This window comes from Dromiciops gliroides, chromosome 1, assembly GCF_019393635.1.
Source record: "Dromiciops gliroides isolate mDroGli1 chromosome 1, mDroGli1.pri, whole genome shotgun sequence".
Classification (NCBI taxonomy): domain Eukaryota; kingdom Metazoa; phylum Chordata; class Mammalia; order Microbiotheria; family Microbiotheriidae; genus Dromiciops; species Dromiciops gliroides.
Window position 1 is genome coordinate 387,008,611 of NC_057861.1, and position 144,179 is coordinate 387,152,789.

A 144,179-nucleotide genomic window follows, 5' to 3' on the forward strand; every position below is an offset into this window, starting at 1 on the left:
TGACAATAGACATGTGGATAACTGAGTATATGCTTTTTTCTTTCCCTCTGGCCCCCATAACGGTGTTTCAAATCTCTTCAGGCAGGTCACTATAATGAAGTTGCAAAAATTAACACACCAGGTGTTGGAGAGAGACTCAGCACATCACCAGAGGTGAGTTGCATGTCAGTGGGGGAGAGGGCAGTCACTCTGTGACCGTGTGTCATCTTAAACTGGTTTTCCAAATTGCTCAAATTAGAGTGCCAAGAAAACTGGATCCCCAAACCAAATGATTTTCTCAACCAGGATTGCATCAGATAAAGAAATCATCCTGGGTCTGGGACTCTCATGCTAACTCAGAGGAGGAGCCTGAGGGAAGACGCTGTCCCTCTTCCTTGTGTTGTTCTTCCTTAGTTCTCCAAGAGGACTAATGACATTCACTTCCAGTCCAGAGTTGGTTTTGCTATATTCGAAATGTGGAAAATGCCAAACTCTCCTGTGGCGACAGGCTTTAGGTGTGGAAAAAATAAGATACTGAGTTATCAGAGATCACAGGCAAGCATTTAATGCCAACACTACATCAAAGAATTAGGGATATGAGGGCGGGAGGAGAGAGGATCTTTTCAACTTGCAAGGAATGATATGGCTTAAAATTTATGCAGGTTAGGACTTGGACATTATCTAATTAAACTCAAATACTGGTCATTCGGGGTCTTTATAGAAGGATAAAACTTTTAGGTACTTACAACAAACATTTGAACTCCTCCCTGATTTGTCCTGGCCTGAAGTTAAAGGTTGGACTAAAGAGTTATTCCTTTCACATTGAGGTTAGGAGCATGATGCCCCAGTGATCTGGAAAATCAATGTACAATTTTTTGGCTCTCCCTTTGTACCAAAGAAGTCTGAATTATTATGGCATTAAAAGATAAAATATATTCTATACATATATTTTATTCATTTATACATATATACATATGTATTTATACACAAATATATATTTTATACATATATACATACATTCTATACATATATTTTATGCATTTCTGAGTTTCTACTGGACTCTGTGTATTGTCTATAGCTTCTGCAAAACTCCTCCAAGATTCTTATTTATTTTCTTATGCTGAGCTTTGGTATACCAAAACTACAATGGGGGAAATCTCAATGTGGAAGGATAACTGTAGTTTGAACTCCAAGAAGGAGTAAGTTTTGACTTTTGGGTAGATTAGGATAGTCTGATTGCCACTGAAAAATGCAAAACCTAGACTTAAAGAGGCATCATGGTTTAATGGAAAGAAAAAGCACGGGACTCAAAAAACCTGGGATTGAATTTTGCCTCTGACAAGTAGCAGTTGGTCGATCATGGGCAATTCTCCCTTAACCTTTTTCTGGGCAGCTAGGTGGTGCAGTGGATAAAGCACTGGCCCTGGATTCAGGAGGATCTGAATTCAAATCTGGCCTCAGACATTTGATACTTACTAGCTGTGTGAACGTGGGCAAGTCACTTAACCCTCATTGCCTCATTGCCCTGCCCCTCCCCAAGGATAGTATTTCTTTGTCTGTAAAATGAATGATTGAGCTGTTCCAAATTAATGTGAATGCAAATTATTTGAATGTTATCTCAGACTGTAGTGAGAAAAACTGACCTCTCTGATAAGCCAATGACAACAAGTTCTGTTCATTGTCAGCATTCAGTACAAAGAGAATTAGTTTTGGAATCAGAGGACCTGGGCTCATCTCCCATCTCTGATGCTTACTACTTGTGTGACATTGGTGAAATCACTTAACCCTCCTGATCCGTGGTTTTCTCATCTGTAAAATGAGCAGGTTAGACTAGATGGTTTTTGAAGTCCCTTCAAACTCTAGACTTATGATTCTATAGAATCACTGCAAGAATCACTGTGCAACTGTACATTGCCTAGCATGTGGAAAAGGGGCCCTGGAGATCAATTATTTTACCCCTCCTCCTTATATTACAGAAAGTCCTAAAAAAGTGAAATCACAATGTAGAAAGCAAATGATAGAGCCAGGATTAAATTCCAGATTTTCCTACTCCTTGTCCAGTCCCTTTCCTCTATATGTTTAATTCCTTATAGTTGAAGATAATTTGGTGTCATGTATACTCTCCTAGGGCCAGCTAGGTAGTGCAGTGGATAAAGTGCCTGGCTTGAAGTCAGGAAAACTCATCTTCCTGGGTTCAAATCCAGCTTCAGCCACTTATGAGCTGTGTGACCCTGGGCAAGTCACTTAACCCTGTTGTCCTCAGTTTCCTTATCTGTGAAATGAGCTGGAGAAGGAAATGGCAAACTACTCCAGAATCTTTGGCAAGAAAACCCCAAAATGGAGTCACGAAGAGTCAGATACAACTGAAACAACTGAACAACATATTTTCCTAGCCTTCCTTTGGGCTATCCTATGCATTCCTAGGCTAATATTAACCCAAGAGTCTTCCCTTTATTTGAAGGCTGTCTGGGACACACATAGAGAGTTCCATTCCCAGTTCCACCATCTTCTGGCAGAAATGAACAAGCCCAATGATGCCTATTCACTGGCCATTGCGAACAGACTATATGGAAGCCAGACATTTCAGTTCCTGCAGGTAAGTTGTTTTGGCTCTATCACTGATAATTTAATTTTAATTGCTGAATATATTAGTGCTCAAGAACACATAATTTTATGTGATCTGAATAAAGTTTGGTGAACAGAGGTCATAAGGGGTAGTAGTTGAAATATAACAGCTGGCTGGTATTTTCAGACTGGTGTGTGTGTGTGTGTGTGTACGCACACTATGGACCCCTTTGACTGACAAGTTCTACATATCCTTCTTATTTATTTATTTATTTATTTTTTGGTGAGGCAATTAGGGTTAAGTGACTTGCCTAGGGTCACACAGCTAGTAAGTGTTAAGTGTCTGAGGCTGGATTTGAACTCAGGTCCTCCTGAATCCAGGGCCGGTGCTCTATCCACTGTGCCACCTAGCTGCCCCTACATATCCTTTTTTTTTTTTTTTTTTTTGGTGAGGTGATTGGGGTTAACTGACTTGCCCAGGGTCACACAGCTAGTAAGTGTTAAGTGTCTGAGGCTGGATTTGAACTCAGGTCCTCCTGAATCCAGGGCCAGTACTCTATCCACTGCGCCACCTAGCTGCCCCCCTACATATCCTTTTTAAGATTAATGTTTGTAAATGCAGATGACATACATATGATTACATAGAAAATCAATTATATTGAAATAAAGTTGTCAAAATATTTTAAAAACCAAGTTCATGGACCTCAACTTAAACATCCCCATCACAGGACAGCTTCATTTTATTGGGTTCACCATAGGTTGAGGGTCTGACTCAGGTTTTAAGGTTTAAAAACTCAATTTCTGGGTCTGGATCTATGCACACTTCTTCCTGACCTGTTCAAGGTATTTGACTCAGGTTGTTCTGAAGTACTCACAGTCTCAGAGTCCTTTAAGTTGCTTGCAGCTCTCCCTGAACTCACAGAGCTCCTAAGGTGGATGTTCCAAATGCTTAAGGTCATGGATCTGTGTTAAAAATTATTTTTGGTAAAGATATATATCGGAAGTTTTAGCTGAATCATTTGAGAGATTGCGTATGCTACTAAAGCGACTTTTGAAGGACCTCCTTTTTTGGGGAGGAGAATGCGAGGAACTTCTGGTACACAGACTTAAAAGTGAGGGCAGGAACAGAAGTTTTCTCTCTGTCTGGCCACAGAGCAGGATTGAAAGGAGTGCATGTGGTTTGGAGTTTGGTCTTTTCAGAGATTCATGGTCTGGCGGGAAGTTTGGGATTTGGTGAATTTTATAAAGGAATAGACTAAGCTTAGATCTAAAATTATTCATTTGTATTTCTCCTTCCTTGTTTCCCTAATTGGTTTCAACTCTTATTGTCTAATTAATTCCCAAGCAATAAAATAAAAAAACTGATCTATCATAGATTAAAGCTCAGTGGCTCCTTTTTCTTAAGGAAAGTAAAAGGGGGAGATTAATGCTCCATATATCTAATTTGGCTTTCACAGATCAGAATATTAGATTTGGAGTCTAGAGGACCTCTGTCAGCTCCTAGCTTTGTTTGACCCAAAGCAAATCACTTAACTTCTCTGTGCCTCAGTTTCCTCATCTGTAAATGTTTGAACTATATAATCTATAAGGTACCTACCAGCTCTAAATCTATGCTCATTGGAACCATGTTTTAGGATAGTTGAGCTGCACAGTGATGCAGGTAGACATGTAGATCTAGATTTAGAATGCTGTAGTGTTTCCCCTATGCTATAAGCTATTTGAATTCTTTGCTTCTGGAAAAATCTGTAGATGTATCCATTCATTTTCCTCTATTGCTTCAAAGCCATACTTAGATTCTATAGAGAATCTTTATCAGGCAAGCCTGGAATCAATGGATTTTTTACATGCTTCAGAAGATAGTCGAAAGAAGATTAACTCTTGGGTTGAACATCAAACAAATGGTAAGAGCACAGAAGCATTAGTTTTACCAGTATTTCTGAAGGATAATATCTAGGTAGGCATTAAATCTACTAGTCAGTAATCTACTAGAAAGAGTAATAAATTGGGAATTTTTAGGAAGATAAAGTGCTAGCAGTCTGAATTCTTCCTTTATGATAAATGAATAATCTTGGGCAAATTACTTAACTTTTGGGGGGCTGTAGTTTCTGAATTTGGAAATGAGAGGGTTTAAGAAGACAGTATCTAAAGTCCCTTCCAACTTTAAATATCTTTTAGTAATCTACTCAGAAGGATTGGTCATCTGGCAAGCAAGATAAGTGTAGCTTAGTCAAAGTCAAAGATACTTACATTTATAGTCTTTTCTGGAACACAACTTATTATAGCTTTTGAATATAGGGGATGCATCAGCCTCTCTGGGATTTCATAAACTTTTGCCTCTGTCCCTGACCTGATCCCACTTCTGGGCACTGAGTAGCAGCTGCACTTTGAAGGGAAGTCAGAGTTAAACAAACATCTTGGCCTGGGGACTATACCCAAGTGGTATTCCTTGATCCATACAGGATCATCTGTAGTAGAGGGGGATTAATGACACAGGTAACAATTTGACTGAATTTGCTCAAGGTATCAAAATTCCTAGGTATAAATTAGGTCCCAATTCATATTTTGAACTTGACACAAGATAGGGAAAGATGTTCTCAAAGGAACTCTATGGATATTAACAAAGTAGATTGACTATTAAGGGAGAGGTATATAGCGTGGGCATGGCCACCACTTGACAGTGTAGTCCATGGAAATGTGACCTTAACCCTCAACTCCAGGATCTATTTCTTTGGGTTGTCTTAGTTACTTTCCCCACAGAATATAAATAGGGGCTCCCCAGATGGGTCAGAGAGCTCTTATTGATGAAGTAAATTTCTAAGTACTCCCTGGTCTTACTCTCTTATGGTAAAACTACCTACATTTCTCCATCAGGGTTTTAGTGGTACCCTGAGTAGTTAGGGTGTCTTTTATGGAAAACTATCAGTTTTTTTAAAAAAATAAAAGTATTTTATTATTTTCCAGTTACATGTAGAAATAGTTTTCAAGATTTGTTTATATAAGATTTCAAATTTCAAATTTTTCTCCCTCACTCCCTTCCCTCCCCCCCTCCCCTAGACAGCAGGCAATCTGATATAGGTTAAATATACATAATAACATTAAACATATTTCGGCATTAGTCATGTTATATGAGAAGGATCAGAGCACAAAGGAAAAACCTGAAATCGGAAAACCAACAGCATTAAAAACAAAAGAAATAGTATGGTCCAATCAGCAACCATATCCCACAGTTCCTTCCCCCCCCCCCCCCAGGATTGGGAGAGCCTTTTCCATCTTGAGTCCTTTGGAACATTCTTGCTCCATTGGATTGGTGAGAAGAATCTAATCTATCACAGTTGGTCCACACATAGTGTTGATGATACTGTGTATAATGTTCTTCTAGTTCTGCTCATCTCACTCATCATCAGTTCATGCAAGTCCTTCCAGGTTTCTCTGAACTCCACCTGCTTATCGTTTCTTACAGCACAATAGAATTACATGTGGTGGCAAGGAATTAGAAATTGAGGGGATGTCCATTAATTGGGGAATGGCTGAGCAAGTTGTGGTATATGAATGTAATGGAAAACTATCAGTTTTAACTCTTATTCTGAGTGTTTCTTCCACTGTTATTTACCAATATCTAGCAACCCATTTCCATTCAACCAATTAATATCAAGTAGGTTCTACATAGGGATATTTTCTTCTAAGGTGTAGCATCAACAAAAGTACAAACATCTCCTCCCAACACCTTAGGGCACAGTTTCCCCTATGCCACCTCTCTCTGGGGATAATGGGTACAGACTTGATACAGTTTCTTTATAGCATTAGCACCATCAAGTTCACATCTCAATGTGGCATCATGCTGGATGAGCCCTCTAAATAGCTCTGACACCATTACCCTGCTTTTCTAAATAAATACATGTTAATTATTCGGAATAAATGTTAGTTAAATGAAATTGAATAGGTGTGGCCTTTAGTACTCCTTGTAGATGCTTCTTGGTTGTGATGTCCTTCTAAGAGCTGGGTTCTGAAATTGGATTGGTCAGAGATTGTAGAGGAATCTTTTCTCCCACCTTTACTATAGAGAGTTTGTCATTATTTGGATGCTGTGGGGAGAAACATTTACCAGTAATGAATGGGTTTTGCTGAAATATGTTGTAATCTCTGCTGGAAAAGTTTTTAGTACAGGTTTTATAAATTAAGAAAAATAATGCTAAATGTAACACTTACTCTTTTGTCTCTTTATTTACTTAAAAGGAAAAATCAAAGATCTATTTTCTCCAGGAAGTGTTGATGCAACTACCATCCTAGTGCTGGTGAATGCCATTTATTTCAAAGGAAGGTGGGCAGTGCAATTTAAGAGAGAAAATACTGAAAAAACAAATTTCAGGACAAACACGGTACTGAAAAAGATTATTTTCTGACTAAGCTTTTTCTTTTCTTTTGTTAATCTTACTTTCATTGAGTTCTTCTCTTTTTATATCATTTTTATTTCTAAATATATCTCTCCCTCACCTATTCAACAAGCCATAGCCCTTAACAAAGATTTAAAAAGAAAGAGGAAAAAGCAATTTGTTTTAATTTTATATCCATAGCAGAAGGAGCACAGGATCACAGAATTTCAGAGTTGGAAGGTCCCTCAGATGCCATCTATTCATATTTATTAAACCTGATCCAAGATGGTGATGATGATGATTTGTGGCAAAGCCAAGAGAGTACTGGTCTTCAGTTAAAAGATCTCTGATGTTTATTATTCTTATTACCTTGGGCAAGTCACTTGTCTTTTCTAGGTCTCAATTTCTCCAACTATAAAATGAGAGTGTTGGACCAGATAGCTTCAGAGTTTCCTTCTAGTTCTTGAGCTATGATCCTAAGATCTTATCATAAATTTTACAACATAGAATTTACAAGATCCAAATAGTTACCCAAATCTTTGCTTGAAGATGCTCTAGTGAAAGAATAAGCCCTGCATCTTGAGGTAGTCCATTAATTCTATTTATGGATGACTCTATTCTTGGGAAAAGTATTATGAGTAACTCTTGTGGGGGTGGGAATAATTCCTACTAACACTGTAGCATTTAAGCCCCTCTCTGCCTGGGTCCCATTAACACAACATCCAGGTGACAATTAATTTTTGACAAGAATACATATTTAAAATATAAAGTAAGAACAGTAATAATACATCCTTACACAAATAAACCTATAGTTATTTTTCCACCAGTGCACATAATGTCTGTGAAGAGAGAGGTAAGAAACTTAAAGTACTGGGGTAGTAAGGCACATGTGTAAACTTAAAGTACTGGGGTAGTAAGGCACATGTGTAAACTTAAAGTACTGGGGTAGTAAGGCACATGTATAAGGAACATGCAGTTGGGGAAACTCACAAATCTAGATATGACCTGAGATAGGCCAGTTACTCTTCAAAAATTCTAGTGCCATTCTGCCTAATATATGGAATTAAATCCAATAGTAGTAAATCTCTCAGTCAACTGGGTTACTAGTTAGAACATTGCAAAAATAATTTATTAGTAATGAATAATGTGGAATTAGGAGAGAAACCATGCTCTTTGAAATAATTTAATCCATTAAATTATGTTATCACAATCATATGTTGTTTCAATCCTTGTAATTATAAGGATGTTATAACTATTTTTTCCTATTAATGTTGGCTTATGAAGAACTTTGAGGATAAGGTAGAAAGATTCCTCTTTTGTATGCGATGATAACATTTTAGTTATGAAAAAATAGCAAGATTTATTTTCAGATTAAAGCTAAAAGAAGACTGTGAATTAATTTGCTGAAATTAACCAGATAAAACTTAGCTTTCAGCCACCCCCCTCCTCCCAACTATTTGCAAGGATTCTTCAAAGCTACATATGTGGAAAGGCAGAAATAACAACCTGCCACATTTTGGTCCTAATCCCTATCACCTCTTTTTAGCAGCTACAATTCACCTATATCTTCAACACTTACATCTCCTGGTTTAATAGTTATGTCTATAAACCTGACAAGAATAGATTATTTAAAAACCCTCTATCTGGATTGCTAATCTGACAGAAAATCTTTTGTTAAGATGGTCCACACACTTAAGTTGACTCTAAAATGGTCAATGAATTAATTTCATATAGTCATGGTGAAAACTGAACAGTTCACTGGGGACATTAGTTGTTGTTATTGTTTTAAAAAGTATACTGATATTTTTATATTATTGAATTTTTAAAAGGCTAACTTCTAAGAGAAATAAAGTACTTATTGGATAATTATGGGCTATTTCCATTTATTGTAGGACACAAGCAGACCTGTGCAGATGATGAAACAGACAGGCTTCTTCAATATGGGATACTTTGGGGAATCTCAGGGGAAGATTATTGAGCTACCATATACCAACAAACATCTAAGTATGTTTGTGCTGCTACCTACTGACACTGGTGGCTTAGAGAAGGTAAAGAAATGGTAACTCTTCATTTTTCAACCTATATTCAAAGATTTTCTTGGCAATTTGCTTTGAAGTTCTTGAAAACAAAAATAGGCAAATTACTTTCCTTATGATTACAGTAATCAAAATCAATATGGAAATGTAGGTTAAACATATGAAGTAACAATTTTAAAGTATAAAAAGACATGGTTAATGAAAATATTGGGTTTTTTTAAGCAAAATAGAAATTCATCCTTAGGACATAATGTTTCTATGGATTTTGAAAATCTCTCCAAATTTTTCACTTAATCATGAGCAAACATTCCCACATGGTCATATTCTCCATATTTCAGTGATTCTGAACCTATCTGGTGATCATGCAAATGTCATTCCATACCCCACTTCCACTACCCAATTCTTTATTATAATTCCTTTCAACTCGCTCACCCCAAAGTCCCAAACAAATGCTACCCACCCCTTCTACTGTGCCCTCTGAATGCCTGTTCCATATGCAATAAGTTGGATTTCATCTTAAATCTTTTCTGTTCCCACTCCTTCTATCTTCTGTCTCTCACTAAGACCTGGCTCCTTCCTGATTACACAGACCCACTGGCAACCCTTTCCATAATTAGCTGTACTTTCACTCTTTCCCCTTGGCTTTGAGATGGGTTATGGGGTGGTATTTGGAACATTAATTGCTCCTCATTGCCTTATCCAGGTTCTCCCTCTACCACAACTCACATCTTCCAGTCAATCAGATCTCCAGAATACTCCTCTGTCCTTCTCAATGAGTTCAGTATACTTAGCTCATAATCTTTCTCTCTTTCCCAACTCCTGCCCTTCTGCAAGGGGATTTCAATATACATTTTAAATATTGAATACATTTGAATATTTTCAATATACATTTCTCAAATATTCTTCCCTCCTAGTTCCTTACCCTACTCATTTCTCATGATCTACTCCTTCACAACACCTCAGCCACACACAAAGAAGGTCATCTAGATTTTGTCATCACCTACAACTGTGCTATCTCCATGTTCATAAATTGAAATTCCCTTCTTCGGTTAAAATCTATTGACTTTGCATCTCTCCTTGAGCCTTCCAATAACAAATCCTGCTATTCACCCATGCTGTGACCTCTAATCCCTTAACCCTTCAGTTCTGTTCCAGGCCATGACCCCTTGCACTAGCCATACTGTCCCACTTTTTCCATCTTGAGCCCATGGTGAACAATTTCAACTATATCTTCTTCTATTGAGTCCTTTCTCCTTATCATATTTCCAATTGTTCCCATCTGCCACCTTCACTCCAACACATGTGCTGTGGAACAAAGATGAAGAAAATTATGTAGCTATTCTGACTGAATACACCATAAATTTACTTTACATAAACTCAACTGGACCCTCATTGTTGCTAAGCAGTCCTACAGCTCTAATTTACTTACCATCTTACTCACTACAGAGATTATTCCAAACTTTTCCATCCCTCCTCAAACTTCCCATGGTTCCCCCAACTCCTATGCTTTCAGATGAAGACCTTGTCTTATATTTTACTAAAAAAAAAATGAGGTAGTTTTTCTGAGAACTCCCTATTCTCTCTTTATCTCATTTCACTCAGATGACTCCCGCCACTATCTCTTCCTTCATCCCTGTCTCACATGAAGAGGTGATCCTGCTCCTTGCCAAGGCCAACCTGCACAAGTAATCTCATTCCTTCCTGTCTCTTCTAGCGATTTTCCCCTTTTATTATCACAACTTCTACTTATATCAAATCTCTGTCTACTGACTACTTCCCTATTGCCTACAAACTTGTCAATATCTTCCTTATTAAAAAAAACCTCACTTGATTCTTCCATCCCCAACAATTATGATCCCACATCTTTTCTGTTTTTCTTCCTTCTTCCTTCCTTCCTTCCTTCCTTCCTTCCTTCCTTCCTTCCTTCCTTCCTTCCTTCCTTCCTTCCTTCCTTCCTTCCTTCCTTCCTTCCTTCCTTCCCTCCTTCCTTCCTTTTTTTCTTTCCTTTTTCTTGTAGCTAAACTTCTTGAAAAGGCTGTCTCTAATAGGTGCTTCTACTTCATCTCCTTTGTCTCTTCTTAGTTCTTGATAGTCTAGCTTGTGACTTTACCATTCAACCAAAACTGCTGTCTTCAAAACTACCAGTGATCTCTTAATGGTTAAATGCAATGGTCTTTTCTCAATCCTCATTCTTTTTGACCTCTCTGCAGCATTTGATACTGTCAATCATCCTCTTTTCTTTGATGTTCTGTTCTCTCTAGTTTTTCAGAACACTGCTCTCTCCTGGGTCTCCTACCTATTTGACCACTTCTTAGTCCCTTTTGCTGGATCTTCATCCAGGTCACACCCCCAACTGTGGGTGTTCCTTAGTTCTCTCTTCTCTTGCTAAACTTCTTATTGATCTCAACAGCTTCCATGGATTCAAGGATCATTTCTATGTTAATGATTCTCAAATCTACTTATGCAGCCCTAAACTATCTGTTGATCTCCTGTCTTGCCTCTCCAAATGCCTATTAGAGATCTCAAATTGGATGTCCTATTGTATTAAGTGGCTAGTGGGTGTGCCTGCATCAAATCTCTTTCCACTTTAATCCATCCTCCACTCACCCAGTAAAGTGATTTTCCTAAAGTATATGTGCGCCCATGTCACCCCCTTCCCCTATTCAATAAACTCCAATAAACTCTGTGTGTGGGGGTGGGGGTGGGGAGGTGGGGGGTGCAGTGGATAGAGCACTGGCCCTGGAGTCAGGAGGACCTGAGTTCAAATGTGACCTCAGATACTTGACACTTACTAGCTGTGTGACCCTGGGCAAGTCATTTAACCCCAATTGCCTCACCAAGAAAACAAACAAAAAAACCTCTGTGTGGCATTCAAAGCTCTTCATAACCCTTCTACCTTTCCAGTCTTTCTATACTTTAAGTCTCCATACTTCCTCCCTGCTATTGCATGTACTATTTGATCCAGTGACACTGGCCTCCTTGTTCTTTCTCAAACAAAACATTCCATCCTGGATCTGGCCACTTTTGTGTGTGTCTGACCCTCATGCCTGGAATGCTTCCCCTCCTCATCTCTGCCTGCTAGCTTCTCTGTCTTCCTTCAATTTCAGCTAAAATCTCACCTTCTATAGGAAGCTGTTCCCAACCCTTCTTAATTGTAGCGCTTTCCCTCTGTTGATTATTTCTTAGCTATCCTTTATATATAGTTTATGTCCTACATTAGATTGTGAATATCTCAAGGGCGGGGACTGTCTTTTGCCTTTCTTTGTAGCCCCAGTGCTTAGCAGAGTGTCTGAAACATAGATGGCACTTAATAAATACTTAGTGACTAGAAAATGTGAAGGGAAACCAGGTTTATTCATGACTATAGTTCATAGCTCTACCAATCAATTCAAAGCCCTTCTTACAATCATACCATTTTTCCATAACTCCCCTTTACTTAGAATAAGTTTTTTTCCACAAACAGTTTAATGTTCTACTGATTAAAAACATCCACTAAAGTCATGTCATTTATCCATTCTTCCCCTATAGTTGGAAGATGGACTCACCTTTGAGAAATTAATGGAACTGATGAAACCCAATAACATGACCTCTAAAGAAGTTGTTTTGAGTCTCCCTCGGTTTAAAGTAGAAGAAACTTACTCTCTGAGGTCCACATTGGAAAATATGGGGATGACAGATATATTTAATGCACAAAGAGCTGACTTTTCAGGAATGACAACCCACAGGGGCATGGCTGTGTCCAAAATCATCCATAAATCCTATGTGGAGGTAAATGAAGAAGGCACTGAAGCAGCAGCTGCCACTGGTTCTTTAATTGCATACAGTGCTCCTCATAGGGAAGAATTTATTTGTGACCACCCATTCCTCTTTTTCATTCAACACAACAAAAGCAAGAGCATTCTTTTCTATGGTAGAGTTGCTGCACCTTAATAAAGAGCAGTTGGGGATTGAGAAAAGTAAGCTTCTTGAGGACAGGAACCATTTGACTTTTATCTTTATATCCCTGCCTCCTGGTATAGTGCATGGCATGGATTAAGCACTTCATTGATGTTCAGATCAATTGGTTTATACGATCTTCTCTTTCGACAAAAATCCATAGGATTATTATGTTGAAATTATTGATGAAAAATACCAATTTCTTACCTCTTTCACATTACCTTTACTTCACAATAAACATCTCTGGAATTATAATGCTAAACATTTTTCTCACCATTCCATCTGGGTCATACTACAGAAATATAGCAACTGTTTTTTCAAGCTGAAATTTCATGAGGGATGTGGACCAAGTTAATCCCAGTTCTCACAGAAATGGCAAAATGATACCTAGAAGGGAAAGTAATAGCTTTAGCTTCTGCTCTGCAGGTCTTGGCTTTAGTGGAATTTAGTTTAGACTTGAACACAAGGACTTGACTCCATTCCTTATTAATGGTAATCACTGTTGTCCTTTTAGCTGTGCTTTTGGATTTATTTATTTATTTATTTATTTTTTAGTGAGGCAATTGGGGTTAAGTGACTTGCCCAGGGTCACACAGCTAGTAAGTGTTAAGTGTCTGAGGCCGGATTTGAACTCAGGTACTCCTGACTCCAGGGCCAGTGCTCTATCCACTGCGCCATCTAGCTGCCCATTAGCTGTGCTTTTAAAAGGCACTACCCTACTTTATAATTTTGTCTGTGTGATCCTGACTGTGTCTTCTTGGTACTTGAATCCTTTCTTTTGGACTGTTTGCCATATATGTTCTTTGACCAGGAAGCTCTGGATTTTGGCTATGATATTTCTGGGAGTTTTCATTTGGAGATTTCTTTCAGGAGGTGGCTGGTGGATTCTTTCTTGTTTACACTTTTTGGCCTTTGGTACTAAGATGTGGGCATTTTTCTTCTAAGATTTCTTCAAAATTATTAATAAATATTTACAGACTAAAATATATATCTAAGGTTTTTTTGATCATGGCATTCAGGTAATTTAATAATTATTACATTTTTTCCTCCTCAATATTCTTCCAAGTCAGTTGTTTTTCCTAAAAGATACTTTATGTTTTATTCTGTTTGTTAGTCTCTTGACTTTTAATATTTCTTTTTTGTTTCTTGGGGTAATTGACTTCTATTTGGTCCATTCTAGTTTGGGGGAGAGTTTGTTACTTGTGCAAGCTTTTGTACCTCTTGTTTTTGTACCTCTAGTTTTCTTTTCAATTCTTTCTTGCATCACTCTTATTTCTTTTCCTTTCTTTTTAGTGGTTTCATTTTATTTATAAAAATCTTTTTAAAAAAATCTTTAAAAATGCTTGTTTCATCACTTTTAGGAATTCTAGTTGAATTTATGCTTGAGCTGTTCTTTTCTCTGAGTATTTGCTTGCAGATCTTTTGAAATTATTCTCTCCACCTGTGTTTGTCTTGAGCATTCCCTGTCACTGCAATTGCTTTTTATGGTGGGGTTTCTATCTATGTATCTATCTTTCATCTATGTATCTATGTATCTATGTATCTATCTATGTATCTATGTATCTATGTATCTATGTATCTATCTATGTATCTATCTATGTATCTATCTATGTATCTATCTATCTATCTATCTATCTATCTATCTATCTAATCTACCTATCTTTCTTTCCTTCTCTCTCTCTCTCTCTCTCTCTTCCTCCTCCTCCTCCTCCTCCTTTTCTTTCTGACTTCAGAATATGTATTATGGCCAAACTCTGAGTAGTTCTGGAGGAAAGGTCTGGCCTGCTCCTGCTCCTGCTTTCTTGGTATATTGAGTGTTGTGCTATTTAAAATATTGTGGGACTAGGGGTTTCTAAAATATTGCTGCTTATAAATTAATGGCTATTGCACCAGTTTTGACAGTAAGCATTTATTATTAATTAAGATTACATATTAATAAAGTATTGACCACGTATCTCCCTGACTTCTCCATTAGTCACAGGTTTACAGGCCTAAGCATTACATACCTATCATAGAGAGTAAGATTCCCAGGAAGGAGGCCTGAGAGAGCAAGAGTGACCCTCATGTCCCCTGGGACTTTTATCCTGTTTTTGGTAGAGGCAGGTATGGATCTAAGATAATTAGTTACCATCATTCAGCTCCATTGATTGACATGATTTGGGGGGTGGTCTAGAGATCAAATTTCAACCATCTAGGTGTGCTTCTTCCCCTTGCTAATCAGAAGGATCAATCTGCATTCCTTTTATTAAGCTGAAGGCTCATCCCTGGTTGGTTTCCTGGGAGAGGAAGAGAGCAGCTAACACTAACACATCTGGGTTTCTCCTAGAAATTAATTATTAATAATTATTTTCTTATAGTGTTGTATTATTCCAGGATCTCAGAGACCGCAAAAGCTGGGGACCTGAAAACTTTCTATGCTCCCAAAGTGGTCTGATCCAGAGCAAAGTCTGATTTGTCTCTCTGGTTTAGGTCAAAGCAATAGTAGACTGCTGCTGGACATGGTCACTTTTCACCAGCTGGGACAAATCTACCTAAATTAATTTGCTAATTCAGTTCCATACTAAACTACCAAAAATATTTTATAGAGCTAAAAATCATAACAATTCATCCTGAAGAATAAAAGCTCAAGAATATCAAAAAAGTGTGAAGGAAGACTGCCTAACAGAACTACATCTTAAACTATTACAAAGTGGTCATCATCAAAACAAACTGGTACTGCCTGAGAAATAGAGTGGTGGTTCAGTGGAATAGGGTAGGTATACAAGAAACAGTAGTAAATGACCATATAGTAATCTAGTGTTCGATAGATGCAAAGATTCAAGCTTTTGGGATAAGAACTCACTTTTAGACAAAAACTAGCAGAAAAACTGGAAAACAGTTTGAGAGAAACTAGGTATAAACCAACATCTGACACTATACAAAGATAAGGTCAAAATGGGTACAAGTTAACCATAAAAAGATGATACTGCTGGCAAATTAGGGGAGCATGGAAGAGTTTATCCATCAGATCTATGGATAAGGGAAGAATTTATGGTCAAAGAAATGATTAGTGGATATAAAATGGATAATTTGATTACACTAAGTTAAGAACTTTTTGCACAAATACAACCAATGCAGCCAAGATTAGAAGAAAAGCAGAAAACTGGTCGGGGGATTTCCAGCAAATTTCTCTTATGAAGGCTTTATTTCTCAAATATATAGATAACATTCAAATTTTGAGAATAAAAGTTATTCCACAATTAATAGTCAAAGGATAAGAGCAGGCAGTTTTTAGAAGAAACCAAAGCTATCAATAAAATGCTCTAAATTACTATTGACTAAAGAAATTAAAATTAAAACAGCTCTGAGGTACAACCTCATATCTAGAAGATTGGCTAATATGACAGAAAAGGAAAATGATAAATGTTGGAGGGGATGTGGGAAAATTGGGACATTAATGCACTGTTGGTGGAGTTTTGAACTGATCTATTGATTCAGGAGAGCAATTTGGAACTATGTCCTGTGAAGTTTAAAATCTAATGTGTGATCACCTTATCTGCCCCCCACCCCAGTGTGTGTGTGGGTAGAACTAGCTAATTTTACTGATAAATTCAGCAACAATTTAGGCTTTTATGTATTTGTACATATTTATTATGTATATTAGGGGTTAGCAGAGAGAGAGAGAGAGAGAGAGAGAGAGAGAGAGAGAGAGAGAGAAAGCCACTTTCACCTAGCTATCCATCCATGCTTCCACAGAGAACATGTGAAGTTCTGAAAGTTAGGAGATCTGTTTACCCTGCTTGCTTCTGCCACCACACACTTGTTCTCAAACAAAAAGAGCGACCCTCAGTCTGTTCCAGGGAAACTTCCTGTGGGACTGGAAGAGGAGCAGTCCCTACACACAGCTCCAAGCTAATTGGTTGGTCCATTGATTGACATGACTTACAGGCGGTCTATGAATAGACATAACTTCTCAATGCCAGGCAACTTCCAGACACTAGTCACATGCTTTCTTTTCAGGGGGGCATCACCCTGGTTCTCACAATGTCTTTCTCAGCAGGGGGTGGCACCCTGATTCTCACACTCCTCCCCATGCTTCATGAAGAAACATTGTTTCCTTACATGAAGCAATAACATTACAAATACTTATGACTAACAAAGTAAAGGGAATGAAAAGGGAGAAAAGAAATTGAGCGACACATTAACAGAAGCTAAAGGGGGCACTCCCCTTTAGCAGGTGGACATTACAAATAGAGAAAAACTAAAGGGGGCACTCCCCTTTAGTAAATGGACATTATAAACAGCATATGCAATGGGGAAAAGGAAAACAGGAAAATGTCCATTTAAGTCTTTGGAAGTCTTTTCTCAGATGATTCTTGGGATGTCCTCTGGGTGTAGTTGTGGAGTGAAAGTCTTTCAGGTGTGGATGCTGATGATCAACTAACAAGCCTCAGCTGTAGAGTTTCAGGTGTGATTCTAAAGTCTCTCAGGTGTTTCAGATACTGGTAATCAGATGGAAAGTTTCCTACAAAACTGATCTTAACACAACTTTAAATAGCTTTGTCAATAACCAAATCAAACAATGAGACTTCTCAAAAACATGTCTAAGGAAATTCAGAATCTTTTAGAGATTTTACAATTATTGTCTAGTTGTTACATATGAAACATATAATAAAAACAAAAATTGAAATATTCTCTAAAACTTAATATTACTACATTCCAAAAATTAACTGTGAATGACTTAGCTATTCTCAGTAATATAATAATTGAAGACAATCCAAAGAATTTATGATGAAAAATACTACCTGTTGCCAGAGAAAGAACTGATGGAGTCTGAATGCAGATTGAAGCATACTTTTCATGATATATTTTTTTGAGGCAATTGAGGTTAAGTGATTTGCCCAGGGTCACACAGCTAGTAAATATCAAGTGTCTGATCCGGATTTGAACTCAGGTCCTCCTGACTCCAGGGCCAGTGCTCTATCCACTGCACCACCTAGCTGCCCAGAAGCATACTTTTAAAACTTTATTTTTCTAGAGATTTTTTTTGGTTTCTGTTTCCTTTTGCAGTATGGATGATATGGAAATATGTTTTGCATGCCTAAACATGTATAATCTATATCTAATGCTTGTCATCTCAGTGAAAGGGGGAGAACGTGGAGGTAGGAGAGAATTTGAAACTCAACATTTTTTAAAATGCAGGTAAATTTATTTATACATGTAATTATATATATATATATATATATAATTTTAAAATAGTGTCTTTAGTCCAGTGTTATTTCTAGTATTCCATGCTGCTATTCTGAAGGATTAAAAGCTTTTGAAATAGGGGTCCTCTTTTTTTTTCAGATGAAAGCCTTTATGTGTATACATGTAACATCTTTTTGTTCACATTAATAATAAAAATTGTTAATCCAGAGTAACAGAGGCTCAGGCCAGCCCAGGGGATCCTAGCTCTTGCATCTTGAATAAAAGATGGAATCATAGGGCCAATTGAAACATATTTTCCTTCCTCCCTCCCTCCCTCCCTCCCTTCCTTCCTTCCTTTGTATCTACACATGACAATTAACTTCTAAGGAAAAGAAAAGGCAAAGAAAATTTCCTCACCATCCCCATGAATTAGATCTCTTCACAATTACATATAGTGGTGGTTTAGGCACTGTCCTGTAGGGGGAGAGAATCATTACTTAGGGTGAAACCTTCACAGATGCTCAATAACATTGCAGTCAGTTTTATCCAGTAGAGGGCAAAGGTGCATCAGCTTTGGAAAGTTGTTCGTTTTGACATTTCAGTTGTCAAGTAAATCGTCTTTGTGGTTACCTATTATAAAAGGGAGTAATTTAGATAATGCCTCCACCCCTCCACCTCACACCCCCCAAAACTGGGATATGTTTTGGATGATTTTTTTTCCAGGTCCCTTCCAGGCTTGTGATCCTTCCATTTTTATGATCTGGTTCTGATCTCCTTATATCCAGATGTAACAAGGGTTGGTGAATATGGTCAGTGTGCTTTGCTGAAGTTTTTGACATATGGACTTTGGATCAGACATTGTGTTACTGGTTCAAATATGCTCACTACATAGTGAAGAGGAGCTATTTTAATTGTGCAACCCACTCTGGGAGGCATTAAAAAACAACACTAATTAGCCTAAGCATATATGCTGATCTCCTTCCATCTGACTGGCATTTAAGAAGAAGGACAAACTGCTGAGTCTCTGGGTAGGGAAAGAGCCTCTGGTCCTCTTTCAACTAGAGCCAGTTTAAAGTTGAGAATGCATGACCCTGTGATTCTCTCTTTCCCTCTCTCTCATTCTCTTCTTTCTGTCTCTCTGTCTCTCTGTCTCTTGTCTATTCCTTCCTGCTTTTAGTACGTTTATTTTTTATTTTTATTTGTTTTTTTTTTGGTGAGGCAATTGGGATCAAGCGACTTGCCCAGGGTCACACAGCTAGTAAGTGTTAAGTGTCTGAGTCCGGATTTGAACTCAAGTCCTCCTGACTCCAGGGCCAGTGCTCTATCCATTGCGCCACCTAGCTGCCCCTCCTTCCTGCTTTTAGGCAAAAGATAGTGGAGCTGGCTATGATCTTTTGAGCTTCATAATGTCAGGAGAGGTCCAGGAACTGGAGTCCATGGCAGGACTTGCTAGAAGCGGTTGAGAAGTGAAGTCCTGAGCAACCTGTCCAGCACTAGAGATGGGAATATATCCATTCATAGGCTATGCTACATTTGGAGGTGAATTTGGTGGGCCCAGTGCTATGAAGAAATTGCTTTTTTAAGTTTGAGCTCATACTCCCCAGGGACTAAAGTAGTACAGGGGAGATTGTCACCTCAAATTTTGGGGGAAATGTTTGTACTTGTGTTCTTGTTATAGCCCTATAGAAAATCCCTTTATAAAAGTTAATTCAGGAGGGCAGCTAGGTGGCGCAGTGGATAAAGCACTGGCCCTGTATTCAGGAGGACCTGAGTTCAAGTCCAACCTCAGACACTTGACACTTACTAGCTGTGTGATCCTGGGCAAGTAACTTAATCCTCATTGCCCCACAAAAAAAAAAAAGAAAGAAAGAAAGAAAAGAAAAGAAGAAAAAGAAAAAGGTAATTGATGTTAAATAGAATTGAGGTACTAATCACTGGCAGTTAACTCTGTGTGTGTGTGTCTGTGTGTGTGTGTGTGTGTGAATTGGGTCTCGAGCCTTAGAGCTTAGGTCTTGAGCATTAGAGAAAAACAGACACAAACTCTCAGGTGTACCACTAGAATTCTGAGGAGAATTGTAGACATCCTCATTCTGGAAGAATTAGTCCAGAGTCTTGCTAACCTCGTAAGCAGAGAAGGCAAATGGGGCTGGCTTTACAGTGTACATCTAAATGGTTTAAGCCAGTGCAATGTGCTTCTCTGACATAATTAGAATTTCACAATTTCTTAACTGTGCTATTCTCATTTCTTATATTTCTGCAGATCGTAGGACTCTAAGAAATATCCTGCCTTTAAACCACACTGTATACCATTTATAGGGTACATCAAAATGATGCAATAATTATTCAAATGAATTGTGTATGTGGAAACAAAACTTCCCTTTTCTAAAGTGAGCAAGAAGTATCCATTTTTAAACCGATTCAACTAGAGTGCCTAAGGTAGGAGCAATCAGTCCCAGGGAAGAGAGGGCCTATAGTTATTTCAAGGAGGCAGCTTCAGTGAAGGTGAATAATTCCTTTTCAACAGACAAAACATCTTTGACTACTTTTTATTCTCCCCAGTTTCTGGGAGAGTAACTTGCACACAGTAAGTGATCAATTAATTCTTATATCTGGAATGCCTTCTACCTCTCTGACTGTTAAATTCTTATCCATCATTTATAGTGCAACTCAAATATTACCTCTTCCAGGAAGACCTCCTTGATGCCCCCAGTGGGAGCCTCTCAAATCTCAAATGGCACTTTTCTTCCATCTTCCATGTACTTATTTATCAAATAGTATTTCATATTATATATAATGTATGTCTGTATGTATATACATATGTGCATATATATCTATATATCTATATCTCCATTGGGTCAGGGAATGTGTCTTATCTAAACTTCTTTCTGTTCCCTACCCTCTGTCCCATACTTAAAACAGTGCTCTGTACCCAGGAGGTACATTAGTGGGTAGTGCTTAATGGATGTGGGTTGAATTGAATTTCTTTTTTTTTTTCTTTTTTTTTTTTTGTGGGGAAATGAGGGTTAAGTGACTTGCTCAGGGTCACATAGCTAGTAAGGACTGGATTTGAACTCAGGTCCTCCTGAATCCAGGGCCAGTATTTTATCCACTGTGCCACCTAGCTGGCCCTAGTTGAATTGAATTTTGAGGAAAAAGTTAGAATAGAATTTTTGATTTGCAAAAGACTTAATCTAGAGGATATGACAGTGATCTGGAGTGAAAGGACCCGGGTTTGGATTCAAGGTCTGCTACTTCTTGTCTCTGTGGCTTTGGACATGGCCACAGTCTTTCTCTGGTTCAGTTTTTTCATCTTTGAAATAAAGGAATTTGACTCAGTGATTGCTAAGGTCCCTATCAACTCCAAATTTTGTGATTTCATATGCTAGTAAAGTTAACATATAGGTGACTTCTACATTGGACAGGAAGAATGAATTAGAAAGTAGGAAGAGATTGGATATCTGAAGAGATTGTGTGTGTGTGTGTGTGTGTGTGGGTGTGTGTGTAATGTGTCACCAGAAATAGAAGGGAACAAAAAAAGGAGTCTAGACATGTAAAATCTAAACTTTACAAATTTTCCTCTCACATATCCTATTTTTAAAATTAATTTTTAAATTAACAATAATTTATTTTCTCTCCTTTGTACTCTCCCCACTAGAAACAAAAACCTTGTAATAAATATGCAGTTAGAAAAGAATTGGACAAGCCTAATCAACAAATAAGAACAATTATTGCTTGGGGAAAAAAATGAAAACTCTGACCTTTCCTTTCTTTACAATACTATCATTCTTCCAGTTTTCTATTGAAAAAAACCAAACTTTAGAAAAATGCAGAGAATACTGGACTGACAAAAAGGACCTTTCCATGGTCACAACTTTTATTTGTTCAGGGACAGATGAAGACAAAAAGGACACGTGTGGTTAAGTGACTCACCCAAAGTCACAGATCTAGTAAGTGTCTGAGGCCACATTTTAACTCAGGTCTTTCTGACTCCAGGCCCAGGGCTCTATCTACTGTGCCACCAGCTGCCTCTAGGGGGATGCTAGCTGCCTTCAAATATTTGACTATCATGTTGAATGAGACTAGTTCAGCCAGGACCTAGAAAACAGAACTTAAAGTAAGACAGATTTTACTTTGATGAAAGGAAAAGTTTCCTAACAATTGGAATTGCCCATAATTGTGATGGGTTAGGAAAGGTGAGCTGGTGGAGGGGGAAAGTATTGAATTCTCCCACTCCTTTACTTGAAGTCTTTCAAAAAAGATTGCACACCCACTTAATGTTATAGAGTGATGACCACTCAATATGTTACTGTTAGGTTTGAAAATTAAGGTAAACTGAGAGACAAGATTCTGAGTAAGATCAATTTATTAGTTAGGCTAGTAGTACCCAATAAATTGGGTCTATACTCTCTCAATAACTAAAGAACCCAAGGTAGAGCTTACAAAGAACAGATCTGGGTAGATGGAGGAGACAATGTGATTAGTTATATTAAGGAAAGCAGGCTTGTACTCACATGGAACTAGTAACTACTTCCCTTTGTCATTAAGGAGTGCTGATTGTTTTATGGCATCCATCTGCATGTTGCTGACCTTGTTAGCAGACGGCCTGGCACCTAGAAAGGTTTGTTAGGGAGATAATGGCTTTCTTTAATGATGCAGGGACAGCTCACAGACAATGTATCTTTTAGAGCTAGCTTTAGGACTCAAGGATAATACCAGATGTCTTGGTATTTTCCCAGGAGCTGAAGGTAGATAACAGTTTTTCTCATTAATGATAACTTTAAACTAACTCAGAGGGAAAGCTGAATCCCTGAGCTCAACTCAAGGATAATAGGTGACTTTGGACAGATGCAGTCAATTACAAAAAAAAAAAAAAAAAAGAATACAACATAAGATCAGTTATATTGTAAAATCAGTACAGTAAAAATCAATACAGTAGAAACTCAAGGTAATATTAATTTTGATCTTCTTACTATGAAATCACCCCTTCACCATTTTTATTGATATTCCATTACAAAATTATTTAGCATACTTTATTCAGCCACTCCCCTATTTATTGGTACACTTTAAATGCCTACAATTTAAACCTTAAAGTCAGGGATATATAGGGCTTTGCAAACTTTAAAGTGCTATCTCAATGCTAGCTATTATTTACTAAAACACTTTTAGTATCTCTCCATTTTCTACTTCATAAAGAATAACATCTGATTCTGGCATGTAAGGTCTTTTTGAACTTACCTCCTGCATTCTTCATGTTCCGGCCAATCTGTGTTTTTCTCCCTCTCTGTTCTTGTCTTGCCCTTTCCTGTCTCTGTGTCTTGGCTTACACTGTCTCCCATTTCCATAATGACTCACTATAATCTTTACTGTTGACATCCTTTACTTTCTTCAAGTTAAATACTGACCTTACCCCTTCCACGAAGCCATATAATTTCTTCTAGGAAGTTACTGGTGGATTCTTTCTATTTTCACTTAGCTGTCTGGTTCTAATAGATCTTGGTAGTTTTCATTCGTGATTTCTCGAAATCATATTTTCTGAAATATTTTTTTCTTACAAAAAATATGCTTCGATGTGTATTCAGATGCCATCAGTTCTTTCTCTGTAGATGGATTACATTTTTCATAAGTCCTTCAGAGTTGTCTTGGATCATTGCATTGCTGAAAATAACCAAGTCATTCACAGCAGATCGTCTTACAATATTGCTGTTATTTTGTATACAGTACATTTCACTTTGTATCAGCTCATGTAGGTATTTCCAGGTTTTTCTGATAGCATCCTGCTCATCGTTTTTTTTTTTTTAAATAGTAAACCACATTTATATAGTACTTTAAAGAGAGATTTCCCTACAATAAATCCATGAGGTTGATTATTTCAACAACAGTAATAGATGTTATATAGTACCTTATACCTGAAAAAGAATTTTCTTTACAATAGCCAAGCAAAGTAAGTATCATATGTTTTATCATCATCATCAATCAATCCTCATCTTCATCCAATTATCACCAATCTAACAGTCATCATCATCATTTTACATTGCTCTTACTCTGCTTCAAAATTTTTTTCAGTTACTATTGTTAACTGTTTCCCTCCATCCTGTTCCCTCCCCATGATATTTACTCTATTTTCTATCTTCTTTCACCCTATCCCTCCTCCAAAATGTTTTGCTTCTGACTGCCCCTTCCCCCAATCTGCCCTCCTTTCTTTCACCCCTCTCCTCTTATCTCCTTCCCCTCCTATTTTCCTGCAGGGTTAAATAGATTACTCTACCAAATCGAGTGTGTATATATTCCCTCTTTCAGTCAATTCTGATGAGAGTAAGGCTTACTCACTCCCCTGCAACATCCCCCATCTTCCCCTCCACTCCATAAGTTTTTTCTTGCTTCTTTTATGTGATTTACTTTACCCTATTCCACCTCTCCCTTTCCCTTTTTCCCCAGTGCATTTCTCTCTCCTTAATGTTAATTTTTTAAAGATATCATTTCTTCATATTCAACTCACACCTGTACCCTCTGTCTAAATATACTTCGTCACTTGCCCCAATAATGAGAAAGTTCTTATGGGTTATAGTTATCATCTTCTCATGTAGGAATATAAAGAGTTTAACCACTTAATATCCCTTATGATTTCTTTTTCCTGTTTATCTTTTTATGCTTCTCTAGGGTTTTGTATTTGAAAGTCAAGGTTTTTATTCAGCTCAGGTCTTTTCATCACAAATGCCTGAAAGTCCTCTCTTTCATTGAATTCCCATTTCCCCCCCTGAAAGATTATACTTGGTATTGCTGGGTACATGATTCTTGGTTGTAATCCCAATTCCTTTGCCCTCCAGAATATCATATTCCAAGCCCTTCAGTCCTTTAATGTAGAAACTGGTAGATCTTGTGTTATCCTAACTGTGGCTTCACTGTACTTGAATTATTTCTTTCTGGCTGCTTGCAATATTTTCTACTGGAATTTGGCTATAATATTCCTGGAGGTTTTCATTTTGGGATCTCTTTCAGGAGGTGATTGATGGATTCTTTCCATTTCTATTTTACCTTCTGCTTCTAGAATATCAGGGAAATTTTCCCCAACAATTTCTTGGAAGATGATGTCTAAGCTCTTTTTTTAATCATGGCTTTCAGGTAGTCCAATAATTTTCAGATTATCTCTCCTGAATCTATTTTCCAGGTCAGCTGTTTTTCCAAGGAAATATTTCACATTGTCCTCTATTTTTTCATTCTTTTGGTTTTGCTTCATTGTTTCTTGATTTCTCATAAAGTCATTAGCTTCCATTTGCTCAATCCTAATTCTTACACAATTATTTTCTTCAGAGAGCTTCTGTATCTCCTTTTCCATATGGCTTTTCAAGCTGTTGACTTTTTTTCATGACCCTCCTGTATCACTCTCATTTCTCTTTCCCTTTCCTCTACCTCACTTACCTTATCTTCAGAGTTCTTTTTGATCACTTCCATGACCTGATGCCAATTCATCTTTTTCTTGGAAGCTTTGGATGTAGGAGCTTTGACTTTGTTATCTTCTTCTGAGGGTGTATTTTGATCTTCCTTGTCACCAAAGAAAGTGTCCACATTTTTTTCTTTCTGCTCATTTTGCCAGCCTATTTCTTGACTTTTAACTCCTTCTTAAAGTGGGGCACTGCTTCCAGGGCACATTGTCCCAAGCTTCAGGGGGTCCCAGGTGGTATGATTTAAGGAGAGGCACATTCTACACTCCCCTGGCCTGTGTTCTGGTCTGTAAGTAACCACAGGCCAGCTTTTATTTTTTAATTTTTGGTGAGGCGATCAGGGTTAAGTGACTTGTCCAGGGTCACACAGCTAGTAAGTGTCAAGTGTTTGAGGCCAGATTTGAAGTCAGGTACTCCTGACTCCAGGGCTGGTGCTCTATCCACTGCACCACCTAGCTGCCCTACCACAGGCCAGCTTTAACCCAGGAACAGAATTCTGTTTCACTGTAGTTGCAAGTTCCAGTGTGCCTGCACCCCACCCCAACCTGGGCCACCACTTGAGACTGCTTCCTGGTTCCAAGCCCGGGAAACGCAACAGAGTTCCACCTCAGTACCAACAGAGACCCCTGCAATCTCACTCAGGCCAACCTCTCGAGCCCCTCACCATTCCGTGAGCTGAATTCCAGAAGTAGCCATTGCCTCAGCTGATTCTCTAGGGCTGGGGCTGGGGCTAGGTCTGTGTGGTGCAGCCCAGATCTGCACTCCACTCTCACCCCGCTACAACAGACCTTTCCTGCTGACCTTCTAAGCCATCTTTGGCTGGAAAATGATTTCACCCCATCCTTTTGTGAGTTCTGCTGCTCTAGGCATTGTCTTATGGCATTATTTGAAAGGATTTGGAGGGATTTCAGGGAGAGCTCTGAGGAGACAACGCCTATCCTCCACCATCTAGGCTCCTGAAATATTTCAATGTCTACTTTCTCTGAATATCAAGTATAGTACTGTTCAAGTTTTTCAGGGATGGCTCTGGTTGGGGATGTGTAATCTTTCAGTGAACCTAAAATGGTCTGACACAGAACAAAGTCTGATTATTGCCCTTCTGCATCGAGCTTTGTAAGCACCTGACCCCATTCGGTATCTGGAAAACACAATTGTAGGCTTGCTTCCATCAGATTGCTATAGACCTCACATCCTTAGCTAACTGGAAGGCTCTTCAGATTTAGAGTTTTAGGCTTGTAGGCATCCCCTTGGTCTGAGCTTCTTTCTCTGATTAGTCAGCTATAAGACTAAGACCAGCTTGGGAGCTGAATATGTGGTCCTGCTCTGGATTCAAAGCCTTATTATTAATAGCTATTATTCATCCCTCTGCATGTTCTGTGCCCAGTACACTATCAGGCTATGAATGTTCCTTCTCTTGGTCCACCAACGCTACATATAGATCTCCATCTCAGTGTAAACTTAATTTGCAACCTAGCTCTGTGATGCTAGTGACAGAGTTGCCAGGTAGCTCCTTCTCCTTCTCCCTGTCAGGCTGCTGCCCACTGGCCTCTACCTGTTTATGGGCTCTAGGACCACCATCTTTTGCTGCAGCCCAAGGTCCTCAGTTCATTCTGTCTACTGGAAGATTCTATGTGGTACTCTCTTGACTAGACCAGTGTCTGTCTTCCTATGCTGACCTGGGATAGAAAAATGACTCATTGGGGCAGCTAGGTGGCGCAGTGGATAGAGCACCGGCCCTGGAGTCAGGAGTACCTGAGTTCAAATCTGGCCTCGGACACTTAACACTTACTAGCTGTGTGACCCTGGGCAAGTCATTTAAGCCCAATTGCCTCACTAAAAAAAATGACTCATTGTGATTAATCCTTAGATTCCCAATCATGATTTAGTCTGGCACCCTTTCTAGGTCATTGTTAGAATACTTTCATGGAGGGTTTTATGGGGCATTCAGGAGTACTAGCACCTCTGGTGTAAGGGCTGCTCATTCACCTTTGGTGTGTACCTGATTCACCTAATTCTTACCTGTGGTTCCAAGAAGTTATAGCATGTGAAGCAAGCACAGATTGGTATACCATCTCAGCAGAAGGGCTAAACCAACTAGATGGTAACTGACATACTTCAAAACTGTTGGTGAGTTAGGGGAATGTTCACCCCCAGCATATGAAGACTCTTTCTAGTGGAATGGGTGGATGTGAACAATTTGTTTCAATGGCCATGAAGGTGGCTGAAGTAGGTGCTATGGAGTGCTTAGAGATTGGTCAGACATTGAAGATACCAAGTTCATCCACTGCATCTTGAGCCATCATTAGTCATCCCAATTTTGTGTTGCCACTGGATTTTGATGACTTTGGAAAAGAGAGTGAGGCTGATGACTTTGTGCAACCCTACCGCACTTAAATCCAATTCACACACAAGTCAAGAAATCACCCTGTGATGTCATCAGTCCTCTTTAAAAGTGAATAACTTAACACAGAACAGCAGTTTGACAAGTTAAACTGACTGGAATCTCCTTCCTCCCCACCAAAAAACAAACAAAAACCCAACAACCCCAAACAAACCCCATAACAACAAACCACCCTCCTCCCTAGCTCCTGCCCCCGTCCAAAAAAACTATACCCCAAACCAAAACCCAAATTAGTGTAATGCTTGGTTACAAGCTTGTTTATTCAGCCAGGCAAGTCTTTTTGAAAAGTTGTAGGTTTTCTACCCCTCCCAATAAAACAAACACTGAGAAACTGAGGAAACCAACCGCACGGTGTGATTTCACACAAGTAGGTTACAGAACAGTATCCTTGTTTGTGGAGGTGGAGATGGGAATAGAGAGAAAGTCATTGGAAGCAATGATTTTGCTGAGGGAATATGAGAGTTTCAGAAAGACCCAGGCAGGTCAAGGGTCATTATATAGGGCAGTAGAGTGGTAAAAAAATCCAGCTTTTTTTTCTGGGGCAATGAGGGCTAAGTGACTTGCCCACAGTCACACAGCTAGTTAAGTGTCAAGTGTCTGAGGCCACATTTGAACTCAGGTCCTCCTGAATCCAGGACTTTATCTACTGAACCACCTAGCTGCCCCTTCTAGTTTCTTTTTGTGAGGGGTCAGTATCTAGTTGAAAAAGTCTTTTACTTATGAATTGCCTTTGAAAACTACAGGAGCCTTTTGAATTCATGTTTTTCTTTAGTTAAATAATTGATTTTAAACCTTCTTTTGTTTATTTTCAGTTCCAAATTCTATCCCTACAGCCCCTCCCCCACCTATTTAGAAGGCAATCAATGTGATACATTTTATACATGTAAGAATGTGTAAAACATATTTCCATATTAGCCATGTTGTGAAAATGAAAAGCAAGAAAAACAAAGTGAAAAAAAATCTCGCTTCAATCTGAATGAAGATGCAACTAAGTTCATCAGTTCTCTCTCCAGAGATGGAGAACATTTTTCATCATGACTCCTTTGGAAATGGCTTGGATCAGAGTAGCTAAGGCTTTCACAGTTGATCATTGTTACAATATTGTTGTTATTGTGTATAATGTTCTTCTGGTTCTGCTCACTTCATTTAAGTTTTCCCAGGTTTTTCTGAAACCATCTCCTTTGTTATGTCTTATAGCACAATAGTATTCCATCACATTCATATACCACAACTTGTTCAGCCATTCCCCAATTAATGAGTGACTCCCCCAATTTCTAATTCTTTGACATCATAGTAAAAGCTGCTACAAATATTTTTGTATTTTTAGGTCCTTTTTCCTTTTCTTTGATCTCTTTGGGAAGCAGACCTAATAGTGGTATTGCTGGATCAAAGGGTATGCACAATTCTATGACCTTTGGGCATAGTTACAAATTGTTCTCCAAAATGGTTGGATCAATTCACAACTCCACCGATAGTGCATTAGTGTCTCCATTTTTCCACATTCCGCCTAGAATTTCTCATTTCCCCTTTTTGTCATGTTAGCCAAACTGTTAGGTGTGAGCCAGTACCTCAGAGTTATTTAAATTTGCATTTCTCTAATTATTAATGATTTAGAACGTTTTTTCATATGACCACTGAGCCATTGATAGCTTTGATTTTATCTTCTAAAAACTACTTATTCATGCATGTCCTGTGACCACTTAGCAATTGGCTACCTTTCATCTATGCTGATCAAATAGGTAGTTCTGGACTTTGCTTGTCATTATCTAACTTTAGCAAATCCTGGCATAGACTTCAATTCCTTGGACACATGATACTCACTATTTGACCTTTTGAAGCTGCAAGGTTGTAGACATCTCCAATATTCCTTCTATTGAAGCAAGTAAGAACAGAAGCCCATATGTGTAGACCACATGCCCACCCCAATTGGGAAGGGTTTGAGACCCAAGGCCCATATGGAGGATTACAATATGTTTCTCTCATCCAAACAGCAGCCAGACAGGAAAGAGGAAAAGAGTTACTTGCTTTTGCCAGTTAGTGCCTTCTGAATGAACCCCAGTTCTGGCTCAGCAGTCAATCAACAATCTGGCTCTTTACCACATGGTTAGAAAACTAGAACAAGTTACAGAATATCTGTCCATATTCCAAATTTGAGAGCATGACACTTTCATCGCATGTTGCTGTGCTTTTCTAGAAGGAGGCTCTCTAGATCCTTCCTCATAGGCTGGAAGATGGTGCCTGCTCTGGGAATAGAACTCCCTGCTCCATTGGTCTGGCCCCCATTACATTAACAAATGACTATCTTCCTTCTTCAGATACACTTTAAATAGTAGATTTCTTTGGACTCCCTGAAGAAAACATTCAAATATAAATAGTTCCTGTTTCTATAGATATTTTTTCATATAAGCCTTGTGAAGCAGGGTGTGCCAGGATTATAATTTTGATTTTAGAGGGAGGTAAGTGGTCTTCAAGGCTCAGGTCATTTTCAGGATGAGGAAGGTTGATGATGACTCCTTGTAGCTGAGCAGGTTCTTTTGCCTAGTAGAAAGCCTTTGACATGCGTGATTAGGCTTTCTGTCTTTCTGTTGATAGTTCCCTAAGAAGCCTGATCTTTATCTCAAACCAACATGCTCACAAAGCTTCAAGTTACTTTATCAAAGACCTGGTACTGGTAAATACCCTGATGAGAATTCCTCATTGGATTAATGGGTACCTTTATAGCTTACTTTGTACATAGGAACTCTAAAATGACTATATATATATATAAAAGTTTATAAATGACTTGGTGAATTGGAATGTGCTGAGTTTTCAGAGGTGTTTAATAATGCCCTGGTGACAGCTAGTGACAGGTACTTTCTTAATTGCCAGCAATTTCTCTCAATGGTAAGACAGAACATTTAAAAAACTAAATCCAATTCAACCCAACATTTATCAAATGCTTATGATGTGCTAGCCATTGGGTGACAAAGACAAAATAATAAACAGTCATATAATCATGGATTTTAAGAGCTGTCAGGAAATTGATTCCAGCCATTTCCTTTTACATATGAGGAAACTTGGGCAACAGAGAGGTTCAGAGACCTGTCCAGGATCACAATCTAGTCAGTACATTAGAAGGAATTTGAACACAGGTTTCCTTGACTTCAGGTTCAGTTCAAGGAGCTTATTTTCTATCAGGCAGATAGAATAGAGAGACATATAAGTATATGCGGTTCATGACAATTTGAGGAAGAGGGTAAGACCAGGCATAGGGTCAGGGATCAGAAATGGCTTGCTTAACATATTCATATTTCTGTGCCATCAGAAGTGACCCACGAGCAGGATGAAACCTAGTGTTAAAAGATGAAGGTATAAACTCTAAATCTTATGAAAATGAATGCTGAAAATTACCCTTACGTGTAGATGGGAAAAAAAAAGATGAGGGTATAGAAGGAGTATATTTCAGGGGTGCACAATATCTTGGGCAAAGGCACCAAGGTGGGAGATATGATGGCAAATTTGGGAAACAGGAATTAGGCTAGTTTGACTGGCAAGGGAGTGTATGAAGAGGGTATAATGTTCAGTGAACTTAGAAAGGCAGGTTATTAGTTCATTCATATCTCATTAAGTCTCAGCTTTGAGGACAAACAGAATCAAAGAATGAAAAATAGAAGAAAATGTAAACTACCTCATTGGAAAAACAACTGACCTGGAAAACAGATTGAGGAGAGATAATTTAAGAGTTATTGGATTACCTGGAAGCCACAATCAAAAAAAGAGCCTGGACAGCATATTTTAGTAAATTATCAAGGAGAACTGCCTTGATATCCTAGAACCAGAGGATAAAAAAGTCATTGAAAGAATATACCAATCACCTTCTGAAGGAGATCTCAAAATAAAAATTCCCAGGTATATTATAGCTGAATTCCAGAATTCCCACATCAAGGAGATAATACTGTAAGCAGCCAGAAAGAAACAATTCACATACTGTGGAGAAACAGTCAGGATTACATAGGATTCAGCAGCTTCTACATTAAAGGATCAGAAGGCTTGAAATATGATATTCTGGAAGACAAAGGAGCTAGGATTATAACCCAAAACACCTATCCAGTGAAACTGAATATAATCCTTCAGGGGGAAATGGATTTTCAGTGAAATAGAGAATTTTAAGTATTTCTGATTAAAAGACAGAGCTGAATGGAAAATTTGATTTTCAAATACAAGACCCAAGAGGAACATAAAAAGATAAACAGGAAAGAGAAAACACAAAGGATTCAATAAGGTTAAATTGTTTACATTCTTACACAGGAAGATGATACTTGTTATTCTTAAGAACTTTATCACTATTAAGGCAGTTAGAAGGTATACACATAGAGGGTGTGGGTATAAGTTGACTTTGATGGAATGATATCCAAAAGAAAACAAAACAAAATTAAGGGGTGAGAAAGAGGATTTCACTGGGAGAAGTGGGAGGGGAGAGGTAGAATGGAGTAAATCATCTTACATGAAGAGGCATAAAAGGTATTACAGCAGATAGAAAGATGGGGGTGGGTGGGTATTGTTTGAATCTTACTCTCATTAGAATTGGCTCAAAGAGAGAATTTAGGTATAGAAATACTACCCTATAGGGGATTAGGAGGGGAGGGGGATAAGAGGATGGGGGGTGGGAGACTGATAGAAGGGAAAGTGGATTGAGGGAAGCAGTGGTGAGAAGCAAAATATTGGTGAGGAGAAACAGGGTGAAAGAGAAGGGAGGAGGGAGAGAGACAGAGACAGAGACACAGAGAGACACATCAAGGCAGAGAGAGAGACAAAGACAGAGAGATAGGGAGAAAGAAAGAGACAGAAACAGATAGAGGGATGAGGGAAGGAGAGGGACAGACAGAGACAGAGACACAGAGAAGGATAAACAGTTGAAAAATAGGATGGAGGGAAATAGGCAGTTTTTGAAAGATGCAGAGAGAGCTGGAACCAAAGATTGGTACAGACTCCTAGGGACCAAGTGACATTTTGTTCCCGCACTAGAGATGGTAATCATGGAGAGGAAGTGGCTGAACCTCTTTCTCATCTCAAGAAATGGCAGGAGTAGAAATCAGTGGTGAAGTAGGAAGAATCCCTGGACCCTAAGTTGCTGAGTTTTGTTATGGAGTGGCAGTGGTGGAATCATTAACATTCAGTGATGACAGTTGTGCAAAGAGGAGCCAAATAGCTGGGGGTGGGAATTACTGAATACTAGCCTCTTGGGAAAGGATCAAGAGTTACTAAAATGGCCGCCCTTCTGGAAGGGTGTTAAGAGTTAACAGCCAAGGGGGCAGCTAGGTGGTGCAGTGGATAGGGCGCCGGCCCTGGATTCAGGAGGACCTGAGTTCAAATGTGGCCTCAGACACTTGACACTAGCTGTGTGACCCTGGGCAAGTCGCTTAACCCTCATTGCCCTGAAAAAAAAAGGTTAACAGTCAAAATAAAATAAAATAAAAGAGTTAACAGCCAAGGGTTCAGCAGATGATCCCGGATTTGGAAGAGCAGTAAGCAGTTTAGCAAAGGAAGGAAAGATCTTGACATTGCCCTACATTAATGCTTAAAGTCCTTCAGGTGGTACAAGGTTTGCCTCTCTAAAAACCTCGAGTTCATTTTCCTTCCTAAGGGAGACCAAACTCTTAGGGTCATTCTATAAGGCTGTCAGCCTATGCAAGTTGCTCAGGTAGAAGGTGAGAATGTGGAGGTGCCTGGCTAAACAATCCCAAGTTTTTACCTTTTTAAGCCGGGGTCTAAAAACTTAGGATGGCACTAAAAACTTGAGCCCTTTATAGATTCCTGGAATAGAAATGGGAACTCACCAGAGAGAAGGACATTTTCTTGATGATTATAGACTTACATGAGTCCTTTATAGCATTTTACATTCTTTCTATGGGATGAAATAAAAGTTGTCCTATATCTGATACATATTTCTACAGTGTGTGCTTGAATGGGAGCTGGTATACCTTCTTTCTATATCTGTGAAGACTTAGACATGGACAACAGTATATGCTAAATTTCCTAGTGGAAATTCTGGGTAAGGGCAAAATGAACCAAAGAGATTATTTATGGATCTCTTCCATGACTGAATATGGACTATGTAAATTCAGTGCTTGAGAAACTGAACCATGGGTTACATATACATATAAAAGGTAAGTCACTAGAGGAGTTCAGAGGAAACTAATGTATATTGTGGAAATTTATTTTGATTTGGGGACCCTGCCTTTAGGCTGAGATTAGAAAGCCTCAGGCCCTCAGGGTCTCTTCTGTGTGGGAGGTGCTGGTGCCCCTCCCCCTCTGCTTTAGCTGAGCCAAAAAGCCCCATGGGCTGTACAAGACGCCAGGTCAGACAGTTGGGGGAAAAAAGCCAGCTCCCTCCGACCTGAGCAGAGGTATCTGAGAGATCCTGGGCTCGTCCAGGCCGGGCTCTGGCATAGCCTGTGCTGAGGCATGTGAGGCTCAAGTGCACCCCTCCCCCCCACCAGCCGCAGCCCTGGCTGGCAGATTAGCTTGGTGTGTGGGTGCAAAAAGCCCTGAGATTTGAGTGGAGAAAAGAAAGATATATATAGACCTGGGGGTTAGACTCAGGGGATGGAACAAGGAGACGGGGCGGACAAGAGGAGTAGAGGCCGGCAGATGAGAAGGAACAGGAACAGAGAAAAGAGAGGCCAACAGGTTGTACGTTTTATTTCCCTGTATTCATAATTTTAAATAGTATCTCATAAATAAATTCTGCTTTGATTATTTAGTTAAGAGGCTTCTTAATCCTTTGCTTGTCAATTTGGGAGTGGAGCAGTGTGGTGGAACTTTATAAATGGCCCACATTAAATTAATAGCAGTCAGATAGCCAAATAGTCAAAAGTCCCCAGATTAGTCCTCTAGTCAGATTAGACCCCCAAATTAGGCCCAGTTAGTCATTTCAAAATATTTTCACATTTGAATGGCAACTGCGGCAGGATTTATGGCCCAATTATAATTTTTCTAAACTTATCATTTTTCATATAATCATAATTTTTCATGTAAGTCCAATTATAAAATTTTTCAAGATTAGATTAGTTAGCTAATAATAATTTTTTTTACAATATTTAATGGCGAGCCAGGCAGGAGTTACTAACCTACTACCCTGGTAAATCTTTTTTAAAAATAATAATTAAAAAAAATTAAAGGGCCACTAGGAATTTTTTTTTAAAAGAAAATTTTTTCCACTGCTTCCCTTAATTTAATTTTTTGAAAGCTTCTATGTGGGAAAGAGATGCAGTGGAAAGAGACACACCACAACTCAGTCAGGTTGTACATTTTATTTCCCTGTATTCTTAATTTTAAATAGTATCTCATAAATAAACTCTGCTTTGATTATTTAGTTAAGAGGCTTCTTAATATTTTGCTTATCAATTTTGGGAGTGGAGCAGTGTGGTGGAACTTTATAAACGGCCCACATTAAATTAATAGCAGTCAGATAGACGGTCAGAAAGCCAAACAGTCAAAAGTCTCCAGATTAGTCATCCACAGATTAGTCCCCCCAAATTATAGGCCTAGTCATCAAAAATATTTCCACAATATGAATTAGAATAATCAGGAAAAGAAATACAAACACAAATAATCATATTCGCTGACAGAATTTCACAGCCACTTACTCTAGGCAAACAAGGTATTGGTGCTGAAGTGAAATTATAGAGAACTCCTGGTGTGGAAACTCCCTCCACAGAGGCAGGTTAGTCCTTTGTCTGTAACTTAGAGTCTTAAAAACTTACTTGGAAGTACTGAGGCTTGCCTATAGTCAGAGACAGGACTTGAACTGAGGTTTTCTTTTTCTTTCTTTTTTTTTTTATGGGGCAATGAGGGTTAAATGACTTGCTCAGGGTCATACAGTGAGTAAGTGTCAAGTGTCTGAGACCAGATTTGAATTCAGGTCCTCCTGAATCCAGGGTTGGTGCTTTATGCCACCTAGCTGCCCCAAACTGAAGTTTTCTTGGCTCTAAATTTGACCCTCTAACTACTAGACTAAGCTCCTCAGGGAAACATACCATGTAAGAAAAAGGAATACTGAACTCCTCAGGAGCCCCTGAACCCTCTAGAGCTTTGTCAGTGTGTATCTCAGAAGAGCCACATCAGATGTTTTCAGGGGCTCACACTGTAGTGTTGAGGCTCTATCCCAGTGGAGACTCTTTATTCTTGGGAAGTATTCTTGACTTTTGCATTGAATCCAAGTGTCTCCACACCTAAACATGTTACAGGAGAATGAAAAGAAAGTGTCACATGAATCACAATGATAACTATTCATTTGAAAATGTCTTAAATAAGTGGAGATCTAGAACTTGGATGTGTCATCAGTAGTGGTTTTGGAACATCTCCATCAGAGAACTAGGTATGAAAGATGAAATGGAACAGGCATATAGTAAGGACCCACTATATGCCAGGCACTTTACTAATATTACTTCATTTAATCCCAACATCCCTTTGAGGTAGGTGCTATTGTTATCCCCATTTTGTAACTGAGGAAACCAATACAGAGTTTAAATAACTTGTCCAGGGTCATACAGCTAGAAAGTATATGAGGCTAGAATTGAACTAAGGTGGTCCTGACTTCAGGCCCAGTGCTCTATCCACTGTGATTTTACCACCCATACCTAGGTGAATTGAATAGGTGCTTGGGTATTATTCTGCCAAAGTGTTGCATAATAGAAAGAGAATTGGACTGAAAATCAGAAGACCTGGATTTGATTTTCTGCCACTACTTAGCTGTGTTCCTTTGGACAAGTCACTCAACTCTAAGCGTCATTTTCCTTATTTGTAAAATGAGACTGGATAGCCTCTAAGGTTCACTACTTAAGAGTTTGATAATCTGGAAGCAAATAGGTTATCAAGAAAGTTAGGGGGCAGCTAGGTGGCGCAGTGGATAAAGCACCAGCCCTGGATTCAGGAGGACCTGAGTTCAAATCTGGCCTCAGACACTTGACACTTACTAGCTGTGTGACCCTGGGCAAGTCACTTAACCCTCATTGCCCCACCCCCCAAAAAAACAATTTAAAAAAAAGAAAGGTAGGACTATGGGACAGAGAGATAAAAGAAAAACCATAAAACATATCTACTAGTGAAATATATGTTCCCTTACTCATTTAGTTTTCTTTACTATGGGTTTATCCAGGGTCCATATATCTTTTTTTTTTTTTTTTTAGTGAGGCAATTGGGGTTAAGTGACTTGCCCAAGGTCACACAACTAGTGAGTGTTTAGTGTCCAAGGCCGGATTTGAACTCAGGTACTCCTGACTCCAGGGCCGGTGCTCTATCCACTGCGCCATCTAGCTGCCCTCATATATCTTATATTATTTTAGGGACTTCAAAACCAGTTTAGTATAATCAGTGGCAATAGTTTATAAGTATGTGAGCAATCAGGACAATTCTTATCTTTCATTTATTTTTTCCTTTGGCAGAATTTTCCCTCAGAAAAGTTGGAGCTGCTAATGGATTAATCATGTGTACAGATGGGATTAGTTAAATAGATTGTAAACTTGAAGGTGAAAGAGGATGTGGTTGCTTTCATCCAAAAGGGTAACTTTTTAAAAAAATATTTTTATTTTTTTTAATAATAAACTTTTTAATTTATATTTTTGGGTTCCAATTTCTATCCCTCTTTCTCTCCCTTCCCTTTCCCCCTCCATGAGGCATCAAACAATCAGATATGGGTTATATATGTATGATTATGTAAAACTTTACCATATTTGTCATTTTGTACAAGCAAACTTGATTAAAAGGAAAAAAAATGAAAGAGTGAAAAATAGCATGCTTCAGTCTGTTCCATCAATATCAGTTCTTTCTTTGGAGATAGATAGTATGTTTCATTAATAGTTCTTTGGGATTGTCTTGAATAATAGTATTGTTGAGAATAGTCAAGTTCTTCATCAAACAACATTACTGTCTCTATGTACAATGTTCTCTTGGTTCTGCTCACTTCACTATACATCATTTCATGCATGTCTTTCCAGGTCTTTCTGAAGTCATCCTGCTTGTCATTTCTTATAGCACAATAATATTCCACCACCATCATATACCACAGTTTGTTTAGTCATTCCCCAATTGATGGGCATTCCTTTGATTTCCAGTTCCAAAAGGATAACATTTTGAGATATTGGGGGTGGTAATTATCATCTTTGAAGGTTTGTAGAAGGCATTTGGACCAATCAATCTTCTTTTAAATAGAGTATTAGGCTGGAAGAGACCTTATGAATCTATCCCAACTTACTCATCTTTTTGTAAGAAGAAATCAAGTTCCATGAAGTAAAATGATTTGTCCAGGGTTGCATAGAGCACTACTGTCAGAGCCAATGTTAGGGTTTAGGTGCCCTGACTCTTAATCCTGTACTTCTTCCACCAGATGCTTTATGGACTTATAAATTGATAGAGTTGAGAAAGTATAATTCAATGAATAAGATCAATGGGAAGATGTAATAACAAATTAATCAATCAACCAACAAGCATTTATTCAATGCTTATTATATAAGTAATATAAGTAAAAGCTTCCTAAACGTTAGTGCTGTTGAAATCCTCCTCACTGGAGGTATTTATGCCAAGGTTGGATGATCACTTACTGTAGAGGGTATTCTTGTTCAGGTACCAATTGAACTGGTGGGGGATGATGGGCTCTGAGCTCCCTTTTAACTCTGAGATTCTGTGCTTAAGATATGATGATGATAAGGATCATGCTAACCAGATGGTCATATTTATTAATGTAATAGGGTGTCCTGGAAAGGAGGGTAAGAAGATAGAGACAGTGATTCAAAAGAAGCATTCTTTATCTTAAGAAGCCTCTGAGGCTTAAATAGTTCAGTTTTCACATGAAGAGATCAGAAAAAAAGATGCCTGTGCCTCTAAAGCACAGGCTGTATTCTGACCTTTGACCTTAGCCACTCATCTGCATAAGATTCCAAAAGAACTCTGGAAAATGTAACTGACTGGATTGAGACCAATTATCATAAGCCAAGGTGGAGTATCTTACTATGGGAACTGGCTTTGAACCAGGAAGGGTTATTCAACAGGAGAGACTATATCTCTTCCATCTGCTGCCTGGAGGTGCCAAATCTCAAAGCTGAGGCTCTGAGGGAGTAAAAAAAAAGACTTCTGTTGATACTATCCTAAGAGTCATTGGCATAGCTGAAAGAGGACGGAAAGTTCCAGCTGAAAATATTGTAACACCACAAGTCGAGGTGAACAATAAATACCTTACAGTTGAACTAGTGATGGACTACACCTGCAGATGGAAGAATGATTCCAAAGAATATAGCAGATCAACGTGTGTACACTAGAGATTAATGCCCTGAGAAGAATTCAATGGCAAGGCCCCAAATGGCATATATCCAGGGGGCATAGTGGTTTGTCCCTCTTAATCTGGCACCAGCTGCTTGGTAACCTAGAAAGACTAAGTTTGTAGCAATCCAGTCACCTAGTTACTGGTCTCATCGATCCCATTAAGTGTTTGACCCATCCGAGTAAGACACTGCTCCCTATGAAGAATACACTTACTCATCTGAGCTATCCATCTTGTGGAGATATAGTCCTATTTTGCTTTTCTTTTTCTTTTTTTTTAGCAACAAACATCTATTTTATTTTCCGTTTACATGTAAGGGTAGTTTTCAACATTCATTTTCATAAGATTTAGAGTTCCAAATTTTTCTCCCTCCCTCCCTTTCCCCCCCCCCACAAGATCGCATGTAGTCCTATTTTTCAAGGAGCCAACTCCTTAATGAATTTTGAGAGGATCCTCTGGAGAAAGAAATCTCATTGAGGCCCTGGATTTCTGGAGTTGTGAGTTGCTTTGGTCAGGAGAATATATTCTGTGAGCACTTTACTGTAACTGTATTTTAAAGTCCACACTTATGCTTTGCCCTCTCACTGACTGTGTGGGGATGTGAGGGCAAGTGCCTGGACACTGCTAAAGAACTAAGTGAGTTTACTGGCTGACTGTTAAGGGGAAACATATCAATGGGGGCTTCTGAGATTGATTAGGAAGCTAGGCACCTAATGCGTTACCCTTAGTACCATGAAAATAGTAGCAATCAACTCTCTGGAGACTGCTAGTCCCCCAGTGTGCTAGTTTTAATGTGGGTTAGGGGAGTGAGCCAAGAGAAGGTGTTACATTTATTTTCATTCCTATTTAAGCTGTTTAGTAATTTAAAAATATGTTAAAAATTCAAGCAAAACAATCACCTATTTTGACATAAATTTGTCTGGGGACCAGACTATGTACATTTCATTCGTCTGCATATAGTGACAGAAGTCTTATTTTTCCAGAGTCCGGAGGTGGTGAGTATCTCTTCTGCCAGCAACTCAAGACCCTCCTACTCTTAACTGTGTCAAGTCTGAAAATAAATGACCAAAGAGTCACAGAGGTTATGCAACTTCTGCCAACTCAAAAAAACCAAAACAAAACCTGAGAGCGCACACAGGTTATCATGACCACTATTAACTCTAAGAAATAAAATAAAACAAAAATAGGGCCAACAGTGGTCATAAGCCAAAAGCTTTCTTTATTCCTTTGGAAATGGGAAACCAGACACACATTCCAGGCCTCCTCTAGAAGGAGACCCCCTCCCTCCCTTTAGTGAGGCTGAATCGTAATACATATAGCAGTGGCTAGTGAGTTGTAGCCCTCACAATGAGGGATAATAGAAAGAACAAGGCAAGTTTGATTCATAGCTGGGTTTCGTGGCCAGAAAAGTGGTTCCTGCAGGTGCTTGTCTGAGCTCAGGGACCACCTGAGGCTGGTATGAAACAATTCTGTGATTTTCCTGTGGCAGATTTCATCCAGAGGGTTAATGTTTGTTGTTATGCCAAGCTCAGGGCACAGCTTGCTTGCTGGGCCTTAGCTCTGGAAAACAGGGTGTCTTCGAATAGTAAAAAGAAAGGTATAAAAAGAGAGGGTTGGTCTTGGCAAGGAGATCCTGACAGCTGGCAGTGATTAATTAGTGTCCCAGGTCTATTTAACCATGTAACATGAATTAGCTTTTAAAAAGGGCTATTTACTTAAAGAATATAACAAGAACAAACATACATATTCCCCTAACACCTCAATGTCACGTTCTCCCCTAAACAACCTTGGTCTCTGAGTAGAGGGGTCACACTGTTAGCATAATTTCTGTATAACATCTGTTCCAGCAAATTCACATCTAGATGCAGTATGATTGTTATATGAGTCCATATCTCAGCCGGGGATGGGTCCTAAAGGTTACTCATAAAGGTCATCTCTTGTTCTTGAGGCATCAATGGTGAACTGACCTCCAAAGTCTCTCAGGGACCCTGGGACCCTGGGATGCTGAGAGTCCCCTGGAGGGTCATTCTCTTTCTCCTTTTTAAAAGTCACAAGGTTGGAGTCTCTAATCGCTTTACCTAAAACAGAAAAGAATAAACAAGAAAACAGGACTAAGGTCACAGTGACACTGGGGAGAAGGCCCAAGTCCTCTCCCCTTAACATCATTGTGTTTCAATGTGCATCAATAGTGAAGAAGTCAAACCAAGATCAAGGAGCCAAATAAAAAACTGGTAAAGTTCATCTAAGGCCTTTTGAAGATCCCCCCAGTTTTGGTCATGTATCCAGTCAAAAGAGCATTCTAATCAGGTGGTTAGTTCACCAGACCCAGTGATAGAATGTCTATGCATGTTTCAAAGATCACTCTCTCCCAGGCACTTCCATCCACTTCATCATGATTCTCCAGGAAACAGTCTCCCATATGAATATGACGTTGATGATGGTGGTAGTTCCAGTTTCCACAGCATTTGACAATTTACAAAAAGGCATTCTCTTGTTTTTCTAGGATTTGTGTGTGACAGGTATAGGCTGCAAGAATGTGCTCGTAGAAGACCACAAGTTCAATATGAGTCAGCAGTATGATCTGGCCTCGGTGAAAGTGTTTAGGACTAGGGCGGTCATTCCCACTGCGCTCTGCTTTGGTTTTCAACCCCTGGAGTTTTCTGTTCAGTTGTGGGCACCACATTTCACAAAAGGTCTTGAGAGGGAGCATCAGAAGATGGCAACCATGAGAGTCTTGAAAGGAACATTTCTATAGTGTTTATAATGTGCTAGGTGCAGTGCTAAGTACTTTTTACAATTCCTATCTCATTTGAACCTCCCAGGTAGGTGCTGTTATTATCCCCATTTTATAGGTGAAGAAACTGAAGCAAAGTGACATGACCAGGGTCACACAGCTAGTAAGTGTCTGAGGCTGGATTTGAACCCATCTTCCCCACTCTAGATCCGGCACTCTATCCTCTGTGCCACGTAGGTAGCAATGGTCTTCAGATGATTACATTGTATCTTTATACCCTTAGAATGTGTGTGTGTGTGTGTGTGTGTGTGTGTTGCTGACCTTTGTGTAGAAACCAGCCTGTTTGTTGTCAGGAGCACTGCTATAGAATTGACTACATCTTAAAGAATTTCTTATGGCATATGTATAGTGTTCAGAACACTGTGATAAATGATAGGCATAGATACAGAAACACTCCTTTCCTTGGTGTCTTTCCTCTTCTTTACCACAACAACTGCTAAAATTCTTTCCCTTTCACTCCCTCAATCAAAATTTCTGGCAGAAGGTTTTAATACCAGATATTTACAACTTGATTATAATTTGTTTTTTTGTCTCCCTTTCCCCAGGATCATTCAAATTGTCAGCCCTCCCTTGCACTTTGGAATGACTGTCATTGTCTTCCTTTGGGAGTTTTAATGACTTTGGGGGTGGGTTTGGGTGGGGGTGGACAAAGGCCTTTCAAGCAGTATCTGAAGACTGTCAGCAAGGAGCAGTGTGTCCCTATGGGAAAGGAAGAGACATGTGGGAAGGGAAAACAGTCATTTTGGACTTAGGAAACCTGGGTTTGGGAAAGTTCTGCTATTTGCTGCCTGAATGATCTTTGACAAATAACTTCTTAGTTTCTTCATCTATAAAATGAGAAGGTTAGACTAGATTGCCTCTGAGAACTGTTCTACCTTTAGATCTTAGGACCTACATTCCCTTTACCTGGGCTGTGTTTGGAGATATAAAAGGGTGTTGCCCCGATTCTGTACAAGGCTTTCTTCTGTCAGCTTTATCCCCCAAACAGCCAGCCACTGAACCAAATGCTGAACCAGAGTCTCTAGGTCCCATCCTTTCTTCCTTTGGACTTATGGGAGATGAAACTAGGAGTCACCCAAGAGGCAGCTGAGCTGTTTTAATGAATGGGTATCAGGTTTCTAAGTGAGTGAAGCTGCAGGTGTGGTTGAATCAGCTTTAGAAAATTCACTTGGTCTGACCAGAGAAAGACTTGACAGATGACTGGCTCTTTTTCATTCTGCGGGTGGGTGTGAATGCCTGTCACTCATTTTTCAGGGCAACAACTGTTTGGTGGCAGTTGTCATTTTAAGCTTGTTTTTGCCAGTTCCTGGCACATAGGAGGCTCTTAAAATGTTTCTTCCTGATTCTTTAGTCTAGGAGATGGGGAGAGCATTTTTTTTTTTTTTGGTAAGTCAATGAGGGTTAAGTGACTTGCCCAGGGTCACACAGTTAGTGTCAAGTGTCTAAGGCCAGATTTGAACTCAGGTCCTCCTGAAACCAGGGCTGGTGCTTTATCCACTGCACCACCTAGCTGCCCCTGAGAGCCTTCTTAAGGAGATTATCTATTTAGAGGCTTACCACTAAAGGTCAAAAGACCTTTCTTTGAAATATAAGAATCAAAAATATAGTCTACAAGTAATCCTCTGGTTCCTTTGGAAGACCTGGGCTATTGGTCCCAGTAAGCTGAGTTTTCCATTCTCTGCTTCAGGAGGTTAGGGCTTTTCCTTGCTTTCTGTTGTCTTTACCCCAGTGTAGTCACATCCCTCCCTCCACCCACCTGAATCAGCTCTCGGCTCAAGGTTTGCCAGGGGTGAGGGCGATCTGCAGCTTTTCCCCACCAAGCTTTTAAATTGTAACCACAAATTAAACTCCTTCCTTGAACTCACTCTCCTGTTCTTTTAAGGAGACGTGCTCAGGGATTATTTACCCAAGCATCGCATAAAATGGATTGCTCAGCGTTGGATGAACAAGAAAACCTGAGGGTGGGATGTGCCCTGCTCAATACCCTTTTCCCCCCTCTGATCAAGAGCCACTTAGAAGAGCCCAGTCAAACACACTGACATTTGGAAGGGGGAGCTGCCTTTTTTGAAAACAGGAGATCTTTCTTTAAATCTTCAGGGGGGCAGACTTGAGGCTGAGGAATCTTCCCACATTTGCCACTGAAAAGAGAGATGAGAATTAGCTGCATCTCTGGGAATCAATCTCTGTCCTACAAGAGTTTTTACAGGATGGGAAGCAACCCAGAGCCAGCTTTCAAAGGGATTTCCTTATAAGTCTTGTACCTCTCCTCCAGGTGACTGAAGAGGCTGAATCACTAGGACAGAAATGGAAAGCCTCCAAGGAGGAGGGGCAAAAAGGCAAAGGATTTATATTTCCTCATGATGGATGCAACACCAGCCTCACTGACCAAGCTGTAAACTTCACCTGGAAAAAGCAAAAAGGTAAAAAACAGAGAAAGAGAGGAGGGAAAGAATGAGAGGAGAGAAGAAAAGAGAGAGAGGGAGGGAGGGAGAGAGGGAGAGGGAGAGAACAGGAAAGAAAACCCAGTAAAGCCCAATTATTTTGATATTATAATAGCTGTTGTTATGCTGGTAAAAGCTGTTACAAATGAGCAACCAATGAAGGCAGTGGAAGGTTGCATTCTGATAGCGTAGGGCTGTATGCTTTTTAATTAGTGGGGAAACTGCTCTTAGGGTGGTCTTTGGTGATTATGTTCATATGTCTGAATGTTGTAGATTTTATGTGATTTTTTTTGAAGCCATGTAAAAATGAGCCCTTACTTCTTAAGTAACTAGTGGAAAGGGTCCTGGATTTGGAATCAGAAGACCAAAGTTTGGATCCTGCCTCTCTAACATACTTCCCACCTGTGCTATTTTGGGTAAGTCATTTGTTCTCTCTGTGCCTCAGTTCCCTCATCTGTAAGATGAGAGGGTTAGACTAGATGGCTTTGGTATTCCTCTACATTGAAGAAAATGTTATTTTGAGGGGAAGGACAAGTTGATATGGATCAAAACCATTTGGTTGGGGAAGTGAAAACCTTTCAATTTTACTCCACGGCTCTCTTTGTCATAGTCCTCTTCCCAATGAGTATGGTGTCATGAGATTTTAAAGAGATGTAGCATAGCTGATGGGGTGAAAGATGGAGGCATTAGGTCCATCCGACCGGTTCTGTAAGTGACTTGATTTATGTCCTAGGGCAATTCTTTTAATTTCCCTGTGTGTCAGCTCCCCACTCTTTAGAAACAGGGAGAATTGTATTTGTTACTTCAGGAGGAAATTATGAGGATTTGCTTCTGATATGAACAACTTATGGGGCCACAATCTGAAGCATCAAGCATATGCACATTTCAAAAGCTCTTATTATTGTGAGGAAATGAATCATTTGCAAATTTCCTACTTTTTAAGGCAGGTGGGGTGAGGTTGAGACAGAGAGAAGGGCTCTGAGTTCAGAGAGAGAAGGGCATATTGTATAGTGAGAAGAAAGGGATGTGGGAAATGGGCCAGTAATTGATGGGCTGAGTATCCCATTGTAGGAATCTGCCTTAGAGGAACAGGGTAAAAAAATATGAGAGCTGTAAGGGACCTTAGCAGTTAGCCAGAAGGGCAGCCAGGCTAGTGGAGAAGAGAACTGAATTTGGAGCCCAAAGAACCTTGATTTCAAATCCCACATGGAATGCTGACCTCTGTGGGTCTTCGCTTCCTCAGCTATAAAATAAGGAAAATAATACCTGTGGTACCCATGTCACAGTGTTGTTGGGAGGATCAAATGAGGTGATGCATTTACTACTGAAGAAAAAGTCAGTAATTATTAACTAGTCCTTCTTTTTATGAATGAGGAAACCAAGACCCTTCAAGGAGAAGTGGCTTGTCCAAGGTCAAACCAGAATTGGCATATTTCATAATAATAATAATAATAATAATAACAAGCACCTATGTAGTGCTTTAAGGTTTGCAAAGCATCTTACATCTATTATTTGTTTGGGTCCTTACAAAAGCTACATGAGATAAGGAATATAATTAGCCCCATTTTATAGAAGAGGAAACTGAGACTATGAAGAGTTGTCCAGGGTCATACAGAAAGTGTCTGAGGAAGGATTCTCCTCAAGAACAGGAATGTTGTCTGATCCTGGGGATTTATTTCCTTCTTTAAGGCAAACTTCTTTCTTTATATGCCATTTTATCCTTTAAGTCATATGAAGAACATTTTTCTTATCTCAGAACCATCCCCTTTTCCCTTGGTGCCCCCCTCCTCCCCTCCCCCCACCACTGCCCAATTCTGAAGTGGACAGTTCTCATTTCCTAAGCTAGAACAGCTTATACCTTGGTATGTCTCTTATTACCCACCTTATTTCCTTCCAGATCCTCCTTCCCTCTTCCTGTTCATTGCCCCCTCTCCACACCCCCAAAGCTACCCTGCCTTTAGAACAAGAACATACCATCTCCATACAAAGGAAACTTCCTTTTTTCTCTTTAGATACATCACATAGTTAAGAGGAAAAAAAAGATTTTTCCAATTGTACAGTTTTCTTGGAACCTTTCCTGTGACTGAATATCATTGCCTGAGATTCCAACTGTTTCATCTTTTTCATATTTGTTTTTTTTCTTTCTTGAATTGAGATTATAATTAGAAGAAAATAAAAGATTTATAATTCATCCCAAATAATGACTATAAAAATATGAGGTCCTGTTATTTCTGGTAGACAGAGGAAATTTTCAGTGAAGGTCACTGAATCTATTGATTAAGGATCAACCAGTTGCTCAGGGAATTGTGGAAGGATCATGGTCAACTGCTAGAAAGACTGACAGAACTCTGGATCATGAATGAAGAAACAAAGCTATGGATTCTAGTGCTGATAAGATTGAAAACAGTCATGCCAACAAGTATGCAAGTATAAATACAGGCTTTCTCCCACAGCTCTCTGTGTATAAGTTTGTGTGTATATGTGTGTGTGTGTGTGTGTATGCACGCACAGTATGAATTTATTGTGATTTACTATAGATTAGATCTTCCGAGTCGCTGAAATTTAAGTGGCTAGATGATCAACACATTAGAAACTCCAAATTAATGCAAATTATATCATATTCAAAAGCATAAAGAGATTTTAAATGAAATAAAATATAAATATTGTAAACCAAAGCTTTAGATTTTTTTTAAATAGAGACTATTCTCTCCTGTCTCCCTCTCTCTGCTAGGTACAAGACTAAAATTAGTTTTGTAATCCAATGGTTAACTTTGTTAATACTAATAAAATGTATTCTAAGGTAAAAATAAATAGAAACATGGGACTTATGCTTAGAGTTATGTGAGAGTAGAATTTAGTATGTCATGTCCCATTTGGAACACCTTGAAATGGATTCATGTTTCTTATGCACCTGAATGACCTTATAAACTCTCCCTGACAAATGGACCCCAGAATATTGATAGATTCCAATAAGTAATTTTGTTGTTGTTGAGTCATTTCAGTCACATCCAACTCTTTGTGACCCCATTTTAGGATTTTCTTGGAAAAAATACTGGATTGGTTTGTCATTTCCTTCTCCAGCTCATTTTACAGATGAAGAACTGAGGCAAACAGGGTTAAATAACTTTCCAAGGCTCACACAACTAGTAAAGTATCTGAGGCTGTATTTGAACTCATGAAGATGAGTCTTCCTGGTTCTAAGCCCAGTGCTCTATCAACTGTGCCACCTAGAAGCCCTCCAGTGGGTAAAGATGAAGTTAAACTATAGAGTAGCTCTGTTAATGACCTTTAAAAATATTTTAATGAAGCACATTTAGTTGTAATTTCTCCTCTACCCCATCACTGTTCTGTATTTAACAGTCCTTTTAAGAGTAAAGTAAAAACATTGGTTCCTTTTGCAGTTTGCTTCAGGTCTATGTTTTTGTTGTTGTTCTGTTGCTTTTAGTCATTCAATTCTATGACTCCATTTGTGGTTTTCTTGGCAAAAATACTGATGTGTTTTGCCATTTCCTTCTCTAATTCATTTTTATAAATGAAGAAACTGAAGCAAACAGGGTTAAGTGACTTGCCAAGGGTCACACAGCTAGTAAGTGTCTGAGGCCAGATTTGAACTCAGGAGGAAACATCTTTCTGACTCCAGGCCTAGCACTTCATCCACTGTGCCATTCAGCTCCCCCAGGTTTGTGTTAGAATATGTCAGTGGCTTAATTGGTCTTCTAGCTGGAATGAATAGTTGTTCTACTCCCTAAATGATTTAGTACAAACAGTTCTTATTAGGAGGAGATTATAGACATCATCTCCAAAATCACAGATTCTCCATTTCATTCTATGTGCTTCTCATTTTGGGCTACCTCTGAGGCTCTGTATCCTTAGTCTTTCATGGTTGGGCTTTGAGCTCCCTGGAACACCGAGTTTTAGTGAGGAATGATGTAAATGCCCACATTGGTAAACAAACAGGTTACACCCCAGAGAACACTGCTTCCGAGAACTGCTCAGTTCTCACAATGAAGAAGGGAGGTTTAAGGATTTCCAGGAGGATGGGCTAATGGGAGAATTCAAGCAAGAGCCCAGGCTGTACACTTAGCAAATGTAAGACACTGGAAGACACAGAGGCAGCCTGCCCCTCTCCGGGCCATACATATTGATGGTCTGATAGATTCTGTTCTATCTGGACCAAATGGTGACTCAGTATCTGCCCTCAACCACCTTGACACAAGGTGATAAGACTAAATAAACTTGAATTATAATGTTTGATTAATTTAAAGTATAAATTATGCCTTAAGCTTGCTATATTTCTATGATATTATTTAATAGAGCATGGGGTCATAGGATTGAGAGATAGAGGAGATCTTAGAGGTTGTCTAACAGAGCTCTCTCATTTTACGCTGGAAATGGCTGAAGTCCAGAGGGTGACTTGTCCAAGGGCACGCAGGAATCATCAGAGTCAGGACTCGAAGCTGAGTTCTACTTATTGATTGCATGAAACTAGGGTTTGCTAGTAATTGTGTGAGTTCAAATTTAAGGCAGTCAAGTGGAGCTTTGCAAAATGGGTCCTTCCTTCTCACCATAGCCTTCAGGAAAGCCATTGCATCTATCCTAACCAGCAGGAGATTCCTTTGTGACCCTTCAAGCGTTTTGGCTCTCAGCAGTTCTTTCTGTGAAAGCTTCTCCCTAACCTCCCTTGCATCTGCTCTAGAATGTTCAGAGAACTGGTTCCACTATTCAAAACAACAACAATATATTTCACCTGCAAGGCTTTCCTACTTGTGAGAACTTGGTTAAAGTTATTTAACGTTTTGGTCTCTGTTTTCTCACCTGTAAGAAGAGGAAGTTGGACTAGATGGTTTCCTAGGTTGCTTCCATCTCCAAATCTCTGATCCTGGAACATACAATGAAAGTGTTAAACTATGAAAACAGAATACACAGCATGTTTAAAGTCCTTACCAGCTTCTACGCTGTGCGAATGGGCTCTAATTAGTGGCTTTGAGGAGGGGTTAATTACAATGAAAGACTATTTCCTCTGTCTTTCCCCACCCGAATCCTTAGTGATAACCCCTCAGTCAGGTGGGGCATCCTTGGTAAAGGACTGACGTCAGAGTTGTCTTTGCCAAGGTTAGGCCCTAAGGGAGAGAACAGCCTGTCTAGTAGACTGGGGAGGCAGAGATGGGAATTAAGGCCACCCAAGGAGATTGTAGCCCATTCCCTAGAAGAACAAAGAAATGATATGATCCAGCCCTGGAGAGGAAATATGAGTTCAGAACAGCAAAGTTATTCTCTCTCAATTGGCTGGGGAGGAGAATTAAATTTAATCCAAAAATTAAGAGACCCCTTTGAAGACTCCCAAGGGCAAACCAAGGAAAGGTAGCCAGGCTCTTACCTTCTCTGTAGTGCTCAGGGAAAGGTTCTTGTCTCAAAGCCCCATTTGCCTCACTGCCTGAACTTCGACTTACTAGATGTTAATTTTGGGATAGAAAAGGGTCCAGCTTTCACAGAACTGCAGAATCTCAGAGTTGGATGATCCTTCAGAGTTGTCAACAATCAGACCAAGGCACAGTCATAGATGTCAAACAGTGAGACAGAATCAGATTGCTGTGAGCACTGTTGTGATGCTTCGTGCCAAAGCTTTACATTTTTCTAGATTTAAGGGAAGAGTGGATGAAAAAATAATGAAAAAATGTCAAGGATTTGATAACATTTTGTGGTTTATATTTAGCATTCTTGAACGCTTTAGCTATGCTTTGAATTCTGAGACATTTGGTCTCTTAATCATCTTTGTAATTTCATAATAACGTGCTTGCCATATCACTTCTAAATGTCAAGGTTGCTCCAAGATGGAGTTGGTCTTGCACTTCCTCTGCAGAGTTCATATGATTCAACACTCATTTGACTAAGAATCACTTCTTTCTTTCTTTCTTTCTTTCTTTCTTTCTTTCTTTCTTTCTTTCTTTCTTTCTTTCTTTCTTTCTTTCTTTCTTTCTTTCTTTCTTTCTTTCTTGGCAATGAGGGTTGAGTGACTTACCCAGGGTCACACAGCTAGTAAGTGTCAAGTTGTCTGAGTCCAGATTTGAACTCAGGTCCTCCTGAATCCAGGGCCGGTGCTTTATCCACTGTGCCAACTAGCTGCCCCAGAATCATTTCTAATATATCCAAAGTAACTGGCCATCCAGCTTCCACTTAAAGTCTTCTAGGGAAGAGGGACCCCATCACCTTTCAAAGTAGCGCATTCCATTTTTAGGGTAGCTTTAAGCTTTTTCTTACTTGGAGGTGAAATTCACTTCTCTGCAAGGTACCAATCCCAGTCCCACCCTCTTTTGGCCACATAGAACAAATCAAAATGCTCTTTCACGTAGCTTCTCAAGCGACAGAAGATGCCTTATCAAGTTATTCCTAAATCTTCTCTGCCTCATTTTTCTTCAAATGAATCCATATGCTATGACCATCCCTTGATATATGATCACTCATCTCTGGGGACACCCCAGCTTGTCACCATCATTCCTAAAATGTGGTCCTTGGGCCTAAACAGATAGGTGGTGTGGGGTTCCTAACTGTGGCTCTGGCCAAGTGACTTTAGCCTTCTGTACCTCAGTCTCTTTTACCTGATAACATGATTAGTGTCTACCTTACAAAGATCAAGTAGGGATCCAGTGAGATATGGTTTGTACGGTGCTTTGCAAACATTAAAGTGTTATATAAATATCAGTGAAAAGTGAAATGAAGACAGCAGGATTATCACTGCACCCACTTGGGTTATCATCATGCCTCTCTCGCAGTGTTTTGTTTTTTGTTTTTTGGTTTTTTTTAGTGAGGCAATTGGGGTTAAGTGATTTGCCCAGGGTCACACAGCTAGTTAAGTGTCTGAGGCCGGATTTGAACTCAGGTACTCCTGACTCCAGGGCTGGTGCTCTATCCACTGCGCCATCTAGCTGCCCCTCTCATAGTGTTCTAAGACCATACTAATATTGAATGTTTCCATATCATATTGTTGACTCATGCTGATCTTGCAGTTCACTAAAACCTCCAAATATTTTCCATAGAAACTGTTATCTTGTCATGCCTCATCTGTTTTGTATTTATGGGAAAAAAATTTAACCTAAGTATAAGACTTTAAAGTTAAAGCTTTTCAGTTTTGTCTTATTAGGTTAAGCCCATCATTTTAGCTTATCAAGATCTCCTTGGATCTTGGCTCTACCTCTAAATACTTTAACTCTCCCTTTTGGCTTTATGTATCTGTCACCTTCCTTCATCTATGTCAGTAACACTGACACCTTAGATGGAAATCATCTAGAGACCTTGTTCTGCCTGTATATCAAGATATTAATGGCTATTCTTTGGAGGAATCCTTCAAAATCTAGCCATACTATTATTACTTAATCCATATCTCTTCAATTTGAGCATGAGGTCCCCAAATCTAAGGGAGTCAAGAAAGGTCAGCAGTAAGACCAACCCCCCCCCCAAATCCCCCAACTCCCAAACCCTAACAATTGCTAAAAGAACTGAAGAGAATCAATTCTAATTACAAATTATGTTTCATTTCTGAGGCTGACTGCTTGTATACACATGGGTTAGTCATTTAGTTTTCCTTGCCTAAATTTCCCCATCTGTAAGATGGAGTTGGAATGGATGGTCTTTTAGGTTCTGTCCATCTCTAAATACAATGATCCTTGGGACCAATGGCCCTACTCTGATACACTCATGCTTGGGTGAAATAAAAATACCTCTCTGTAAAGCTGATGTGTGCTTCAAACAACTAATCTGGGCTCTATTCTTACTCTTGTAAAGCTGACTTTCTAAGTAGGAAGTCGGTTTATATACCAAGAATAGAGAATCCAGCTCACAGGGAGGCCTGTGTACCTTCCCAGGTTTCCAATGACAAGAAGATGGGGGTAAGCAAGCACTATGCTAAGGAACAGAATAGATAAGAAGGGCTATAGGAATATTGTAAATTAATAAGATATATGCATTTGAGGATATCAAGGAATGGTAGGAGAGAAGTGTGAAAGGGGACATTATTTGAAGGTGCTTATTATAACTCTCCATTCCCTTTGGTTTCAGAAGAAAGGAATAGAAGGGATTTTCTAGGCTTGAGGGACAAAAAAAAAGGCAAAGCAAAGACGTAGAGAGAAAGGTTAGTTGATGGCATTAAAAGCTGATGAGAGGTCAAGAGGGTAAGGACAGAAAGAAGGCCATAGGTCTCAGCAGTCAAGAGATCATCAGTATCCTTGGGAAGAGCAGTTTCAATGGAGTGATGGGGTCAGAAGCCAAATTAGTAGAAGGTGAGAAGTGAATGGTAAGGAAGTGGATGTAGGGCAATAGCTTGAGATGATACCAGTGTAAGATGAAGGTTAAAAAAAACCACAACAATTTAAGGCATATTTGTAGGTGACAGGGAAAGAGCCAATAAATAAGGAGATATTTGAAGAGGAAAGAGAAAGGAATCCAGGAAGGGTGTAAAGATCCCCAGAGGGGATGAAAAGGTAATACGATTAAGGGAATAAGTAGATGGGATGGCATTTGAAAGGTGAAGGGCCATCTCTTTTTCAGATTTTTCAGCCAAGGGGGAGAAAATGGGTGCCCAGTGTAGAAGGGTTTGAAGGTACACAATATGGGAAAAGAGAAAGCTCATGACAGTTGGCTTTTATTGTTTCATTAAAATAGGAGGAGGCAAGGGGGCAGCTAGATGGCGCAGTGGTTAAGCACCGGCCCTGGATTCAGGAGTACCTGAGTTCAAATCCGGCCTCAGACACTTAACACTTACTAGCTGTGTGACCCTGGGCAAGTCACTTTACTTCCATTGCCTGCAAAAAAAAAAAAAAAAAAAAAAGGAGGAGGCAAAGTCTTCTGCTGAGAGGGAATGGGGAAGGAGCAAAATTGAAGGCTTGAAGTGAAGAGATGGTTTGGAATGGCCCCTGAATGAAAGTCACTCAGATTTTGTTGATAAGACTTTTCCAAGTTCAGTTAATTCTATCTCCACTACTTTTTTTTTTTTTGGTATTCATCCAGGCTTTCCATTTATGTGGCCACTGCCTTTCCTCCAGGCCCTCATCACCTCTCCTCTATCCTAACTGGTCTTCCTGATTCTAGTCTTCCCATATCTCCATTCCTTTATTTCCATAGCTGTCAAATGAATCATTTCAAATAAAGCCTAGGACTGACCATGTCACTACCCTCACACCTTTCTAAAATCTTCATTGGTTCCCTATTGCCTTGAATCTAGCCTGGCATTTAAGGGTTCCACAATCTGGATTCAATCCACCTTTCCTGCTTTATGTTGTTAATTCCCTTCCTGTATGCTAGGTTAAGTCAAATTGTATTATTTGGTGTTTCCCAAACTCAGTTTACAATTTCCCTTTTCTCTGTACTCTGAAGTCTGCTTCCCAAGTCCCCCACTTCCTGGGACTAAATGTCCTCCTTTTTGAGTTAGAGAGGTAGAATTTTTCCTGACCCCAAGGCTAGTCGTATATCAGCTATATCAACTATATCATGCTGTCTTTCAGAATGAATAGTGTAAACTATAGAACTTTCCAATCTGACATACATCAAAGACTTAAAAATAAACACAAACCAGGGCAGCTAGGTGGCATAGTGGATAGAGCACTGGCCCTGAATTCAGGAGGACTTGAGTTCAAATCTGGCCTCAGGCACTTGATACTTACTAGCTGTGTGACCCTGGGCAAGTCACTTAACCCCAATTGCCTCACCAAAAAACCCAAAAACCAATAGTTATAAGGGGGCAACTAGGTGGCACAGTGGATAAAACACCAGCCCAGGATTCAGGAGGACCTCAGTTCAAATCTGGTCTCACACTTGACACTTTAGCTGTGTGACCCTGGGCAAGTCACTTAACCCTCATTGCCCTGCAAAACAAAACAAAACAAAAAAATAAACACAAACCAACCATGATTTTTAAAGGGAATAGATTTATGACTTTCTAATATTATTGACTAGAAATATGTATATAGGTTTGTATATAAGTAGATATTCATATATATTACATATATTTATGTATATATCACACATATGTTTATATACACACATATGAGACAAAGAGAGGGAGAGAAGGAGAAGGGGAGAAGAGGAGGGGAAAGAGGAAAGAAAATCCATGCACATAAACTGGAAAGATCCTTTAATTCAACTGAAGGTGGTGTCTCTGTGGGCAGTGGACCTGGGTTCAAAAGCAAACTCTGCCACTTGCTACCTGTCTAACTTTGGGCAAGTCACTTCATTTCTCTGAGCTTCAGTTTCCTTATCTGTAAATAAGGGGATTGGACCAGATGGTCTCCAAGTTCCCTTCCAGCTTTCAATCTCTGGTTCTAATCCTATGTGGCAGAGCCAGAGAATAGTAATCAAACTGGTCCAGCTAGCTAGTGAGACATACTTTAAAGGAAACCAAAAAAGGAAGACAGGCAGGATGATTTGACATGCCTATGAGCTTGAGAAAGAAAGCACACTGCCGATCCCTGCTTAAGTTAACAAAGTTTTATCTGTGTTCATCAGATTAGTTGATGACAGATTAGTTAAATTTTTACTTCTGTGAAAGATTTATCTTGCAAAAGTCAGCTGACTGCAACTGTGAAGATATCATGTAGAAAAAGGGAGGAATGTTTCCCAAAAGGGTTTTTTTTCTTAGCAAGAGGAGAGTTTGGCATTCTCAATCTTTTTTAAACACACAGAGGGAATTTTGACAAAAATTTAGAGAACCTCATATAAAGTTTAATAAGAATAATTAATATTTATATAGAACTTTTTGCAATTAATTTTTTTCAGTTAACAAGTTTTCATTCCCTCTCCCTCTCATCTCTCTCCACTACACACAGAAAAGAAAAAGAAAAACAAAACCTTTGTAACAGATATGCATAATCAAGCAACATGTGCAAAAATACATGTCTTGTTCTGTATATTTAATCAACCCTGTCAGAAGTGGGATCATCATTTTTCATTTGGGGTCTACTGAAATTATGGTTGAGCCTTGCATTGATCAAAGTTCTTAAGTCTTTCAAAATTGTTTGCTTTTATTATGATGCTTTTGTATAAATTGTTCTCTTGGTTCTAGCACTTTGAGATTTGGAAAGCATTTTGCATATATTATTTTACTTGATCTTTACAACATCCCTATGAGGTAGGAACTATTATTACCCTCAATTTATAGATAAGGAAACTGAGTCTAATAGAAGTGAAGTGGTTTACCCAGAACTCAGTTCTTCTAGCATTCTATTATGCCATCTAGCTTTCATTAGAATATAATGCTAGAGGGGCAGCTAGGTGGTGCAGTGAATAGAGCACAGGCCCTGGAGTCAGGAGGACCTGAGTTCAAAACCGACCTCAGACACTTAATACTTACTAGCTGTGTGATCCTGGGCAAGTCATTAACCCCAATTGCCTCACCAAAAAAAGAAGAAGAAGAATATAATGCTAGGGAAAAAAGAAGAAAGCAGCCAACAATAGGCAAAATAGTGCTATGTAAAGACTTTTTGTGTCACTTTGCCATGGTGATCTTTTTGGTATGAGGTACCTGATTGACAGAAAGTGTAATGTTGCATGCCCAGGACTGTTATTTTGAATGGCTTCTATACTGTACAAAAATTACTTTTTGTTCATTGTTTTATTGTTAAGAAAATGATTCTGTTAACAATTTCCCCTTCTGTGTAACAAACCCAGTTCCAATGTTTGTCTAGAAAAGTCTGGATATTATTTTTGGAAACATCAATCCTCTGGATTAAAATCTTTTTTTTGCAAAAACAAACAAAAAAGAAAGAATATAATGCTAGGGATGGCATTGCCATCTAGTGAAAAAGAACCAATAGACATGATGATTGGGTTCTATTCCTAAAACTACTATTGATTAGCCATAGGACTTTAGGTAGGTCAAATAAACCCTTTTGGTTCTGTTATCTTATGGAATCATAGCAGAATCTCAGAATTCCTTCTATATATATATATTATATAATAATATAATAGTCTTCCAATGGCCCATTTTGGCAAGGAGGTGACTAATTTCTCAAAGACTTTGACAATGTAAAGTTCTGGCAAATCCTACAGAACTTTTAAAAAAGTCTCAAGTATAGGCTGAGCAATGGGAAATGTGATTCTGTCAGTGGAAGACCATCCTAGTTAGGTTCAGAGGCTCATCGGCTGACCAATTTCAAGGTGGAAGGGATCTCAGGGGTCATTGAGTCCATTTTACAGAGGAGGAAACTGAGACTTAGGGAAGTAAAGTGAGTTATTCAAGATCACATGGACAGTAATGTGTAGCAACCCACCAATCAACAAGCATTTCTTAAAAACCACATTGTGCTAATGGCAGATACTATATTGGATGTTGGAAATACAAATACAAAGAATGAGGTAATTCCTGTCCTTGAGAAACTTACATCTTTTGGGGGAAACAACATGTGCCTATATAAGTATAGATGGAATCAATGCAAAACAAGTGCATGCAATAGTTGGTGAGGGCTCTAGCAGTTGGGAAAGACTTCAGGTGGAAGGTAGTTCTGATTTACATTCTTTTTTTTTTTTTTAAGTGAGGCAATTGGGGTTAAGTGACTTGCCCAGGGTCACACAGCTAGTAAGTGTTAAGTGTCTGAGGCTGGATTTGAACTCAGGTACTCCTGACTCCAGGGCCGGTGCTCTATCCACTGCTCCACCTAGCTGCCCCTATATTCTTTAAAAAAAAAAAAAAAATATATATATATATATATATTTTTTTTTTTTTTTGCAGGGTAATGAGGGTTGTGACTTGCCCAGGGTCACACAGCTAGTAAGTGTCAAGTGTCTGAGGCTGGATTTGAACTCAGGTCCTCCTGAATCCAGGGCTAGTGCTTTATCTACTCTGCCACCTAGCTGCCCCTCTTGATTTATATTCTGAAGCAAGAGAAGGAATCTGTGGTGCAGAGGTGAGGAGAAGAGAGAGGAAGTTCTGATCAAGAAATGTTGTGAAGCTGGAAATAGCTTGATTTGACAACTAATTGGATATATAGGGTTAAAGAGAATGAGTAGTCAAGGAAAACACCAGTATTAAAAATCAGGTAGACTTGGTCGGCAGCTAGGTGGCACAGTGGATAAAGCACCAGTGCTGGATTCAGGAGGACCTGAGTTCAAATCTGAACCGCAGACATTTGACACTTACTAGCTGTGTGACCCTGGGCAAGTAACTTAACCCTCATTGCCGCCCCCCCCCCCGCCCCAAATCAGGTAGACTAGAAGATAACGGTGCTTTTGAAAGTAAGAGGGAAGTCTAGTAGAGAGATGGATTGGGGGGAGGGGGGACATAGGTTCATGATTGGGGGAGTTAATGCGTTCTGTTTTCAACATGAAATTGGGGTGTTTTCAGAATACTAATTTTGCAATCTCCACTAGAAGTTATGCAGAACAGAAGCTCAGGAAACAGACTGGGGCTAGATATATTGATCTAGGCGTCATCTGTATAAAGATGATGATTCAACTCGTGAGAGTAAATAAGTTTGCCAAGAAAGAGAGGAGAGAAGGAGGCCCAGAAAAGAACCTTGGAGCATACCCTCTGTTATAGGACATGATGTTAGATGATGAGTCAGCAAAGGACATTGAAAAGGAGTGTTTGGACAGGTAAGAGGAAAACTAGGAGAGAGTAATGTCACAAAAACCCAGAGGAGAGAGCATCCAAGAGGAGAGGGTGGTCAACAGTTAGTGTCAAGTAGCCCAGAGAGGTCACAAAGGATGTCTGTTACAAATATTATTACGTTGTGTCCTCACAACAACCTTATGAAGTAGGCACTATTAGTAACTCCATTTTACAGATGAGGAACCGAGACAGACAGAGGTTAAATGACTTGCCCAAAGTCACACAGCTAGTAAGAGTCTGAGGCTGGATTTAGTTGAAAAACAGTTCCTTCACTCATAGAATTTACAATCTAGAAGAGGGAAACATGTACATATAAAAATGTATACACAATGTAGAGATCAATAAATAAACATTGATTGTCTTCTATGTCAAAAATGGGGATACAAATACAAAGATTAGTTATATGACTATCAGGGTTGGGAATTCCTGGAAGCAGACACTTCTTCTGGCAGCATAGATTGGCAACTTCTCTGCAATTTAGAGTTTGTTTTTTAATTTATTTTTTATGTGTGATATATAATTTTTATTTTATTTTAATTTGTGATATATAATTATATTTTATACATATATCAAATAGATATAATATGTTCATATGTATGATATATAATGTAAATTTTCTACATTATTACATTTAGATATGTCTAGATATGTTCTAATACATATAACTTAGTATTTTAAATATCTAAATAACTATTTTATAAATAATGTATACATATCAATTTATACAAATAATATATATGACAGATTTGTTTAAACATAATTATTATATAAACAAGACCTAAATAACTCATATATACACAACATATATATTATATGTGTATATACATACATATATACCTCCTGAACCCTTCCTAGCACACCCCTCCCCCACATTAATTTTTTTTTCAGATTAAACATTTTTATTTAGATTTTTCTGTTTCAATCTCTATTCCTCCTTCCTTCCCTTTCCTCCCCCCTCCCCAAGGTGGCAAACAATCCAATATGGATTTTATATATATATATATATATATATATGATCATGCAAAATAGCATGCTTCAGTCTGTTCCATCAATATCAGTTCTTTCTTTGGAGGTAGATAATATGTTTCATCAATATTCTTTTGGGATTGTCTTGGATTAATGTACTGTTGAGAATAGTCAAGTCATTCACAGTTCTTCATTGAACAATATTGTTGTCCGTGTGCATTGTACTCTTGGTTCTGCTCACTTCCCAATACATCATTTCATACATGTCTTTCCAGACCTTTTTGAAGTCATCCTGTTTGTCATTTCTTACTGCACAGTAATATTCCATCACCATCATATACCACAGTTTGTTTAGCCATTTCCCAATTTATGGGAATACCTTTGATTTCTAATTTTTAGCTACCACAAAAAGAGCTGCTATAAATATTTTTGTACAAATAGGTCTTTTTCTCTTTTGGGGATGTCTTTGGGATATATACCAAGTAATGGTATTGCTGGATCAAAGGATATGCACAATTCTACAGCCCTTTGGGCATAATTTCAAATTGCTCTCCAGAATGGTTGGATCTTTTCACAACTCCACCAACAGTGGATTAGTGTCCCAGTTTTCCCACAATCCCTTATATATTTAGGTCTTATTTATATATTCATATAGTGATTTAATAGACAAACAACATTTTAGTATTAATATGAAAATGATTTTGACCTCTTGGACTTCTTGAAAAGGTCTCAGGAACCCTAGCCCTATTGATTGTTCAGACCACACTTTGAGAACCACTGATCTAGACCAACAATCTCATTTTACAGATGAGAAAACTGAGGCCCAGGACAGTGAAGTGACTGGCACAAGATCATACAGGTAATGAGTGTTATAGGGAGGATTCGAATCCAAATACTTTGACTCCAGAGCCAATGTCCATGTTACATAGTCCAAAGCTTCTTAAACTGTGGGTTTCAACCCTATATGGTGTGATGTAATTGAATGTAGGGGTCATGAAACATTTGGTAACAGTAAAAGCTTATGTATACCTATATACTTGGGGTAGGGTAAAAATTTTGCAGGTGAAAAGGGGTTGCAAGCAGAAAAAGTTTAAGAAGCCTTGACCTAGTCCAACCTCAAAGCAATCCATAAATCCCATCTAAAACAATCCATTCTAGTTGTTATCTAGTTTTATTTAGATACCTGCAGTAACAGGAGATTTACTAACCCCTCACTTAGTCCATTCCATTTTGGGGTACCCCCTAGACAATTAAACGGTATCTCTAATTGTAAGGTTTTCTTTCTCATATTGAGGCAAATTCTTTCCGCTGGGAATAGCTACCAACTCCTGGTTTTGTCTTCTTGAGAAGAATAATTCTGTCTTATTTCTTTTTCCCCTTGATAATTTTTCAATTATTTGACAACAGCTATCATACATGTTTCCTATAACAATCTAGATCCTTATTCTCATCTCCAGGTTCAACATCACCCCTGCTGATGACTTTTCAATTTTTCTGAAGGAACTCCTCATTTCCCAATGAAACAAATCTTTTTTTTTTTTTTTTTTTTTTTAGTGAGGCAATTGGGGTTAAGTGACTTGCCCAGAGTCACACAGCTAGTAAGTGTTAAGTGTCTGAGGCCGGGTTTGAACTCAGGTACTCCTGACTCCAGGGCCGGTGCTCTATCCACTGCGCCACCTAGCTGCCCCAAAACAAACCTTAAGAAACAAAACAAAGCAAAATATATTTTTGTTCCTTGTCTCAGCAGCAGGTGTATACACACACACACACACACACACACACACACACACACACACACACACCACTGCCTCTTTCTCACCAGATGCTCAACACACTTCAAGCTTATCCTCTGGGATTCTGGTTTTTGTTCCCCTTTCCTCCCTACTATGCTATCACCCAATGATGACCTGATCAACAGTACTTAGAACTAAAAAGTCACTTTCTTACTGGTATGAGGCCACATGGTATAGTGGAAGGAGCCCTGGATTTTGTGACTATTTCCCTATTACCTAAAATATAATCCCAAGTGTTCCTCCTTCCCTCCAAACCCTCACTAAGTCATCTATCCTTAGTATACATCTCATATCTCTCCTGCCTTTTGGGGTCAAACTCCTTGAGAAGACCATTTACAATAGGCATCTCCATTTCCTTTCCAATCTCATCATCCAACCAAAACTGCTGTCTCCAAAATTATCCATAATCTCTTAATTGCCAAATTCAATGACCCTTTCTTATTCCTCATGCTTCTTGACCTCTTTGTTGTCTTTGAGACGGTTGATCTCCCTCTTTTCCTTGATACTTTCTTCTCCCTAGATTTTTGGACATTACTCTCTTCTTATTCTCCCCATACCTATCTAACTGTTTTTTCTCAATCTCCTTTGCTGGATCCTCGTCCAGAACATTCCCTCTTATCATAGTCCACTGGGCTCTTTCATGAACTCTTTTCTTTTCTCCTTTTGTATTATTTCATTTGCTCATCTCATCGGCTCCCCTGGATTTAATTATCATCTCTAGGCTAAAGTTTCTCAAATCTACTTATCCAGCCCTAACTTCTCTATTGACCTACAATTTCACATCTTCAACTGCCACTTAGGCATCCAACAATGGGTGGTATTACTATGTTATACTTTATAGAGTACTGAACATTTGAATCAGAAGACTTGAGTTGGAAATATCCCTCAGACACTAAGCTCTGTGATCACTTAACCTCTCTCAGACTCAAGTTCCCCATCTCTTAAATGGGGTTATTAATAGTATTTATTCCAATTTAAGGGGCTGTTGTGAGATTATTTGAGATAATAGATATGAAGTTCTTTGCAAACCTTCAAGGCTATTTACATAACTTATTGTTATCATGATTGTATATTCCAAAGCCCTTTGTAAAATGTGTGCTGTGATCATTTACTACTCAGCCTGGTTTCTTTCCACTTGTAGGAGTAGGGAGAAAAATGTAGCTGGGAGCAATAAAGACAAATTTCATCTATGTCTCAATTTTGCTGGGGTGCTTTGTTTGTATCCTCCTATTGTGACAAATACAAACAGTGTCCAGAATGGTTGTGCCCTGTGGCAGTTTAGTAGTAGCACAGTAATTAATAGCCAGCTTCTTGATGGACAATACCTGTTAACTTAAACAGTTAGAGTAGAAAATAACATTCCCCCCCCCCAACTTTCCTTCCAAGATGATTATGTAGGAATTTAAAATGAGCCTTCCTTAATGGCTTACTCCAGTGCTGGATCCTCCCATTTGGGGTTGCGCTGTCCCTGGATTCCTGGTCCTGAATGCATGTCCTGGTAAATTCTGTCAAGGGGAATGGATTCAAGTGTGGGCTTCATGGCATATTGCCTGACTTCTGAAAAACAGATCAGGTCATTTTGAAGAGACTCATCAAAAAAATAACTAGCAAATACTTTTTTTGGGTGGCCACATGAATTCATGAAAGCTATATATTAAGTAATGATGAGAGCCATATTGGTGGAGAGTGTACCAACACAGTACAGGGCCTTGAAGTTAAACCAAGGGAAAAAGGGAACACAAAGAACAGGAAAGTGCTTCTCAGAGATTGCACCCATCCGTGTACCTAGCTCATAGCTAGCCAGATTGGCTTTCTTTCTGTTACTCCTGTATGACATTCTATTTCTTGTGTCTGTCACTTTGGAAGCTTCAATTCCCCCTTGGAATTTGGTTTCCTTAAAGCTTTGGTTCAAACACTATTTTCTGGATAAGGTCTTTGTTGGTTCTTTCAGCTGTCAGTGCCTTCTTCTTAAGGTTATCATATCTGTTTTGTTTGTGTTTTGCGTACACACATACACACCCCTTTCAGATCTGGAAGTTTTGATGATTACAAAGACAAATGTAAGATGTATATGAAAAACACCCAAAAAATCAGCCCAAAGAGACAATGCACTTAACCTAGGACCAAGACTGCCTCTGTGTCTTATTTCCCAGTTGCTCATTTATACAAAACTAATAGAAGAATTTGAGGCTTCAAAACAAGAGAAGAAGAGAACTGTTCAAAGGATATGAACAAGGAAGAAAAAGGGTAAATTAATAACAACTACATGAAAGAATGCTTCAAATATGTAATAAGAGAAATGCAATTCAAAACAATGCAATTTTGAGGCTTTACCCAAGTCCCAGAAAATTGGCAAAGATGACAAAAGGTGGTATCAGAGGGGTCGTGGAATAGGCACACCAGTGCATTGTTGGTGGGGAATTAATGCAACCATTCTGGAAAGCAATTTGGAATTGTAAAAAAAAAGTGGCTAAAATGTCCATTGCATTTGACTTAGGGATTCTGCTAATAGGTATATGCCCCCCAAAGAAAGTCTCTATATATGTCAAAGTATTTGTAGCAACTCTTTTGTGGCAAAAATAACTGGAAACAAAGTAGATGCTCACTGATTAGGGAATGGCTATACAAATTGTGAGCATGAATGCAATGGATATTATTGTGTCTTAAGAAAAAATGAATATGACAAATAAAAAGAGCATGAAAACTTCCGTGAACTGATGTAAAATGAATTAGAGCCAATAAAACAACATAGATAATGATTATAATAATGAAAATGATGAGAATAGCAATCATAAGACAATTAAAAATGAATGTTGCACCATTACAAAGAACAAACATGGTCCCAAGGAAGAGATATGAGAACATACCTCCCCTGACAACTTTTCAGGGAAGGGGGAAGGTGGGGAAGGAGCATTGCAAGTTTTTATTTTGATTATGATGATTTTTCCTGTTGATTGTCTTTTTATTTTTAAAAATTGTTATACAGGATGGCTGAAAGGAAAAGAGAGGTTAGAAGAGGGGGAGAGGAGGAAATTTAGGTGATGTAAAGATAAAATATGACAAATTTATTTAAAAACTGGGGAACATTGAATCCCAAAACTGTTTTGGGGGCAAATATCCATTGGCTGGGTATGGTCTAAATGACAGAGATGGATATCTGGTTAATGGAATGGTTGATGACAATAAGTTAGAGTGAGATTTCTCAATGAGGGGGACTAACACTCAACTATGATGGTTGGTCAACAGAAAGACCTCAGAGCTTATAGAAAAAAAGAGAATTTAAAACTTTTTGCTGTTTGGGAGGCAAAAAGCCTTTAGAGCCAGGACAAAAAAGTAGAATTAGAGAAGCTTCTCCGAGTTCCAAACTAAGAGTCATTGCCTTCATACTCTGAAAGAATGAGACTCCACACTGTCCAGGAATAACTTCAGTTTAGGAGAGGAGTGACCCAGCCCAACAGTGCAGGGGCACAGCTTGGGAGCAGAGTCACTTGTCCAACACGGATTCTATGTCCATCAGGGAACTGTGTGAAGACAAATCCCAAGAAAGAGAGAGGACAATGAGATTTGTTTGAGTTGTGAGTTTTCTTGGTCACATGTATTCCTATGCCTACTCTTCTTACAGATGTCGTGTATACTGGGGAGAGAGTAAGTCCCATGTTTATAGGTGGATATCTTGTAAATATTTTTCTTGTTTTACCTTTTGAGTGTTTTTTCCCCAGGAATTAACTGAGTCATCTGGCTGATTAGTTAATGCGAAGTTTATTGGTAGGGTCTCAGTAGCTAGAGTAGTATAAGTAGCAACCAAAAGAGTTACTTCTAGGATTGTAATAATAGTAATAGCTCCCCTTTTGGATCCAATATGCTAGTGTGAGTGAAAATTGAGAATGTGAGCCATTGCTGTGCTGGTAAATGTTTAACCAGCTATGTGAGGGTGTATGTGTGTATGGGGAATGTATACATGGTACACTTTTAAGTTTAATGTGCATTATTAACATTTTCTGCATCCTTTTATTAAGTTTAAACAAGCCACAAAAACACATTTGTAGAGTTTACCAATTTCTGAGTTGTAAATGCTTACACTGAAAATTTGACATTTGACTTTCTTGAGGAAATAATCCAAACAACTTAACAAGTTGGTCCCGGTTTAACTTTAGAGTAAGATCGAACAGGGGACAGGAGGAGGGAGAGGAGAGGGAGAGAGAAGGAGGAAAGAGGAAGGTGTGCCATTTACATCTCCATATATTTTTTCTCTCCATTTGAATAAAAACAGCTTGAGGGTAGGAAATGTTTTACTTTTCACTGTGCTTACTAGTAGTAAAAGCTTAATAAATCCTTTTTTGGTTGGATGATTGATTGATTGATATAAGAGAATTTAGAATCATCTAGTCTTAGGACCTAAAACAGCTATGTAAATGGTGGGCTCTTTGTCATTTGTAATGAAATGTTCAGTACAGGGTCATTAAACCTGGAATACTAACCTTCTGATGAATGTCTAAGTAACCAAATATATCCTAAAGTTGTTTTCTTTTCTTCTTAGACAACTCTGGGTTTAAAATGGATTCTCTCAGTACAGCTAATGTTGAATTCTGCTTGGATGTTTTTAAAGAACTGAGCAGCAACCATGTTGGGGACAATGTTTTCTTTTCCCCTGTGAGTTTGCTCTATGCCTTGAGTATGCTTTTCCTGGGTGCCCGAGGCAATAGTGCAGCACAAATGGGAAAGGTATGTATGGTTTGGGGTGTTTATCTATGGGCCTTCAGGGGCTCTTTCCTTGAGTTTAGCCCTCCAAACCCAACATGCTTCGTGGATTGCTCCACTGTGGAGCACTAAATACTAAGAACTAACTCATGCCTCTTAAATAAGGTGAGGTAGCTTTAAGGGGAATTTAGCTTAATAGAACTGCACTATGGAAGGACTTTGGAATGTTCTGCTCTTGTAGCTACTATCAGAAAGGGTTGGCTTAGCTTTTAAGCTGGAGGTGTCTGCCTAACTTCAGTCTAGCTCTGTTGTTTACCCTAGGAGCAATATCACATAATTGCAGAGAATTCTTGGGATGCTCTGTTGGAATTTTCTAGGTATTTCTTATTACTAGAATTAATTGTTCTTTATGTGACACTCAATGTTGTGTGTCTGGGTGAGGGTTATAAATGAGACAGGGATATAGGGAGTAAACTCCTGCTCATTAGTCAACATACAAATGTCTTCATAATAAGGGTTGTCAATAACATGGGCATTATTCCTGACTGGGGTACCTGCATTATGATTATTTCATATCTATATCTATATCTAATAAATCTATATATACCTATGTATAAATATATATTTTAACAGAAATATCTCACTTCCTTCACCAAATCACTGCATTGATGAGAAGCACCAGTAAAAAGAGAATCAATCAGCAAACACTGATTTACTAATGTTATATGCCAGACACTGCTGGGCTTTGGGAATACAGAGACAAAAATGAAATAGTCCCTGCTCTCAATGAATATAGTTTCATAAAAGTGGTCTACCATCTCCGTCTCAATAACAGATGGGTAGCAGTTGGTCTCAATTTTTCTGAATACCCTTTGTTATGACCTTGCCCAATGGACTAGATGCTGGGAAGAGAATACATCTAATAAGAACCTAGACCTTTAATACATTACAAGGTTCTGATGCACACACTTCTTTATTCTTTATCCTTCTCCTCTCTATAACTGTGTACTTTTGGATTATTCCTTATATGAATTTGGGGTTCTGTGATAAAAGATACCACATAATATCCTATGTGATTGTGGCTAGGGCTGGCATAATAACTACTCCTATCTAAAACATTAACATAAAAAACAGTGGCAGAGTTGCATTATAATGGATAACCTCTATGTGGCCTTCCTTTAAAGTTGATCTCTCTCTCTTTCTCATCTTAGGTGTTTCACTTTAATTATGTGGAAAGATCATCAAATCCAGGGCTTGGGAACTCTTCTAAGGTATGAAATTGTTGTTGTTGTTCAGTCCTGCCTGACTCTTCTTGACCCTGTTTGGGGTTTTCTTGGTAAGGAAACTGGAGTGGTTTGTCATTTCCTTCTCCAGCTCATTTGACAGATGAGGAAACTGAGGCAAATAGAGTTAAGTGATTTGCCCAGGGTCACACAGTAAATGCCTGAGGTTGGATTTGAATTTAGGAAAATGCATCTGATTCCAAACTCAGAGCTCTATCCATTGTTCCACCTACCTGCCCTAAGGTATGAAAACCACTGTCCAAAAGACAAGTCTATCCTAAAATAACAGGATAAGACAATATTAATCAAGTAGAGTTAGGACCAACAGCCTTATTCATTCTGCTCTTCAATCAGCTTAATGAAGTGTATTGCTGTAGTCTAGGTAGAGGTGATGCATATCTGAACTGGAGTGGTGGCCTTGTGAATAGAGAGAAGAGAATAGATGAGGAAGATGTGGAGGTAAAATCAATAGGACTTGGGCAACTTATACATGGAGAAGAACAAGGAGAGAAGAATCCAAGGTGATATTAAGATTATAAATACATGTGACTAGGAACATGGCAGTGTCCTCCATAGAAACAGGGAAGTTTGGAGGTTAGGCAGTATTTAGTTCTGTCTTGGATGTGTTGAGGTTGAAATATCAGTGGGACATCCAGGTGAAAACACTGAGCAGGAACTTGTATTCAATAGTAACACTAGGGTTGGATATCCAGATTTGGGAGTCATTGGCATAGAATGAGAGCTGATAAGGGAGATTATTGAGGGGGAGACATTGAAGAGAGAGAGAGAGAGAGAGAGAGAGAGAGAGAGAGAGAGAGAGAGAGAGAGAGAGAGGAGAAGAGGTTCTGGGATAGAACCTTGGTTCTGTAGAACCCATACTAAAGGGAAGAAAAAAGATGGTGATTCAGTAAAGGAATCTGAGGAGGGAAATGGGAGGAAGCAGGCTCATAAATGAGATGAGCATATTCAGGAAAAGGAGCTGAACATATAAAAAACTAGAGGTCAAAAAAGATGTAAACAGAAAAAGGGCAATTGGATTTAGCAGTTAGGAGATACTAATACTAACATACTAATGTAGATACTTACATAGTGTTTTAAGTTATACAGAGAACTTTACATACATTATCTCATTTGGTACCCACTTAAGCCTTTCGTGTAGATGCTATAATTTCTTCCCATTTTACATATGAAAAAACTGAGGATCACAGACTAACTCATAGTCACTCAGTTAATAAATGTCTGAGGCGTGGTTCCAAGTCAAGTCTGACTGAGTCCAGTGCCTGATGCTGCCCCCTAGCTGTCACCCCTAATATCCTTTGGGAGAGCAGTTTCAGTGATTGTTGGAATCAGAAACCAAATAGCAAAGGACGAAGAAGTAAAAGGGCAATGAGGAAGTAGAATAGCACTTAGTGTAAATGGAGTTTAGCTGCAAAAGGAAGGATAGAGAATTGGAGAATAGCTTAAAGGAATGACAAGTTTGACTGGAGGTATTTTTTAAGATGGGGGAAGCTTGAATGAATGAATGAATGAATGAAAAAACACTTATTAAGAGCTTATGTGATAAGTGTGGGTGACACAAATAAAAAAAATAAAAATACAATCCTTGCTTTCAAGGAGCTTATACTCAAGTAAGCTGGGAAGACAACACATATAGGAGACAACTATAGGTAGATGGCAAGATCTATGGTCCTAAGGGTTCAGGCTCAGGGCAGATTGCAAGGACCAGGAGTCCTTAGGACACTTGTATGGGGGGATCTGCCTGGGGCCCTCCACCAGTGGGGAAGAAAAAGTGGGTCTAAGAGTCAGTGTTCATCCAGGAGCAGAAAGGGGGAAGGGGGAATTTTCAGGAAGATAGGATGTGGTCTGCAAAAGGGAGGGCAATCATACTTGGCAACAACTCTACTAGGATTCCATCAGGTGCTCCCAATGGTGTCTGGGGCAAGCTTCAGTCAGGGACAATCCAGACAATCTAGGCAGTGAAGAGGGAGTCAGTAGATAAGATGATAAGATATTGAAGATGAAGGGAAAAATGTCAATGCTCAGTGAAGTAACTTCCTAGAGACAATGAGAGGACATGGGACCAAGGGTCTAGAAAGGGTATAAGTATAATGGTTAGCCTTAAATTGTTTCACAAAGCAATTTTTCAAAAAAGTTCAGTTCAACTTGGAATTTATAATTGATTAAATTGACACAAACCTAGTATTGGTTATTAAGAAAACTGAGAAAAACGAGGAAATTATGACAGGAAAGTCAAGTGTGAAATGATTCACCATTAGTAAAGACATAAAAACCTGAGCTATAATTCTGAGTTCTCCAAGTTCCTCAGTCTGGGCAAGACTTGTTTTTTGTCTTTAAATATAGACTCTCTTTTCCCATATCCTTTAATACCCTGAGTATCTGATATAAACCAGTGTGGTTATACCTTTGTTTCCATTTTGCTAAGTACTCTCCAGTGGCTAAGGGTCAAACAAACTTAACACATTATTCTTTGTTTAATGGTATTTTAGTGTGGTCTAACTGGAGGAATACATTTAGAGCTTCCAGCACTATTCTCTCAGATCAGCCGGTCGGATAGTAATTACACACTCAGCATTGCCAACAAACTCTACGGTACAAAGAATATTGAATTCCATCCAGTAAGTACATTAAGAATGCCTGAATTCATTGGAAGAGAGCACTCTTGGAATCCCCTACCAAGAGATCTGGAAGCACTGGTCATTTTTATCATCATCGATTTGTGTTGGCTAAATTAACAAAACAATGTTTAATAATTTCTCCCAGTTTAAAGTTGGTTCTGCATTGAAAATCACCTGAAAAATTAACTTCTAGAAAGACTATGTATGTTATTCTCTTTAGCTTGATTAGTTGAAAGGCAGATTGCATTGGGCCTAGAAAGGAGACCATGGGATCAGGAGGATGAATTTCCTGTGACATATACTGACTGTGTGACCCTGGGCAAGTCACTTATACCCTCAATGCCACAAGCAACAAATACTATAAATTGAAGAACAGTTGCCTATCTTCATTTACAAAGGGGATCTCTTCACTGAGAGCTCCTATGCTGATGAAATCCTTACCCCACAAAAGTTAATTAGTAAGGGAAGGAAGAACTAGCATGAACTCTGTCTGGCTCCCCCAAAGTAGAGAAGGATAACCTTATCTGTCTCCCCTATCTGTGCCTTCAAATTTAATTTCCACTGGAGCAGAGATCATTGTAGGGTAGTGAGCAAAACAATGTGGCTGGATATTAGACAAACCCCAACAGCAAGTTGCTACCTCCACAAACCCTCTCATTACTATTTTTTTGTTTTTATTTAAAATTTTTTTTGGTGAGGCAATTGGAGTTAAGTGACTTGCCCAAGGTCACACAGCTAGTAAGTGTCAAGTGCCTGAGGCCAGATTTGAACTCGGGTCCTCCTGACTCCAGGGCCAGTGTTCTATTCACTGTGCCACCTAGCTGCCTTCATTACTGTTTTTGAAGTCCCTGTATCATCCAGGTTAATCCATTTGTGTGTACACAGGGTACACTATAAGAGACAAGAGACTGGTGAGTCAGTGCCTTCCCTTAATTGTTGTTGTTTAGTCATTTTTCAAATGTGTCTAACTCTTTGTTGGGGTTTTCTTGGCAAAGATACTGGAATAGTTTGCTGTTTCCTTCTTCAGCTCATTTTATACATAGACAAACTGACACAAACAGGGTTAAGTGACTTTCCCAGGGTCACACAGCTACTAAATGAGGCCAGATTTTAACTCAGATCTTCCTGACTCCAGGCCTGCCACTCTATTTGAACCTGCCCCAAAGCCTATCCCCAAAGCTTGCCTACCTAGTGATTTCTGTTGGGTATGACTTTAGAAACCATCTGCTTTAACCCTCTGCAAATTGTGACTAACTTGAATAACAGGGAGACAGCATAGTTTTGTGGGGAGTGAACAGGCCCAGGACTTGGGGAGATCTGGGCACTGGGGCCACCAACTAAAGATGTATGTTCAGGCAAATCACTCAGTCATCTCCATCCCTTCTTCCCTCCCCCCTTTCCCCCCACCCCGCCCCAGGCTAGAGCCCCCCATTTGCAAAATGGGGTTAATTATAATACTTATGATATCCACCCCTGTGGGGTAGGAAAGCATCTCATGACTCCTATGTAGAGGAGTTTGTGGGTATACTGTTTTTTTTTTTTGTTTTGTTTTTGGTTTTTTGTTTTTGTTTTTGTTTTTTTAGTGAGGCAATTGGGGTTAAGTGACTTGCCCAGGGTCACACAGCTAGTTAAGTATTAAGTGTCTGAGGCCGGACCTGAACTCAGGAACTCCTGACTCCAGGGCCGGTGCTCTATCCACTGCACCATCTAGCTGCCCCGGGTATACTGTTTTGTGTTTTGTCCATGTGGATTACATGTGTCTACACGGGTCTGTCTAGATATGGTTCACCAGGAGGCAAGAAAAGGTATCTCTAGATTCTCCCCTCATCTTTCCTCAAGGAATACTCACATATTACGCTTCAAAGGTTGGTTTAATATGAGTTATGCTGATTATTACTACGCTAGCAGCTTTATTCTCCTTCTGTCTTTATGATTTTTGTGTGTTCGTCTTTTAAATTGCAGCAATATTTAAGTTGTTCAGAAGAGCTGTACCAATCCAAGCTGCAGACTGTAGATTTTGAGCATGCCCCAGAGGAAACCAGGAAAACTATGAATGCTTGGGTTGAAAGTAAGACAAACGGTAAGTCATGTTCCAACTGCTTCTTTGCTTGCCAAGTTTCTGTGTACGTTATCAAGAACGTGGGAACATTTTCTTCTCTGAGCAGGTGCTGAAGAGGACAGCAGAGAGAGGTCAGGGTGCTTGTGGAAGTGCAGGCCAAAGACAACTATGTTAGACACTGAAGGGATATTTCCAAAGGGCTGCTTCACAGAACCAAGAGTTGTAGGATACAGATCTCTCTGCCTGTGACTTCTGCTTTTTATCTGAAATGGCTGCTTTTCTGAATTTGCCAGAATGACACGGCAGAAAGGCTGCTGGATCGGGAGTTAACAGAGAATTTGGATTTGCAGGGGATCTCATAGGTCACCTAGTCCTACTCCTGGCAGAACAGGAATCCACTTCACAGAGTCCTAGGGTACTGGTCATGCAGCTTAGAATTTGGCATGGGTTTCTGTTTGCAGCTCTGCTAATTGTGTGATCTTGATGAGCAAGTCACTTAACTTGTGTGGGCCTCTGTTTCCCCACCTGTAAAAAGAAGGGGTTAGATGATGTCACCCAGTTCTAATATTCTAGGTTCTTAAATATATTGACCCCTTTTCTTTTATACTGAACACATGAAACTCTAAGACCTGAGTGATACATAAGGAAACATTGTTACCTCATTCCAGGAGCAGATCCATGACTATAAAAGGAGCTTTATGGAATCTGGAAGGCCCTCTGGCATCCTCTGAAGGACCTTGGTCTCATCATCTGTAAATTGAGAAAGTTGTATTAGATATTCTCATAGTTCCCTCTTAACTCTAAATCAATAAGCCAATAATTTTGTGGACCATCAATCTAGAGGTACATTTAAAATTGTATAACATCTAAGTCATTGTTATATGATGAGATTATAACATTTAACTATGGATATGGTATTTGTTAGGGGCAGCTAGGTGGTTCAGTGGATAAAGCACCAGCCCTGGATTCAGGAGGACCTGAGTTCCAATCTAGCTTCAGACATTTGACATTTACTAGCTGTGTGGCCCTGGGCAAGTCACTTAACCCCGATTGCCTCAAACATCCAGGGCCATATCTGGTCATCCAGCTGTATATCTTGCCACTGGACTCAGTTGGGTCTGGAAGAGAGAATGAGGTTGGTGACCTTACATAGACCTGTCTCACTTAAATTCTATTCAGGGCAAGTCATGACATCACCTCCCAATGTCATGGTCCTCTTCAAAAATGAAGGACAGACAACAACAAAAACAACAACAACAACAGTATAGACAGAGAACTTTTTGTTAACATCTGTTACAATAGATATAAGCAGGTCCTAAATGAAAATAAGGTCTGACCCCAAAGATCTTGGGAATGGGAATAGTTCCACCACTATCACCAAAATACAGCTCAGTGTCTTGCATTATTATTATATTTTTCTAGCTCTATTACTCTATTTAATCTCAGGACAGATCTGTGATTTTTTAAGTGCATGGAACTCTAGGTATGGGAACTCACTTCATTAATACAGAATAAGATTTCTCTATAATTTAGTAGATAAATCCTAGGAAGTAGTTTGAAGGACCTAGGTGGTTAAATGACTTGCCCAGGGTCACAAATTGAGCCAGGATTTGAATCCAGGTCTTTGATTCCAAATCCAGTACTCTGATCATTAAGCCACACTACCTGTTCACATTATTACTACAATATTTGTATGTACATATATACCCCCCAATAAGTATGTAAAGTATCCAAACTTCTAATTAACTCCTGCTTAGATTGTACAGCTAGAGACCCACACATACACATGCCTCTAAGGTCTCTTGAAGGTCTCAAATTTTGCAATTTTTGATATGATACAAATGACAAAAATTATGATACAAATTTGTTTTCAATATTAACAACATGCTTGGTAATTAATTAAGCAAGGAATAATATGATTAAGAAGCTTGACTGCACCTTGCTCTTCCTTCCTCAATCTCAAGAAGGCATCATCTATATACCCATACTAGATGCAAAAGGGAGGTATCTCTTTACATTCTCTTCCTTCTGTTGTTTCCCAATACTATATATTTTTTTTTTCCTGACCTTAAACTTTCTCTACCACTTCCGCTTCTCCTTTTGGAGGATTGGACTGAATATTTGGTTTTGAATTATGGCATGACATTATACATGAATTTACATAATTTTATAAAACTTAAAGATAAATGGCTAAAAAGATATTCTGCTCTAAACCCTGAAGAACAAAATATTGCCCTTTTTTTTTTATTTTGTAGCGGTCAGGGTGGGAGGCTATGAGATCTAACTATCAAGTGGCTAGACCCATTCTCTTCAAGGTGATGTAATAGTGATGGGATAGCTAGGAACAATGTATTCGGAATCAGACAATCTGGTTTTGAGTTGAGACCCTGAAAATTTCTATCCATCATTTCCTCCCTCTAGGTCTTAGTTTGCTCATCTTTAGAATTAAGGAGTTATATTAAATCTTTATAGTTCCTTAGAGCATACCTGCTGATTATTTTCTTAAATTTTTAAAAATGTAATAAATATTTTTATTTATAGTTTTGGGTTCCAATTTTTCTAAAGTCACCCATTGTCTGTAGACCCTCATGAATGTTTCCTCTGCCTGCTGGGAGGCCTCTCCTCCTGAGCATTGCACTTAATCCACAGGGGCCTGCCAATAACAGCTAAATTTCCTTTTCATTCATTTGGAGTTAGTTAATAAGAATGAAAAATTTTGGGGGGGATAGACCAAATGGCCTCTAAGACCCCTTCCAGCTGTAATGTTTATGGCTTTGTGATTTAAAGGAGAAAGAGAAGCCACATGGAATAGCCTCTGAAAATTAATTCTTGATCCTGGATGAATTGCCTCAGTTTACCTTTTTGTTAAATTTTGCATGTGACAAGCCCCTTTTCATACCCTATAAGGAGGTGACACAGTGGATTGAGTACTGGACCTGGAATAAGGAAGATTCAAGTTCAAATCTAGCCTTAGACACTTACTAGCAGTATAACCCTGGACAAATCACTTAACCTCTGCCTTGGTTTCCTCAACTGTAAATAAGGATCACAATAGCATCTCCATTTCAAGGTTATTGTGAAGATCAAGTGAAATGATATTTGTGAAGTGTTTAGCACAGTGCCTGGCACATAGTAGACATTTAATAAATGCTGGTTTCCTTTTCCCCTAACTCCCTAGAGTGGAGAGAATCAAGCTAGTTAAACATAAAAGCTAAAATTAGTATGACTGAACATCAGAATGTAAGTGAATGAATGAATGAAAGAAAAAGGATTTAAATGTTTAAGATGTACGTAGCACTATGCTAAGTGCTAAGGTTACAAATAGGAAAGTAAAACAGTCCCTGTTCCCTGGGGTAAGAGTACACATTCTAATGGGGTAAGAGAACACATATGGGATAGTTCAGCTACAGGGTAGATGGAAAGGTCTCATGGTTCTTAAGGTGTGATGACAAAGCAAATGGTAATGCATCTTCATTAATGTCATTTCCATCAATAAAAACATCTAGATTTTTGATGTTGAATCATTTTGTGTGATGAGAACTTTTGAGTCTTTGAGAACTGTGGCTACAGTGGAGGGCACCTATGGAGTCAGGTTGCCAGGTCACATCTCCACAAGGGGCGTTACTCTGGATGATTTTTGCAGGAGCTGGGCCGGTGGTTGAGGGAGCATTGCTATTCCTGGCCCTTTGCCTATTGGGGTCAGTTAGTGGTTGGTATTGGTGGTAGGGATGTTTTGTGCCTTTTCCTTAGAAGTTGCTCCCTGCTTAAAGACAGTGGGGGCTGGACTCAAAGCAAGGCTGTTTGTATAGAAGTAGATATTGCTGTTCTTGGGGAACTTTTTCCATTGATGGCAGTTGATCAGTGGTTGATGTTGGAGGTGAAGGGATTGCTCCCCTATTTAAATCAAGACAAATGGATGTTTAGATACTAATGATATAACATATATAGCATAAATAATTTTCATAGAAGCAGGTACTATGTCTTCTCCTTGTTTGTGTCTTTGAATAACACCTAGAACACTGCTGGGTACATATCAGAAACATAATAAGTTCTTATTGATTTTTTTATTGATTTAAAAAATACTCACAGGGCAGCTAGGTGGCACAGTGGATAAAGCACTGGCCCTGGATTCAGGAGGACCTGAGTTCAAATCCAGCCTCAGACACTTGACACTTACTAGCTGTGTGACCCTGGGCAAGTCACTTAACCCTCATTGCCCCACCAAAAAAAAAAGTTCCAAAAAAAAATTAAAAATACTCACTTAGAGGTGATAGATATTATTATTAAACAGATAGCATTTATATAAAACTTTGACATCTTCAAAGGAATATATGTATATATGTGTATATATATAAATAAATCTCATTTGATCTTCAAAACAACCCTGTGATATAGATGCTTCTATTACTATCATTTTAAAGGTGAAGAAAGTAAGTCTGACAGGTAAGATGATTTGCCTATCATCTCACAATTAGTAAGTCTCAGGTAGGATTTGAACTCGGGTCTTCCTGACTCTAGATCCAGTACTCTCTCCCCTGTACCACCTAGTTATAGGATCAGGTGATTTTACCAAATTGATTTTTTCCTGTTTGTCCCTTGTTGTCACTTTAAGTGTTTAAGAAGATGCTTCTCACTGGGACTTAGGTTACCATTTAGTACAAAATCACTATACTAAATATAGCTGTGTCTTACTTTATGGAGCCCCTGTTTGTCAAGTTGTATGTAAACAGAATTTTTGTAAATTGAGCCATTTTTAAATGTATAAAAAATCCCTTTCTATTCTGGTGAATCTTCTTATGATATTTGTTTGCCACATATAGAACTACTTTTTGGTTTTTCTTTTAATTTGGATTTTCCTGTATTGGTTTCTTAAAATGTGCACACAATCCATATTTGTGATGCTGTTATTAGCCAAGCTGTGAAAAATAGAACTCCAAACTAATAAACATGAAAAGGATACCACAAAACACTAATGAAAACATTTCCAAACAAGTGGCATTATTGTATGAGAAGTCATTGCCCATAAATAACCATAGCAATTATTTCACTGGAGCAGAAAGATACCAGCACCTCCCAGAAGCTCTCATATTCTGACTAGGAACAATGAGGCTCTTTTTATTTTTGGAATGGATTCTGATTTGATGGGAAAACCTAAGGTGAAGTGAAAGACAAAAAAAAAAAAGAAAAAAAAACTTTGGCTGTTCAGACTGATTATCATGGTGGGAAAAACCACATCACAGATCCAATTCTCTTGTGAATTGCCCACTACCTCACACCTCCTTGTGTAATCACCAAAAGCAAACCACTGTTTTCCTTGTTTTCTTTCCCCTTATTTTACAAGGAAAAATTAAGAACTTGTTTAGTAAAGGAACAATTGACACTTCTTCCGTCATGGTCCTGGTGAACGCTATCTACTTTAAAGGACAGTGGCAGAATAAATTTCAGGAAGAACAGACGACTAAAATGCCCTTTAAGTTAAGAAAGGTATGTAACTCATTTTCTTTCTTTTCCTTTGTTTTTTTAAGTGAGGCAATTGTGGTTAAGTGACTTGCCCAGGGTCACACAGCTAGTAAGTGTTAAGTGTCTGAGGCCGGATTTGAACTCAGGTACTCCTGACTCCAGGGCCGGTGCTCTATCTACTGCACCATCTAGCTGCCCGTGTAACTCATTTTCATATTCATCAACATTTGTTTGGAGAATACAGTTATCCTATGAGTACAATCTAGAAAAGGTCCATGAAAAATTTGGTTTATGTTCATACAGGTTCCTTAACATGTCTTAAATTATTTCAGAGGGTTGTGAAACTTTCATTCCCTGCCCCCCCCCCGAAAACACTGAGGATGATTTGAGAGCATGCTCTTCTCTTCCTTATCTCACATCACCCAGATGATTTTAGCCACTATCTCCTCCTAAACATTTATCTCATATGAAGAGGTAGTCCTCCTCCTTGAGAAGCCAAACCCCTCTATGTGCACAAATGATCCCATTCCATTCTTCTCAAGGAGATTATACCCTCTATTACCCCCAATTTCTCACTTATTTCAATCTCTCCCTGTCTACTGCCTATAAATGTACCCATGTCTCTGCCATCAAAAAAATCCTCATTGTGATCCATCCATTCCCACTAGTTATCATACTATATCTCTCCTTTCTTTTGAGGCTAAATTTGAAAAAGGCCATTTACAACTGGTGCCTCTACTTCCTCTCCTCTATCCCTCTCTCTCCTTAGCTTTGTAGTCTGGCTTCCAAACTCATTCATTCAATAGAAAATGACTAAAAATCTCTTATTTGTCAAATCTAGTGACCTTTCTTCATCCCTCTTGACCTCTCTACAACTTTTGACATGGCTTATCACCCTCTTCTCCTTGATACTCTCTTCTCTCTAGATTTTCATTATTATCAATTGGTTGATCCAACTGCTACTTCTCAGTCACCCTTGCTGGCTCTTTGTCCAGGTCATGATCACAAACCATAAGTGTTCCCTAGGATGCTCTCATGGGTTCTCTTCTTTTTCCCCACTATATTATTTTAGTTGGTGTTCTCATTAGCTCCCATGTTTTCAATAATCACACACACAGGGGCAGCTAGGTGGCGTAGTGGATGGAGCACTGGCCCTGGAGCCAGGAGGATCTGAGTTCAAATCCGGTCTCAGACACTTAACACTTACTAGCTGTGTGACCCTGGGCAAGTCACTTAACCCCAATTGCCTCACACACACAAAAAATCACACACACAGACACACATTCAGGATGCCAAAGTCTTAGTGAAGTTTTAAGCTTTAATAGCTTTTAACCTATTGACATATGCAAAGATATGTTATCCCTTGTTATATGTTATATTATATATTATATGTTATATATATGTTATGTTATAAGTTACAAGTTATCCCTTATATGTAGCCAGTCCACCTTTTTTGTGATCAAACACTTTCTGGATGATGTCTTTTAGAGTATACCATTTCTTTTTTACAAGTCATCAATCAAAATACACTGACAATTAAACCAACCCTATAAACATTTACTATCTACTATGTGCCAGGTCCTATGCTAAGCACTGGATTATAATCTCTTTGTTCCCGCTGTGCAATCTTTCCATTTTTCCTTGGGTCAACTACCGTTTTGATTTGTAGTTATGTAACATCATTGGAAGAATAGAGATGTTTTTGTGTCATAGAGCTGCTTAAAATTGTTGAAAGCACTGGGCAATTTCCTAAGTGCATATAGATTAACTCTAGTCCTCATAATCAATTTTGAACCCAGCTCTCTGTTCATCTGAAATATTGTCCATCCAAGATATTGGATGTGGATTGATGGAGTAACTGAATATCTGGACAATATATATGGTAGCCACATACTATACAAACATGACGATATATACACATATTCTATATTTTGTACACCACAGAATATTTGATATTTTTCTTTTCCCTGACCCCAACAGGGTCAGAGTGTACCTGTGAAGATGATGCATCAAACTGGAACATTTAAAGTGGCTCTCATAAAGGAACCTCAGATGCAAGTGCTTGAGCTTCCATATGCTGGTGGAGACCTAAGTATGATTTTACTACTTCCAAAAGACACAGAGCAGGTAGAACAGGTAAAGCTATTGCAAAATGTATTCACAAACATATATATTGTATGCATGAAACACACATATGGTTCATTCATGTATTATTCATTCAGCAACAATTTGTTGGGCACTTTTACATGCATACCCCTGGACTCTGTGGAGGAGTCAAAGGAATTAGAAGATATAGTCTCAGACCTTGAAGAGAGTCTATTTTGGGAGAAAAAAGTATACTTAAATGAAACACCTGAAGAACAATCGGAAGGTACTATGTAGGCAAGTAAAGGTACACGGTCCAGTGTAAAGCATACTGGATAAAAAACTGGGAGATCAGGTTCAAGCTCTGCTACTAAGTGATATTGGGCAAGTCATTGGACCTCTGGGCCTCAGTTTCCTTATTCAATTCAGTGGCAAGCATTTCCATTCCTAATACTTATAAGGGACTCTGCTAGGTTTAGGGGATATATAACTAGACAACATGCAACCTTTTCTTTTAAGAAGTTTACAATCAATGGAGGTAGGAAGACAAGTGACATAAACAACCATGACACAAGATGAGTGAGTTAAGTACCATGGAGAGGTCCTGGGAAAATGCTTGAAAAAATCCTGTCCTCTGGCTGAGGGTGGATTGTGTCAGGGGAAGCTTTGTGAAAGTCAAGGGGCAGCCAGGTGGCACAGTGGATAAAGCAGAAGCTCCCAATTCAGGAGGATGTGAGTTCAAATCCCACCTCAGACACTTGACACTTACTAGCTGTGTGACCCTGGGCAAGTCACTTAACCCTTCCCCCCCCCCAAAAAAAAGTCAAAACTGAGTTGATCTCTGAGGATATAAAAGCAATACAACTGTGGGGAGGAGGGAAGAGAAGGGAACATAGAACAAAATTAAGTTGGACTAAATGATCTTTAGTGTGGCATTATATTCCCATTCATGGACCTGATCCCACCACTAATTAGCACAGAAGCTTTGACCTGCTTTGTTTTCTTGATCACTGGCTGATTGCCCCTCCTTTGTCAGCCTGATGGCCTCCTTCCTCCAAAGGTTCATTATCTTGGTGCCAGACTTATTATGGGCACTTGATTGATTTTTTTTTGTGGGGCAATGAGGATTAAGTGACTTTTCCAGGGTCACGCATATAGTAAGTGTCAAGTGTCTGAGGCTGGATGTGAGCTCAGGTACTCCTGAATCCAGGGCCAGTGCTTTATCCACGGTGCCACCTAGCTAACCCCCACTTGGTTGATTTCAACCCTACCTCAGCTCAGAACTTTTGATCTTGAGATGTGCCAGCCTCAGACTGTCCAATAGCAGGGACTATTGGCATGTGCCACCACACCTGACATATGCCCCTATAGAAAGAGAATAAAATTCAGGTTTAAGGAACATAATGTGGAGGTCTTTGTAGGAAAATATGAACTTTAACATAGTGTAGAGTAGAGTCACACAGGAACCTGTTATAGGCAAAGCAAACATTAAATAGAGGAGACTGAGGAGGATATGAGTTAAGAAGAGACCATGAAAATAGTCATTAGTGTTCTTAGAGGAAATTACTTTTATATAATGATGAATATGCAAAAAGAGTACAAAGGAATGGGGCAGAGTAAGGAAGTGGAGGTGACAAGTTATAAACTATGCAGTTGAGAAGTTGCATTAGAAAATTCAAGCAAGAATTATGATTTTAACAGCAATGGAGGGGGCATGCTCAGTTGAAGGCTTTTTTTTTAAAGATCAGTGAAACGACCATAATGTGAAAGCAAATAAAAAGGGGCCAGTGTACACATCCGGCCTCACACAATAAATCTAATTGTTAATGCCAAATCCCATGTCAGTTTTTAATCTGTGTTTTATCTTTTAGATTGAGAAACAGCTCAACTTGAAGACGTTTAAACAGTGGACCAGTTCTTTTATGACAGAGAGAGAAGTTGACGTTCAGATTCCCCGATTCAAACTTGGAATTAAATATGAGCTAAATTCTCTGTTAAAAAAACTAGGGATAAGAGATATTTTTGACCATTCAAAAGCCGACCTTTCTGGACTATCTCCAAGTAGAGACTTATATTTATCAAAAGTTATACATGAGTCCTTTGTAGATGTTAATGAAAAGGGCACAGAGGCATCTGCTGCAACCGGGGATGTGATTGTTGTAAAGAGGCTTCCCGTTCGGGTCAGGTTCATTGCTGATCACCCTTTTCTTTTCTTTATAAAGCACATTAGTACCAACACAATTCTCTTCTGTGGCAGGTTCTCCTCTCCATAAACAAGGTGGTGGTGGTAGTGTCAGTGAGGGTTAGACATATATGAAAAGGCATATGGGTTATTAACATCCTTCTACCATATGGGGAGAGAATCACAAGATTACAAAGCAGCATTTGTATAGCTACTTCCCTCTCCCCATTCTTCCCTTCTCCTGGTCCTTACTTGATAACCTCCAGTACTGATGTTGTCAAAGTAATAAGGACAATTTAAAGTGTTAGTTTTTCTCAGCTAGGTATCTTTAGATTTTGTATAAGTCAAAATAACCATAAACCACACTCCTACCAAGAACCACAAAAACTTAACCCTGTTCCAGAAAAAAACTTCATTAAGTACCTACTATGTTCCAGGTATTAGGCTGGGTGTTGTGGCTACAAAGGTGAAATAGCTCACATTCTTCTTTCAATGCTAGCTAGCAGGGAGTTTGAGTTCTAGAAATCTCCTTTATTCATGTGTAAAGAGGACATTATTGTTTTGGTTCCAAAATGCCATGCTGATTATTAAGAAAAGAATGATCTAAGTCTTAACTCCTTCGATAACTTTTAATTCTTGGAAGAATTAAATATGAAAGTCAACTTTGAAAATTATAATTTGTGTGTTTTCTTGTGATAACTAAAAAAATAGCAACGATTGAAGGAAAATCATTGCTTAGGAGAGAAGTTGAGTGGTTTCTTTGTATTTCTCCCACCTGGAAAGAATAAAGAAAAGAGCAAGTTATGAATTTTCAGTACCTGAAGGAAGGATGGCTGTTACCTTGGTAATAGTAGAGCTGAAACAGTCAGCTCTACAAAAGCTTCTAAAAGATGCCAAAGCTGCTTTTCTTTTCTTTTTTCTTTGCTTTTGCCAATTTGGAGACATGTGGAAAAAGGGAAAGAGGGGTACGGATAAGATTGCCAAAAAGATAAAGAAAAGAAGGTCATTGAATCAGATATTTAAAAAAAACATGGAACAGAAAAAAGTAAAAAAGAATCACAGATAAGACAGATTTGAAAGTTATATGTTGAATTTATTATACATTTAAAAATTAAAGCAAGCTTTATATGATAGAGATCTACAGTTTCATGTATAATCTTCTTTTTCTGTTCTACTGCATGCATGGAAATATACATTCTATTTGTTTGTTTTTTAAGCTTAGATTTTCTAAAAAGGAAAGGGCAGGAAGAAAAAAAAGATATTAGAACCCAACCAAATTAAGAAGAGAAGCTTCTCTTTCCCTTAGCCTTAGTCTAAGTAGATAGAATGGATGGGCAGCCCACTTCTTTTACCTCAACCTTTGGATATCACTTGGACAAAAAGTATTAGAATTACTATTGGTGGCACAGTGGATAAAGCACTGGCCCTAGATTCAGGAGGACCTGAGTTCAAAGCTGACCTCAGACACTTGACACTAGCTATGTGACCTTGGGCAAGTCACTTAACCCCCATTGCCCCACCCCTACCCCAAAAAGAAAAGAGAATTACTATTGATTTAAGATTATGCCAAAATGTACTAGAAAACTGAGATAATTCAGACCACAATGTGCTTTCACTTCTAATAATCAGGTAGACCCCTCTGGGTTTACTCACTGAACAGGATATATCCACAGAGCATGGCTGCTATTATTTTCAGGGATCTAAGGGTAACCTAAGGCTACCCTCCTAACACTAGCTCACAAGCTCCCACCAGTGTTTTTCCCCTTGACAGTCAGCCAGCACTGTTTTTTTTAGTAAAGGCATTTATTCAAGAACAGTAGTTACAAAGCATAATAATAATAATAATATAATTATTAATAAAAACTGCTAGCACTTATATAGCACCTACCATGCACCAGGCATTGTGATAAACGCAATAACCCTGGTAGTTGAGTCCTATTTTGATCCCCATTTTACAGTTGAAGAAACTGAGGCAGACAGTCAAGTTACTTACTCAGGTTCACACAGCTAGTAAGTGTCTGAGCTTGGATTTGAATTTGGGTCTTCCTAACTCCAGGCCTAATGTTCTATCTACTGTGCCATTTAGCTGCATTTCCCCTGATATAGTGGTGTTGAGACACATCTGTAGGAAACACATATGATTAAGTCAATTCATAAGTCTGGAATTGCAAGAGAGTTTCTCCAGAGGCTACTCATGATATTCACTGTGTGGTACTGTTAAGTGATGACTCATTCCACTGTTCATCTGGATTGATCTTCATAGGACTCAGTATGTTGACTGGATGGTCCAATCTGCTGTGGCTTGGGTTAAGTGAGTTGTTGAGAAATTCTGCTGGCTCTTCCGCTAGGTTTAGTTGCTCCTGGATGCTGTTGGGCAGGTCACTCTGTCACTCAGAGATCAGTAATGGACAGGGTACTTTGCTATTGGGCAACTGTTACCAAATAGTGTCCAGTCAACCATGTTGCCTCTGGACAGGCATTGCCTCACAGCACCAACTATTCTAATCAGCTACTGGATGGTGACAGGAAGGTATAATTGCAGCCATGTTCTCATCACCTTTTCATATACAAATTAGTTATTCAAGCCTTCCTAGAGTGGAAAATGTTCATTTTGCATCTGAAGGCCTTCTCCTTTACACTCTTTTTCACTCTCTCTGTCCTTTAGTTCCTCTAGCCATTCAGTTTTTGCCAAGGTCTCAAGACGGCACCCTCTCTTACATAGATACCTTCTTCTCCTTTTTCTTTTTTTGGCCAGGCATTTAGGACCAAGGGTAGGGAAGGCAGACTGATAGATGCCTGGGGAGAAAATGTGCAAGTTGGAAAAAAGGCACATTTTATTTGTTTGTTTGTTTGTTTTGTTTTTGTTGGGGCAATGAGGGTTAAGTGACTTGCCCAGGGTCACACAGCTTGTGTTAAGTGTCTGAGGCCGGATTTGAACTCGGGTCCTCCTGAATCCAGGGCTGGTGCTTTATCCACTGCACCACCTAGCTGCACCCCAAAAAGAACATTTTAATGGTTTTATTTTTCATTGCTGAAAATATTTTTAATGGCAGAAGATTCTTTTTTAGGATGTAGTCATTAATTTTGTGGTAAGTAAAGCTTCCTGTGTTACAGTGAAGCCTTAAAGTCTTCAACAGACATGATCATACCTGCCTTTTTTTCAAAGATAAAATTATATTTATGTTTTCTTCATACCAATTGCAAACCTTGCTTAAAGTTCAGGCTTTATCCAGGCTCCTCCTTTTTAGCCTTAATTATTTTAAATAATTGTGTCCAAATTTTTACTTTTTGAGCATGTACTTCCAGTAAATGAATTTTTGCTTTTTAATAAATCATATACATATAGTACTCTGATAGTACTACATTAATTAATATGTACATATACATTATAAAACTTACACAAAAATCAAAAGGGTGATATAAAGATGAAATATTATTTGGAAAATGTTTTATTATGATACAAAATGTGATACAAACAACAATGTGATTAATATGATTCCTGATTTTGGAAAATCTTGGTTTACAATTTGGTGATACAGTGATTCAAGGGTTTGATTATAAATTTGATTTATTTTGATATTTGATTCAATGGCTATCATAACTCAAAAAGATACTATATAAAGACCCAAAGATTCAAAAAGAAGTGCATCTTTAACTGAACTTTATGATTCATAATACATCCTTTTCAATCCCATCCACCAATAATGCAAATTTTAAAAAATCAACTAGTAAATTTCTATCTTCCCTTATAGCAATCGGTTGCTCTTATAAACAATCATAAAATGATGCATTATTTAACATTTTTAGCAAATAGGTTCAAAGCCCACCCAAACTCTTCATTGGGAAGACTTTTAAACGGGTTAGAAATTTCACTATCCCTGTTTTAAAAATATACAGAAATGAATGTTGTTGTTGTTGTTTTTAAAGTTGATGCACATTGTTCACAGCAATCCAGAGAGGAGTCAATATTCAGGGAAAAGAGTTGTCAATAGTATTAAGTGCTACAGAGAAGTCAGGAAGAATTAGGATTGAGAAAAGGCCAACAAATTTGGCAAGAAGAGATCACCAGTAGTTTCTGAGAGGAGAGGTCAGTTTCACACAAGTAAAGAATCAAGGATAATTAGGAATCTGAGAACTTGGTGGTGGGGGGCGGGGGCTAGAATGTTATTGGTGCTGGGATGAAGTTAGGTTACAACTACCCTGATGGGCTGATTTTCTCAGCCATAATGGGACAGGGTGGGTTGTGGGGGACTGGTGAGCTATAATGGGTGAAGAGGATAGTGTAGTTGGGCTGAAAATAATCCCATGATGGTATAGCCTATCATGTGGACAGTGGGATGTGACCGACCTACCTTTTCACCCTCAATTAAATAATCATAAACCACTTAGGGTCAGGCCTTAGCTTCCTAAGGGGTTGTGGCCACAACTTTGAAAATCACTGATATAGAAAAGTATCTGGATTCAACACTTTATTTCTTGAGTCTAGATTTGTCCCAAGAATTTTAGGTTAAATGCTTTGATAGAAAAGGTGGAAGAAACATACTTAGCTATAAAATTGGACTTTTCTAAATGCCCTCAGTTTCCTAAAAGTCATATATCATGCTTTTTTTCCTAACAGTACTAATATTGAGATCCCAAACAATCTTTAGCATATCCAGAGAGTATTCCCCTGTTACTCAGGCCATAATTTTCCTCACAGCATTCACACCAAAGCCTTTCATGAACAGGAAGGCTTGGAATCTATGAGTCAAGAGTGAGTGACAACATCCCTTGGAATCACAACTTCCAGAGGCCATGGCAACTATCCAGTGAAACTTCATTGCTCTTCAGGGAGGAGGTTTCACATGAGGGGTGACTGTTGAAGGTGAGACTCCTTGGATCCAATTTCCTGGAAATTTCAATGGCATTTTACCTTTGATAATAAGGTTGACGCATTTTTCAGGGTAGTGGCCCACTGAGGAATCTAAGTCCCAGTGAGTGAGGTTTTATTCCCTCCCTTAATTCCCCAAATGAATCCTCTATGTATCAGGCTCTTTCTTGAGTTTTTTCAGGTCCATATCCCCTATATCATGGGAGGAGTAGGATGGCAGTGTTGTAGTTAAGACCAAGGGGCATTAAAGCTCAGGATAGCTGAGGTTGGACTTATGTACCACAAAATGATGCTTTTAAAAAAATTATATTGGGGGCAGCTAGGTGGCACAATGGATAAAGCACCGGGCCTGGATTCAGGAGTACCTGAGTTCAAATCCAGACTCAGACACTTGACACTTGCTAGCTGTGTGACCCTGGGCAAGTCACTTAATCCCCATTGCCCCGTAAAAAAAAAATTATATTGGAGAAAATAGGAAGATCAAAGAAGGGATGGTTCCAGTGTTTAGAGGAAGGATGAGATGATTAGAAAACAGAGAGAAAGAAGTATTCAATTATTAGTTTGCTTTCGGTGTTCTCTGCCAAGGGGAATAATTTTACAAAATAGCCTGCAAAGGACAGAACAAAACTAGTGAGTGGGAATTTAAACCCAAGATAGTAAGTCTTTGGTAAGAAAGTCCTTATTTGTACTTGATGAATTCAAAGCAGCAGGCCCATGCTAATTATATCATTAACTAGAGACATAAGTAGCAGGGTGTGAATGGGTACCTAGGGTACCAAATTGAGGGGGGGGCTACTTCTTCCCTGTGGATTGTACTTCTTCCTTTGGATAGAATGTTTATTCCTCATGGTGAACCTGACTTTTGATTAGCCCTAGTTTTTATGCAGTGTAACCATACCTGACAAGGACCATTCCCAACTCTAGAGACCTATCTCTGTGACATTCCTATGTTAGAACCTACCTTCTTCCTCAATCTCTGAAGCATTACTGCTCCTGAGGCTGAGCTGTCCTTTATGTAGTCCATACCCTCCAAAAATGTTTTTGGCCTAGGTGAAAATATTCCTGGTTAATATTACCCTAGGGGCATGGAAGAAATGGAGGCTATGACTGCTGAGCCACTGATTGGGGGAAAATAAGAAATGTTTATCCAAACCAGAGAACAAATGCCATTCCTATTTTCGAAAAAGGAAGAAAGTAGATTGTACGAATTATAAGTCAGTGAACTTGGTTTCAATTCCTGGCAAAATTCTAAAATATATTACAAAGAGATGATTAATGAATATCTAGAAAGGGAGCGGTGATCACCCAGGGCCAGTATGGTTTCATCAAGAACAGTTATACCAGAAAAAAACTCATTTCTTCTTTTGATAGGGCTACTAAAATAGTTGAATGGGGAATTCTATACATGTAATTTATTTAGATTTCTGGAAAGCATTTGGTATAGTTTCTCATGCTGTTCTTAGGGATGAGATGGAGAAAGATGGGTTAGTCAATAAATAGATTCATGATAGGCTTAATGCTTGAATACAAAAAAAACAATCATTTATGGGTCAGTTCCAACTTGGAAAGAGATTTCTAGTGTAATATAGCTGGGAGGAATATTTAGATGACAGAATCAATATCCCAAAACACCATGGCAGGAAAGAACATTGAGTAAGCCTAGTAAGATGGAATTTAATAAGAATATCTTACCTTTAGGTAAAATATCAACTTGTTGAGTATCAATTGGGATGGGATTATATTTATGTGAAAAGTATCTGTGAGTCTTAGTGAACTGTAGACAGTCTGAGTCAATGGTGTGCTATAAAAGCTAAAACTCCTTAGACTATATAGAAAAGAGGTACAGTTTCCAAATGAAAGAATAGTCCTACTGTGATCTCTACTATAAGACCATAGCTGAAAGACTGACTTTAGTTCTAGGTGTCATATTTTAGGAAAAAACAAATCAAGGGAGGGACCAGAAAGGTGAAGAGTCTTGATTCGATACTAATAAAGATAAGACAACAAACATTTATTAAGTATTTATTGTGCTAAGGCACTGGGTATTGGGTATATAAATACAAACAAAAGGAAAAGTCTCTGACCTTAATGAGTTTACATTCCACTATAGACAATGTACAAAAGGGAGCTAGAAAGGGGGATGGAGGAAAGTACCAGTGAAGGAGAGTCAGAAACAGAGTCTGAAGGGGAATGAAGCATGACTGGCTAGGCCCATCTCCAAAGTAGAGAGATTATAATTAAAGAGTCAATTAACTACTTTGCTTCAAATTTCTTTTGATTTGGTGTGTTTCCTCATATCACTTTTTTGCTAAGTCTGCCTGCCTTAAGAAATATGGAGCCCGGGCAGCTAGGTGGCGCAGTGGATAAAGCACCGGCCCTGGATTCAGGAGGACCTGAGTTCAAATCTGACCTCAGACATTTGACACTTACTAGCTGTGTGACCTTGGGCAAGTCACTTAACCCTCATTGCCTTGCCCCCCAAAAAAAGGAAAAGAAAAAGAAAATATGGAGCCACTAATTCAGTGTACAACAGTAATAGGCCTTGGGCATTGGTGACTAAGTATTAACCCTCTTTTCTCCAGGGCTCTATATTGTCATTTCTTTTATCTAGAAGTAAGCCACAGCTACTACATCATGATTTGAAATCCACGTATGTTCCTGTCCTCATATTTCAGACTCTCAGTTCCCAAAATTCAGCTTGGAAGAGGTCTAGGGAGTGATTAATAGAAGGAACAATTGGGTGTATTTTTTAAAATGGAATGTCTTTACTGGATAGAAGACTAACATATAAATCTATATGTAATACCTTTCCTATATGTTAGAGCTGTCAAGAATGTGATCTCAGCACTACAAAGCCCAGTCAAACCAGATTAAAATGTAATTGGGAAATATTTAACAAAATTAATAAAAATACAATACAACACAGATATTGTTAATATGTGGTTTTCTAAGTCAATGTGTGGCCAACAGATTCTCAGCAATACAATGATCCAAGACAATCTCCAAGGACTCATGATGAAAAATGTTATCTGACTCCAGAGAAAGAACTGCTGACATCTTAAATACAGGCCAAAGCAATGATATTTTTCGTTCCTTCCCTCCTTTCTTCCCTCCCTCCTTCCCTCCCTCCCTTCCTTCCTTTTTTCCTTTTTCTTAGTTTGAGTTTTCTCTCATAAAAATGACTAATATGGAAACGTTTTACATGATTGCTCACATCAGATTGCTTATTATCTCAGGGAAGGGGGAAGAGAGGGAGGTAACCATAGAATTTGGAACTTAAAACTTTTTTTTAAAAAAAGAATGTTAAAATTGTTTGTACATATAATTGGGGAAAAACATAAAATATTATTTTAAAAGATGTGGCCAGCAGGAATCTTTATATGTGCTTCTGTGACCCCTTTGGACACCACGGCTGTATGTATCATTTCATAGTGGTCCCAAGGACTTCCACATCCATTACTTCATTTGACCTTCATGACAACCCTGTGAGTTGGGAATTGTCAGAATTCTTATTCCCATTTTGCAGATGAGGAAATTTGAGGTTTGAAGAGGTTTCTTTTTTAGTTGCCCAAAGACACAGAATATCAAGTCATAGAGTTAAAACAAGGTCACCCGTCTCTTTCCACTGTACCGCAGTGCCTCTTTAGGGAAATAGCTTAGACCAATGTCAAAGATAAATGAGCCCAAAGTCATAAAAAAGAGTAAAATCTATGAAGTCTCTAAAGTCCTTTTATATAATTAATTTGGGAGGCAGCTAGGTGGCACAGTGGATAAAGCTCCAGCCCTGGATTCAGGAGGACCTGAGTTCAAATCCGGCCTCAGACACTTGACACTAGCTGTGTGACCCTGGGCAAGTCACTTAATCCTCATTGTGCTGCCCCCCCCAAAAAAAATTTATATAAATAATTTGATGCCTACAGCAAGTTGATTTAAAAGCAAATACTTTTAAAATGAGGTGATCAGAAATTACTGGGCCTTCCCATGGAGATTAAAGAGTCTAAGCTAACTCACATAAATTTTTCCATTGTAGCAGGGAAAGACGTATAAACACATCCAAGACTGGCTCTGGGTGTAGGCAGAGTCGGTAACTCCCAAAAGGGCTCTAAGGGGCCCAAACAGGTGTGTGTGTGGGAGGCAGTTCAAACCAGTTTGAGAATCCACTGTCAAATTTTGAGTGTGAGCATTTATACCCTGAAAAAGCAAGCTCTACCAAGCAGGGTTGATTTATTGTTTTGTTGATTGTCTAAGACTTAAGAAAGTGATGGAGGAAAATGCTAATGGTATAGATTAGATTTAAAGTATACCCTGAAGACATTTTTTTTAATGTTAATCATTTACCAGCTTGCTCTTGGTCCCCAATCCCCGCCCCCCCCCCTCCATTAACCAGCTCTATAGCCTGAAATTACCACCATTAGAGTCTCTCCTTGGAACTGTGTTCTATGTGTCAAGGATGCCTTAAAATAGAATTAAAGTATTTCTGAGGTTGAAAAAAATGAAGCCAGTTAGCTCTATTGAACACATATAGTCCACAGAACTAGGTGATGCCTACTGATTCTGGGTGCTGAGAAAATGGGTCATAGCACATATAAATTTTGATGTGAATGAAGGGGAAGATCTGAGGCATAAACTTTTTCAGGCAAGAGGAGAGGAACAGAGAGGACGGAGAATATGGGAGGGTACCAGAATGGTGAGCCTTGCATTAGAAAAAGCAACACAAGGATGCTGGAAACTTAGTAGGATGTAGGAAGGAAGGGGGAGAAGGAGCTGAGGACAAACTTCACCTTCTCAGTAGTTTGCTAGAGGCTGACCTTGATGAGTTCATCTTAATTTAGAACATCCTAAATGACTAATTGGTGAATAAAGACTAGGAGTTTTGAAGACTGGGAATCCTTAAGTTTTTTTTTTCCTTTTCCTTTTCCTTTTCTTTTTCTTTTCTTTCTTTCTTTCTTTCTTCCTTTCTTTCTTTTTTTTTTTTTTGGTAGGGCAATGAGGGTTAAGTGACTTGCCCAGGATCACACAGCTAGTAAGTGTCAAGTGTCTGAGGCTGGATTTGAACTCAGGTCTTCCTGAATCCAAGGCCAGTGCTTTATCCACTGCGCCACCCAGCTGCCCCCTATCCTTAAGTTTTTAAAGGCAGCTTCTGCCAAAGGAAAAATTATTTCTGAGTTAGTTTAAAACAACCTTAAGGAAAATTCATGTCAGCAGGCTCTAATACTTTAGAGGCAGAGATAGAGACAGAGTTTCTGTCTCATTTATTTTGGCCACATATAGATTTTATCTCCACCCAAAAGACAACTATAGTTGAGAGCTATAGTAAGAGGCAGCACTGAGGCATTTAAATTGATGGCAGAGTGATGTAGTTGTGAGTCACAGACATACCTGGCAACTCATTATGTGGCTGCTGAGATAGTTCATTTAACCTGATCTCCATCATCTTAGTCTTGTTGGTTTGGACATTTATGTTGGAAACTCCCTTTGCCAATCAGGCAGCTAGACTTTAGGTCTGGCCAAAGTAACATCTGCTCAGTTTGTTCTTCTAGAGACAGGAAGATCCCTTAGAAAAATAAGCTGGGGGCAGCTAGGTGGCACAGTGGATAAAGCACCAGCCCTGGATTCAGGAGGACCTGGTTCAAATTTGGCCTCAGACACTTGACACATTACTAGCTGTGTTGCCTCACCAAAAAAAAAAAAAAAAAAAAAAGAAAGAAAGAAAGAAATAATTGTCCTAAGGAATTTATAAGTTAGTTGGGGAGATAAGTCCTCCCCCTTTCCTCTTCCTGGCTCAATCCTCTTCTTGCCTGGTAAAATTCCTTCCTTTAAATGTCATTTCCTCCATGAAGCTTTTTTTTGTTTTGTTTTGTTTTGCGGGGCAATGGGGGTTAAGTGACTTGCCCAGGGTCACACAGCTAGTAAGTGTCAAGTGTCTGAGGCCGGATTTGAACTCAGGTACTCCTGAATCCAGGGCCCGTGCTTAATCCACTGTGCCACCTAGCCGCCCCCTCCATGAAGCTTTTTAAAAAATTTTGACATCAATTTTTTTTTTAAACTTTGTGTTCCAACTTTTCTTCCTCTCTCCCTTCCCACCCTCCACCCACAAGAACTCAAGCACCATGAAGCTTCCTCAGATCTCCCCTAGATCATTCCATCTCTTGACCGTAGGGATTTTTACTGGCTGTCCCCCATACCTGGAATACTCTTCCCTCCTTATCTCCACCTCCTGCTCCCCTGGATTCCATTAAGACCCAGCTAAAATCCCATCTTCTAGAGGAAACCTTTCCTGATCTGATTATTTCCAATCTATCCTGCATATAACTTGTCTGTACATAGTTGTTTGCATGTTGTCTCCCTTATTAGACTGTGAACTCCTTGAGAGCTGAGACTGTTTTTTATATCCCTTGGAAAACACAATACTTAGTACAGTGCCTGCAACATAACAGGTGCTTAATAAATGTTGATTGATTAACTGACCACATGAAAGTGATCCCTTCTTTGAAATCTCTTTTATCACCTTTGCCTTGTCTTTTCCTTTATGTTTATTATTGCTGGTTTTCTATGATTAGGTCCCCTTCTCCCCATTCTTACACTCGAAAGTAAGTGCCAGAGTAGGGACTCACACGGCACCTTGCTCACACTAGGTATTTAATAAATATCTGAGGGGCAGCTAGGTGGTACAGTGGATAGAGCACTGGCCCTGGATTCAGGAGGACCTGAGTTCAAATCCGGCCTCAGACACTTAACATTTACTAGCTGTGTGACCCTGGGCAAGTCACTTAACCCCAATTGCCTCACAAAACAACAACAACAAAATATCTATAAGATGGCATTAGAGATAGCAATGAGTAGTGGACAGTGTTGGGCTTAAATTCTTATTCTTCCATGTAAAATCATAGGACCATTGGATGATTAGCTGAAAGGAAACTTAGAAGATATCTAGTCTTTTCTCTTCATTTTATAGATGAGAAAGATTAGACTCATAAAGGTTAAGTGATTTGGTCAGAATCAGTGTTGGGATTTGAGTCCAAGTTTTCCTGACTCTGAGTCTAGCACATGCAGCTAAACAAAAGCTGGAGAAAATCATTGAACTGTGCTGACTGGATCCACTAAAAACTTATGCTAAATAACCTGAACTAGGCCTTCAGTTCTATAAGGCAATCTGTTTATGTTGTTCAGTCATTTTTTAGTTGTGTCCAACTCTTTATGACCCCATTTGGGGTTTTCTTGGCAAAGATACTGGAGCAGTTTGCTTTTTTTTTCTCCAGATCATTTTAGAGATGAGGAAACTGAGGCAAACAGGATTAAGTGACTTACCCATGGTCACGCATCTACTATGTGTCTGATGTTGACTTTGAACTCAGAGTCTTCCTGACTCCAGACCCAGCACTCTAACTCCTGTGCCACGTAGCCACCCTTAATTCATTTATACTTCCCTAATTAATTCATTATCTTACTCACTATAATGGCTTTTCCAAATGTTTTTATATCTTTTTTTAACCTCTCAGCCTCCTTCTCATCTCAGCCTCTCAGCTGACAATCTTGCCTCATATTTTACAGGCCATTCATCAAGAATCTCTTTTTCCCTCCTTCTCCACATTTCCCATCACCCAGATTCCTTCTTTTATTATTCAAGGATATAGGCAGTACTAAAGTAAGAACAGAAAAACTAAAATAGAAGCAAGCAAGCAAACAAAAGAAATAGTGTGACAATTCCTTGAAGGACCATATGAATCTATAAGAATCCCAGGAAGGAATGGTGACTCATTCCAATATCTTTGTCCTTGTGTTAAATGATTTGGTAAATTCTTGCAATTCACTTTTTTTTTTTAACAGGGCAATGGGGGTTAAGTGACTTGCCCAGGGTTACACAGCTAGTAAGTGTCAAGTGTCTGAGGCTGGATTTGAACTCAGGAACTCCTGAATCCAGAGCCAGTGCTTTATCCACTGCACTACCTAGCCGCCCCCTTTTTAATATGGTTCTTTTTTTTTTTTAATTTTGTTGTTGTTGTTGTTGAGGCAATTGGAGTTAAGTGACTTGCCCAGGATCACACAGCTAGTAAGTATTAAGTGTCTGAGGCTGTGCAATTCACTCTTGCTGAGGCAGACGGCTAGGTGGCACAGTGCTGCCTGGAGTGAGGGAAATTTATCTTCCTGAATTCAAATCTGGCCTCAGACACTTGCTAAACACACTAGTGTGACACTGGGCAAGTCATTTAATCCTGTTTGACTCAGCTTTCTCATCTGTAAAATGAACCGGAGAGGGAAATGGCAAACCATTCCAATATCTTTGCCCAAGAAAACCCCAAATGGGGTATGAACAGTCAGGCATGACTGAAAAATGATTAAACAACAAAAACACTACCTGTAATGCTCTCTGCTGCTATCTCCTATCACTGGGGCCCATGTCTCTATTATCCTCTTTTGCTACTGGGGTCTATATCTTTGCCCATTGTCCCCCTACCAGCTGCTACCTGGGATCCATATGTGACCTCCTAGTCAGTCACCCATTTCCCCCCCAAGTCTAATGACTAAGTATGTTGGGACTTTGCCTTTATAAAAATATCTATAGCTTATTTCCTGGGCTTTCAGCTTTAAAAAATTCAGGCATAGCCCATTCTTTTCTTTATACAGAAGAATTTGGTTCCATTAATGAGGCCTCCAACTGAAGTCAAAAGCTGGGAGCACAGAGAAGCTCTAGAATCTCATGCCCACTAGAGCCATTGCTGACAGTGACCAGCAGGAAGCACTGGACCTGTGGAGCAATAATAAGCAATAACCCTATGATGCCAGCGGAATGCAACATCCAGCAGAGACCATCTGCCATGCCTATATACCCAACATAGACATGTCAATCACATGTCTGACAGAGACTACATCTTTCTAAAGACAGTGTAACAAATAAGACTGGTATAGCTTCGTTAAGGTTCTAGGTTGGTGGCTCAGTAAGGAGTAAGGCCAAAGAGAACAAAATGATGACATTACTGGAAAACATGGGTGACTGCAGCACTGTAGGTGTGTTACCCCTCTATACTCGAGTCTTGGTCACATATGCTCCTTGAGTGTGTGACATTTTACATATGTATTCTATTCAGGTGCATTCTTTATGTGTATTATGCTCCCCATATTCCTTGTGTATGTTGACTGTGCCCACTGATGGCATAGGTATTGTGGGAGAGTGTGTCCTAAATTTATGGGAGAAATATTTTATTGTTACTCTTTTTTTTAACCACACTATTTTACTGCCAGTTTTTGCTTTGAATTGTGTCTTGTAGCTGAGACTTGAAAAAGTAAACACAGTGCTACAAAGGAATGAATGCATGGTTGATAGCCTTAGTGATGCATGGGAGAGGCTATGTTCCCCTCTTTAGTGGTAGTAGCTAAGAAACCAAATAAGGTAATGGGTAATAAGGTATTTAAATCTTTAAATTTAATTTTAAATTTAAATTTTAAATTCAGTTTCGAATATTTTCAGCAGATAAGGAAAAAATGCAAACTGGTAGACATAGTAACAAGTTCCACCAGTGTTTCTTGAAAGATTTCATACAAGCTTTGTAAAGTCACGTACCTATGCCCATAAGATCTTTTTCAATCACAATAGTAATGGTCACTTATTTCTACATATGTGGCTAAATCTACTTATGGTTGGGGAGATAGCAAGCCTTTCAAATCTCAATTCTATTTCTACTCTAGGAATACTGACATCAGCATGCAGGTGGGAGTTCTTTCCTGGAAAAAAAAAGTGTCTTCACATTTGATATTCTCTGTCTTCCATTTCTGTCTCTCTATATCTTTCCTCCATTCTTTCTTTCCTCCTTCCTCTTTCCCTCTCCTCCTCTTTCTCTCTCTCCATCTCTTTCTTCTCAGGCAGGTCTTAATGGCAAAGAATTTGAACCATTGCCTTCCTAGGGAATTGGGGGTAAAGGGAGATATTAAAAGTGAAAGGAGGATAGACCTGAATGATATTAATGATAATAAGGAAAAATCTCAAGTGGACATGGATATTGGAAAACACACATACCTTCAGTATTTTTTATGTAAATTTAGTATGTTAAAGTCAATAAATGTGTTGGCTTTGTGTGTGTGTGTGTGTGTGTGTGTGTGTGTAAATACTCTGCTAGTGTCTAAAACAAGACCTATCTCAGTACTAAAGGAACTTAGAGTTCAATAAGAGAAGACAAGGTTCTCATCCAGATAAAGGACACAAAGAATAAAAATGAATAAATAACATAGTCTTATCAGAGTTCACAAGAGGGAGATATAACTTTGTGTGGGGGGGTATCAGAAAAGGCTTTTTAGAGAAAATTGAACTTGAGCCCCAAATCTTAGAAAATAGAAAGCATTTCAACCGATTGAATTGGGGGGGGGAGTTGGGAGAGCATTTCAGGCACAAGAAACTCCATGAGCAAAAACAGGTAAATGACAAAGAACATAATGTACTTGGGAAAGGGTGAGTAGGCTGGTTTAGCTGGAGGGAAGGGCAAGTAAAGGAGTGCTAGCACAGTACCTAGTCCAAAGCAGATGCATAATAAATATCTCTTGAAATGTCAGTCTAGATACAGCACTGGCCCTGGATTCAGGAGGACCTGAGTTCAAATCCGACCTCAGACACTTGACACTTACTAGCTGTGTGACCCTGGGCAAGTCACTTAACCCCAATTGCCTCACCAAAAAAAAAAAAAAAAAAAAAAGAAATGTCAGTCTAATGAATTTGGATTTTAAAGGTAATCAATGAAGAGTCTGAATAGGATAATGATGTGCCTAGACTTATGCATTAGAAAAGTTAATGTGGCAGTGCTAGATTAAATGGATGGCAAAGGGTGTTAGGCGGGGGAGACTGGAAACAGATCTACTAGGAAGTTATTGCTATGGTTCAGGCAAAAGATGATGATAGCATGTCTGAGATTTTGATAGTGAGAATGACAAGAAGGTGATATATGGAAATTTCCCTGCTTTTATATGATAATTAAGAATTGAAAGCAAGCAGAAGATTGATAAGGGATCATAGATGGCCTGGCATTAGATTAGATCAATGATCTTCAGGTTTCCTTTTAAATGTTTTCCAATTATATATAAAGAATTATACACACATACAGACAATTTAGATGAAATGAAATTGGATTTCTTTTGTATGAGCAAAATCATGCAGCTAGAAAAGAAAACTCAATGAATAAAAAAAATTGGAACAAATATCTAAAATTAAATTCCAAAATCTAAGACATATAGGCAGTTAACACAAATATATAAAACCAAAAATCAATCCTCAATAGATAAATGGTAAGAATAAACAGTTCTCAAAGGAACTGCAAATCACTAAACAACTTTATTTAAGATTGCTCCAAATGACTGAGAAAAGCAAATCAAAACAATTCAGTTTTATTTCATACCTAGCAAATTGACAGTGATGACAATGATGAGAAAGATGAGAATAGTTAATGTTGAAGGGATTTTGTAAAGAAAGGAACATTAAAATACTGCTGGTGGAGCTATAAATTAGTTCAACCATTTTGGAAAGAAATTTGAAATTATGTTAAGTGATTAAGATGTCTATAACCTTTGGCTCACAGGTTCCTCTAATTGGCATATACCTCAAGAAGGTCCATGATAAAATGAAAGGCCTTCATATACACCAAAATATTTATAGTAGCACAGACCTGTAAAAGGAGAGTCTCATCAACTGGGGAATAGCTGCAGAATATCACTGAACTGTAAGAAATGACAAAAACGACAAAAGAAAAATATGAGGAGACATAGGAACTGATGCAAAATGAAGTAAGCAGAACCAGGGGGAAAATATAGACAATGACCAAAACAATGTACATAGACAAAAAGAAAATAACACCATTGAACCTGAATTCTGTGAAATTATGACCTAGCTTGAAGCCAAAAAAAAAAAAAGAGATATGAGAATATGCCACCTCTACTTCTTTGCATAAGTAGAAAACCATGCCTATGAAACACTGTCAGAATTTTTCCATTGTATTGATTTATTGCACTGAACTCTTTCCAGCCCTCTTCCTTCTTTTTAAAAGTTCCTTGCTACAAGGAATGGATCTCTGGAAGGGACAACAGGGAGGAGTACATTGGGAAATGTGTGTGATATAGCAAAATATTTCAATAAAATTTATTTTGAAAACAATAAACACAATGACCACGACAATGTAAATAGAAACACAAGAATAACAAAATAGAAATTGAATGCTGTAAAATTATAATGACAAAGTTTGGCCACCAAAAGAGATATGGGAATTTACCTCCCCTATTTCTTTACTTAAAGATGAAGGACTAAGAAAGGGGTGGAGCTGTTAACACTTCAAATAGCATCAGACTTTTAAAAAAATTCTTTGTTGTAAGGAATGGTTCTATGGGGCTGGGAGCAGAGCCCAGTCATTCAATGAAAAATATAAGAGACGAAAGAGCAAAAGATATGAGTAAAAATTTGTTTAAAGTGGAAAAACAAAAGATACCAATCAAATTTATATTCAAAAGAATTCTGAGGTTTCACTTCACACTCAACAATGATGTCAAAAGATGGGAATAGTTAATATTGGAGAAGCTGTGAAAGAAAGGCACACTGAGGCACTGTTGGTAGAGCTGTGAAGTGGTTCAGCTATTTTGGAAAACAAATTTGAATTTAAATGGATAAAGTTACTAATCTTTTCATATTTTTTTGACCCAGGTATTTTCCTGCTTGAAATATACCCCAGAAAGATCAAAGAAAGAAAGAAAGAAAGGTCTCATATGTACTATAATACTAAGAACAGTACTTGGGGTGGCAAAGAGCTGTAATCAAAGTGGGTGACCATTGGTTAGGAAATGGCTAAGGAAATTAAATAGATAATGTGATGGAATATTACTTTACCATAGGAGACAATGTGAAGAATTCAGAGAAACACAGGAAGACACGTGCACTGATACAGAATGAAGTATGCAGAACCAGAATAACAATCTACATATGACTACAACAATATAAATGAAAAGAAAACCAAAATGAAGTCAAGTATCATGTTATCATAAATATCAATCTGACCCTAGAATATAAACAAAGAAATGCACTTTGTGCCTTCTGTGTAATGGATAAGTGGGGGGCTATGGCATACAGAACATTGCATAGGCTGTTAGTAGGTTTGCTTAACTGTGTTTTCCTTTGTTATAGGGGTAGGTTATGCAGGATGGGGGTGGGAAGAGATGCAGGAGGTAAGGAATATTGAAAAATAACTGTGGCCTAGCGTAGTGCCTGGCACATAGTCAATAATTAATTAATTCTAGTTACCAACTGATTGTAAACCTGAACAAATCAGTTCACCTCTCTCAAACCAAGATTTATTAAGTTTATTTTTTAAGTTGTAATAGTTTTATTAAGCCTAATCTGTGTTAAACTTAGGGGATACAAAGACAAGATGAAAATATTTTGCTGTCTTAGGGGTATTTTAGGGGAATACAATACACCTACTGAGAAGTAAATACATGATAAATTGATGGAGAAAGCACTAAGAAATTGAAGAGACGTAAATATAAAGAAGAGCAGCTAGGTTTCATGGTGAGCAGAGGGCCAGGGATAAAGTCAGGGAGATCTGAGTTCAAATCCAACCTCAGACACTTACTAGCTGTGTGACCCTGGGCAAGTCACTTAACCCTGTTTGCCTTAGTTTTCTCATCTATAAAATGATCTGGAGAAGGAAATGGCAAATAACTCCAGTATCTTTGCCAAGAAAACCCCCAAATGGAGTCATAGAGAGTTGAATACAATTACACAACAGCAACAACAGAGAATATAGGGAGGCTTTGTGTTTGAAGTGGTATGTGAATTGAGCCTTGAAATAAATCAAGGATTTTAAGAGGAAAAAGACTTCCTTTTTTTTTTTTTTTTTTTTTGCAGGGCAATGAGGGTTATTTGCCCAGGGTCACACAGCTAGTAAGTGTCAAGTGTCTGAGGCCAGATTCGAATTCAGGTCCTCCTGAATCCAGGGCCAGTGCTTTATCCACTGCAGCACCTAGCTGCCCTGACTTCCATTTTTTTTTTTTTAGTGATGCAATTGGGGTTAAGTGACTTGCCCAGGGTCACACAGCTAGTAAGTGTTAAGTGTCTGAGGCTGGATTTGAACTCGGGTACTCCTGAATCCAGGGCCGGTGCTCTATCCACTGCGCCACCTAGCTGCCCCCCTGACTTCCATTTTTAACATGTAGGACAAGCAGACAACATAAAGGCATTGAAGTGGAGGAGGGAATGTTGACATCAAGCTGACCAGTTTGACTTGAAAGTAGAGTGTGTGGTATGTTAAGGGGAGTAATGAGGAAAAAGTCTGGAAAGGAGAGCTGGTAAATTCTTTGATTTTCTCACTCATACAATATGGGTAAAATTTATGTTCAACCACTAGGGGATGCTACTGGATATTTGATCCCTAATCCCCTTCAATAGTAAGGACCAAACAGGGTCAATCATTAGGGGTTAGATGCTCCACCTAACCCCAGTGGGTGCACATGAAAACTTATGGTGGAAGCAAGAAGCAGGTTTGTATTTCTCATACCCAAGGATCTCCAAGTTTACAAAACTTACATGCTCTTCTGATTGCAGTACATTTATGTAATGAGCACACGCATTGTAGAATAGGAAATGGGAAAAAAATTTTTTTCTCTCTGACAAATAATTGCTTGCTTTGAGAGATCAAATTACCAACGCTACCTCATACTTGGACTCATAAAGTCTTTATACTTTGTAAACAGAAGAAAAGAACAGGTAATTTAATTGAAATGCCTTTTTATTTATCAGACATAATTCTGTCATTTGACATTGCAGTCCACATGACATGTTGTACCAGTTGGTGAATCATTTCTGTTCTTAGTGTGTCCTATAGTCAGATCAGCATGTGAGCAGCATAAAAGGACAGAGAAAGGATCATTATATTGTGCTGCCTTCATCTACAGGTGCTGCCTGCTTGACATGTGAGCAGGTCCAGGAGCTGTGCCCTCTGTTAACTCAGCAAATACTTCGTGCAAGGCCAGAGAGGCACAAATCACCCCTACTAGAACTACCCAGTAATGGAATGTTTGTCTTCTTCAGAAAAGCAGAATGAAGGATAAAAATAGGAGAGAGTAGAGGGAGAGGGAGAAGAGGAGAGAGAAAGGGAGGGAGAATGAAAGGAGAGAGACAGAGACAGAGGGGGGAGGGAGAGAGCAAGAGAGAGGGAGAGAGACAGAGAGAGACAGAGACAGAGACAGTGACAGAGAAACAGAAACAAAGACAGAGACAGAAAGAGAAAGAGTATTCCTTTTGAAGTACACATGTCCCTCCCCATTCTCTTCAAATGTGTTTTTTAAACCATTTACTTTTATATCTTATATAGTATAATATCTATACATGATAACGTTATTTGGGAATATACTGATATTAAGAGAAGTAATAGAATTTAATTGAGAAAGCACTTGATGGGAGTAGAAAGACCTGGGTTCAAATCCTAGATAACTGTGACTATGTACAACCTCATCTCCCTCATACATAAAATCGGGATATACTTATACTATTTACATAGACTTCCTCCTCATCATATGGTTGCGTGTAAATTGACTTATAACACTTAGAGTGCTATATAAAATGTTATTATGTAACTTGTTCCCATTATATTTTTTGGATGGTAATAAAGAAAACACCTCTACCATTCGCATTCAAAACTATTTAGATGGCTTTGAGTGTCTAAGGCATGTAGAGTTCCTTAAGAAACTCCTCCCATAACTATTCTCAGAGGGCTATAAAACTGTGCATACACTTTGATCCAGCAATACCACTATTAGGTCTGTATTACAAAGAGATCGGAGGGAAAAGGACCTATATGTACAAAACTATTTATAGCAACTCTTTTTCTGGTGTCAAAGAATTGTAAATTGAGGGAATACTTATCAATTCAGGGAATGGCTTAACAAGTTGTGGTATATAATTGTGATAGAATACTATTATACCATAAGAAATGATAAGCAGGATGCTCTCAGAAAAAACGTGGAAAGATCAACTGATAGAAAGTGAATTGAGTAGAACCAGGAAAACATTGTACACAGTGACAATAATGTTGTATGATGATCAGTTGTGAATGATTTAGCTATTCTCAACAATACAATTATCCAAGATAGTTCCAAAGACTTAGGATGAAAAACACTATTCATCTCCAGAGAAAGAAATAATGAAGTCTGAATGCAGATCAGAGCATACCTTTTTTTACTTGACTTTTTTTTGTAGTCTGCGTTTTCTTTCACAACATGATTAATATGGAAATATGTTTTGCATGACTGCACATGTATAATCTATATCAAATTGCTTGCCTTCTTAATGAGAGGGTTGGGGAGGGAAGGAGAGAATTTGGAACTCAAAAATTTTTTAAATGAAGGTTAAAAATGGTTTTATATGCATCTGGGGAAAAACAAAATATTAAATAAATATTTTTTAAAAAGAAACTCCTCCCTTAATTCCTCCCTCAAATTTCTTAGCTTCCACCTATAACTTGGGTTAGGTGATACAGTGTATGTATGTTATGTATTGGATCAGTGAAAAAATGGAGATAGACATTCTAATTTCTGGGAAAGTGTCAGGAGAATAATTGTTTTAAAAAACTGACTAGCATCTTAATAATAGGAAGGTCAATAGGATCTAGAGTTTCTGATTCAGAATGGAATGATTGTAAATATAATGGTACTACCAAGCTAATAGAGGTTTACTGGTTGATTGACATTGGAGGGCGCACTGGATGGGGGCTTGTGAAAAAGTTTTAGAAGCCACTCAGGCTTATTCTTAAAGCCCCTAGATAAATACTAGTCTGTTAATGCCATGAGAGTTGAGCAAGTAGCCCAGAGGGAAATTCTATGTATCCTTGCCCATTTTTTTTTCCCCTGCACAGTTCATACGGTTCAAGCACATGCACATAACTTTCCCATGGGCCTGTGTTCTCACATTTCCATAAACATTTTTTCTATATCTAGCATAGCATCACTATGCTACCCAACCTTCTTCCCTTACTCCCTAGCTACTGTTTCCTACTGTAATCTATATATCAAACAACAGTAGCACAAATTAATTTGTTCTTTAAGAAATATACTCATTCTTTATGCTTAAATACCCAGCCCAGGGAGTTTTCAGTAGTATACAGAATATAATTTAACTAACTTATACCCAGAGCCTGATATTCCACACATATGTGGAGGTATATATGTATATATACATGTATCTTTATGGTTATCAGATTGTTGAAAACTAGCAGATAGCACCTACCTACTTTTTCAATAAAATCAAAGTCACAATGGTATACAAAGCATAATTAAAAAGCACTAAGGATGGGAGCCATTAATAGGTGTCTTTTTGGTGGGGCAGGGCAATGAGGGTTAAGTGACTTGCCCAGGGTCACACAGCTAGTAAAACTGTCAATTGTCTGAGGCTGGATTTGAACTCAGGCCCTCCTAAGTCCAGGGCCAGGGCTTTATCCACTGAGCCACCTAGCTGCCCCCTCATTAATAGGTGTCTTGAGGATGCTTTCTATTGCATGAAGAGATTGTACAGAAGCTAATTCTAAATATGAACAATGTAGACAAACTATTACCCAGTTAAATGATTCCAGTGGAGAATCACTTTAACAGTTAAATTATTGTCTTGCCTCCCCATAGTATGAGAATTTAGGGAGCAGTAAAGAAGTAATTTCTTTCAAGAGACCTGGGAGTGGAATGGGAAGAACTGGATTAAAAAAAAATTGAGTTTGGGGCAGCTAGGTGGCACAGTGGATAGAGCACTGGCCCTGGATTCAGGAGTACCTGAGTTCAAATACAGCCTCAGATGCTTGACACTTACTAGCTGTGTGACCCTGGGCAAGTCACTTAACCCCCACTGACCCAAAAAAAAAACCAAAACCAAAACAAACAAAAAAAATTGAATTTGAATTGTAAACAGAGGAAAAGGCTCTCTTAAAGGGAACCTATATTTCTCTTTCTCCAAAGGGAAAGACCGGATAATGCAAAGGCCAGTTCTCAAGGTTTCAGTCCCCTTCTTCCTAAAAGGGAAGAAAACCAGAGAAAGACAATGCCTGGAAAAATTAAAAGAAAGGTTTTATTAAGCAGGGGAGAAAATCAAACATGGTCACAGGTGCTATCCAGTCTATTGCCAAAAAGGACACCAAGTAGTAGATTGCAAGGGTTTATATACAGTTTTTAAAAAGGCAGGTAGGGGGTGGGGTGGGGTGGGCGGCTAGTGGATAGAGCACCGGCCCTGGATTCAGGAGGACCTGAGTTCAAATCCAGCCTCAGGTACTTAACACTTACTAGCTGTGTGACCCTGAGCAAGTCACTTAAACCCAATTGCTTCACCAAAAAAAAAAAAAAAAGGCAAAGGCAGGTAAGGAATTTGGAGAAAAGGTGGGCTTAGAAAGGCCCATTCTCAAAGGGAGAGAGGGAGGAAGGATGTGTGTGTGTGTGTGTGTGTGTGTGTGTGTGTGTGTGTGTGTGTGTGTGTGTGTAGCTCCTGGGGTGGAGGATGTGGCCTTTGATACAGAAATCAGAAGGCATTCTTGGTCATAGGCAGTTTAGTTCAAAGCTTGATTATGTAGATCTCTTTAAAAAGAAAAAGGATTATTCTAAAGTTAGGGAATAGCTGAAGATAAGGTCCATATATATAGTCACATATCCTGTAGTCAGATAAGTCTTTGATTGGCTTTAAAACCTTACTGATTCCTTACATGTCCAGCCAGGTTTCCTCTAGGTCATAGGGATTGTTGGTGTATTAAACAGGTATGTTTCTTAGTCAATGCAGCCAGTCCTCACATAACTCTTCTCAGTTACCTTGATAGTTAGGGAGCTCCAGTAAGTCAAGGCAATTAGTGTATTCATTTACAAAAGCACCCATACAAATTCTAGCTCTGATAATTACTTTCTACCCATGTGACCGTGGGCAAGTCACTTCACCTTGATGATCCTCAGTTTCCTCCTCTGTAAAATGAAATGGCAGAGTTCTAAAAGTCCCTCCCACCTTTGAATCATATGACTTTTACTCTTACTGGTTATTTAATGTACTTAATTCAAACCTCAAAAGAAATGATCAAGCATCTATTCCCATCTTATTTGTCTTTATACATCAATCAGTGCCTAGAACACAGTATTTCACATTCTAGGTACTTAATAACTACTTATAGAATGAAAGAATCCGCAAGTGCCTCAGTGTACATAGCACAGCTGGAATAGTTTCAGTGACTGCTTATTGCCTCTAGGAGGAAATATGAAAATTTTTTCTATGTTCCTTTGGGCATTTAAAATCTTGACAATCTGTCCCCAACTTAGCTTTCTAGATGTCTTTCACATTATTCCCCATTCTATGTTCTAACCAAACTGGACTACTTGAGGTTCCCTGGATAAGCCATTCTGTTTCTTTCCTTGGTGCCTTTGTATATTCCCCAGCCTAGAATGTTCCCTCTTGGTTCCAGCTCTTAGACCTTCAGCTTTTGGAATCTGTCACCCCTTTCAAGGCTTGGTTTGTGTGCCATCTCTTAAATAGAATATTTCCTGATCTTCTTGCACACACCTCCTCCCCCCACTCAAGTCACTTTGTATATGTTTGCTCTGTATGCACACTGTACTCCCTTTAAGAGAATGTAAATTCCTTGAGGGCAGAGAATATTTCTTTTTTGCCTTTGTATTTCCAAAACCTAGTGTAATGCCTTGCACAAAATACTGCTTAAGAAATGCTTCTTTACTTGAATTTAATTGATGGCTATTTTCTACCTTTAATTGTCACTGAAGGTACTTGTGGGAAAGGCATGCAGTCTGACATTAGGGGTCTCCATTATTATTACAGCTATTTACTCACTGTGAATTTAAACAAGTTTTAATGGCCTGAATTACCCCATACAAAAGAGGAGAGGTTATTTTAAATAATTGCCAATAGAGCTTATGCTATGAATTGATGATAAATGAATCCCACTCTTCTTGAAATTTGCTTCAGCATGATGCCTAAATTTTGAAAGTCAGCCTTAGAGAATCTTAGGTACTGAATGATAAGAATTTTGTAACATAGCTGACCATTTCTCTTCAAGGACAAGAACACTAGAATAAAAAGGAGCATGGGAGTAGGCAATCTGGGTTTTTTCCTGGATTCATCATGGAACATGGACTCTGGGAAACTGTAGTATTACTGATAAATTCTTCCAGCTATCAAAGGCAGAGTCATAAAATTACATCCTTTTCTCAACAACAAACACCTGATCATAGATACTTGTCTCCAAAGTTACCAGTGATCTTCCCTCAACCTTCATTCTTTGGGACATTTTTACAGCCTTTGACACTGTTGATTACCCCTTTCTCTTGGATACTTTTCCCTCTCTAGGTTTTCATGACGTTGTTCTCTCCTGGGTCTCTTCTTACCTGTCTGACTAATTTTTCTCAGTGTCCAACACTGGATCTTCATCAAGTCATGCCTACTAACTGTGGATATTCTCTAAGAGTTGGTCTTTGTCTCTCTTCTTTTATTCTTCTATATTATCTTACTTGGGTATCCCATAAGTTTCTATAGAGTCAATTATCACCTCTATGCAGATGATTCTTAGATCTACTTATCCAGCCCTAATCTTCCCGACCTCCATCTCCAACTGCCTATTGAATATCTTGAATTTGATGTCCCACAGACATCTCAGAATGCCCTACACTTAGCATGGTGCCTGGAAGAGAGGTGCCTAATAAATGTTTATTGAATGATTGATTTAACATGTCCAAATTAGGACTCATTATATATTTTTTTACTTCCAAACTTCCATATTATGAGTAAAGCACCACCACTTTCTTATCTGCCAGACTCACAATCTTGGTGTCATTATACTCCCCACTTGCATTCATCTGCCCCATCCAAACTATTACCACATCTTGTTGTGTCTACTACCTTCACAATCTTTCTCCCATACTTCCCTTTCTATCCTCTCACATAGCTACACCCTGGTATAGACTTTTATCACTCAGCTATTGCAATGATCCACTGGTTGGTCTTCCTGCCTCAAGTCTTTCTCCATTCCAGTACAATCTTCATTCAGCTGCCAAAATGATCTTCTTAAAGTGCATGTCTAATTATGCCACCCCCTACTCAACAATCTCCAGTTGCTCTTATTACACCCAGCATGAAATATAAAATCTTCTGTTTACCTTTTAAAGCCCTCGCATCTTGGTCCCGTCTCACCTCTCCAGTTTCCTTACCCTTTGCATCCCTATCTACTAAGATATTGCTGTTCCTGGCACATAATCCCACATCTCCCGATTCTATGTATTTTCACTAAATGGTCCCCTATACTTGGAAAGCTCCCTCTCCTCATCCTACCTTCTGGCTTTCCTGACTTCCTTCAAGATGGCTCAAATCTTACTCTCTGCAGTAAGTCTTTCCTATGTATCCTCCCCCTCCTCCCCAACTCCTGGCCCTTTCCTTCTGAGATTACCTCCCATTTATCTATCTGGTATATATCTTGTTTACATATAGTAGTTTACATGTTGTCACTCCCTGAGAAAAGGGATGTCTGGCACATGATATGTGCTTAATAAATGCTTATTGATAAAGACAGCCACTAAAGTCTCTTCCAGCTTTTAAATTTTTGTGATTCTACAATTTTCTTCAGCAATATTGTGCAGTATGCTAATAATAATAATAATAATAATAACTTCTATATACTTCTTACTCTGTGCCAGGTACTATGCTAAGTGATTTACACTAATTATCTCACTTGATCTTTTTTGTTTGTTTGTTTTGTTTTTTGTTTTTGTTTTTTGGGGGGCGGGGCAACGAGGGTTAAGTGACTTGCCTAGGGTCACACAGCTAGTAAGTGTCAAGTGTCTGAGGCCAGATTTGAACTCAGGTCCTCCTGAATCCAGGGCCGGTGCTTTATCCACTATACCACCCAGCTGCCCCCTCACTTGATCTTTATAACCCTGGGAGATAAGTGTTATTATTATCCCCTTTTTACAGATGAGGAAACTGAGGCAAACAGAGGTTAAGTGACTTGCCTGGGATTATATACCTTTTGAGGCTAGAATTGAATTCAGGTCTTCCTGCCTCTAGGCCCAGGGCTCTATTCACTCACAAACTAGATGCTTATATACCAAGATGTCTTTGGAACTTGTTATCAGGTTCCCATGTGGAGTAGGATTGTGACATTATTCTTTTAATTTATTATTCAGTAAGCATATCACAGTTTTTTTCCTGTACTTTAAAACTAAACCTGCCTGACACATTCCATCATGAGTGAGGTTAAATTGTATAGATTAGTCTGCATGGGTGCCAGGAAACATGGTCTTTGTAGATATGCTTGTGGGCTCAGAGGAAGAGGGAAAGGATTGTATTTTGATTGTACATTCATAAGCCTAGCTTCAGGCATTCTTTAAATATTTTATTTGTGCCAAGGAGTCAATCTGCATGGCTTCTCTGGCACTGACTGAAAATGTATTATGAGTCTGCTTGTCAGTTCAAGTATCTTAGATTCTACTATTGTTAACAATTCGCTTTGAGTTTGAGCTGAATAAACCAACAGAAAGGGAACGTTTCACTAATGGTAACATTTGACTTCATTCTGAAAATTTTATTTAAATGGATAAAAGCATTTGTATAGGGGAATAGAATTTTTTTTTTACATCGAGCTAAAAGTTGGCTAAATCTATTGGCATGTTTTAGCAATCTCAACCTGTGCATAAATATTCATGATTTCAGCATTTGCATTTGATAAGCACAAATTAACTCTCTTGTACATGACTTTTATGATGTTCTCAAAAAGGTGTTGTTTTGTTTTATGAGTTTTACTGAATATTAAATTTGCATAGAGAGGTGCTTGGGGAAGTCCATGAATTTATTTTGATGACAGACACATTTCACCACCACAGGTAATACCTTCCAGAGTCTTCTTTATTTCTCAATCCCAGTTTATTTGATCATAAAACATGAGTTACAACAGGAAAAAATGAAATTGTTCATTTAATTACATTGATACCTACGGATTAAAATGATAATTGTGGATTAAGAGGACAAATGATGTTAGTTTGAGGTTATAATATGCCATCTATGACATAACCTATTGTTTAGATGTAAGAACCAGGAAAAATGGACCACAACTATTGGATACTGGCTAGGTCATGCAATGGAAACATTTTCTGTCTTCTTGATGGACAGTAATGGGGCACAGAATCACTTTACTATAATGGTTTCTGGTACAACAAACATAGAAGAACTAAGGAACTGAAAAAAAATTAGCTGTAGAAGGAGCAAAATGCCTTTTTCCTCTCTTTGTTGAAGCTGAATCTGAAAATCTACCCACTTTCCTTAACTTACTTTTATCTTCTCTGAACTTAATTGCTCCATTTATTGATTCTTTCCTGCACTTTCAAATGTGTAGCAGACTCATAATAGCCTAGCTTGTCCCTAGAAGGATCATTTTAATTTGGAATGTATACTCAGGCAAAATGAATAAATTCAAAAGTTCTGATGTTAGTATGGATACAGCATAAAACAATTTGGCTAGAGTAGGAATTCCTCACTCCCTTGGCATTACAAAGTGGTCTTGTTTTTACTGAAGTTTATGATTCCTTTTTCCTTCCTAAAAATGTGTTTTATCTCCTTTTTAAAAATTAAAATAACTTCACTAAAGTATCAAAAACAGTGGTGAAAATATTAGACTTTGAAAATCAAGTAGCTGATATGTCATATATGCCTATCCTGATTTACAGACCTATTTTTTTGTTTGTTTGTTTGTTTGTTTGTTTGTTTGTTTGTGAGGCAATGAGGGTTAAGTGACTTGCCCAGGGTCACACAGCTAGTGAGTGTCAAGTGTCTGAAGCTGGATTTGAACTCAGGTCCTCCTGAATCCAGGGCCAGTGCTTTATCCACTACGCCACCTAGCTGCCCCCCAGACCTATTTTTATTATAATTCCCATTGTTAACTTGGTCCATTCAAGGACTTACTAAGTGCCAAGCACTGAGTTTGGTGCTGATTAAAACACATGGAGAGATGATTTCCCCCACAATGTTATTGTTCATAGAAATGTATTTAGGAATAATAAACCAAAATAGTTTAAAATCTATGTGCAGTATAGATTTTTACACCTTTTGAGATTTATGTACACCTGTCTGTATAGATAAATCAGATAGTATTACTAGATCTTTATGCCATCCAATGTGTAACAGAAAAAAGTGCTTAAATTTAGAAATTTTCTTTCTTTTTTGTCCATTATTATTTGTGTATTTTAAAACTTTATTATAAGTTTGACTATTTGAAATAAAATGTCAGCTCATCTGTCACTGACATTGAGCAGGCAGCAACCATTCAGTCCACAAGCATTTATTAAGTGCTTATGATATACCAGGCACCATACTAAACAATGGAAATACAAAGAAGGGCAAAGCCAGTTCCTGCTTTCCATGAGATAATGGTCTAATGGGTGGGTGGGAGAAATAACAACATGATAACAACTCAATAAATAAGCTATACACAGAATAGATTGGCAATGATCAACAGAGGGAAAGTACTAGTATTAAAAGGGATTGGGAAAGGCTTGTAGAATGTGGAATTTTACCTGGGATTTGGGGAAGGCCAAGAGAGAGATGAGAATTCAGGCTGTGGAATTCCAAGCAGCACTTTCGAGCATGTCCTAGGCTTCTCTACTTCACACCTACTCTTGTAGCTTTGATCACTTGGTTGCCATATGAATGGAGACCATGAAATCTTCAGCTGATTTTGACAAGTATTCTGGATAGAGGGACGAGTAGGCTGGGCATTTCCACCTATCAAGAGTCGAATTCACTGATCACCCCCAGTTAGGGACTGTATGAACCAGCAGGCAGATTATCTTCAGCAATATGCTAACATTGAGCCTGGATTTCAGCCGTAGTGTATTCAACTTATAAGACACTAATGTGGCTATTGTAGAGGACCCTCCTATATTTCCTTGGAGTGTGTTTCATTGTATCTTGTCAGATAATTTAGTCATTGGTGAATCGTAGGATTATTTTATCTTTATGGTTCTATTTTAGAGCCCTGATCTTCACTATAGACTGTCAGGGGCTAATGGTTTGAGGGGAGTGATGTGTTGATGGACCCATCAAAGAGATTACTAGTCATGGATGATGCTTGTTTTTTAACTCTTTGGAAATTGGTTATTTTAAAAGCTTGTCTACAATAATCAAGGAATCTTGAGCTAAAATCTCCCTAATGATATAGAACTGTGCATACCCTTTGATCCGGCAATGCCACTGCTAGGTTTATATCCCAAAGACATCCCCCAAAAGAGAAAAAGACCTATTTGTATCAAAATATTTATAGCAGCTCTTTTTCTGGTGCCCAAAGAATCAGAAATCAAAGGAATGCCCATCAATTGGGGAATGGCTAAACAAGTTGTGGTATATGATGGTGATAGAATATTATTGTGCTATAAGAAATGACAAGCAGGATGATTCCAGAAAGGCTTGAAAAGCCTTGGATGAACTGATGTATAGTGAAGTAAGCAGAACCAAGAGAACATTGTACACAGAGACAGCAATATTGTTTGATGAAGAACTGTGAATGACTTACCTATTCTCAACAATTTCATCCAAGACATTCCCAAAGGACTATTATTGAAACATACTATCCACCTCCAAAGAAAGAACACAGACTGAGGCATGCTATTTTTCACTTTCTTTCTTTTTTTCATTTATTCTAGTTTTCTTGTACAAAATGACTAATATGGTAATGTTTTACATAATTACATGTATAACCCATATGTGATTGCTTACTGCCTTAGGGAGGAGGGAGGGGAGGGAGGGAAGGAGGGATAAAAAATGGAATCCAAAACTATAAATAAAAATGTTTATTACTTAAAAATAAATAAATAAAATAAAATCTTGCTAATGTTAGGTATGTTTAGAGGGACATTTAACTCTCTCAAATACTTAGAAAACTGTGTGAGAAATGACTATCATACATGAGTTCTTCATATATCTATATGTAAAATAGGAGTGAAATATTTAAGCTAGTTTAATTTTTAACCAAAGCAAACTTTCCTTATGGACTTAATGTACCACAAAATGGAATGGAAGAATATTGACTCTGGCAGAATCTGTTTGACCAGACTTATGCTTTTACTATTGCATACATAGACATGAATTCATGCACATATGTCATATATATGTACACATATACATTTATGTGTGCTTACACACACATGCACATATATATGGGGGGGCGGAGAAAGAGAGTGAGAGAGAGAGTGAGAGAGAAAGAGCATAAAGAATGGATCTCTGTGTTTTTATTGGTATAGGTAACTGAAGTGAGGAAGCTCCCTCTACCAATGGAGGTCTGCAGTTTATAATATTAGAGAGTTGCTTAGAGCATTAAGAAATTAAGTGACTTTTCAGAGGTCGCATAAGCAATATGTGTCAGAAATGAGGCTTGAAGTCAATTCTCTAATTGTTGCTCCATGCTTCAAAATACATACAGAAATATGTACATACACACACTATATATTTTTATCCTTTCTTTTTTATTTTGGAGGGTTATCTTTGGGAAATAAATCCATTTTATTTTTTTATGTTAAAATATGTTGACCAGAAGTCATAGTCAACATCTTGATCTAGTAAAGTGCAGTAATTCATTCCAATGAACTAATATATATATGTATATATATGTATATATGTATATATATATGCTGTTTTGTAAGCCTTAAAATCCTCTGTAAATACAAGTTGTTATAATCATATTTTTGTTTCATATAATTAGAAATTGTAGCCTAGATCTTGAACTGGAAAGGACCTTAGAGATAATCTAGTACAGTTCCCTCATTTGAGAGCGAGCAAACTGAGGTCCAGAGAAGTGAATGATTTGTCCCAAGTCACACAGGTGATAAGTGGAAGATACAAGATTGTGAGATCCCAGAATTCCTAGTTTGGGGCTTTATTTACTGTATGCCAAATGGAAAGTATGAAAGTTAGAGTTTGCAAGGTGAAAGAGTTGATTTTAGGAAGTTAATTTCCAAAAGGAGTTAAAAGAGTCAGGGGTTTTAAGAAAGTATTTAAAATGACAGAAGTTTAAGGGCTAAATGATCAGAGTCAATGAGAAGATAAATCTTCTGAGGTGCCTTTTATTCACTTGTGTGTGGGCAATGTTTGTTGAGCAGATCAGATTGTGACAATTGTCCGTCAGAGAGTGTATACTCATAACAAATGTCCAATAAGATATTGTGATTTTTAAAAAAGCACGATTTTTAAAAAACACATACGTTTTAGGAATCTTTTTATTTTCTTCTGGGATTTCAGAATTCCCTTGACTTAGGGATTGAATCTAGGCAAAGAAGACCAGACAGAGAACAAGTTCTTCTAGTGTTATTAAATGGGTCACTCTAAAGAATTGCATTACAATACAATTAGCACTGTGTATCATTACCCAAGATCTAAAAACCAACGAAAACAGAAACTCTGTGTGCCACTCACACGGTACTCACTAAATTGCGGGCAGGACCAAGATGGGGACTTGCCCAATGTTTTAGCAACAAACTCTCCCAGGAGTTGGGACTTAAAGGGGCTGGTGACTTAATTTGTGGATTTGTGATAAACATTTCTTACACTCTTGGAACCTTGATTACTTGCCTACCGTTTTGGATGAGAGAATTTAAGACTTGATTTGATTTCAATATTCACTTCAAAAACACTTTTTAAAAAGTAGGATTCATTTCAGTTACCTCTGCTTGTTTGGGAAGTTCAAAGCAAAATTTCTTTTCTACATGGTTTCTCTCATAGTAAATAACACCATATTGTATGATTATAGGGTTTGTTTTTTTACAGAAGAGAGACAGATTGTTACTTGTCTGTCGTTTTGCTGGGTTTCTTTCGCATTTGTATCCTAATTATGATGTTTCCTGCTTATTACTAGTCAAGTGAAATTCCTGGGTATCCTCAATACTGTATGTACAGTCTTCTTCACAAATATACTCAGTATTTAATACTAAAAAATTCCATTTGTCAAAATACCTTGGCAAGGTGGTAAATGACTGATGATCTTGTCCAAGTCATAGAGAGTAATAGTCATGCTACACTCCACATTGATTAGATATTATTTGGAGAATTTAATTTGATGGTAGAAGCCACATTTTAAAAGGAAGGTTAACCAATATACAAAGAAAAGTAATACAAATTGTAAGGGCAAGTTACATTTCTTAAGAAACAATGGAAGAGGGGCAGCTAGATGGCGCAGTGGTTAAAGCGCTGGCCCTGGATTCAGGAGTACCTGAGTTCAAATCCGGCCTCAGACACTTAACACTTACTAGCTGTGTGACCCTAGGCAAGTCACTTAACCCCCATTGCCCCGCAAAAAAAACAAAAAAACAAAGAAACAATGGAAGAAATGGAATGCTTAACCTAGAAATGAGAAAACCAAGATGCTAATATTGTTGATCAGTCATTTTTCAGTCATTTCTGACTCTTTGTGACCCTAACAGTGGTATTCTTGGCAAAGATACTAGAGTGGTTTGCCATTTCTTTCTCCAGCTCACTTTACAGATGAGGAAACTGAGACAAACAGAGTTAAGTGACTTACCCAAAGTAACATAGCTAGTAAGTGTTTGAGTTCAGATTTGAACTGAGGAAAATGAGTCTTCCTGACTCCCAACCTGGCATTCTATTCACTGCACTACCTAGCTACCTTAAAGTGGTGATATCTGTCTTCAAATATTTGAAGGGTTTTCATGGTCATTTTTCTTCCCTTCTAATATTTACCCTAAAGTTAACTAATTCAGTTCCATATTCTCCTCTACTACTGAATCTTTTGCTCCCCCATTTGATCAATATTTATGCCTTGTCAAACCCCAGAACTAACTTACTCCTACCAATGACCTCCTCTGCTTCATATCCTTTCAGTTGCTAGTGCCCTCTCCTGTAGGTGCTTTCATATGCTGCTTAATAGAGCTGGAAGAAATTAGCCCAAGCCAATTAGGTTCATTACAGATTTATGTTATTTAATATTAATTGGATATTCACCTCCCTAATTGATTTTTTGTGGGGTAATGAGGGTTAAGGGACTTGCCCAGGGTCACACAGCTAGTAAGTGTCAAGTGTCTGAGGCTAGATTTGAACTCAGGTCCTCCTGAATCCAAGGCCCATGCTTTATCCACTGCACCACCTAGTTGCCCCCTCCCTAATTGATTTTTTTACCCATCCCTAATTGATTCTCTATCCCAATCTGCACAAAAGCTGTTTCATATCATTCTTCTTTCTTCAAGTCTCAAATATCATACCAACCCTACTTGTTCAGCCAATGATCTCATATTTTATAGAGAAAGTAGAGAGACCATTTGCTGGTAAGCTCCTTCTCCTTTTTTTTACTACTTGCAACTCATGAACCTAATCTTATATTTTCTCTTCCTTTACATCTATCTCTAACTATAGGGTGAATCTTCTCCTCATGAAGGTCAACCTTCTCCTTATGTTGTCTTGTTCCTATTCCCTCCTTTATTTTCTGGAAGTTTTTCTGCCCAGTCATCCCCATTCTCCCATTAGTCTTCAATATGTTCTAATCAACTGTTTCCTTCCCTGATGTATACATGCACAATTGAATCCCTGCTATTCTTAAAAGAATCCTCATTAGACCCAACCATGTCTTCAAGCTTTCATATTATATCTTTCCTCCTTTTCATAGCCAAACTTCGGGGGGGCAGGGGTAGTGGTGACTATCTATACTCATTGTCTCTACTCAGTAGCAACTATGTGAGAGACTTTGTGGGATTATCTAAGTCAGGAGTTCATAAATTGCCTTCTTGTAATTTCTCACACAAGAAATTGCATCTCCCCTCTGTACCTATTTGTGTCTAATGGTAACCATCTCTAGGACTGGGGGCAAAGGGAGAGGGAGGGAAGGAAAAAGAGGGGAAAAAGTTGCATGATAACTTTATTATGTATTTTAAAAGAATAGCAAGTTGTACATAATAGATTTGCAGTTTCATGTACAATCACCTTTTTTCTATTCTACTACATTATAGAAATGTTTGTTTTATTTCTTTAGTTCAGAATAAACAAATGAATGAATGAAAAATACATGCATATATAAATACATAAACAAAACCTTTCTTGATCCCCCAGCTGTTATTACCCTCTGCAAAAGTCACATTGTATATGTTTTGTATATATCCATATATGTACATATTATATCCCCTACTAGAATACAACCTCCTAAAGGACAAAGACTTTCATATTTACCTTTTTATATATTGTTTCTGGTATAGTGCTTGTAACATTGTAGGCACTTAATAAGGGTTCCTTGATTAATCAATTGATTGATTGATGAAGAAGCAAATTTGTTCTATTTGTTCTCAAGCCTGAACCAGGACCAATGAATCAGATAAAGAAGAAATACAAGGTAGAACTTTCTAAGAATTAGAACTGTACAACAATGGTATAGTCTCCTTTCTGTAGGAGAGGACTCACCATCACTGAAAATGCTTATGCAGAAAAAGACAAGGATGTTTTAGGTCAGTGGTTCTCAGAACTTTTGCCTGTAAATGCATTATTCTTTGAATGAAAGGGAAAAACATATTAAGCAGAGACTGTGCTCCAGTCACTGTATTAATTGTTGGAGTTACAAACACAAACAAGCCAGTCCCTACCCTCAAGAAGGTTACATCTAATAAAGGAAAATAGCAGATATAAGGGAGTGGTGGCCAGGGAGGAGTGTTTTTGTTTTTGTTTTTTGACAGAAGTAATGGTAACTAGAGTCATAGGGCAATTGATCGATATGGTCTTTCCAGGAATGGTAATGTTAACTTGATTATTGTTTTCAGCACTAGTGGTTTATGAGTTAATTTATCACTTTCAAACTTAGGGTTAGGACTGCTATGTTTTTATTTCCTTCTATCAAATCCCAGTATAACCTACGTGCCTTCTTCCTTCCTTCCTTCCTTCCTTCTTTCCTCTTGGATTCATCAAATGATTTTATTTCATTACTTCTCTTGAAATATTTTAACTTTTCTCCCTCATTATTATTTTTTTCTAGGTCTGTAAAGTAATCTTTTGGTAACTTGAATGGTATGTCATTGAATGAAGAAATTGATGTTGGCAGCATTGATACTTTTATTATATTGACTTATTCTACACATAAGCAATTGATATTTTCCCAATTATTTAGGTGTATCTTTATTTCTGTAACCAAGTGTTCATTGTTGTGTCTATATATTCCTGTGTATATCTTGGTAGGTAGACTCAAGTATTTTACATATTTGGAAGTAATTTTAAATGGTATTTCTATTTCTTGGGGGTTTTGTATCATATGGACATACTGATGATTTTTCTGGATTTACCTTATGTCTTACAAGTTTGTTGAAGTTATTGTTTCAATGAGTTTTTTAGTTGACTTTTTGGGGTTCTTTATAAACATCATTATAGCATCTGCAAAAAATAATTATTTCTTATTCTACCTATGATTATTCTCTCAGCTTTAGAATTTTTATTAATATTACAAAACTTTTCCATTTATGTTCATTAGGGTTATTGGTCTATAGCTTTCTTTTTCTGTTTTGATATTCCTTGGTATATGTATTAAGACTATAATTGGGTTATGGGGACCTTGTTATCATTTCTCTGTCTCTGTCTTTTTCTATATTTACAAACAATTTTGTAATATTGGAATAAATTGTTCTTTGAACATTTGATAAACTTCATTTGTGAATTGATCTGATTCTGGAGTTTTTTAGAAGTTAATTTGTGGCTTGCTCAGTCTTCTTTGTTTAAAATCTCTATTTCTTGTTCTATTGCTTTGGGTAATTTATATTTTTAAAATATTAATTTATTTCATTTAAATTGGTTTTGCTAACATATAGTTGGACAAAAGAATTTCTAATAATATCTTTTATTTCTTTTTTCCTTTGGTGAATTCTTTTAAATTTTGATCTAGTGATTTGGTTTTCCTTTTTCTATTTAAATAAAATAGCTAATGGTTAATTTGTCTTATTTCTTTAATAGCTCCTGGTTTCATTTATTCATTCTCACTCCCCCCCCCCCCAATTTTGTTAATCTCTTCTTTGATTTTCAAGATTTATCTTTTGGTGTTTAATTTAAGTTTTATAATTTGTTGGTTTTCTAATGTTTTTAGTTATATTCCCAATTCATTGAAATATTCTTTCTCTTTTTAGAGAATAATTTAAAGGCATATTTTCTCCTGAAAGACTATTTCTATCACCAAAATTTTAGAATGTTCCTTTATTGTCATTACCTTTAAGAAATTATTTATCATTTCTCTGATTTATTCTTTGACCCAAAAATTCCTTAAGTCACTTAACTTCCAAATTATTTTAATAATATTCAGTGATCCTTTATTTAATATAATTTTTATCTCATTGTGATTAATAAATAATATGTATAATATTTCTGCTTGTCTGTATTGGTTTGTGAGGTTTTATGTCCTGACGTGATTAGTTTTAAAGATGTCATACTCACCTGAAAAAATATTCATAGACTTTTCTATTTATACTTAATAATTATAAGTGGTATATATTATCTAAATTAAAAAATATGCTCAAGAACTTTGTTCTTTTTTTGCTTGTTTGTTTATATTTATCTATAACCAATAAGGGTAATTTGAGGACCCATATTATTGTAATTTTATTATATCATATTACTCCATCATTATTATATTATATACCCACATGTATTCATTCTATAACTTATTATGTAGCTATATGTAACAATTATATGACTATATAATATAATTTATTATATCACTAAATATAATCATTACATAATATAACTTGTATTTTAAAATTATGTCATAGTTTTATTTCTCCTTATAATGCATTTGGTTTTTCCTTTAAATATTTAGAAACTCTGGAAATGTGTATTGTATACATACAAATACAAATCCATTCACTTTCTACGAATCAATTAAATCGATCCGCTTTCATGAAAATAGTTTCCCTCTTCTCTTTTAATTTAGTCTGTTTTTGCTGTTGCCTTCTCTTAAATCATTTCCACCTCTCCTTTTTAAATGTGTGTTCAGCTGAGGCACAATAGATTTTGCTCTAAGTTCATATTTTTACATCTATGTGAGTTTTTACCAAAGCTATTCATTCTTGAGACCTTTTCCTTCACCATGGACGTGAAAATTTCCCTCTTCTCCTTTGAATAAGTAGAGGGTGGAACATTCTATTCTTTATTCCTCAGTTAAATCTGAAGATGCCTTAATCTGATTTGAGAAACCTAGATAAGACTTTTTTTCTTGAGAGGAAGGAGGAGAGAGATGAAGGTTCTTTTCTTGTACTCGCTCTCTATATATGTATATGTATATGTATATGTATATGTATATGTATATGTATATGTATATGTATATGTATATGTATATGTATATGTGTATGTGTATGTGTATGTGTATGTGTATGTGTATGTGTATGTGTATGTGTATGTGTATGTGTATGTATATGTGTATGTGTATGTTTATATACGTGTGTATATATGTACACACACACATATATATATATACATATATATATATAAATCTGTTATATTGAGTGGATGACTTTTTAATTTAATTTAACTTTATATTTTTGTCTAAAGTTTTTAACCTCCCTAAATATGTAAGGTATTTTTTCTGTGTTTTTCTTTTCTTTTTTGGCTTAAATAAGTTATTTTTATTTAATCTTTTAGAAGATTTCTTCCCGAAAGGGACATTTTGGCATTCCTTTTGCCTATGTTCTTTCAATTTAATTTCACTTTATTTTTATTTTCTTAGTATTCTAGCTACCATTTTTAGAACTTCATCAAAGAATAGTGATGATAATGGATATCTTTGTTTCACTTCTAATCTTAATAAGAAGAGCTCCAACCTTTATTAATTACAATGTGGGCTCTTGGATCTTGGTTTTAAATACATAAATAATACATATAATATGTATATACTACTTACCAACCTAAGAAAAGGTCCCTTAATTGCAATGTTTCCTAGTATTTGTTTTTTAAATAGGAACAAGTGTTAGATTTTGCAAAAAGTTTTTTCAGGATTTAATGATATAACTAGGTGATTTTGTTATTTTGGTTATTAATGTGGTCTGTTGGGTTTATATAGTCTTTTATATTGAAGCAACTCTGAATTTCTCCTGTAAGTCAAATCAAGTCATTGTACATAATATTTTAAATAAGTCATTGCAGTCTTGTTGCTAATGTTTTATTTAATGTTTTTGTATGAATTGTTCATTAGGGATTTTGGTTAAGAGCTTTCTTTCTCTGCTTATTTTCTCCATGGCTTAGATATAAAGAAATGCCAGAAATATATCCATAGTATCAGAAATATGTGTATAAATCCTTTATTTGCTCATTTTTACAGACAGTTTATGTACTATATATTTGTTTTTGAATGTGTGATAGAATTCACTTGTAATTAAGATTTAATTTATTTCTTATTCAATTTCTTTTTCTGAGATTGGGTTTTAGAGAATAATCTATTTCCTCTTTTAATCTGGGAATCATATTTTTGTAAATCATTGATTTCATCTAAGTTATTCATTTCATTGGTATATAATTGGGCAAAATGGTTTCTGATGTTTTCCTTTTTAATTTTAAATTGTAGTATCCTTTTTCATTTTTGAAAGTGTGGTTTTAATCTCTTTTTAAAAACCAGACTAGCAAATTACCGATTTATTTTATTAATTTAGTTGATGAAAGTGTTTAAAGATAAAACCAGCTCATTAATATATTAATTAATTACTTATAATTTTCAAGTCTAACATCTTTGATTTTCATAATTTCTATTTTGGTGCTTAATTGGGGTTTTGGTTTGTTGCTTTTCTGTTGCTTTTTTAAAAAAATGTATGTCCAATTTTCATTTAAAAAAATCTTTTGTTGATGAAAGAATTTAGAAATACAACATTTCTCCTAAGGAATAAATTAGCTGTATCTGATAAGTTGTGGTATATGGTCTCATTGTAATTTTCTTTTATGAAAATTTTTATTGTTTCTATTATTTATCCTTTGGCCCACTAATTATTTAGAATTAAATAATTCAGCTTCTAATTAGCTTTAAATTCTTTCTTCAAATACTCTTTTTAAAATTATAATATCTATTATATAATATTAAATATAATATCTATTAAATAGTCTAGAATATTAAATTATTTTTAATTAAGGAGGCATCTTCAGTATTTCTGCTTTTCTATATTTGTTTGTGAAGTTTTAATGCCATGATACATGGTCATTTTTTGTAAAAGTGCCATACACAGAATTATTTCATCCCTATGTGGAGTCAGTTCTTCCAAAGTGTGAGGGAGTTGCTTAGATATGGAGGACTGAGCTGGGACACCTCACTTCCTCCCCAGTCCCAACTTTGCTTGCCTAGATCTAAAAGCAGTGCTCATTTTTAGTTTAAGGTGTAGGTAGGTAATGAAGGATTTTGATATAATAGTTGTACTGAGACTTTGGACCTACTTTTATAACACACATGTGCAGGAAACTTGGGTCCTCAAAATGTGGCCAGTTATGTGTACCTCTAAAGGTTCTGGGGGGAGTGCCTTCTTCTAATGCTATTTTCATTGATTTATTTATTCCAGTGTGTTCCTCTCAATATCAATCATCAGCATTTATTTCCCTAATATCACTTGCTAGTGGTACTGCCAATGCCAATTAGTATCTTCTTAGTATCTTTTAACCAGTTGTTATCTCTTTGATATCATAGATAAATGAATTACATTAATTAACTCTTACATAGGTATGTTTATTGAGAAACTATAACAAGAAAAGTAAAAATGTATTCACTCCAAACTGGGGTGGAATCTTCTATCATTTGCGTGACTGGTGAGAGTTAGTTCAAATTTGAAGTGGTTGTTACCTACATTTCTAGCACTTCTGGCTATGGCACAGCTGATGGCTGAGTTGATTTGTTGCTTGTAGGGAACAACAGTGTCTTTTCTGCCATTTAGATTTATGGCTGGGCTGGTTAAAGCAGCTTCCTCCTCAGGGTTAGCATTTCCCCAGCTTCAGATGCTGGACCACCCTTTACTCTTTCAAACTTCTGAGATCTCAGAAGGCCCTATATCGAAAGAGACAAGACTTACACAAGATATGATTTCATTTCAGGCATAGGATTTCCTAAAAAGACAGTCACTCACAAACTAACCAATTAGGGTAAGGAGACCTCTCTACCAGCCCCTTAGATCTCATCATCTTTATTTCTTGTTGCCAGCAGAAAAGAAAGAGAATAATTTTACCTCCTCATGCTTTTTGTATGCTCATTCAGTTCTGATCTAGCAGCCAAATAAAAGACTTTTCTTCACCATGCAGTGAATTGAGAGGAAAGAGTAATAGACTATTTGTATATGCTCTCTGAAGGGGAGGACAGGGTCCTTTATTGTACTTGATCAGAAACAGGCCCCCACCCCCCAAGCATCTATGTAGATTGGTACCACGTGGAGTCCATTACATATATTCAAAGAATTTGACTCTAGTAGCAATCCATTCTCTTTAATAATATCTAACCAGGGACTTAGGTCCATTTATATAAAGTTCTCCTCATTGGTAGGGTTTGATTACTTTGCTCCACACTTATGTGAGGATCAGTATTGTTGAGAGCATGGAAGAAGATAAATCATATTTTGTCTTTCAGCTTTGAAAGAGAAGACCTGAAATTCAGATTCTCTTCAGGGAGAGAAAGACTCTGGGAAGTAGCCAACATGTAGAGGAGCTGACACCTCAGTCCTATCCCTATTTCCTGCTCATTATACTGGAGACTTTGGGGAATTTCCCATTGAGTGAGATCTGGTTCTTTCTTTTTTTAAAAATTATACATGAGTAGTCATGGAAAACATCTCTACATTAACTAGGTGGTGAGAGAAAACAGATAAAAACAAAACTTCAAATTAAGGAATTGTCAAAAAAAATGTTTCAGTCTGTTTTCAGATACCATCAGTTCTTTCTCTGTAGATGGACTGCAATTTTCATAAGTTCTTCAGAGTTATATTGGATCATTGCCTTCCTGAAAATAACCACATGCTTCCCAGCAGATTATCTTACACTAATGCTGTTATTTTATGTACAGTACATTTCTCTCTGCTTCAGTTCATGTGGGTCTTTCCAGGTTTTTCTGATAGCATCCTGTTCATCATAACTTTTTATATAGTATCTTAAACTTGAGAAAAAATTTTCTTCACAATAGCCCAGCAGAGTAGCATAAAAAATATTTTAGCTAATTAGGGGGGACTAATCTAACTGGGGCCTAATCTGTGGACTCTTGACTGGCTGGCTATCTGACTGCTATTAATTTAATATGGGCCGTTTATAAAATCCCACACTGCTCCTCCCAAATTGATAAGCAAAAGATTAAGAAGCCTCTTAATTAAATAATCAAACTAGAGTTTATTTATAAAAATCAATGTAAAAGATAAGGGTAAAGAAATGCAAATTATACTACCTGTTCTCTCCAACTTTTACTCTTTTTCTCCTTCACTCCAGTTCCCCTCCTTCGCTTTCACTGCTCAGCTCCTTTCTTCTAACTCCAAGCCCCTTTCACTTTGTTGACCCCCCTTACCATCTAACGTCCCTCTCTGTACTGCCATGCTGAACCCCTGTGTTTCTCTCTCACCAACCTCCTTCCATTCTCTTAGTCCTCCGGCATCCCCCCTTACTGTCCTGTTGCTAGGAACCCTGAAAAGCCCTTAACTCCATACTCTCCTTCCTCTGTCTGTCTGTCCCCTCAGCATCTCTAGTTTCTCTTTTTATTAACTTTCTCAGGTGAAACCTAGGCTTGCAGCCCCCAGGGCCTGCCAAGCCCCTTGCTGCCCTTGCCAAGCTGGGGCTGGGAAGCAAACCCCAGTGTCTCTCCCGTTTTTTTCATGTGCTTCTCTGATGAGTCATGGGCTGCTGTGCCTTGCCTGGGGCTTTTCATCTGCCCAGTTTAGCCAGGCTCAGAGGCCCCTGCAGCTGAAGTGGAGGGGGAGGGGAAGCTCCACTTGGGGAGCCTGAGGCTAATTTTAACGCCTACAGTAGGTACCATATGTTTTGCCAATGTAGTCAATCATCATAACTATTTCCCTCCATCCTATTCCCTTCCAATGATATTTACTCTATTTTCTATCTTATTTTGCCCTATTCCTCCTCAAAAGTGTTTTGCTACTGACTCCCCCCACTCCCTTCATTCACCCTTCCCTCCTTATCAGATCTGGTTCTTTCTTAATTGAGCTGAATTATCTCTCTCCTAATGAGAGAATTCATTAACTCTGTGTATTGTCTGATATAGCCTCATCTGTATAACTTCTCTAATTTCTGTCTACTATTATCCTGGATAAATAGCTTTATTTGTTATTTGTTATATATGGTGGGTTGGCTGTTGTCTTTCATTTTTGAAGAGGACCTAAATGACATCACTATGTTAGAGTCAAGTTACAGCATATCTGACTGTGGCTGATCAGACTAATATGAGTTCAGAATGCTCTTGTACAGGTGGGGCACAAATTTCTGGGGTAGATTCTCTAAATTTGCTCGTCTCACATATCTTTTGAGCTACTTCAATTCTACTTTGTTCATAGAGCACAGCACCTTCTCTGATGAGGGCACACCATGCTGGGTGGTCCTGTGCCAGTGTCTCACATGTCATGCAATCAATTCCGAAGTTCTTAAGAGAGACCTTGAGAGTGTCCTTATATCACTTTTTCTGATCACCAAGTGAGTGCTTGCCCTTTGTGAGTTTTCCATAAAATAGTCTTTTAGGCAAGTGTACCTTTGGCATTCAAACAATGGTCTTTTGACTCATGCATAAATTGGACTTCAGTAAGGCAGAGTTGTATGAAGCTGTCGGCCTTACTCTCTCTTCCAGAGTCATCTCAGTCTAGCAGCAAGATAGAGTCAAGGTAATGGCTCAAGATGCAATGGATGACCTGGGCATCTTTGATGTCTGACCAAGCTCTGAGCGCTCGACGGTACCTGCTTCAGCTATCTTCATGGCCATTGGAACACATCGTTCTCATCTGTCCATTCTGCCAAGGGAAGTCTTCACATGCTTGGGGGTAGATACACCCCTAACTCACTGACAGGTTTGAGATTCCTGGGTTGATTTTCCTGAATTTTGTCCTCTCTTTTCTCTTGAAATCCTTTGTTATATGGGATGAATCTTTGGAAGGAGGAAGGAGGAATACAGAGGAAAACCTAGACAATGTGAAAACAAAGGATATGAATAAAAATTATTATAACTAATAAAATTAACATAAATACAATAAAATTAAAATAATAAAAATTAAAATTACAGCAGTCACAGAACACTTATATGTATTATGAGAACCCATTGTACTTGTTTGTTGACCATAAAAAAAGAATTGAATTTAGTAAAGTGCCCCCTTCTACATTTTCCTCTAAGAGTACTCATTTATATACCAAAGTCATTTAAGATCCTTTGCAATAAGAGAAATAGCTTTGACCCTAAGATTATTACTTTTAAACGAGGAATGAAATAGGGAAGCACATACGTGCTGAAGATGTTTACCACTGTCATTAAGGACATCCAAGATATTGTCTACATCAAAGATGGATTCCCTACAAATGGTGAGATTCTATAGATGTCAATGTTTGCGGATGATAATGTGCTTATTGCATCTCTAGATGTCCTAGAGCAGGAGTTGGTAAACTTTGGCCCATTACTAGTTTTGGTATGGCCTTTGAGCTAAAAGTTTCATTCAAAAACAAATGGCAGGCTGGATTTGTCCCATGGGACTTAGTCTGCTGACCCTCACCCTAGATTACTTCATAAATGAGACCCATAATCCATCAAAAGCATTTGTCCTAACTATATTAATATAATAAACCAAGTGGACAAAGAATGATCATTGTATACATTATGATGTACAGTTTTGTTGACAACCCATAGAGCCAGCTCAGTAGCTATATCTTGGTCAGCCACCATGGAACAATAATGATCTGGATCTGGCATCTACAGAATATAGAGAATGAGCTAGATTGTCTCTGGGAAATTGTTCAGGGTTTTTACTAAAACTTAAACAGAAGTTAGTCTTTTTACTTGCACTTTCTTCTAACCATGGTATATGGCAGCAAGTCATGTTTTTTGTTTTTAATTAAAGTTGTGGATCATCCAAAGGGCGATAGAGAGTCACAATATGGTGAAGTTAAGTAGGCTATAAGATTTTATCAACACACAATTACTCAGAAGAAATAGCATAAAAGAAGTTAACAGAATGTATCTTCTGGTTGGTCAGGTGGTGGGGAAATATTGACAAACAGCTTGTGTACTTCACGTATTTGTAAAACATCAAGAGATCTAACAAAAGGCTTTCAAAATATTGAGCAAGCCATCTGTGGAGGATTTGTGGGAATACTTGGAGAACAGTCACACAGGATGGGCCTTACATGGATGGGTTTTGATTTGTACCACTAGAAGAAGCAATCCATATGTATGATATCACAGACCCATTAAAACAGCAAAGTAAAAAAAAAAACAACAAAAAAACCCCAAGTGACTTGGCACTATTTGGATTACTATCGAAGTTGGTTATGACCTTGCCAAAATCAAGAATTATGTAGGATGCAAAGGCATGCACACTTATCCCATGCTTTAGGCATGCCTACATATGCTATGTAATTCTAAATTTTGGCAAGGTTTTAACCAATCTAGTTATCAGTCAAAATGCCAATTACAGAAAGAACATTACAAACAGTAACAAATAAACCCATTTATCCAAAGAGATAGTCATCTGAAATTAGGGAGATTATGAAGATTAGAAAATGTCAGGCTGTGTGATCCTGGGCAAGTCATTTAACATTCAATGCCCCCCCCCAAAACAACAAAAAACCAAAAACAAAATGTCAGGCAGTACACAGAGAGTGAATGAATTCTTTCATTGGGAGAGATATCTCAGCTCAACCAACAGGGAGTCTGCAATCTCACCCAGCAGCAAATTCCTAGAAGTCTCTAGGAAAGGAAGCTGGAAATCAGAGATGTGTTGGGAAGATGACTTTCCTTTATATGCCCACTTTACATGCCAACAAATAGTGTGTGGAACCACATGTGTGCTCTCATGAAGCTGAAGGGAAGATCTCCCCTAAGCTCTCATGTTAACTCTATGCCCCACTCAGGCATGTAACTCCTCCCAGTGAGGAGACTCTTATGTAAATGGAGCAGGCTTGAACCCTGGCTTATATTAATTTGTAGTTATTCTGTATAGACATACAAACAGAAACATACACACATTTACATATATGCAAAATATACACACATATACATACATACATACATATGTCTCAACCATTAGAATGTAAACCTTGTGAGTAGGCATTGTTTCATTCTTTTTATTTGTATTCTAATTGGACATTTCAGTGTCTGGCACATAATTGGTGCCTAGTCAATATTTATTAATTGATTGTATACTCTAGATGAATGAATTAGTTAAGATTCAATTTGTCCTGAGAAAAGATCCGAGACGGGAAAACAAGATTAAAAGCAACTACGGGAGGGCAATAATAACAGCAGCATAACCATAGAGCATCTGAAAGCTTAAGGAATGCTTTGTCCACATAGCCCTAAGAGAGGGTTGTGCTAAGATGATTATGTTCATTTTTACAAATGAGGAAGCCGAGGTGCAGAGAGATGAAGGGAATTGCCCATAGTTCAGTTCCATAGTTACTCATTGATAGAGTGTGGATTTGAACTCAGGTTTCTCATGGCTTTGGGTCCAGCATGTTCTACTACATTCTACTGCCTTATATTCATAATATAATGATGGTTTTGGTCCTTTAGAACAAGAGTCACCAAGCCTAATTAGGCTGTGAGTTAAGACAGAGACCATGTGATCCAGCATCACAGCTTGCTGTGTGTCCAACAGATGAAATGTAATTTCTGATAAACAGTTCAGCCTCGTGAGACTAGGATAAGTGCCAGAATGCTATGCATTCTGAGATATGGCATGTTCTTTTTATTTTTTTTTCCTTCTTGACAGCTTATGTCTTCATTGCAATGTCTTGTCATGCAATTCCCCTTGTTATGAAACAGCAATACAATTCTGGGACAAAATGGAGCTCCCTTCCAGGAAGATGAAGAAAACTTGGCCTGAGGAGATTAGGTAACTTGCCCAAGGTCACATACATGGTAAATGGTGGAACTGGGGTTGGAACTCAGGTCCCATGAGTCCAAGTCTAGAGTCTAAGAAACTCCTTCATTTTTACAAATGTGGAAACAGAAGTCCAGAGTTTAAGTAACTTGCCTGAAGTCACATGTGTTTAAGAAAGGCTGAAATTAAACTTGGTCCTTTTCCACTATAACATGATGTCTTTCCAAAACTCTCACTGCTTCTGACCCCTACATTTCAGCTGTATCTGATGCTGGGCCTTGCCTAGATTTGAGGATGTCTCTCCTCTAGAAAACTGGAGAAAATCTCTGAATCAGGAACCCCAACTCCAACTGAGGTGTTCCTGGAAATGTGGATCTTGTACAGGTCTGGCCTTGGCCCATCCTTCCTTCTCAACAGCCTCAGTTTTTTCATTTGACATAGAGTGCACTTGAGTGACTTGTGGCTTTTAATTGATTATAAATTCTATCTGAAGGACAGCTAGATGGCGCAGTGTATAAAGCACCAGCCCTGGATTCAGGAGAACCTGAATTCAAATGTGGCCTCAGACACTTGACACTTACTAACTTGACACTTACTAACCCTCATTTCCCCACAAAAAAAAAAAATCAATCTGAGTCAGTCGAATAAAGCTCTTAGAAAGGTTAATGTGCTCTCAGGAGACTATAGTCAAAAGCTAAAATCCAGATCAAGGGAGGTCATTGGATTAGATATATAATAATGATAACAATAAAAATGATGATAATAATAATACTTACATAAAGCTTTAACATTTTATATTTATGAAGCACTTTAAAAACTTTATGGTCTCATTTGATCCTCAAAACAACCCTATTGGGTAGGTGCTATTATTATCCCCATTTTACAGATGAGGAAATTGAAGCAAACAGAGGTTAAGTGATTTTCCCAGAGTCACATAGCAAGTAAGTATCTGGGACAGGATGTGAACTTGGGTCTTCCCAACTCCAAGCCTAACACTATCCACTGTGCACCTATCTGCCTAGTCTAGGACTGTATGTAGCTTTACTCAATACTGGTCAGACCCAGCAGGGACAAGTCTCCAAGTAGGAGAATATGGTTATGGCATGTTCTGATAGTAATATAAAAAACTTGTTGCCTTATATGACCACATTTCTGGGACTAAACCTACATACCGTTTAAATGGCAGACCCAGACGAGCCAACTCAAGCTTGTTTTATGACAGCTGGTTGGGCACCATTCACTTGGGTGTTGCAGAATTGGTTACCAAGTGATGGATCCCGAAGGCAGAGGTGGAGGCTGGCAGGGTGACAAGTTCAAGACCTGTTCCATGCTTTAATCTCAAGAAATCAGGTGAGATTACTCACGAGATATGAATGTGCTTCTCTGGAAAATTCCAGGCCAGTGGAAACTGGGAAGAGGGAGTAGAAAGTCAAATAGAACAGATTAAAAGGAAATCCAGCCAAACTCGTTTAGGATCCTAATGAAGGTATGGATTTGGAGCATGATCAAATGTTTATACAATTCTTCTTTGATTTCATCTTGTCATGGACCAAAGCCTGAAAGAAATTAAGATATGGTTGTGAGAAATAAGCCTTAAATAAATCTTAATTTAAATAGAATGAATGACCCAAAGAATCAGCACTACTTAGAGCTATATTATTATTTATTTTTTTAGGGCATGCACTTAACCAGGGTTAAGTGACTTGCCCAGGGTCACACAGCTAATAAGTGTCAAGTGTCTGAGGCTGGATTTGAACTCAGGTCCTCCTGGATACAGGGCTGGTTCTTTATCCACTGTGTTCTAGCTGCCCCCAGAGATATATTATTTTTACAAATGCGTTTCACTGATGGAGGTTGAATTCAGCATGGAATAGAAAGCATATGGAAAGGTATATGTGTACCAGTTCACAAGAAGGAAATAGAACGTTCATTTCAAACATAGGGTTTAGAGTTGGAAGGATCGTCTAGCCCAGCTCCCTACTTTTTATTGCCATCTTTTGTTTTCATGTCATTCTCATTTCCTAATAGATTTTTCTCAGCTCCTCTATCCAGAAAGCCTTGGTAGTAAAGATTTTTTAAAATAGAGGAAAAAAACTTCATCAAAGCCAATCAACACAACAACCATGTTTGACAGTATATGCAATATTCCACATACTTAGTACTTCACTTCTGAAAAAAGGGGAGGTCTAGCTCCCTTGCCCTCTCCTCCTCTCCTTTTCTCTTTTCTTCTCCTCTTCCCTCCTCCCTTCCCCTCCCCTCCCTTCCCTTCTCTTCTCTTCTCTCCCCCTTTTCTCTCCTACCTTGACTTATTAAGTGATCACAGTGTAGTGTTGTGAGAATGACACAGTGATGGAAAAGTACCTTTATACTAGAGAACCCTGGGCTTGAAGAGTGTTTGAGGTTGTGGTCTGGGTATTTATACTTTAGTCTCAGTCATGGGGAAAATAAAAAAATGTGCCAGACATGGGTTGTTGGTTTCTTCTCTAGCCAAGGAATTTTTTTTTTCTTCTCAGTTAGGAGACATTTTTCCTGCCTCCTCCTGGATATCCTATCTCTTTTCTTTTCTTTTTTTCCTTTTTTTTTTTTTTGGTGGGGCAATGGGAGTTAAGTGACTTGCCCAAGGTCACACAGCTAGTAAGTGTCAAGTGTCTGAGGCTGGATTTGAATTCAGGTCCTCCTGAATCCAGGGCCAGGGCTCTATCCATTGTGACACCTAGGTGCCCCTAAATTACTTTTTTTTTTTTGTGGGGCAAAGAGGCTTAAGTGACTTCCCCAGGGTCACACAACTAGTAACTGTCAAGTGTCTGAGGTCAGATTTGAACTCAGGTCCTCCTGAATCCAGGGCCATGCTTTATCCACTGCACCACCTAGCCGCCCCTGAATTAGTACAATTATGCTGGAAAACAATCTGTAGCAGCTGCCTCCAATGTGGGTTCTTCTTCAGCCCCCTCCACCCTAGGGGCCTCAAGGAGGAGGAGACCTACTCTTTCCTGGCTTTGGTCCATGACATCATCAAATAAATGTATGGACAAAAGCAGTGTTGACATGCGTCAGGAGTTGACTGCTCTCAAGACCAAGTTCCAGGAGATGTGAAAAGTGATTAGCACTATGCCTGATATCAGCCGGAGTCCAGAACAGCAGCAGCAGCTGCAGAGACTGCAGGAACAAATTGGAACCAAAAATGAACTTTTGCAAAAATATAAGGGTCTCTCTACGTTTGAGATCCGCAAAGAATAAAGCAGGTGTGTTACAGTGAGAGAAATGACGAAAACTGAAGCAGAAAAGCCAAGATTACAATTTTCCTTCCATTCCCCGTGCCTCTGGTGTGGTTCTGTACAGACCCCAGCTTCTCATTCTCCAGAGCAGCTAGCTCTTTTCATACTCCTTTGTTGGCTGTGCTCAGTGGTTAGGTTATCGTGGCTGGTTGGAGGCATGCATACAAGCACTTTCTGGTGTGAATTAAAGGCCTGCTAATGAGCAGTATACTTTCATGGGGGCTGATACTATATGGCTGCCTTCCGGGAAGCCATATAGTCCTCTGCTTCCCGGAAGGCAGCCATCTGCCACATTTTCTGCTTGGGACACAGTGGGAAAGAGGGTATTCTTTACTTTCTCCTCCCATCCCACGCTCTATTCCCCTTGATTGTATTCAGTGTGTATGAAGTACATACGGTTCCTGTTTGTGGAAGTTTTAGGACACTTTCAGACAGAATTAATGGGCCAAATTGCTCTTTGTGCTGCTTGGGTTTCATGTGATTAGTGGGTGACTCTGTGAGAATGAATATAATTTTCAATGCATGGAGGCACCACAGAGAGGATTTGTGATTTTTGTTTGTGGCAGTATCAGAGCCCTACATGGCATGTTTTCTCTGTTTGAGCCAGTAAAGACAGTGGCGTCAGTTGGGGTGTCAGTCAGTGAACCTGTAAGGTGGCTACTGAAGTCCTCATGTTGTCCAGGTCTCGCTATGCCTACAGATTCTTGCTACTCAGTTAGATTGTACCCTGCTGTCTTTAATGAGCACATCTGACCACACTTTTATTTTGTTTGTTTGTTTTTGTGGGGCAATGGGGGTTAAGTGACTTGCCCAGGGTCACACAGCTAGTAAGTGTCAAGTGTCTGAGGCCGGATTTGAACTCAGGTCCTCCTGAAATCAGGGCTGGTGCTTTATTCACTGTGCCACCTAGCTGCCCCCTTTGGCCACACTTTTAGTGCCAGAGTAAACAATTATGCCAGGATGGCCAAATCATCTGTAATTATCCTTTGGGATGGAGAGAGCACACAAGCAAAACCATTTTTGGGGGGTGAGCACAAGTCCTCTCCCTGTCTCCTTTGATATTCAGAGTCATACTGGGGAAAAAATCAATAATTTTTTTGCTGGTCTCCTATGACTGACTATTAATCCACACATTTAATTGAAATCTCAATGGCAATTCCAAATACTCACATCTTTGGGTGTGCAACAATGTTATGAATATGCTCAGTCACTATAGTCGTACATCTGGCCTCTGTTTTACCAATATTTGTCAGGTGCCTTCATGTTTTCCTTGTCCTGCCTCTGATTTGTTAGGGTGACCCCTTTGGTTTGTACTGACTTCCTTTGCCATTAAATTGACATCAAAGTTGCTTCCCTGCCTCTTAGAGACAAGCAAGTTGATATCATTTAGGGCAAGAATTCGGGTTTCTAACCTGTGCTAATCCAATCAAGTTCCCAGTAGGATGCTGTGCATGTATTGCTTTTTGGAAAGTGTTTTGTTTTGTTTTGTTTTTGTTTTTTAGTGAGGCAATTGGGCTTAAGTGACTTGTCCAGGGTCACACAGCTACTAAGTGTTAATTAAGTGTCTGAGGCCAGATTTGAACTCAGGTTCTCCTGACTCCAGGGCCGGTACTCTATCCACTGCGCCACCTGGCTGCCCCTGGAAAGTATTTTTTGAAATCTTTTTGGAAGGGGTTAAGTCTGAGAAGTCCCTCTCTTTGGTAAGTTGAGCTTCAGTCATCTATTTACTGTGTTACTGGGAGCCAAGGGCTCATCCACGGTAGCTAGAATGTGTCTAGTATAATAAGGCAGCAGAGGACAGGGCAGTGCAGGAGGATAGGAGTTATTGGTTGCTTTCTCCACAATTGGGTGGTCTGAATTTAACTGGGTTGTCAGGGGGAAAAGAAAGGCCATTTAGACTAGTTCTGTCCTGTGACTTATTACTGACCAAATCCTTTAGGGATTGGTAGAGGAATTATACCTGTGATGTCACTGGTTTGGGAAACACCAGGCTGAGGATGAGTCCTCTGCCAGGGCATGGCCGAACCTTTTCTGAAACTTAGAGTCTTAGAGAGCTGGCAAGGGCACCAGCAGGTTAAATGACTTGCCTGGGGTCACACAGTGTGTGCCATAGGAGGAATCTGAATGAGCCTTTTTCCAGCTCTGAGGCAGTCTCTATCCCCTATGTCACATATGACATCTCAACCAAATCCACAATTTTCTGGAAATTTTACAGTAATTTGTATGTGTGTCTAATCTAAGGCTCTGACAGAATACCCCCAAGAGAGCTCTATGTCAGTTTCATATACAAGCCTGCTTGAGCTGGCTACATCAGAGGACCACCTAGTTTGATTATCCATCGGTAAATATTCATTTCTGGGGTTAGTTAAGATATTGGGTACTGGTGACATTTTCAAGAATATAATTAACTTAATGTATCAAAAACCTGTGTCTTTTGCTGTGTTCTCTGTCTCTCTGTCTCTGTCTCTCTCCCTCTCTCTTTTCTCTGTTATTAAACTTAAGCTTTTATACCTCAGAAATTGGTAAATGTAAAAAATTAGGGTTTGACTCATTGCTTTCTCAATTATATAGACTTACAGTGTTGCAGAAAATGTCAATAATTTAGATTAAACTGAAAAGTGTGTCTTGTGTACATTTCTTTTTTTTTTGTGAGGCAATTGGGGTTAAGTGACTTGCCCAGGGTCACGCAGCTAATAAGTATTAATTCTCTGAGGCCAGATTTGAACTCAGGTACTCCTGAATCCAGGGCCAGTGCTCTATCCACTGCACCACCTAGTTGCCCCTTGTGTACATTTCTTGAGAACTGGTTACTCTCTCTCTCTCTCTCTCTCTCTCACACACACACACACACACACACACACAAGAAAACCATCAGTTTCTTAGGTCTTCCTTTGCTTTGATCCAGAGATAACACTCCTAGAACAATATTCCAAGTAGGCTATGGATATTAAAAATAAAAGTAAATGAAAAATTTGCATGAAAATATTCATAGCAGAAAATAGGTACTACATAATTGAAGAATGACTGAAAAAACTATAGTATGCCAACATCTTAAAATATTACTGCACTGTAAAGAATGATTAAAATGAAGAATTTAGTGAAAAGTGGGAAGATGATGCAAAATGAAGACACAGAGCCAAAAATGCAATGTAAAGAATGACTTTTGTTGTTGCAAATGAAGTTAACAGGGAGAGGCAAGGAAACTCCAAGTAAGAACAAAGGTCAATCTTTAGTACCATCCTACCAACAATAAAGCATAGATCCCTCCTTTTTTTTTTTTTTTTTTGGTGAGGCAATTGGGGTTAAGTGACTTGCCTAAGGTCACACAGCTAGCAAGTGTTGAGTGTCTGAAGCTGGATTTGAACTCAGGTCCTCCTGATTCCAGGACCGGTGCTCTATCCATTGTGCCACCTAGCTGCCCCAGTACCTCTTTTTTGTTAACAACCAATAACCCCTTTTGTTTTCAAGGATTGCAGGAATATGCTGAGTGGCTGTTTGTTGAGAAGTGTTTGTTATATCAAAACAAGGTATCAGTGAATTAAAAAGAAAAAAAAGGCAAGAATCTTAGCTTAGTCTGAAGACTTGGTTTTGCATTCCATCTAGCTATGTGACCATAAGGAAGTTATTTATAAGCTTAAAATTTCAATTTCCTTATATGCAAAATATGGATAATAATATCTACACCTCTTACTCCATAGGGTTGTTGTAAGATTGTTGTTTGTCCTTCATTTTCAAAGAGGACCAATGACATCATGGGGCGTGACCTGACTTGTGCATGAATTTGATTTGTAAGGTAGAGTTACACATAAATGTCAACCTTACTCTCTCTTCCAGAGTCATCAGAGTCTAGTAGCAAGACAAAAGTTAAGACGACTGGTGATGCCCCAGGATGTAGCAGATGATCTTAGCATCTTTGATGTCTGACCAATCTCTAAGTGCTCCACAGAGCCTGCTTCAGCCACCTTCTTGCCCATTGGAACAAATTTTTCTTATCCATACATTTCATCCAGGGAAGACTTCATATGTTTGGGGTAGACATCCCCTAACTCACCAACAGTTTTAAAGCCTGTCAGTTACCCTCAAGTTGGTTTAGCCTCTCTGCCAAGACTAAGGTATGTCATATTGCTGCTGTACATGCTGCAATTTCTTGGAGACACAGGTAAGAGTTGAGTGTCAGGTGGACACCAAAGGTGGATTTTGTTGTTTTGTTGTCTGACTCTTCGTGACCCCATTTGGGCTTTTCTTTGCAAAGATACTGGAATGATTTGCCATGTCCTTCTGCAGCTCATTTTATAGATGAGGAAACAGAGGCAAGCAGGGTTAAGTGACTTGCCCAGGGTCACATAGCTAGTAAGTATTTGAAGCCAAATTTGAACTCAGGAAGATGAGTCTTCCTGAGTCAAAGCCTGTAACTCTATCCACTGCACCACCTAGCTGCCAATTAAAGTGGAGGAACAGCCTTGAAAAGGACTGGGCAAACCCTCACCCCAGACGTGCTAGTCATACTTGAACATACCATACACCCTGTTGTAAGATAATACACTGTGAACACTAAAGGATACACCAAAGTGAGCTACTTAGTATTTCATTGTTACAAAAACTTTATCTGGGCAAAATTCTACAGAATTTGAAATTGCTTCGGTTTTTAAAGACCTGTATGCATGTCAAACTCAGAATCTCTGAAACAGAACTCAATATCTTTCTTCCCAAAACCACCCAACTCCTGAATTTCTCTATTACTGTCCAGGGTCCCAGTAGCCTTCTAGTTGCCCACATTCACAACTTTGATGTCATCTTCTACTCCTCATTCTAACTCACCCTTCCTATGTATTAATATATGCACTCACATGTCTATTCCATAAGAAGCAATAATAATTCATTTATATTCCTTGGAGTAAGGGTAGCATTTGAAGTTATAACATGCTGAGAAGCCAAACCATCTCTTTATACACATAATAAGGAGGGATAAAGAACAAGAGAGACAAGACAACATATCATGGAAAGCATTGGAACAGTCAAAGTTTTTTGGCCTTGCCATGGGGGTTGAGATGATGAGTTTCATTTTGGGTATACTGAATATAAAATATCAAAAGATCATTTGGATGTAGGGAAAGAGATTAGGGATTGTAGTAGTGATTTAGAAATCATTTGCACAGAGATAATACTTGACCCAGGAGGGTGAATGAGGTCAACAAGGAATCACATTGTCATAGGCCATAGCATCATAGATTCAGAGATGGGTGGGATCAGAGAAGCTATCTACTCCACTCTGCTCATTTAACAGAAGAGGAAACTGACACTCAGGGGAAGTGTCTGAGTCAAGATTCAAACCTGTGCCTTCCACATACCAGTACTCTAGCCATTATGCCAAACATAAAAGAAGAAGAAATTTAGGTCCAGAATGGAGTTGTGGAGGTCACGTCATTTAGGGAATAGAAAAAGGATAATGATCCAATAAAAGAGTCTTAGAGAAAGTGGATAGGAAACCAGGAGAAAGCAGTGTTATGAAAACCAAAGAAGGAAGAAGCACCTATAAGAATGTTGTGGTTGAAAGTGTCAGATGCTGGGGGGTAGGGGTGGGGGACAGCTAGGTGGTACAGTGGATAAAGCACCAGCCCTGGATTCAGGAGGACCTGAGTTCAAATCTGACATCAGACACTTGACACTTACTAGCTGTGTGACCCTGGGCAAGTCATTTAACTCTCATTGCCCTGCCCTTCCTGAAAAAAAGAAAAAGAAAGAAAAGAAAAGAAAAAGTGTCAGATTCTATAAAAACGTCAAGCAAGATGAGGACTGAGAAAAGGCCTTTGAACTTATCAGTAATTCATTGTCACCTGAGGGGTTATGTGAGGTTTTAGTTTTAGTAGGACTTGGAACTATACTGCAAAGAGTATGTGTATACAGTAAGGAAGTAGATGGAAAGATTCTTTCTAAGGGTACAAGAGAAGGAAAGATCAAGGATAATAGCTTGGAGGGATGGGAGAGTTTGGTAAATGATTTTAGAGAGGGGGAAGTTTGAGTTATTGAGAAGGTAGAAGAAGCCAATACATGAAAAAGAGGCTGAAGATGAAAGAAAAATGGGTATTGGATGAAGTGAATAAGAATTCAAGACACATTTATTAAGGACCTACTATATTCTAGGCCAAAGCTTCTTAAACTGTGGGTTGGGGATCCCATATGGGGTCATGTAACTGAATGTGGGGGTCATGAAAAATTTGGCAGTAAATGTTTGATTTGCATACCTATTTTATATACCTATATACCTGGGGTCATGTAAAAATTTCTCTGGAAAAAAGGAGTCACCAGTGGAAAAAGTTTAAGGAGACCTGTTCTAGGCACTGTAGATACAAAGATAGCAATGAACTAGTTCCTGTCTTCAAGAAGCTTACATTCAACTGGAGAATACATGGACAAAGATAAATAAATATAAAGCATATGTGTAACAAGGGAATGGCACATGCCTCTAATGCTATTCCCCATGTTCTGAGGCTGAGGGGCCTACTTCTAGGAGAGTCCTGAGGAAATATAATGCAAATAGGATAATGAGGCCTTGAATCATGCATGAATAGATATTCTGTAAGTGGTTACAGTCTATTAACCACAGGGTGAATGTCAGCCTCTGGATTTGTAACCAGAAACAGAGGTGCTGTCAAAAGGGGCAAACTGATCAGAGCCTTGGTCATTTATTCTCCTCAGCTCTCTTCTCTTTTAGTTGGATTTTGTATCTTTGTTTTTAATCCATTTTGCTGATGTCCAGGTGTCCAATGAGAGATGATGCTATAAAAGCAGAATACTTGGTCCCTTTTCCTCTGAAGTTGGTGTGTGGCCTCATGAAAATGGGCTTCTGCCTTCTGTTACTTGTTCTTTGACGATGAAAAAGATCAATCTGGTGGTTCCAACACTGTGAGTTTTAAAAGGTCAGGTGAGAGAACCACCAGGAATCTGGGAATCTGGGAGTATTCATGTAGTGAGTCCCCACAGAACAGGGTCATCTGGGTGACCTACGGAGGGGATGAAATGGCCAAGGTAAGAAAGGAAGCACATTAAAACTCTTATCCTTCCAGCTTGAGTGAGATAAGGAGATCCAGTCCTTTAAAAAAAAACCCAAAACTAACTTATATTAATTAGTAAAATGGAACTTTAGTGCCAGTTACTGGCACCAAAGAGTAAAGGGAACATAACTGGTGGAAAATTGAGCATTCTGAACCCTTCAGGCGCACTGTTAGAACCCTGAGGAGATAGTAGCAGCCTGGCTCTGGGAGAGTGAGTCCAAAGAAATCCTCACTACACATACAGAGCAATAAAAAATAATTTAAAGAGGAAGAGGGCACTGACAACTAGAAAATGTGGAGAAGTATCATGTAAAAAACAAAGCAGCCCATGAGGTGTGCTTTGAAGGTACCTCTGGATTCTAAGAGGCAGATATAAGGACAGGATGCATTTCAGACATGGGAGACTATGTGATAGAATGTTTTGTGCAGAGAACTACTCAAAGGCCAATTTGACTGGAATATCATATACATGAAAGAGAATAATAGAAAGTCAGTCAGTAAATAAGCATTTTTTGTTGTTGTTGTTTGTTTTTGGGGGTGGGGCAATGGGGGTTAAGTGACTTGCCCAGAGTCACACAACCAGTAAGTGTAAGTATCTGAGGCTGGATTTGAACTCAGGTCCTCCTGAATCCAGGGCCGGTGCTTTATCCACTGTGCCACCTAGCTGCCCCCTAAATAAGCATTTCTTAAGCACCTACTATGTGCCAGTCACTTCCCTAAGCACTGGTGATATTAAAAAAAAACATGAAAAACAGTCCCTGCCCTAGAGGAGTTCCCAATCAAATGGGGGAAACAATATTCAAATAACTATGGACAAAGAAGTTATATACAAAAAATATGGGAAGTAATCAACAGAACAATATAATTGAGACTAGAAGACAATTGGGAGCTATATTGGGGAAGGCTTTAAATAACGGGTAGGAATTTTGTATTTTATCCTAAAGGCAAGAGAAAACTACTGAAGGTTTTTGAGCAGGTTGGGTGTGGGGGTGAAGATAGTAAGATAATTGTATATGAGTGTCAAGTGAGAGAGAAGTGAGTAGGGATGACTTCGAGGTTGAGGACCTAGATGACTTGGAGGATGTTGATGCCCACCATAGAGATAGGGATGTTTGGTGAAGGAAGGGCTCTTAGAGATAATCTAATGAGTTCTGTTTCATCCATACTGATATTGAGATGCTTATGGAATATCCAGGGGGAGATGTCTAGTAGGTAGTTCTCAATGAAGGACTGTGGTTCTGGAAAGGGATTAGATCTAGATATATTGTTTTGGGAGTCAATTGAATAGATGTAATAATTTAATTTATGGGGCCTGATGAGATGACCAAAGAGGGAGAAAAGAAGAAGGCCCATTACAGAACCTGAAGAATAAGCCACACTTGTTGAGAGGGAGAGGATGAGGATCCAACAAAGGAGATTGAGTAAGAATGGTGAGACAGGGAAGATTCAAGAAAAAATACAGGAGAAAAAAGATAGAGAGCAATTATGTAAGTCAAGGGAGAAGAGTGTATGTAGGAGAAAAAAGAACTCAAAATAATAAAGACTGAACAAAGATAATATGATTCAAGGTCACTGGTAATCTTGAGAGAGCAGTTTAAGTTCTGTAGGAGGTTGGTAGGGGTGGGGGGGGTTGGAAACCAAATTGTAAGGAATTGAGAAGTGAGAGTGAAGGAAGCAGAGGCAGTTAATATCAATGATCCTTCCTATTACTTTGGCTGTGAATGGATTATATGATAGCTTGATGAGATGGCAGGGCCAAATCAAAAATAAATAAATAAACAAATAAACAAATAAACAAACAAACAAATAAATAAATAAATAAATAAATAAATGAATGAATGAATGAATGACTAAATAAATAAATAAGTAAGTAAGTAAATGAATGAATGAATGAATGAATGAATAAATGAATAAACAAACAAACAAACAAATAAATAAATAGACTTCCAGGGTGGAGCCAATATGGAGGAGGAAAGACAGTGAGCTCTTGAACTCATGAAATGATAGCTCCAAAAAACATCCAAATAATGCCTTAAGACAATTCCTGCAGTAGCAAAAGTTACGGAAGAATGTGCCGAGATCATTTTCCAACCAAGGATGGCTTGGACGGTCAGAAGGAGGGAGCTGCTGTGCTGAGACAGGAGTGGAGCCCACCCCCACAGTCACCCTAACACAGATCCAGTCTCAGGAAGGCCTCCCCAGAGAAAGAGACCCCCAGAGCCTCTGAATCAGCTGCAGTGTCAGCGTCATCTGGAACTAAGCTCAGTCTGGTTAGAGGGCTAAGCCCTTGGCAGGGGGGAGATTATAGGGGTCTCTGCTGGTGCTGAGATGGAACTTGGATTTTTTTCCCCCTGCTGGGAAGCAGGAGGTAGGCTTGAGTATCAGTGGCCCAGGTTGGGGAGGGGCACAGTCTTGTCAGAGCTGACAACCACAGCACACAAAGCTGACTGATTAGCAAGTTGGTCTGGGGTCATTATGGACCAGGGAACAGGCCAGGCAAGTGAAGAACCTGCCCCTCCTTAAATCATACCACCTGGAACCTCCTGAAGCTTGGGATAGTGCAGCCTGGAAACAGTGCCCCACTTTAAGGAGCTAAAAGTCAAGTAAAAGAAAGTCAAGATGAGCAGACAGAGAAAGGTGAGGACCATATAAAGTTTCTTTAGTGACAAGGAAGATCGAGGTGCACCCTCAGAGGAAGATGTCAATGTCAGGGCCCCTATATCTAAAACTTCCAAGAAAAATATGAGTTGGTCTCAGACCACAGAAGTGCTCAAAAAAGACTTTGAAGATAAAATTAGAGAAGTAGAGGAAAAAATGGAAAGATAAATGAGGGTGATGCTGGAAAGACATGAGAAAGAAGTCAACAGCTTGAAAAGCCAAATGGAAAAGCTTTCTGACAAAAATAATTGCCCAAGAATTAGGATTGAATAAATGGAAGCTAGTGACTTTATGAAATGCCAAAACACAATAAAGCAAATCCAAATTAATAAAAAAAAATAGAGGGCAATGTGAAATATCTTCTTGGAAAAACTGTTGACCTGGAAAATAGATCCAGTAGAGCTTTTATTGAAAAATTATTGGTCTACCGGAAAACTATGATCAAGGAAAGAGCTTAGACATCATCTTCCAAGAAATTGTCAGGGAAAATTGCCCTGATATTCTAGAAGAAGAAGGTAAAATAGAAATCGAAAGAATCCACCAATCATCTCCTGAAAGAGATCCCAAAAGGAAAACTCCCAGGAATATTATAGAAAAATTCCAGAGCTCCCAGGTCAAGGAGAAAATGTTGCAAGCTGCCAAAAAGAAAGAATTCAAGTACTGTGAAGCTCCAGTCAGGATAGCACAAGATCTAGCAGCTTCTACATTAAAGGACTGGAGGTCATGGAATATGATATTCCAGAGGGCAAAGGAATTGGGATTATAACCAAGAATCATGTATCCAGCAAAAGTTATCAATATCTTTTAGAGGAAAAAATGGGACTTTGATGGAAAAGAGGACTTTCAGGTATTTTTGATGAAAAGACCTGAACTGAATGGAAAATTTGACTTTCAAACACAAGACCCTAGAGAACCATAAAAAACTGGAGTTGGGGGACATACCTGGGGTGGTGCAGTGGGTGACTGTCTTGTGTCTGAAGCTGGGTTTTATCTGGGGTCCCCCTAGGTCCAGGGTGGATGCTTTGTCCACTGTGTTACCTAGCTGCCCCATGCATGAAAGAAATGCACTGGGGGAGGGGGAAGGGCAGAGGTAGTATGGGGTGAAATCCCACGTGAAAGAAACAGGAAAGGGCTTATGGAGTCAGGGAAGAGATGGGGGAGGAATAGGGCACTAAATGAACTTTACACTCATCATAATTGGCTCAAAGACCTTAATCTCATCAGAGTTAGCTCAAGGAGGGATTAACACATACACCCAATTGGGTGGAGTAATCTGTTTAACCTTACAGGAAACTAGGAGGGGAGGGAGATAAAGAGAGAGGGGCAAAGGAAGGTAGGGCATATTGGGGGAGGGGACAGTGAGAAGCAAATCTCTTTTGAAGAGGGATAGGATGAAAGAAGATAGATAATAGAGTAAATATCATAGGGAAGAGAATAGGATGGAGGGAAACAGGTAACAATAGTAATCATGAAAAAGTGAAAAGGGGGGAAATTGTACAAAAAATATTTATAGCAACTCTTTGTGGTGTCTAAGAATTGGGAATCAAAGGAATGTCCATCAATTGAGGAATGACTGAAGAAGTTGTGGTATATGATCATAGTGGAATGGTATTGTGCTAAAGGAAATGACAAACAGGATGATCCTAGAAAAACCTGGAAAGACTCATATGAACTGATGTATAGTGAAGTGAGCAGAATTGGGAGGACATTGTGCATAGTGACAGCAGTATTGTTTGATGAGCAATTGCAAATGACTTAACTACTCTCAGCAATACAATGATCCAAGACAATCCCAAGGGACTAATGATGAAGCATATTATCTACTCTCATAGAAAGAACTGATAAAAAGAGCACTAGTGGATTGTACATATATAACCTATATCTGATTGGTTGCTGTCTTGTGGAGGGGAGAGGAAAGGGAGGGAGAAAAATTTTGAACTCTAAATCTTATAAAAATGAATATTGAAAACTACCCTTACATGTTACTGGAAAAAATAAAATAAATGTTTGTTCCATTGAAAAAAAAATAAAGAAAGTAGGAAGTTGCAGCTGGGTGATACACTGAATAGAGTACCAGCCCTGGAGTGAGGAAAATCCATCTTCCTTAGTTCAAATCTAGCCTCAGACACTTACTAGCAATGTGACCCTGGGCAAACCACTTAACCCTGATTGTTTAAAAAAAATTGGGGTGGGGGGCATGTTTTTAGATGAGGAAGGCTGAGCTAGTAGATAAAGATAGGATTAATATGAGAAGGAGAGGAAATGATTAGGTGGACAAATTCTTGGAGATATAAGGGCATGTGATGAAGTAGGAAAAGGGAAGGAAAGAAGCATTTATTAACTGCCTACTGTCTTCTCCACACTATGATAAATGATTAACAAATATGTTATTTGATCAAGAGAAAGAATGGAAGGGTTAGTTTTAATATGGAGTAGGTCCATCTTCTTTTCAGGGATTGGAGCAAAGGAGAGCTGGTTGAGGGATGATGAAGATACATTGTGAGATGTGAGAAAATGGGAGAAAAGGGAGGTCATTATAGGAAGTCTCTCCTATCTCAGTAAATGTCCTCGGATTGGGGGGTGGGAAGAAGGAGGCAGAATGAGGGGGGGTATAAAGAGTTTAAGGAGAAAGGAGGGGTTTGGAGCAGCCTTGAGGAAGCCAAATTAATTCAACCATGGAAGACTAAAAGGATTGCCATTGAGCAATGAGAGCTAACGAGATTACATAACAACAGTTTTTAGTGAACCCAGTTGACATGGTTTTGTGATTTTCTCCAGCATCTCTCTGTAGCATGGAAGTAGAAATAAACAAGGCAGAAAATGAGAATAGCCCAGAATTAGGGTTTGGCTAGGTATTACTGGCAGTAGAATTAGAAGATAAAGGATTCAAGGGAATCTGATAGTATATGTTTAAACTGATCAACCTTAGGATCAAGCCTTTAAAATGAAGAAATAACACCAGAACAGGACTGATGGGGTGAGAGAACTGCTGGGGATGGGAGGGCATGGTGAGGATGAAAATTTATCAGGAGTGAAGCATGAAGATCAAATGACAGATAGAGGAAAATTATGGACAGAAGGTCCCACTTCTTTCCCAAAGGGTAGAGTCAAGTAGAAAAGGGTA

At 38.5% G+C, this 144,179-nt stretch overlaps 1 protein-coding gene and 1 pseudogene across 2 annotated transcripts; both read left to right on the top strand.

The window, feature by feature from the left end:
- Window positions 1-6,854: 6,854 nt before the first annotated feature.
- On the top strand, window positions 6,855-82,159 carry SERPINB11 (serpin family B member 11). 2 transcript variants are annotated; one of them, XM_043986526.1, is made up of 10 exons: window positions 6,855-6,920; window positions 8,807-8,962; window positions 44,258-44,405; window positions 65,317-65,501; window positions 66,689-66,748; window positions 69,268-69,396; window positions 71,359-71,476; window positions 76,797-76,939; window positions 78,896-79,051; window positions 80,872-82,159. In XM_043986526.1, the coding sequence occupies exons 2-10, from the start codon at window positions 8,828-8,830 to the stop codon at window positions 81,271-81,273; spliced, it is 1,476 nt and encodes a 491-aa protein (XP_043842461.1). In that variant the 5' UTR covers window positions 6,855-6,920; window positions 8,807-8,827; the 3' UTR covers window positions 81,274-82,159. The 2 variants fall into 2 exon arrangements, with proteins under 2 accessions (XP_043842461.1, XP_043842469.1); XM_043986534.1 differs by lacking the exons at window positions 6,855-6,920; window positions 8,807-8,962 and adding an exon at window positions 44,753-44,842 and having other exon boundaries at window positions 44,157-44,405.
- Window positions 82,160-129,249: 47,090 nt separating this feature from the next.
- LOC122749563 lies at window positions 129,250-131,307 on the top strand (annotated as a pseudogene).
- The last annotated feature ends 12,872 nt before the right edge of the window (window positions 131,308-144,179 follow it).

Excerpts from the sequence above, each read along its gene's own strand:
- SERPINB11 (XM_043986526.1), top strand. The coding sequence starts at position 8,828 with ATGATGAAACAGACAGGCTTCTTCAATATGGGATACTTTGGGGAATCT. Across the intron at positions 66,749-69,267 it reads GGCTTGGGAACTCTTCTAAG|TGTGGTCTAACTGGAGGAAT; the intron begins GTATGAAATTGT and ends ATGGTATTTTAG. Across the intron at positions 79,052-80,871 it reads ACACAGAGCAGGTAGAACAG|ATTGAGAAACAGCTCAACTT; the intron begins GTAAAGCTATTG and ends TTTATCTTTTAG.